Here is a 144,179-nt window from a genome sequence, read left to right on the forward strand (position 1 = left end):
TGGCATTGGAAGGAAGCTCCAGAAGGACAAGACAGCCTCCTGGGATTATGACTGGGCCTGGTGGTGGCAATGAGGAAGGGTGTGTTTGCCATTAAGATATTTAAGCACTGTTTCACGAGTGAGAGAACAAGACTGGCTTGTTGCCTCATCCTAGCCCTTCAATGCAGTTCTTAGCATGACCCACTCAGGAACTGTTCTGAGTTTCTCAGTAGGTGACCTCCAGCCCAACTAGCAAGTCTCTCAACCATGAGTCATGTTGAGAATAAAAAGTTTAGCTTTATTTTTGGTGGTTGATTTTGAATTTCATGACTATGATGGACTTGAAATATGTACCTGAGTGTGGCTCTGGTACCATGTACATTAGGATCATCTGGGGGAGGGGTGTTGACAAACGCACGTTTTCCCCAATCCCATTCCACACACAGAAAATTAGAGGCTCTGGGGCGGGACCTAGGAATCTGCTTGTTAAAATCCTCCAGAGTGAGGCTGAGAATGTTCCTTTTAAAGCCAATGTCTGGGACTGGACGGAGATAGATGTGTCTGGCGGCTCTCTAAAACCAAATTTGAGTGAATTTGTCCAGCGGCAGACGTCTGGTTCTCGGCGCCTCAGTTTCTCTCTCTGGCAGGACCTGGTTCTGTCTCTACTTGTTGCCAGGCTGCAGGACGAGGAAATTAATAAGTGCAAAGAGCTGGGGAAAGCGCTGCAGCCCGGCTGGGAGAGAAGCTCTTACTCTTCCCATCCCGGATCCCTCCAGGTAACTCTGCAATCTTCCCTCTCCCCCAGCTATGGGGGCGGCGGTGCCTTTAACAGACCTGACCAATCGCCCGCCCATTTCACCCCCCGCTGCTCCCCGGCGCGCAAGTAGGGGCTGGATTGGCTGGGCCTGGCGCGCGGCCTGCTCCACCCCCACCGCTCTCTGGTTGGTGGCGGCGGCCGCGGGCGCGGGGCGGGTCCGCCGGCGGGGCGGGGCGGCCGGTTCCCGGGGTAGGGCTGGCGGCTGTACGGCAGCCGGAGGCTGAGCCGAAGCCGGAGCCTAGGCGGCCGCATAGTACGGACGCCGGCGGAGTACAATGAGGCAGCCAGCGGATCCGGGGTGAGCGCGTTCGGGGCCGGACGGGCTGTGGAGGGAGCGCCCGTGGAGAAGGCCGGCGTGGGGGAGCGGTCCCACCCCGCGGGGGTCCGGGGTGCCTCAGGGGCCAGCGGCCGTTGGCGTGGCGGGGCGCAGGGGTCGAGCCCCCCAGGGCCCCGCCCTGCTGTCACAGCCCGGGGTTGGCCGCGGACGCCCACTCGCGACGCCCCCCGGGAGAACCCTTCCTTCCTGTGGGGCGGTGTGGGGCGGTTTGGGCTGACCGCGGCCAGACGTGCTCGCCGTCCAGTCCTCTTAGCCTGCAGTCCGCGGGCCCCCGGCTCGGCTCGGCTCGGCTCGGCCGGGGCCCAGGAGACCCGTCCGCATCTCAACTAGGGAAACAGCTTGTAAATTTATGAATGGGGCCCCGGGTTCCTGCCGCCCCCTTGCCCACGTCGTCGCGAAAGGCTGGGAAGTCGAGAACCGCAGTTACTTTTACGCGGGTCTGTCAGTGGCTGTCGGCGCCTCGGGTTGTTTTCCTCCAACTCCTGGAAATCGCGGGTGGCCGTGGGCTGGTTTGCATGCCTTAGACCTGAGGCGGCGGCGTGCCGAAAGCCAGGGATCGGAAGGTTAACAAGTGACATTGGGCTGAGGCCTAACGCCAGGTGTCCTGCCCCGTGACGGTGGAGGCTGTGGCTGCTGGAGAGCACACGGAGGAAACGGTGGGACCGGGGGAAGGAATGAACAGCCGACTTCAGCTGCACCGCGCACGCTGCCCAGAACGTGCGGCTGCTGCGGGAGTTGGTGCAGGGGAGTTTCCCTTTTTGAAAAAAAAAAAAAAAAAAAAAGGCTTTTGGAAAACTTAGCCCCTCAGTGGGTAGATGGTTACTTCATCGGTTGTTATGGTTACAGGGCATCAAATGCAAAAGCGAGTCAATTTACACCCTCGCTCTTTTCCCAAAGCGATGAAGTACTTTGTCACTACGCTTTATAGACACTGTACAGGGAGGACATTCTCAGAGTTGGAGGAACAGCGTGGGCTCCCTGAAGGCAGAGGTGGGGCCATGTGTATGTTTGAAGTCCCAGGTCTTGACACCACATGGCTGCTCCGCACAAGAGTGGAAGGGGACCAGCCTCTGGCATGTTTTGATGATTTTCATCAAAGGACTTAAAGGAGTCCCCCTGTCAGGAGCCAGATGTAAGCTGGAGGTAAACAGTGAGTGACTTTTCTATGGAAACCTGTAAGGGAAAACGGAGGACCAAATGATCCTGGAGCTCTGGGTTAGGGAGTGTTTGTGGGTCTTAGGTGTGTGGGTTCAGTGCCTGGGGACACAGTGAAGCTTATCTCATAGGAAGCATTAAAAGTGTGAAACTGCCATTTCTATTAGCTCTTACCCAGCCCTTAAACTATTTCAGTATTCTTTCAAATTCTTCCAAAAGTTGGTAGTTGGTCTAAACTGTGGAAAACAAGTAGGCTCCCTGACGTGATGGAGACACTGGGATTTTTGCCGAATAGGACAGTGGCCTCTCTGGGAGTGCCAGTGAAGGCTTGAAGCAGGGGTGTGGAGAGGGTCTGGGGGAACTCAACTTGCCTGCACATTTATCTCCAGGAAAAGGTACCATCGCTTAGAGGAAGGAGATTAGCAAACTGATTCAGATCAGAAGATGGTAGTAATGAGACAACTGACAAGTAACCCAAGGGCTGGGACAGATGAGAGGGAAGGGAAAGTGCAAGAGTTTGGGTTGGACAGAGTGTGCTAGGCCTTGTTGAGGTTTAAAGTGACATTGTGTGAGAAGATTGGCAACATAGCATCCACCAAGAGTATTATTTATTTATTAGTGATTATGTTTTAGAGTGTGTCTGGAGGAGAGCAGGAGGTAGAAAAAATGTATAGGATGTTTTGGAGTTTTGGTCAAAAGGAAATTGCTTTTAGTAAAAAATATTCAACTAGTTTTTATTGGGAGTCAGGTGTGTGCCAGAAATTGCTAGGCATTGTGGGTATGATAGAGAAAAAAACACAGGCTAAGGGTTTGTTTCTACATGCCATATGATTTACCTTCCCTCCAAGTCAAAAGCTCTCATCGTCTGAGGATTTTCTGAAGCTCTTGAGGAAAGAAAAGGGAGAAATGCATAGAATATTACTTATTATTATTATTTTTAAAATATTTTTATTGATTTCAGAAAGGGAGAGGAAGAGAGAGATAGAAACATCAGTGATGAGAGAGGATCATTGATTGGCTGCCTCCTGCATGCCCCCTACTGGGGATCGAGCCCACAACCCAGGCATATGTCCTAACTGGGAATCTAACTGTTATCTCCTGGTTCAAAATGAGTTGATGCTCCACCATTGAACCACACCGGCTGGGCCATAGGATATTACCATAAGAACAAAACAGAGCAACAGGGAAATTCTTCTAGCTCTAGGTCACTTTTGGTATCAAACTGAATCTTCAATGACTGATTTTTCTGTCAGGTTTGGTATAAAACTATCTTCATCCTTATATGTATTGATTAGCATCTTCTGTTGTGTTAAGTTCCTGATCTTTCTCTCTTCCCCATTCCCCCTTTTCACTATCAGTTCATTTATTCAAAAGTTTGGAAGTTCATTAAACAAATAGTGTCCCTGCCCTCCAGGTGCTTCCAGTTCATTTTCTTTGCCTGAGTATCCCTCAAGGTCTACTTTCTTCTATCTGATCCTCATTCTCTCCTGAGGGTCTCCCTGAGGTCACAGGGAATATCTGCTCTTTGATTCTGTCCCATAGCATAATCTGTAGGTGGCTAGTTTAGAAAAGAGAGCATTTGCTGAAGTCCAACTCTGCCTTGTATTACTTTCCCCATATATATATTTCATCTCCAGCCATCGAACAGCCCCCTAAGGGAAATAGCCTCATTTTATAGACGAGGAAACTGAGGCTAAGAGTAGTTGAGTAACTTTCCCAGGGTGATAAACTGGTTAGATGGTGGAGCAAGAATTTCAGTCAGGGACTTTATGATTCCAAAACATGCTTTTTCCATTAGGCCATGTTTCTTTCCCCAGGAGAGCAACAGTTTATTCAAGATAGTCTGGCACAATGTCTTCTTTGGACGTGTGAAGGGTCAGGTTCAGAGATGCTTGGAGAATTGCTGCAGTTATTGTGCTCATGGTAGAGCAAGAATTAGCACCCCATGTCCTGCCTCTCTACCTGGTGCATTTTTGGGTAATTCATGTAGCCATGGGGAAGTTTGAGTTTGTGATGGGTGATTGGACTTACCAGGTCTGTATCCCTGCGCTTCCATTTACCAGCACTGTAACCTTGGGCAAATTATTTTCTCTCTCTGTATCATTTTCTTTATCTGTACAATGGGACAGTATTTACATTTCAACAATGCTAAGACAGTACAATTTGTCTCATCTTAACATTTCTGAAAAAAAAAAGTGTCATAATCTATGGAATCTTACAGTTGTAGTTGTCAGTGATTTCCCTTTTTTTGTACCGTATTTTCCGGCGTATAAGACGACTGGGCGTATAGAAGATTTTCCTGGGTTAAAAAGTAGTCCTATACGCCGGAAAATATGGTACATAAAATACTGGTGTGTCTTATAATCATTGCAGTCTTAGATTGGGTGAACTATGGCAGTACATTCTTCATAGGTAGTTGTGAGGATGCCGTGAAGTCACTCATGTGTCTGGCACAGAGGGAGCACCCAATAACAGTTGATGCTGTGGAATGACAGAACAGACAGTTAACTGGCAGGTGGCTCTGGGGAGCATCTCGTAAGATTTGCCACTCAGAGCCCAGGCAGTAATCCATGACCTGTGGGCCAGAGGAACGTTTTCCAATTTGCGTGGAACTCTGTCCTTTGGCTGACTCTTGTCCCCGTGAGAAGCATTAACTTCAGGAGCTAACGAGCCATGGACAGACAGCTCCCTTTGCCCTGCTTATTCATTAAGATCTTTGTCAACTTTAAATCCCAAGTTAAAAACAAATATCATTATAAAGATTGGAAATCCACACTGTTGTGAGTACTCTTACATGTGAATTTTAATACTCAATCTTCTATATAGCCTTTCTAAACTGTTTATAATGCTTAATTGCATTGCGTGAAATGTCCATGAGACATTAATTAGAAGGATGCTAGGAGGTCATGAAAGTACAGGAGCCTTTGACTGGCATTGGATGAAGTAGAGAGAGCACTGGAGTTAGCATCAAGGGGCCTGCTTCCAGTCCTGGGGGTTTCACCTGTTGACCTGTTTAACCTTACATCCCCCTATGAGTAGTAGATACTATTATCAATCTTATTTTAAGATGAAAAAATAGATTCAGAGAAGAGAAGTAACTTCTCCAACCTCACAGAGCAAGTACAAGGGCTTGTGGGTGGACGAGAACTCAGGCTTATTTATGCTGCTTTCCAGTGTGAGTTCTATGGTTGTTTCAGGTGGATCCTCCTCATCTTAGAATCCTCTCAAGCCATGCACTCTGGAAGTTTTCCCAGTTTAAAAAGTAAGATTCCCTCTGCTTTGAAGTAGAAAATTCCAAGCCTTTTATTATGTACTAACACCTGTTCTGAATTCTAGGTCAGGACATCTGTTACATATTTGGAGACCTTTGTTAAACCTAACAACCCTTATGGAGGTTGCAGAAAACTTGAGTCCTTGAAATGAAAGTTTTCCTTTTGTGCACAAAAGCCATAGGCCAGGTCACTGTGAGCATAAGTGGGGACTGTTTTGGGAAGAATCTAACCTTTTGCCCTAGCCGATTTGGCTCAGTGGATAGAGCGTTGGCCTACGAACTGAAAGGTCCCAGGTTTGATTCTGGTCAAGGGTATATGCCTGGGTTTCGGGCTTGATCCCCAGTAGGGGGTGTGCAGGAGGCAGCCAATCAATGATTCTCTCTCATCATTGATGTTTCTCTCTTTACCAATCCTTTCCTCTCTGAAATAAAAAAAAAATAATAAATTTTAAAAAGAATCTAACCTTTTATTGTTGAAACTGGTGGTGGGATGGGAAAGGTGGGTGGGTTTTGAAACAATCAGGTAACCTTTGTCTATTGGGTTTGCCTGGATGTTGGTTCTAAGGACTCCCCCTAAGAAGGTGATTGGAAGTAACAAACTGGAGTGCCTCCGGCTTATCCTAACAGTTGAGAACAGCCCAGGGCAGGAGGAGCTCTCTTCAGTCCTAAGCATATTTAGGATTTGAGATTTAAATTCACCCTTTGGATTGCTCCTGCAATAACCTTTCAATATCACAATATACATTTTATGAGTTTCATTTCTCTTTTGTTACGTAAAGCTGACATAAGCTGGCCTGTTCTCTTATTCAATTTTGAGTCTTTTCTTACATCTAATGCTGTCTTTTAGGCAGTGTTCCTAAAGCTGGTTATATTTATCACTTGGGGCTTGAAACAGAATTTAAAAACCTTTCCACTGAAAGCACTGACTGAAGAATGATTATCAGTCTTTCAACAAAAATTTAAGCGTCTTCTGGAGCCAAGCATTGTGTTTGGCATTGGAAATCTACTGGGGAGCAAAACAGATGTGTTCCTGCCAGCACATAGCACATTATGTAGCCTAGACAATAAGTCAACAAACATATGTACTGTATACATTAAATTGTGGTAAGTGTGAAATCATCTTCCTCTGAAGAAAAAGAAGAGGGCACTGAGAAAGAATAAAGAAAAGGAGCTACCAACTGGGAGTGTTGGAAAGAGCATTTCAAGAGAGGGATCAATATGTGGAAAATACAGCTGCAATGAGGAGGGTCAGAGAGGAGACGGGTAAACATGGGAAAGGCAGGAGGAGCAGCACAGGGTAGAGGTGAGGAACTGGGGCTCAGGAGCCAGACACTGCTTGAGGAGCCTTGGGAATTTCTTACTTTGTCAGTGCCTCAGTTTCCCACCTCTAAGTGGTTGTGGGGATTGAATGAACTAGTGTCCTGAAGCTCTGAGAGCAGTGCCTGGAATGTACAGGAAGACCTGTGGATAAGGGTTTGCTGACTCTCAGGTAGTGGGGAACTTGACCTAGAGTGGGTGCAGTGCCCACCTTGAAGGAAGGATGGACCAGAAGCAGTTGTTTCTCTGCTCCTTCCTGCAGTTGTCTGCTTTAGTGTTTGGATATGGAAGGTAGATTTTTAGCCTTTTTTTCTGATAAGAGGAAGCAGAGGTCAGTGGCCTTATTACCAGGTGACCAAACATGGTGACTCAGAGCTGCAATGTGTAGTACCTGCTTGAACCCCATCTCCAGTGTAAATTGATATGATGCTTTGTCACCTGGAGGAACAACCACACCTTGGGATCACACAGGAAAAGAACATCATAAAATGAATCACTGGCTTTGGTTCTTTGGCTTGGTTTGTATATTCATCAAAATACTATGAACCCATCTATATCAAAGTTTATAATTATCCTATAGCATATTTGTTAGAACTGATTGAATTTATATATAATTGTATTCTTTATTAAAAATAAACTTTTATTCTGAAACACTTTTTTTTTAATTCACAAAAGTAAAGAATAATATAATGAACCCCATGTATGGATCACTCAGTTTCAATAATTATTGACATTTGACCAGGTTTATTCCAAGATAGTTCCATATTTGAAGCATTGTTGGTGGATTTCCTCTCACAGTAGAAAACATATTGTAGATGTGGTCCTAAAGCAAAATAAATTTGCACATGCTGCAAATTATAGGATTGGTGTTAGTTGAAATTCAGAATCTGAAATGAATGTTTCTTGCAAGCCTCTTATAGCCTTGCTAATGAAAAGCAGGCATAAAAAATTAGAGTGCTTTCAGTTAATCTGTGTATTTACTAAATATTGACTATGTATTTACTAAATAGTGCTTTCAGTTAATCTATGTATTTACTAAATATACTATGTATTTACTAAGTATTTGGCAGTGTGTAAGGTATATATATATATATATATATATATATATATATATATATATATATATAGTAAGCCCAGTTGGTTGGAGCATCCTCCCATAAACCAAAAGGTCATGGGTTTGATTCCTGGTCAAGGCATATACCCAGGTTGTGGGTGGTTTCAACCTCTCATCTGGGCGCATGCAGGAGGCAACCCATATACCTTTTGGTAGTGTTGGAAATGTGCTTTCAATCTGGTAGCTACTAGCCACATAAGACTATCGAACATTTGAAACATGGTTAGCGCAACTGAGAAACTGGAGTTTTAATTTTAATTAATCTTCATTTAACTAGCCACATGTGGCCACATTGCACAGTGCAGCTCCAAGGTATATAACACCACCAGTTTATAAAACTTCAAGAGAAGATAGAATCCAGCACAAACTAATTTCAGCAACAAATGAAAGAGCACAATTCATATACTGTTCCTGAACTGAGTACATTTTAGAGAAAAGGAGTTTGATTACATCGAAGGAAGAACTGCCTGTTGGGGTTCATGATCTTCCTGTAAGAGCAAGGTTTGGGTGGTTCAAAGACCTGAAGAGGTTAGATTGGATGCTATGTCTCCTGGGGCTGAGGATCATATGAAAAGAGGAGTGAATCCCCTGAGTGGAAAGTGCTTGTGCTGCTTGTTGCATTGTGGATTGTCCCTAAGAGGTAGAGAGGAGCCTGTTAAGTGGCTCACATTAAGGTTTCAGGAGGTAGGATGACCCAGCTTTGAGAGTTATATTCACTGCCAGGAGGGTTTAGAGCAGGGTGGGAAACATTTTTTACCAAGGACCAATTGGATATTTATAACATTCGAGGGCCATACAGAATTATCAACTTAAAAATTATCCTGCTCAGCTGGCATGGCTCAGTGGTTGAGCATTGACCTATGAAACAGGAGGTCACGGTTTGATTCCCAGTCAGGGTACATGCCCAGGTTGTGGGCTCGATTCTCAGTGTGGGGCGTGCAGGAGACAGCCAATCAATGATTCTCTCCCATCATTGATGTTTCTATCTCTCCCTCTCCATCTCTGAAATCAATTTAAAAAAATTTTTTTAAAATTCTCCTGCTATATTTGCGCAAACATTTAATTAACACACCCCAATGCCTTGGCAGGGCCAGATCAAATGATCTCACGGGCCTTATACAGCCCACCCCTGATAGAGGCTCAGAGGAGACATGCTGAGGGCCTTGGTCACCTCTTTATCCCTAGCATATAGTAGATGCTTTGATAAACATGTTTCAAAAATGGATGACAGTTTTTAGCAATAGATTTAAGAGCAAAGAAGGAGAACGGCTTTAAATTTATCTAGAAATTCTGACAAATAAATGCCAAGGGAAATTTAATACCAGTGAGCTGCGGAGTATACATAGCCAGTGTTTTCTGCCAGCGGAAATTGACATTTCTCTTCAAAACTGAAAATGCAAGCTGGCCTTTAGGCCTTACCACTGTTGATTTTCATCCTTAAACATCTCTTGAATGGTTTCTTTCCAACTTCACTGCCACCACTCTGGTCCAAATGACCATCTTTTTTCTTGGAAGATAGCAGCTGCCACCTTACTACTCTCCCCACAGCTACTTCTACTCCTTTCTAATCTGTTAACCCCAATGCAATCAGAATGGTTTAAAAAATTCCTAATATGATCATGTTATGTCCTTGCTTGAAACCCTATGAAGGCTTCTTGTTGCTCCTGGGATAAGAGCTACATTCTGAACCTGTTCTGAAAAGCTGTGTGATCCAGTCCCTCCTACCTTCTACTTCTGCCTGGGCCGGTGCCTTTTTTCCCCTGGTTTATTATCTCCCAGGCACATTTCTGTCTCCCGTTGGAAGGGAGCTAGCCTTTCAGGAACTGAACCATCTGCTCATTCTTCAGGAAATAGTTCCACCCCCTCACCTCACTGTCTTTTTTTCTGGTCCTTTATAGCACTTCTCACCACTTATTCCATATTTGTTAGTAGACATCTGCTTTCCCCCTTCCTCCATGAGGGCAGGGAAAACCTTGTTGATTTTGCTCACCATTACATACCCAGTACCTAGCACAGTATCTGACCCATTGCACAAGCTTCTTCTTCTTCTTTTTAAAAAAATATATTTTATTGATTTTTTACAGAGAGGAAGGGAGAGGGATAGAGAGTTAGAAACATCAATGAGAGAGAAACATCGATCAGCTGCCTCCTGCACACCCCTACTGGGGATGTGCCCGAAACCATGGTACATGCCCTTGACCGGAATAGAACCTGGGACCCTTCAGTCCGTAGGCTGACACTCTATCCACTGAGCCAAACCGGTTAGGGCTGCACAAGCTTCTTAAATGTTTTTTAGGTGATGAATGAATAAATGAATGCAAGCACACTAGAAAACAAGGGAAACTTGAAAAATGCAATTTAAAACTTGGTTTGTTAGAGGGATTGAATAGTTTTAAGAATAGATTAACCCAGGCAGGGACATGAGACGGGAAGAGTCCATGGGGATTTCAGCTGACCAGTGGGTTTAGAACTGTCTTGCAAAAGAAGCATTTTCTGTGCCCTTGACCCAAACTTGAAAGGCTTTCCACCCACCAAGTTACAAAGGTGGAACCTCTTGTCTGGACATGCTTCCTGTCCCAGCCTCAGGAGGCATTATCCTCTCACTGGGCATGTCATTGGTCTCGTGGGGCTCCAATTTAAGACCTTAGCATTGGAGTTTTACCTAGGCAGCCCACAGTCAAGGGTGTAGTAATCTTCCTCTTTCTAGAAGGGAGGGATTCTGCCTATTCATCTTTGTCTTTCTCTCCTCCCTCTTACCCACTGCCCTCAGTGCCATAAGCAAATCAGAGTACTGGCCCGTGAGGGGTGTTGGGCAGGTGTTTGTTAATAGTCCTAAAGAGGCCACCAGGCAGTAGTAGGAAGGAATTGCCATTTGCACCTTTGTGGAGTAGAGGCTTCCTGCTGCCGGAGAACAGAGGCAGCAGTGTTTAGACCTGATCCTGCAGCTGGGGAGACTTGTGCTCTTCTGAGGCCAACTTCTAGGTGAGGGGAGGAGCTTGCCAGTGCTCATGAGATTCACTTGTCTTGGGGGAGGGGCTCATAGACACCTGGATCTTCATGGGGAAACTTTGAGATTCTAAATAGGAAAAAGAAGGACTTGAGGCAGAGATAGTGTTTTAATTTCTTCTGAAACTTTTGTAATTGTGACTCTGAAAGAGAAAACTGATATTGATGTTGCTAGCTGGTGTTCTAGGTAAAGTTTCTTTTGTTTTGTTTTGGAAGGAAGGGACTGGTTCCCTAGACCAGCTACTTTGATAACCAGAGAGGAGGTAATTCCTGAAGACCAGAATGATGTATTTTCTTGGAGACTTGCAAGTCTGGTTTAGAAGGTTTTAAGCTGAATATTAAGGGGACAGAAGAAAATATATATATACAGGAAAATTGCAGAACCATATATCATAGAAACCTGTGTGGCTTTAGTGGTGCCCAGAAACTCTCAAGTAGAAATTAGCACCAAAGCTGGTTGAGAACACTGCTGAGAGAGGAGAAGGTAAACTCTTGCCTGAGGGTGAGCAGCTGAATGCCTCCTTGCACGGAAACCTTAACAGCACAGCCAGGTAAATATGATCTGGTGGTAGGGTAGATTGGAATAGAGCAAAGTACTGTGGGTACATCTGGCTCCAAAAGAAAACTCTATGAGAGAGTCATTCTGTGTGCCCGGATCACGGGAGGCTGATGGAAAGCATTTCAATTATGATGGAAAAGCAAGTTATATCATTGTAAGACTCTCGCTGCCAGACTGAGGGGGCAATGATTTTTTTCCCCATAGACAGATTTTAAAAGAGGTCCCCTGGCAGGTGTAGTAGGCCATACAGAGTTTGAGGGGAATTTTATTTAAAGTGGACCATGTGGTAAATTCTAACCCTAGCTTGCTGATAATTTTACCTCTGAGAGCAGGTAGAGAGAAGTGTGTGTGTGTGTGTGTGTGTGTGTGTGTGTGTGTGTGTGTGTGTGTTTGGGGGGTGGTGTTGCTTGGACCTAACAATGACAAATAAGGAAAAGCTGGTTGATAGTGAGGCTGGGGTAGAACCATCAGAGGGCAAGGGAGCCAGTGACTGCAGCCCAGGAACAAGCACAGAGCTCAGGTTCATGCAAACTGGCTCCACAGCACCTGCTCTTAACCACCAGTCACTGGGCTGAGCATCTTCTGCCTTACATTGTTTCCTTTGATAACATGATCGACTTGCTCCTTATGGAAGCTGCAAGAGGAGCCATCTTGGTGTCCTCAAGTCCAGGTGCCTGTGACCTCTTGAATATTAGCCTACAGCAATGACTAATTTGATGTGGACCCTCCTTGGTTTCCCATCCAGTACCTATGCTAGAAATTCTGAAGGGAAGGTCGAGCAGCTTTCTCTGGCTAAGTTCAGAGGCAAGAGTGAAGTGGAAACATCATCAGAGTACTAGAAAACCCATGGGAAAGAGGTTGCCTTCGTTTTAATTTCCCTGGGTAGGCTAATGTCTGGGGATATGATGAGTGGTATTCGATCCTGGTGGGGTAGGTTAATAGTAAAGCAGGAACATTAATTTTTTTTTTAAGGCCGAAACTCCCAACAGAAATGACTGTTGATCATGCACCGAGCCAGAGACAAAACTCATTTGGTCAGCCTAACTTTTGTGTTGAGGCTTGACTGTGATCGAGAGGGATGTTGGCAGAGGCTAAATATAGCCTGAAGTGAATTTTATTTCATGAGGTCTGGTTTGTGGTATGAAAATCTTATGGAAGGAAAAAACACATCTTGAATTTCTGAATTAGGTGATAGAGTTATTTTGGTAGCAGATGTAGCAAGTACAGGGCCTAGAATTTTCTGGGACAGATGGTCAAGAGGTCCTTCCAGTGATATGAATTTATAATGCCTGAGTGTTAATCTTAAAAAGTAAAATATAAAGCATATTTAAAATACATTTTTTGACCCACAGCTTAGAAGTCTCCCAGAAATTGCAGGTGTAACTATTTCTAAAACCTAACTCTGCTCTGGGCTGATAAGAATTTTAGCTATTTCGTGTTATTTGTCAGAATTGACCAAATTTCCCCTCCCAGAAACGCTCTCCTGCTCCTCCTGGGCTCCCTTCTTTGCTACGGTGGGGTACCCTAGCTTCTGATCCAACACTGTGTTTAGTAAGCACAGTGCAGGTGGGAACTGTTGATTGGTTAATGTTGAGTGAGGGGTGCTTGGTAGCAAGCTGAGGAAAAAAGGTACCTTGGGGGGGTTTTGCCATGTTTTTCTATTTTAGGAGTTTATTTATACAGGTGCCCAAATTGGGATTTAAAGTGGTAGTAAGAGATTTTTGCAACAGTATAGCAGGGGCAGGTATGTAGTTCAGCCCTGTCAGTTCCTGTTTCTGCCATCATTGTAGGACATCCATCACTCTCTCAGTGGTGTGATGCTATTGCTAAGGGAGGGAGTGGTCCTGCTGGACTACAGGAAATGCAGAAACTGGCTTCAGAAGCCCTCATCCAACCACTGTGATTATTTCAAGCCAAATTCTTTGAGGCTTGAGTAAGGGCTGATTAAGTAGGTTGTCCCCACATTGAGTTAATACGGGCTGGTTATCCATTGATCCTTTGAACATTCAGCAGATGATGTTGCTCAGAAGACCGTGGCTGTGCTTGGGGACTGTCACTGGGCAGGTCCAGACCTTTCAGTGAAAGTTAGTCTTCTGTGAATCTCTTAAATGATGTCCTTACCCTCTTTGCCATTCCTTTTAAGGAAGGTCTTAGAAAAATCTTAAAGCAAGTACTATTTGAATAGTACTACATGTGGTAAATTATCTTCTCTCTATATATAAGAGCCTAAGCGACCGTTATGACCGAACAACTGGAAGGACCGGTCATTATGATGCGCACTGACCACCAGGGGGCAGATGCTCATTGCAGGAGCTGCCCCCTGGTGGTCAGTGCACTTCCACAGTGTACAGTGGTGCCGGGATGAATGGCATCGGTGCAGCGCCTGGCCTCGGCTCGGGCTCCTCCCCGGCCACCTGCCACCTGCCACTTTAGCACTGCTACGTCCCTTGGGGGATGTTGGACTGCCAGGATCTGGCTGAAACCAGCAGTCCGACATCCCCCGAGGGGTCCCAGACTGTGAGAGAGCACAGGCCAGGCTAAGGGACCCCACCCGTGCACGAATACGTGAATCGGGCCTCTAGTTAATTATAAATGGTTAATTAGGTTCTTTTTCCCCAGATTAATACCTTATAAGTCATTGTGCCAGTTTTTCTTTTTCTTTTTTTAAATATATTTTTATTGACTTTAGAGAGGGAGATGGATAGAGGGAAACATCAGTGATGAGAAAATAGTTGATCAGCTGCCTCCTGTATGCCCCCTACTGGAGATTAAGCCCACAACTCGGGCATGTGCCTTGACTGGGAATAGAACTGTGACCTCCTGGTTCATAGGCTGACACTCAACCACTGAGCCACACTGGCCCAGTGTGCCAGTTTTTCTTTTTTAACTTAAGTAAGTACTTAAGTATGTTTTGGAATTTTAATTTGTTTTTCAACATTTGATTATTTGTGGAGTGTTTAGAAAGTAAACAGCTATTTTCCCTTTAAGATCTTAGCACCAAGAGTAAAAATACCAACAAAGCTTTGGGAGGCACTATCTTCCTGGAGCAGGACTTCACCCTGCTCTCCCTCTTCTGTCTGGCCCAGACTCCCAAAAGACCAGCACCTACCATCCAAAGGTATAGACCAAAACTCTACCCCTCTTACTCAAAACTATATAATGAGTTCTTTAAATCTGATCTTGGGGAGAGAGAAGGGAAAAATCTGTCTTCTTGCAAATTGAATAAGACATCTTGTGGGTATTTGTGTATGTGTATTTGGTGGTAGCTCTGGGGTCTTTGATATTCATCAGGCTAGAAAGAGAAAGGTTAAGGAAGAACTCCAATTCTAAAGCCTTTTGTTCCTCTCTTCTAAAAAGGTCTAAAGCCAGCTTTTTAGATTGGATGGACCAATTAACAGTAGGGGAAGAATCTAGAGCACAGACTGCAGGTCCCTAACTGGTAGGCGTCCACGCAGGCCAGCCTGGCTTTTCTTTCTCCTAACACTCATACTAGGCTATCCCTGGGTCCCTGAGATTCTCTTTCCTCACTACTGGCCTCTCTCCCTTCTCAAATACTTAAGATATCCTTTGTGGGAGAGCATTGGGTAAACTCGGCCTCCAAGCCAGGTAACTTGTGCCAGGATATTTTCTCCTTGGTTTTCTTAGTTCCTTTTGATCAATGCCCTAATTGCCCAGCCTCTCTCTGCCCAAGTTCTCACAAGGCCTCTCTTTTTAATTTTTCTTGGGTTTATCTCTTTTATACTACCTTTTCTTCTTCTTTCTCCTCCTTTTTTTCCTTCCCTTTGTTCCCTGTCACTGGTTTGTTCCCTGTCCCTGGCTTTGCTGTTAGGACTAATAATTCTTGTCTGTAGCCAGAAAGGGGGCCATGATGTAGACAGGATTCAGGGGCTGGTACTCCCAACTTTGTGACTCTGGATGGTGTATTCTGTTCCTCCCTGGAATGCCTGGGAGGAGGTCTCAGTTCACCCCAGCACAGAAGTTTTGCAGTTTCTAATTAACCATTTGTAACCATTTATTAACCGTTGACTGGTCTTGAACACAAATCTGTCATCGCTATCACTGGCTTCCTCCTTTTCTTGTGGACCTCATGTGTGTCCCATGATGGTGAGCTCTGCTCATGAAAGTATGATTCAGTTTTATATTCTTTATTCCAATTTTGCTAGAGGCAGAAAAGACAGAAGAATTGCTTTCAGAAAATTCATTCTTACAGGGGCAGGCCAATATATAAGATAATGCTAGCAACAAATGTACATATTGCAATAGAACCCTGTTAACAGAAATTTAAATTATAGTCAAAGATGATCATCTTCCACCTTCATAGTGTAAGCTTTTCCCCCTCCCCAAATTTGTCCCTCAATGCTCTGGGGGCAGGGAGGGGCTCAGGGATCTGGCCCTGAAAGGGTTTTGGAGGAAGATCTCCTTCTCTTGCTACTTCTGAGGACTCATTAGCCCCTTGGCAGCACACACCTTCACGCCACAGTGAACATGTGATCTGGGAGGCCTCTGCTTAGGAAACTAGATCTCTTAATTGATAGAGCCACCTCATGAGCTAGTAATGCAAGCTGTTGGTAATTACAAAAAACCTACTGTGAAATTCATCTAAAATTAATAAAGAGCCAGCACTGTGGATTTTAAATACAGAGGAAGTTATGACTGTCAGTTATGTGAGGGTAGATTATTTCTTGCCCGTCTTTAAGCCTTCACTTCCCTTTGCTCCCCATTGTGCCTGTGGGCTCCCTTCCCACTCCACTCTGTTTACATTTCTCCAGCACCACCCATTTTAATGGGAAGCTACCAAAAACTGCAGAGCGTTCCCAAGTCATTTGTTTGGGATTATCCCTTTTCCCTTCTTTTCTTACGAAAACAGAAGTGAAAGGCCCAGTGTATTTAAAAGAAAACAATAAAACATGTGGAGAACAAAAACTTGGGAGTGAAAACCAGCTAGATGAATAGAACATGTCTGCTATTCCAGATTTTGATTTTTTTAAGGACATTATTCAGTACTCCATTGTGTGTGTGTATGTCAGCATTTGAAGGTCTCTAGATCAGCACTTATATATACCATGGTGAATAGTTAAGGAATTTTGAGGCTAAAAATCTTTACTGATTTGGTGACATTTACTTTATAGGCATACCATCCCCTGATTTAATAGGAAAGATCTCTGGTCTATATGTGCTTTCATGTGACTTGAAAAGGAACTAACTATTCCATTTAAATAGATTTCAATTAGGATAATGGCTTCAAGACATCTCACAATGGTACATTTCCTAACTCTTAAGATAGAATTGTCAAATTATAGCAAATAGAGTTATAAATTATTTTGCAATTTTCTCAGCAGATGGTAATTTTTCCTTCTGTACATCTAGTCATTCTGGAAATAATTGTGTAAAGGTACCTTTTTCTAAAATTGATTATTTTTCAAATACAATGGGACCTTTTGGTTTAAAAGAACTGGTAGAGGAAGATTTTAATTCAGGAGAGAAAGCAGAAGACAATAATTTTCATCCTTTCTTTTTTGTACCTCTGACCACATTTTTGAAGAAAGACCAAAAATTTCCATAGGTGTGAAAGAATATTGGTACCTGGGTAGACTGGGAATGAAAATGAGATTTTTAGAGTAACAAGGCCCCCCTCTTCTGTGGCTTGTAGAAACAAAGGATTTGCGATTACTGTAGGTCTAGCAGCCGGGGTTGGTGGAAGCAGAGAGTTCATGTAATCTATAGGATAATTAAATTTCCATATTAGAAAAAGCTCATAGAAGGCAAGAGTTTGTCAAAACAAAAATAAATGAATTTTGAAAAATGGAAGGGGAAATGTACATGTATTAATTCTTACAGAATGTTGAAAAAAATTAAATATATAGGACACAGTTTGTTGAGGGAGCCAAAGAACAGTGGGAATGGTGACTTATAGGGTTACATTTGATGTAGAAATGCTCCCAATTGAAGAAAAAAATTGCCTGGGAGGAAATTTTCTGTGGAGATGTGCCCTGTGTTTTGAATGATGTACTGAAGCATTGGAGACTCAACATTAATTTAGATCTTTCTTAGGAAGCTGGATAAAATAATGTGTTTCTGAGAAAAAAATAGTAATTCATTATGAAGTATCAAAGTCTTGCTGTGGAAATGCCAACATCCATGAGTCGAAAGCAAATCCAAGAACCAACATCCTAAGTGCAGATCTCACTGACTTGCCATCTTGATTTCAGGGACTGCATAGCCGCGAGGTCCAGCAGGTTGTTGTTGGGCACCCTATAAATGTGAAGGATCCACACCCACAGAAGGAATGTGGCAGCTAATACTCTGGCTTCCTAATATTTGTTCTGGGAAAAAGTGTTTGATCGCAAACAATTCTCAACTGGAAACCTTGTTCACCAGGGGCGGCTCTGAGAAACTTTGGTTTCCTGAAATATCTCAAAGGAGAAAGCCCTGCAGCCCTTAAGAGTGGTGTTTTAATTTCTTTTGGGACATACGCTTCTTTGAGTCTCTGAACACTATGAATTCTCTCCTCAGAAAATACACATGTTCACACAGACAAAATTTTGCATGCATGTAAATGTTAAGAACCCTTCATTTAAAATAGTAAGATGCAAGGTTTTGTATTAGTTTCAGGTGTACAGCATAGTGGTTAGACAATCATATACTTTACAAAGTGGTCCCCCCAAAATTTCCAGTATGTGCAGTGTTTATTCATTCTCTCAACCAGTAAATATTTAAGTGCCTATTCTGTAGAACATTGAGGACACAGCAGTTAATAAATGAAGTTTCTGCCTATATAAAGCAAATATCTATGGGGCGACAGGCAACAAGTAAGTAGCCATATAACACAATGTCAGGTGTAATATTGTTCTGAAAAATAAAGAGAAAAAGGGGATGAGGAGGCTGTTCTTTTAAGATGAGGTGGTCATGAGGGTTTTCTGAGGGGGAGACGTTTGAGCTGAGTCTTTCCATTATTTTTACTACACCAACTCATGGGGACTAATAATCGTCTTTGGGACCATGGAATTCAGTGGTGCGTCTTTGCAGAGATTTTTGACTGATTAATTAGAAGGACCTTTTGAGGAGTCAGACTTTGGTGTCAGTGACTTTTTGAGAGAGTGATCCGGCCTTATCAGGTTCAGTGCCCGTTTTTTTTCTTACTGTCAGTTTTCCTGCGGCAAGAACAGGAGAGATGAAGTTGCTGGCCTCTCGGCAGTGCTTCAAACAGACTGAGCATCTCCCTGCTCTCCAGGTTGGTTTCCAGCTGGGCCCCTGAACCTAGCTTACTGATAGCATGCATGCCCAGTCTTTAAAATGCATGAACCGCCTTCACCAGTCACTCCACAGGTCTGACAACCTGAATGCTTTCCCTGGAATGGTCACCACAAACAGAGGCCAGCTGATCTCAGCTCAGACTCAAGTCCAAGAATTCTGGGGCCTGGGTATAGGGTGAAGGACTGCAGCTGTTGGCCCAAGATGTATTTTTCTGAATGTAATTTTTAAGCATGAATTTCAAAATTATAAAATGATCTCTTAGGAAGCAGTATACCTCTGCCAGTGATGCTGCCACTGTTCAAAACATTTTTTCACACATGTGACTTGTTAATCAGCCCTGCAGTTATTGCCTTTACCCCATAGTCCCAGCGTATGTTAATAACCAGTATTTGTATAGGGCTGCAATTGACAGACCCATTGCCATACATCTTTCTTCAATCCTCATGACATCCTATTGTTATTGCTGTCCCTTTGCAGACCAGGAAACTGACTCTGTACCAGTCAAGGAAGGAAGGGGGACCAGCCATACAAGGAGAAGCCTGTACAGGGGCTAGTTTAGAACTCCTTTCACCCCACACAGATGCTCTGAGGCAGCAGGATTTATTTTTCCCATTTTGTAGATTAAAATCTTTCTGAAGCTCATAAAGATCATATAACTTGCCTGAGGTCACACAGCTGGGGAGGGGCAGAGCTGGACTTTGCTCCCAGTGTGTGTGCAAGTTGGCAATGCCTGTTCTTTCCACCCTATCTGGCGCCTACCTCATCTGCCTGAGGCCACCTGCTTCTTGTTCCCTTCTTTCCTATGTACCTCCAGCTCCGCCTTCCCCCTCTTCAGTGTCACCTCAGCCATTTTGCTCCATATGAGCCAGCGACCTACCTGAATCTATGTAGGGTGTCATGGACTGGGCCGTGGGCATGTAGTACCAACTTGAGAAGTTCTGCTAAGGTACCTGGAGAGTTAATAGACTTTAAAACATGTTAACAGAGAGCTTTATACACATACTTGTGTGTGTTTACGTGTGTATGTGTATGTGTGTGCCTATATCTCTATAGAGGAAGGTTAAACTGTGTATCCCTCTAGCATATCAGATGTTTATATAGTGGAAGATTGGAAGCAGGGAAATAGCTGTTTCTTCCCATTCTGATTTTGGGCATTGATTGGTAAAGGGAGTTGCCTAGACTTGTTTGTTCCATTTCTGCCCTTACTGGTTACGATGCCTTGGGCAAGTATCTTTACTTCTCTTGGGGAATGGAAACACAATTCCTACCTTGGAGGGCCATGAGGATTAAAAAAAGAGTGTGTTGATGTACCTGGGACATAAATATTCAATAAAAGTGAACACTTTTTTTAACTCAAAATTTTTAGTAAATTAGTGCACACTAAGTGAGCTGTTGGGTGATGCAAACACCCCTCAGTGCTCATTTTAGGGAACAGTTATTTTTCTTTCTCCATTTTGAAGTTTCTTGTTGGTTGCTAGTTTAAATTAGGATGCTAATGTTTGAAGGATTTTTTTTTGTGTGTGTATGTAGAATAGTAGATGGAATTAAATTTCTCTTGAAAGATATATTCCAAAAAGTTGAACTTATGCAGACATTTTTGAAATGGTATTATTATTATATATGTTTCTTGCACAGTATTGTTAGATGTTCCTGACTGTAAGAAAACACTTCATCATCCAACAAGTTCTCTTTCTATTGGTTTTAGGTTATTTGTAAGAAACCATTAGTCTCCTGTCTGGGTGGATATGTAATAGTATCAGTTACTGAACCAGATTTTTCAACACCTTTCTGACATCCCCCCCCCCCCCCCTTGAAGGTCACCAAGTGTTTGGCTCTAAGATATTTCAAACTGAACCTACTACATTCCCCCTAAAACCGTTCCTCCTCTTATTCCCAGACGTGGTTTGTCCTTAGAGCACCTTCTTCCTCACTCCAGATCCTACCCACCAAGTCCCATACATTTCATATCTAACTCTATCTCAAGCCTTTCCTTTCTTTTCCACAGCCACTTCCCTTGTTCGGGTTACCATTGTCTCTCATCTAAAATTTTGTAAGAGTCTAGTTGACTTTCTGAACCTTCTTGCCTCTTTCCAGTCTGATTTCACAATGCAGCCAGAGTGAGTTTTTCAGAATGTTCATCTGATCACCTTCATTGCTGCTTCTAGACCACATACAATAACCCTTTAGCTCCTTATTGCTCTTGGGATAAAGACAAATTCCTCAATGTGGCTTTTAAGGACCTGCATGACCTGGTCCCTGCCCATCTCTCCCATCTCATGTTGTGTACACTATACCACATCCAAGGGGATTCTTTGAATTCTTCTATTAGGCTATGCTTCTGCCTCAGGTCCCTTGTCTCTTCTGGACTTCCCATGTTACCACCCCTTAGTTAACGTTGACTCATCCTTGAGATATCAGCCCAATTCCCATTTGTTCCAGAGACATTTCCATGACTGACGCTCAAACTGATCAGGTCTCCCTCTGGCTATGATCTCTTGATGCCAGAGATCATGTTCCTCCATAGCTCTTGCATTGATTATTTGATTGTCTCGTCCCCTCAATCCCTCTTGGAGTGCCCTGAGGGCTACTCAAGTACTGTGCTGCTTTGTGAATTGTAACGCAGGTTACAAATGACAAGTATGAAATATTAAATCATGACCTCTGATATCAGAACTTAAATTCCATGTGTCCAACTAGAAAGGTTTGGCATATAGTAAAATGTACAAACAGGTCTGTAACAGTGCATAATTTGTGAAATTAAGAGAGCCTTATAGCTATAATCAACTCCAAATACTTGTTTTATATACAGTATACATTGAGGGGGAAATAAGAGTTTGTCTTTAACTAGGTGTTATTTTTTATTTTTTTTATTTTTCAGTTATAGTTGACAGTACAATTTTATATGAGTTCCAAGTGTACAACATAGTGATTAGATATTTATATACATACGAAGTGACCACCCTGTTAAGTCTAGTACCCATCTGACAGTAGGTGTCATTTTTGAGGTTAATTTCTGTCTGGTAGTACCTTGAGACATTTACATTAACATTTTGTGGAATGGTTTACATAGGGAAATCTATGGTGGCAACTGCCTGAGACAGACAGTATAAAAGGGAAGACAGACATCAGTAAAGTCACCAGGTAATCAATAATATGCTACATTTTCTACAGATGGAGCCTCTCAGGAAGCCTCATCTGATGTAGCCTCTGCTAGTATCTCAGTGAAGTCCCAGCTAATTGTCACCGACTTCCCTAGAGATGGAAGTATGTTCCTATATGCACACAAAAAGGGATGTGCAATATTTTGTTTTTCTATGATTTTAATTCATGCAATAGAACATTTGCTTCTATATAGCAATGGATTAGAGGTGGGCTAGGATAGGCAGTACCGAGAACTGATAAGGGCCTGCTGGATTTCTTTTTGCTGTACACTGTGGTTTGCTATACTATGAAAAAGTCTTCAAAATATGGAGCATATTGCCTTAATAGGTTGATGGTTATCCCAAGCAGACATTTTTTTGGGTGGGGGGGGGGCGGTTAACAATAGAGAGACTAAAGTATTTTTAGCCTGTTCTTTGAATTACTACAACTTTTTAAAAACACCTTCAGTGCTTTCCTGAGTTGTCTTTAGAGTCAAGATCCTTTTAGAATTGATGCTCCCCCTAGAAAGGGTGAAGATCTCTGTCTTTCAGTGATAGGCTTGGCAGGAAGCCAGTGCTCAATAAATGATGAATGGATGAACTCTTTATTGGAGTACAGGGATCTGTAGAAAGCTTCTGTTGGCTCTGGATTGATTTATCCATAAAAAATATCTGAATGAGACAGTGTAGTACAGTGGTGAAGATCATGCGTTGGAGCAGAATTCCTGGACCTTCTAGTTAGCAGTTTTGTTATCTTGGTAAGTTGCCTATACCACTTTTAGTCTTTTTCCTCATCTGTAAAATATGGAAATAGTAATAGTACCTACCTCACAGAGTTGTTAGACTTAAGTGAGATATTGTTGGTAAAGCACTTAGAGGTCTGGTTCAGAATCCTGCTGATGTACCCTCACAAATTAGGACTGTGTCTGACTGTGTCTATGGCCCTATGCCCTCCTTTCTTCCAAGAAATAATTGCTGCTTAGTACATAAATAATGTTCTTTACCATGGGCATTTAAATTGCTGTTATAAAGGTTTTGGAAGAGAAAAACTCTATATTTTCTCAAGAAAAGACTAACCGTGTTACAACTTTATTTAAAAAGAATAACTGCCAAACATAGGGTCTTTTGAGAACAAGTAATAATATTCCCTTGGTGTACTTTACTCCATCATATCCATGGGGAGAGAGCAATGTTATAAGAACATTTCTATGTGGTTAGTGTCCAAACTTTACAATTTATGAAGTGCTATCCCATTTTTTTTTTCTTTCTCCCAATAATCTAAGGGGTGGGCTTTTACCATCATGACCCTCATTTGACAGATCAGAAAATCTGGTCTGCTCCTGAGCTGGGGCTCTTCCTGGGTCACTTCAGCAGTGCCAGGCAAGGCGCTTTTGGGTGTCATCTGAGTGGGATTTAATGGGATCCTAATTGTAGGTGGATGGGCAGAAAGTTCTCCTGTTTTGGTGTTTTGCTTTGGCAGAGAATACTCTCTGAGGACCCATGTAAGCTAGAAGAAAAAAACCTACCAACAAACTCAGCACTAATCATCTGGAAAGGGCAGGACACTGCCGTTAGGCAATTATTGGACCTGTGAACAGAAAAACATTAAGATAACTTCATAGCCTCCGTGTCAATAGAGCCCCAGTACGGCCATCAGGCTTATGGTGCCTCCAGAATTAGACAGTTTGGTTCCATGCTGTGTACTGGTTATGAAATGCTATTTGTGCTTATTTCCCCTGATCTACCAAGAAACAATTTTTTTCTTGTTTCTTTGTGCATCCAAGTTTCTTTTTTATCCCACTTGCTTTTCATTTCTGCCTTCTGTCCTGCTTGGGCCTTGAGATAGCAATGAAACAGACTTTCAGGAATGGGCAGCTATGGAGGCTCTGGCAGGGGCCTATACCCTGGGTCTGGGTGGAGTGGGCATCAGGACCAGCCGCAGGAGATGAGGCCACCACAGAAACAATGCAGGCACATGTATCAAAGATCAGGAGCAGAACTCGGTCTACTCCGATTGTGTCCTGTGCCCATGGAAGCACCGGCCACCTCTGATTCCTCACTTAAAATATCTGAAGTAGTTGATTGATTGACCTTCATGGAAATCGGCCTTTTTATTTTATTTTATTGTAGGTATAGAACAGTAGCCTCTTACAAAGCAGTTGCCTCTAAAGTAGTGCCTTCTAACGTAGGTGTAAACTAGTGCCCAGGAATAGCTGGTACTGTATCTCCAGTTGAGTTCCTTGTGATTTTATCACCTTTTATTTTCTCTCTCTGTGTGTAATGTGTTCCTGATATTCCAAGTTGATAAAATTACATGGTAGGTATTGGCTGGTGTGGGGGGAGACACACTGTGTACACACAGGCTGTGATTACTGGGGAATGTTTTTCTAATAATATGTCTTCCAATCTCCCCTCCTCAATTATGCTAAGCCCTGAGATGGGGAGGATTGGCTGGGTCATCTGTGTGCAGATGTTCAGTACGATTATCTGGTACAACTCCCTTCTACCCAATTCCAAAATGCATCTGCCCTTTGAGAACTAGGATTAGGAAAGTGATTAAGGCTGGCTGATCAGTTGTCCCACTGCAGTCTGCTGGGTAGAGCTGACCTGGGATGGTGGTTCTAGCCTGGCATCTGCAAAGGAACCCATGGAGCCAGGGGTACATTTTCATTTCAAAAGGCTTAGTAGAAACTATACATTTACCTGGGATAAGGACACAAAAGCTATCCAAATCAAGTTTCCTTGCCTTTGTTTGGATTGCAAGTCTATGTGGTTTCATGCTGATTCCAAGTTCTGATTGGCTGTGCATGACATAATAAGAATTTCTGGGACTTGACTGGTCTAACTCTAGACATTGTTCCTAGAGTTGGTATCAGGTCTCACTCCTCAAGCTAATGCGCTCACTACATTTAGAATGAGGTTGACCTTGAATGTGAGTGCCCTTGACTATCAAAATAAAGCACCTGGGTTGTTTCTTGCTTTCTTAGCTATGCTTATTATCATCATCACACCTATGGTAGTGATTTGATTTCATAATGTTATTATGAACCTTTTAATGTAGATTGTTAGATAAAATTTGGATCAGCATTGAAATGGAAAAATTGTAAACAGAATTAATCAATTACTATTAAATATCATTTGTTAGAATATTGCAAAACATATGGCAGAAAAAAGAGGTTGGTAAAACTATAGATCAGTGATGGCGAACCTATGACACGCGTGTCAGCACTGACACGCGTAGCCATTTCTGATGACACGCGGCCGCTGAGGCGGCCGCATGCTGAGGATGAAACATTTGCTGCTCCTGAGGATGAAACATTTGCGAAATAATGTTTTTTCCTCAAAGTGACACACTACCCGAGTTATGCTCAGTTTTTTGGCGAAGTTTGACACACCAAGCTCAAAAGGTTGCCCATCACTGCTATAGATCCTATCCAGTGTCCTTAGTTTTAAAATGATCCTTTTAACCAGATTTACTCTAAAAGCAAACAAAGATAACTTACAGTAAAGCACCAACTATTATTACTTAGTCCCTGTAGCCTCCTAGGATCTTGTTGATAGTACATTCTTTTTATGTAATTGTGTTTGACGTATGCACATCAACCCACAAGTTCTGTTTTCTCATATCGTATTACAATGTGTAGGCCTTTCCATAGTTCTACTTTGCTCCTCTGTTTATCATTTTTAATGGTCACAGCTGCCTGAACTAAACCCGCAGTCAGTCAGGACAATCTAGTTCAGGGGATTAGAAAAGGCTGGAAACAAGCTGTCTGTTTCATCCTAGATAACATGGCTGTGGGGTCAACTCTGGTCAAGTTGGCATAAATGAAAAAGATGTGCTCACACCTGCTGCTGATGCTGATAATAATAACTTTACATCTGCTAACTGTTATTTCTTAATTTTCCCAGCAGTCCTTGTAGGCACTATTATCTTCATTTTATTTACATATGAAGGAAAAAAGGCTTCTTGCTGTAACTTGTACAGGGTCACATGCTGGTAAACAGTGAAACTGGGATCTGAAGCTGGGTCTGTTTAATGTTTGAGTTCTTAACCAAGTTTTTCTGTGCACAATTGGGGTCCATCCAGTTCTCAGTTCCTTTAAGAAAACTAACCACCTTCCACCTTAATCCTTGCAACAGACATATTAATTGATGTTTATTAAGGTCACAGAGGCTTAATATTAAAACAAGATAGAGTAAAGCAAGCTGGTGTCCCTGAGAACTCCTATCCACATTAGAGATTTGTTAGTCTTCCTGTGGGCAGAGTGGTGTGAATATGGCCAACCCATATTCAGCCTTTCCTTTAGTTCTATCCTTTAGTTGGCCTTGAAGTCTCTCAAACTTGAATGGGCACAACAATGACTATGCAAGGTCACCTGAAGCATGTATACAGTACTTTGTGGGAAACTCATGATTCTTTTATATCAAGCATATGAAGTCACACACAAATTATTTAAAGCATTCAAATATTTGAATGTATTTTCATGTACATATACATACACAAGCATGTTTTTAATAAATAAAAATGAAATTCTTATAAAATTGAAAAAATTTTTGGGGATAATTTTGGCTATAGATAGCTTTTTGCCCGGACCTTAGAACCTAATCCCCACTGGCGAGTGGCCACCAAGTTCCTATGCATGATAATTAGAAGTTATCTGTGTGCCCTGCTTTGTTTTCTGGACAAATTAGAAAGTTTCCCATGTTCTTCCTCATGCCTTTTTGCGTGGTGATGCTTAGAAGTCACTCAAGCAGTCCCTCTGCTGCATAGGGTGGTCTAGGACAGTGGTCGGCAAACCGACTCACGAGCCACATGCAGCTCTTTGGCCCCTTGAGTTTTTAGCAAAGGCCAGCTTAGGAGTATCCTAATTAAGTTAATAACAATGTACCTACCTATATAGTTTAAGTTTAAAAAATTTGGCTCTCAAAAGAAATTTCAGTCGTTGTACTATTGATATTTGGCTCTGTTGACTAATGAGTTTGCCGACCACTGTAGTTCCATGTAGTTGGAAAGGTACATTTGTACTATAGTTAAGTTATAGTATGGACTATATAACTTCTGTGGGCCTAAGAACCTATTTCCCATTTATTTTCCTTCAGGATAAATTAATTTTGAATTTCAAACAGTTGACTTACTGATGAACTTTCAGAACTCAACCTACTCTTGTTTGAAGATTAATTTTCTATAACAATTTGCTTATTTATTCCAGCTGTAGAAACAGCCCTTACTTCTGGTCGCAGGTATCTTTACACACATTTCACTCTTTTGCTCAAAAACCTATCATGTTCCTGTATCTCATCTAATCAACATTCTGGTTAGTTATTGAAAATGCCTTCCCACCCTGCCGGTGTGACTCAGAGGTCGAGCATCAACCTATGAACCAGGAGGTCACGGTTTGATTCCCGATCAGGGCACGTGCCCGGGTTGGGGGCTCGATCCCCAGTGTGGGGCGTGCAGGAGATAGCCGATCAGTGATTCTCTCTCATCATTGATGTTTCTATCTCTATCTTCTTCTCCCTTTCTCTCTGAAATTAGTAAAAATATATATATTTTAAAAAGGCCTTCCCCTCTCTCCTCTGCCTTGTCAAGTCCTAGAATCCTCTATGAAGTCAGTGATGCTTGAACTGAACTCCAGGCTTTTCCCCTAAACAACTCCAGCCTCTTAGCTGACCTCCTACAATCCCCACCCCAATCATCCCCTCCCTAGCTGGCATGGAGATCCCTGGCAATGGTAGTGACTCGGGCCTCATAGTGGGGATGTCTCACATAGATAGCAGTGCTAATGATTTAGAGAGGGTGGTACAGATGGTGGTTTGGTCTGAAAATACAGATAGTGGTATGATATTGAACAGTAGACCAGCTCTTTGCTTACCTTGCTGTCCTCACCATTAAAAAAAAAAAAAAGCCAAGTAGAGTAGGAGGAGGATTGTGTGTGTGTGTGTGTGTGTGTGTGTGTGAGAGAGAGAGAGAGAGAGAGAGAGAGAGAGAGAGAGAGAGAGAGAATGTAGTTGTGTCTCTTAAGGATAGGTGTGCTAGAAGGCTCTGCAGGCTACTGTAGAAGTGAGGGTGGTGGGAACATGGAGGTGGTATAGTTTGAATCCACTACAGGTTGAAGCCAAGAGACTGTACTTGTAGTGATTTTTTTTAAAATATATTTTATTGATTTTTTACAGAGAGGAAAGGAGAGGGACAGAGAGCTAGAAACATCGATGAGAGAGAAACATCGACCAGCTGCCTCTTGCACACCCCCTACCGGGGATGTGCCCGCAACCAATGTACATGCCCTTGACCGGAATCGAACCTGGGATCTTTCAGTCCGCAGACCGACGCTCTATCCACTGAGCCAAACCGGTTTCGGCGTGTAGTGATTTTTGATTGGAGTAAGAAAGAACAAGGGTTGGGGTAGAAAGCCCAATAGAAGTTCTGTCCTTATCACACAGCCAGAGCAGAGGACTCGTGAGCAGGAGTTATATTTTGTATAGTTTGGCAATGGGGGAGGGATTCGGGATTCTTGAGGAGGATTTACACCTGTTTTCTGTTGCCACAGCACATACAAGTGCTGATTATCTGCATCTCATTCTTAGTTGATTCTGTCATTAGAAGACACCTGTGACCAGAAGTAAGGGCTGTTTCTACAGCTGGGCTAAATAAGCAAGACAAGTCGGGAAGGTCTAGAAGTAATTGTTAATGTGAGACAAACTGTTTTAATATTATTAGAAAAATATTTTGACTTAATTGCCTTTGGCACATTAATCAGTTCAAGTGCACTCTGTTTTCCTTTGCTTGACTTGAGCAGTTGCCAAGAATTTCTCTGGTGCAAAATGGAAAAGTGGGACTCTAAGTAGGTTCTGTTCCATTGAAACTGAATCATAGAATCACAGACTTAGAGAATTTAGAATTTACAGTGAAAGACCCAAGGCTCAGGGAGGTGAAATGGATGAGCTCCATCACTGTCATGTGAGGGTCTTGGTCCTTGGAGCCCCTGCACCTGTTGTCACATGGCTTCACTTGGTATGTACTTTCAGTGACTGATTCTACTACCAACTGAGCATTGCCAGAAATGGGGAAGAATATTCACAACACAACAGTAGAGAAAGTGTAAAGTATCTATACACAGTAAGAAAAACCCTTGAGCAAGAAATATGAATGGCAAGTTAACAGAAGAAGAGAAACTGATGGGGAAAAACTTGAAATGATTATCAAAGTATTGATGTGCCATTTCCCCATGCACCAGATGGGCAGTAATTAAAAATAATGTTCAGTGTTGACAAGGGTTCAAGATGGACACTTTATGCACAGGTGATAGGAATGTAAATTAATAAATTGGACAAATTGGCAAGACAGTTTTAAAATTATAAATATGGCCCTAGCTGGTTTGGCTCAGTGGATAGAGCATTAACCTGCAGACTGAAGGTTCTGGGTTTGATTCCAGTCAAGGGCACGTACCAGTTGTGGCTTGATCCCCGGCCCTGGTTCCAGGCATTCACTCACCTGAATCAAATGTTTACACACAATTTTCAAACTCCTCAGGAACCTGGTTCTGGTTCTTAAGATTTAAATATATGTAAACCCAAACAAACACTTAACCTTTAAAGATTTTAAACTACAAGTTGATTCCCTGCCCTTTAAACTCAAATATTAATCTTCCTCCTGCACTCCCCAGCTGTAGTTTTGTGAGCCTCTTGTTCTGATTTGATTGACTTGTTCCCATCTCAGTGCCTTTGCCTGTGCTGCTGTTTCAGATATCTGCAATATTCTTTTCTCCACATCTCTTCCCCCTGTCATATAATGACTTTTCTGCTAAAAAAATTAAAAATTCCCAGACTTCTTTACTTGATTAGCACTATCTGATTTGGGCATACCTGTCCAGAGTTTTCATTGCCATAGGGGTTTTTTGCTTTCATATAGATGGCATTATAACGATGTTCATCTGTTGTCTCCTTGAGTTCCCCAGTGCCGTGGTCGGCAAACTGCAGCCACATGCGGCTCTTTGGTCCCTTGAGTGTGGCTCTTCCACAAGATACCACGGCCTGGGTGAATCTATTTTGAAGAAGTGGTGTTAGAAGAAGTTTAAGTTTAAAAAATTTGGCTCTCAAAAGAAATTTCAATAGTTGTACTGTTGATATTTGGCTCTGTTGACTAATGACTTTGCCGACCACTGCCCCAGTGGATGGCACTGGCATTATTTTTTGTAAAACTCCTTAGGCCTCGGGCGGTTGTGCTGGAGGCATGACCTGGCTTTAAATAAGTTACTGTGAACTGAACTTGGATTTCATTATTAGAACCATCTAGCAATCTATAAAGCAAAATTATAATTGTGTTGTGCTTTAAAAAAAAAAAATATATATATATATGTATGTGTGTGTGTGTGTGTGTGTGTGTGTGTGTGTGTATTTCAGAGAGGAAGGGAGAGGGAGAGAGAGATAGAAACAACAGTGATGAGAGTCATTGATCGGCTGCACACTCCCCACTGGGGATCGAGCCCGCAACCCGGCATGTGCCTTTGGCTGGAATTGGGACCCTTCAGTCCGGAGGCCAACACTCTATCCACTGAGCTAAACCAGCTAGGGCTGTGTTGTGCTTTTGAACACCTTTTCCCTTCAGGGAATGTAGCACTCTTCCCAGGTGGGCCTTCCTCTTGGCAGGTAAAAGTAGTTGGAGCAGTGGCTGAAGGGGTGGACCTGTTGTTTACTAGAGGTGTAAACCCTGTGTTGTGTTGTTTGCAGTGCAGGCCCCTGCTGGCCTGGAAGAGACTTTGAGGGAACCTACTAATGGAAAAGAAGTTCCGAGTTGCTAACAATCAAGGCCTAAGCGCCTTGGGAGGATTGCCTACACTGGAAGTAGAGTAATTTTCTTGTGTTTTCTTTTCTTTTTTTTCTTTCTTTTCTTTTCTTTTTTTCTCTTCTCTTCTCTTCTCTTCTCTTCTCTTCTCTTCTCTTCTCTTCTCTTCTCTTCTCTTCTCTTCTCTTCTCTTCTCTTCTCTGTCTCTCAAATGAAACTAAGGCTAGAGCTAGTTCATTATCCACAATGTGAATATTGATTTCTGTGTTCGGAGGTGAAGTATTAACAGATTAGAATGGCTTTTGGCAATTTTCAGCTGCTGCATTGAATTTAAATGAATCAAGGGATAGTTAAGATATATTTGAGATTTTTAGGCTAAATCAGACCTTCCTACCATGGTTGGTTTTGACCAGATTCTCTGTTTCTTTGTAGCATCAAGGTGGAAAAATGGAGTCTTGAAGGCCTCTTCCCTACTTTTTATAACACCAATTCCTATTTTAAAATGCATAGATAAGTGCCCTGGCTGGTGTGGCTCAGCTGATTAGAGTGTCCTCCTGTATACCAAAAGGTTTGCAAGTTTGATTCCTGGTCAGGGCACATACCTAGGTTGTAGGTTCCATCCCTGGGGCGACTAGGGGAAGGTAACCAATTGATGTTTTCTTTCCTCCCACCTTCTCTCCCTCTCCTCCCTCCTTCCCTCTCTCCTCCTCTCTCTAAAATCAATAACATGGCCCTGATCGGCTTGGCTCAGTGGATAGAGTGTCGGCCTGCAGACTCAAGGGTCCCGGGTTCGATTCCAGTCAAGGGCATGTACTTTGGTTGCGGGCACATATCCAGTAGGGAGTGTACAGGAGGCAGCTGATCAATGTTTCTCTCTCATCGATGTTTCTAACTCTATATCCCTCTCCCTTCCTCTCTGTAAAACATCAATAAAATAGATTTTTTAAAAAATAAAATCAATAACATGTCCTCTGATGAGGAATAAAATACACACACACACACACACACACACACACACATGCACACACACACGAGGTGTTAAGACATCCTCTGCAATACAATGTGGCTTGCCTCTTTTCCTCTGCCAAAAGAAGTTTTTAAATGAAAACTATTGACTTTCACAAGCCATGCTAGTGACGGTACTCATACATCATATGTCCAAGTGCAAGCTTGTGCAGAGGCTGCAAATATTTAACAGGCAGAATTTTACAAAGACGAAGAATTTTAATAATGGCTTTGAAAGATTTGTGATAATTCTGAGAAATGAGGCATATTCCAAACCAGGCTTGCCTCTTATGATGCTACTAGAGGCCCGATGCATGAAATTCATGCATGGGTAGGGTCCCTAGGCCTGGCCGGCGATAGGGCCAATCTGTGGGGTGACCGGTGGGGCTATGGGGGGAAGCCACTGGCACCCACCTTGGTGGGCCTGGTGCTTCCCACTCATTGGCCCTGCCCCCCCACCGTCTCCGATCGCCTCCCAACAGGGGCAATGCGGGGAGAGGGGCGGCACCAGCACCCACCTTGACTGGCCTGGGGCCTGTGGGCTGGGGGCAGCTCCTGTGTTATGCATCTGCTCCCTGGTGGTCAGTGCGCATCATAGTGACCAGTCCTTCTGCCTTTCGGTCGATTTGCATATTAGGTTTTTATTATATAGGATATATTACTGTATTTTCTATATCTGGAGACTACAGGCAGGAATACTTTGGAGATATTTCAAGTTTGGTTCCAGACCATTATAATAAAGGGAGTATTGCAATAAAGCAAGTCATAGTCTTTTTTGCTGATGGAGGGTCTTGTCTTCAGTTTGTAAAAAATAAAATGTTACACTTGTGATGAGCAATAAAGCAAAGCACAATAAAACAAGGTATGCCTGTAGTTTAATTTTCAATTAAAATTGCTTCCTTCCCTCTCTCCTCTTTTTCTTCCTCCAGCACTTCCTCTAATTTAGTATATTAATTAGAAATTAATAATGATGATAATAATGGATACATTAGTATTTGTTCTAAAGTAGAAGGACCAAGTAGTTGAATTGGTGATAAGTGAGCAGCCTGGAGGGAACTGCTTTCTCTTTTTATGGCTCTGTAGGACCCCAGGATTGAATTGTTTCAAATATAGCTGGAGGTAGGAAGGACAGTTATTAATAGAAAATTAGCCCCCCTAAAAAACACCACACTAAAACTTTGCCTAATTCAGAGGATATTATATCTGAGTCAATAAATACCAATATTGAGTCTTGAAATAGCTCTTTGTTTTTCATTGTACAGTGTGATTTATTGTTTTTTTCATTGCCTATTTAATGATAATAACCTTTTTGAGTGACTAGAAGTAAAATAAATTTCATAGATATTTGGTATTCTAACTCCAACTCTTCTGAGATTGGTAGCCTTTTTGGAATTCATGATAGGGAGGGCAACTGGCTGTTAGCTTCATGTTTGAGGCCTTTGTTTTTTATTAGTTCAGATTAAATGGTAGGCATTGGTTGTTCCTGTGTTTAGACTGGATAGATCCTGCATTAGTGCTGGGGAGAGAAACCCTTGTTGGAGGTTTTCTTAGTCTTAGTGGAGCACAGAATGTCTTTAGGAGGCATAGTAACTTTAGTGGGGAATTACAGTCAAGACCTTAGGAAAAACCCATCAGCATAACAGTGTGAGATCTGCTTCCAGAAACATATCTGACTGAGGCTAAGGCACAGAGAGAATTTGGCTCTAAATAGCATTTCCCCCCATAGGACCAACTCATACTCTTCATCCCCCAAATTGTGCTCTCTGATTTTGGACCCGTGCCCACAGTCACCTTCACTTGCAGCCACCACTACCTATGAAGCAGCCTCAGAACTACAGAGCCTTACAGATCACCCTTTATGTTATTAAGGCAATTTAAATAACCCTTATTTTTCAACCTACTGAGAATTATCAAGTACCAACCTTTCTTTTTAAATTACCTCTATAATTTTCTTTTTAAATTACCCTTATAAAATTAAGTGACAGTAAAATGAAAAATATGTGTTGCACTTGGTATTTTTCTTCTTACTAAGCCCACACATCCATTGGCTTAAGAATAACAGGGAAGAATTGCCTTGTCTTTCTAGCTTTACAGAACACTGTAAAGCTATTGGAGTCTCCTTTCTCGCAGCCATCAGCTCCTGGATTTAAATTGCTTTGTCTGATGGGTAGAGATCGGTCCCTTTTCCTGGATCCAGTGTGGATAGGAGAGCCTGAGGGTCATGAATGAGTGTAGACAAAACTCTTTTGGAAAGTTTTTATGAAAGTAATTTCTCTGAAGCATTGATACTGAGAATGTGCAGTTCAATGTGTCCTTGTGATGCTTGGGCTTTGAACTGCAGTTCTTCTCATTGTTAGATTATTTATAGTGATTCAGGATCACTGTTTTCTGTCCCCCATTTACCTTTTCTCTTGTCAGTAGTATCTGTTGCCAGCTTTTTGAACATGAATATTTAGCATAAGACTTAAATGTAGATGTTCTTCAAATGAAAGAAATAAGCAAGCACCATGATGTTGATTGTCTGTGGCAGCATTTTATATTTTTCATCTCATGGCACACAAACTAATTACTAAAATTCTGTGGCAAAAAAATAAATAAAGATAAAATAAAATTCTGTGGCACACCAGACTTTCTGACAAAAAAATAGGTATAATTTTGATTAATTCACACCGATGGCTGTTGTTGTATTGGCTGTTGTAATTTTCTAATTTGACAATCTAAGGAAAAAGAGGTCAGTGTCCCTGTCTAAATAGTCAGGTATTGCATGTTGTAAAAATTCGTGAGGCACACCGGTTGAAAATCACTGGTCTATGGTATATTACTTGTATAAGTGTCTTACGTTGTATTGTGAGCAACCACCTGTAAATGTAAACATGTAGGGTTTTAGGTATGGAGAGGACTGGTCATCCCCCATTTTACAAAGGAAGATTCTGAGACCCAGAGAGGTCTTGGCTTTTTCAAGGTCCCACAGAGTCAGCTGGAAAGGGAGCAAGTACCAGAAGCCCTATTTCCTGACCCCAAAACTGTTCTTTCTACTCTCCCATGATGCCTCTCTTGTACTGATGGTTTCCCACTGCTCCCCAACACCCACCTTCCACCCTGGAGGTAGAGAATAGACTCAGGTGCCAGGACACACCATGCCCATGCTCATCTTCATGCCTGCACTCATCTTTCTTGCCTTTTTGACCCTTCTTTCTCATCATGCCCATTCCACCACAACCTACACAGCAGTTTAAAAGGCTGAGCAAATGTCCTACCTCCCACACTAATCTCACCCTCTTCAGAATGCCTGAAGTCCACTCAAGTGTGTTTTAGCTTTTTTGACAGGATCTCTTTCCAGATTGTGGTGTTAATTTCAAGTTTGTAGGGTCTATTAGGAAGCCTGGTGCCCAATAAATGGGCCTTAAGTGAATAGGAAGAAAGGTAATATACTAGATGTCAGTGTGGACTTGGTGTCTTATGTTTGCTGCCCAGCTTTTCAGGTGTCTCTCTTCTCTACAGCTAGCTACTTAGCTCCAGAAGGGTAGGAAGCATAGCCTCCTTGTCTGTCACCATAGCCCTTAGCAGAGTTCTCTGTGGAATCTTGGATTCAGTTTAAAATGTTTGCTTGTTCCCGAAGCCTCGGGACACAGCCATGTCTTCATGGCTGACTAAATACTCTGGCCTTATGGTACCTGCCATTTGGAGAATAAAGAAGCCAACAGGTCATAGTAATTAGTTTACAGATTTTCCTTTCAACTCTCGGGTACTTTGCTAATTACTTGCATTGGCAAGATAGGATATGTTGGTGGGAGATACGAGCCAAGTAATTGTTAAGATTGCTGTGAAAATTGCAGTGGAAGCAATAACCCCCCTGGGTTAGCTTTTTATAGCTAGAAAACCACTGGTGACATTTTTGTTCCAAGATTCTCAAAATCACTAGGATGCTACATTTTATCCTGCTGATCTTCTGAAGTAATGCTGGTAACATCTATTGTGCAGGTATTTCAAGCCTTGAAATATGGAATCGCTGATAGAAATGAGCCAGTTAAGAGGGAGGAAACACTCACTCAGATGATGTGAAGTAAGACAGATTATATGGCATTTTTTAACACTGGTTTGTAGTTTGCTCATAAAAGAGAATGCCTAACTGGAATGTAGCTGGTGAAAATTAAACCCTTAAACCTGCTCAAGTGAAAAGCAGTGGCCATCTGCCAAGTAAAAGCATAATCATTGTTTAGAAGTGAACTTCGTCTGTGCTCCTGTCTGCACATGGCAGTGTCTCCTGTGGAGAAACCACTTTCTGACTTCAGTTTTCTTGATGTTTTTACAGAGCCTAAGCCCTTGTGAAGCTGGCAATGACAAGTCTGAATGGGCGCCATGCCGAAAAAGCCATTGACATGCCAAAACCATCAGCCCCCAGAGTGCATGTGCAGAGGTCCGTGTCCCGAGACACTATCGCCATCCACTTCTCGGCATCCGGGGAGGAAGAGGAGGAAGAGGAGGAGGAGTTCAGGGAGTATCTTGAGGAGGGGCTGGACGACCAAAGCATTGTAACGGGGCTTGAAGCCAAGGAAGACCTCTATTTTGAACCTCGGGGTGGCCATGACCCCACTGGCCCTGCCTCCCAGCCTATCCTGGCAGATGGACTGTCTGAGTCGCCTGCTGTTTTGCCCGTCTCTGAGAACACTGTAAAGCTGTTGGAAGCCCCTCTGCCCGCAGTGCAAGTATTAAGTACAGTGCCATTGGCTCTGTCCCCAGGGTCATCTTCATCCGGGCCCTTAGCTAGCTCTCCCAGTGTGTCATCCCTGTCTGAGCAGAAAACCAGTTCTTCTTCCCCATTGTCCTCTCCTTCCAAGTCTCCTATCCTCTCATCCAGTGCCTCATCCTCCACCCTTTCCAGCGCAAAACCCTTTATGAGCCTTGTGAAGTCCCTGTCCACTGAGGTGGAGCCAAAAGAACCCCCACCGCCCCCAAGGCACAGGCACTTGATGAAGACATTAGTCAAGTCTCTGTCCACAGACACCTCCAAGCAAGAGTCAGATACTGTGTCCTATAAACCACCCGATTCCAAGCTGAATTTACACCTGTTCAAGCAGTTTACCCAGCCACGAAACACAGGTGGAGATTCCAAAACTGCACCTTCTTCCCCACTTACTTCTCCCTCCGACACACGCTCCTTTTTTAAAGTGCCCGAAATGGAGGCAAAAATCGAAGACACTAAGCGACGCCTTTCAGAAGTCATACACGAGCCCTTTCAGCTCCTTAGCAAAATTATAGGGGAAGAAAGTGGCAGCCATAGGCCCAAAGCCTTATCTTCAAGTGCTTCAGAGCTCTCCAATCTGTCCAGCTTGAACGGTCACTTGGAAAGCAATCACAACTACAGCATCAAGGAAGAGGAGTGTGATTCTGAGGGGGATGGTGAGGGAAGCAATCCCAGCATCCCCAGAAGTGACCACCCAAAGTCCATTGATGAGCCCCCAAAAGAGGTGGAACCGAAGAGTTCCCAGGTGAGCAGTTTAAAGGATTTAGGCCTGAAGACAAGTTCTCTAGTCCTTGAGAAATGTTCTCTGTCTGCCTTAGTGAGCAAAGAAGACGAAGAGTTTTGTGAACTGTACTCTGAAGAGTTTGATTTGGAAATGGACGGGGAGGGTAAAGTTGATAAGCTCTTAGATACACCTCTCAAGCCAGAGGAACTGGCAGATGATGTTCCAACTCTTGACAGTGACGAGGAGGTGGACTTGGCCATGCAGCACCCAGAGTTACCCATGAAGACACTGGGCTTCTTCATACTGTGTGTCTATGCGTACCTCATCCTTCCCCTCCCCCATTATGTGAGTGGACTCTTTCTGGGAATTGGCCTGGGATTCATGACTGCAGTTTGCATGATTTGGTTTTTTACACCACCAAGTGCTCATAAATATCACAGACTACATAAAAATCAACAACACTGGAACACAGGAACTCTGGATATCAAAGAACCAGAAATACTGAAGGTAAGCAAGCCTTTTCACAGCAGTTGGCTAGTGCATGAGTTAGCTCACAAAGAGCCTTTAAACTCAACTGAATTTTTTAAGTCTATTGAGTTCATTGTCAACGGTTTTTGCATAAGCAGTGTTTTTAAGACTTTGGGATCTCTTTGTTTTCCAGGCACCCAAGAGATTTATCAAGTAAACATTCTAGTTCAGGGTTTACTGATTCACCAAATAGTTTTTCAAGGATCTCCATGGCCCTAGAAAGTAGCATTTGCATCCAGTTCCTGTGTCATTCTCTCCCTAAACTTTCCAGGGATTTTGCTACTTGTTTAGGATTTGTTATAGCTGACTTTGTTAGAATTAAATATTCTTGAGACCCTGGAGAAGAGTTAAATACTTCCTAATGCAAGAGAAGGAAAAGGAGGAAGAGACGGCAAATTAATGTCAGTGGTTGGCCGCTGCTGGCTCTCCTCTTTCCTCTGTGCACAGCGGGACATAAGCTGGAGAAAGAGACATCACCTTTCAGTGCATGTCAGATCTCAGGATCTGGGCCTCCTGAGGGATGTCATTAGGGTTCAGGAAGAAAATATTAGAACTTCTATTTATATTTATTTGTGCATACTTAAAAATTTCTGGCTATTATGCATGTTTAATATATATGATATAAAAGTACAGTTATAGCTCATATAGTTCTTAAGTCATAGGCACATACACATATTTTATATATATATATATATGGTTTTTAAAAATTGTGGTAAAATACTAATAACATAGAATTTACCATCTTAACCATTTTCAAGTGTACAGTTCAGTGGTATTAAATACATTTACAGTATACAACCATTACCACCAACTATCCTCATAACTCTTTTTTATCTTATAAAAGGGAAATTTTATACCTGTTAAACAATAACTCCTCATTCTTTCATCCCCCCAGCCCCTAGCAACCAGTTCTACTTTCTGTTTTTGTGTGTGTGTTTTTAAATATTCTGAGTACCTCATATACTAGTAAGTGGAATCATACAGTCTTTGTCATTTTGTGACTGGCTTATTTCACTTAGCATAATGTCCTCAAGGTTCATCCATGTTGTATTATATTGCAGAATTTTCTTCCTTTTTAAGACTGAATAATATTCTATTGTTTGTATATATACCACATTTTGCTTATCCATTCATCCGTAAATGGACACTTGGGTTGCTTCCATGTTTTAGCTATGGTGAATAATGCTGCCATGAACACGATTATACAACTGCCTCTTCAGGACCCTGCTTCCATTTTAAAAAAAATATATACTCAGAAGTGGGATTGCAGGATCATATTGTAATTCTCTTTTTAATTTTTTGAGGAACCACTGTACTATGTTCAATAACAGCTATGCCATTTTAGATTCCCACCAACAATGCACAAGAGTTCCAGTTTCTCTACCTTCTCATCCTTGCCAATAATGTATGTTTTCTGTTTTTTTTATTTAGTTTTTTGATAGTTCAGAGCTTGTTTAATTTCTCTGTTAATAGGTTTTCCTCCACCCCATTTAAATAAGAATGCTCAAAAAAAATGGCACCATGATATCTCTGTATTGCAAAACAAACAAAACAAGGGGAAGAATCCTGAGGGTCTAAAATAACTGGGGTTTTTTATTTTTAATTTCACAAATGTTTTATCTTATTCAAAAAATGCATGGTCAATGTTTAAAAAACACAGGAAAACCAAATAAAAAAATTATTTATTTTTTAAATATTTTTTTTAAAAACTATATTTTATTAATTTTTTACAGAAAGGAGGGGAGAGGGATAGTTAGAAACATCAATGAGAGAGAAACATCGATGAGTTGTCTCCTGCACACCCCCTACTGGGGATGTGCCCGAAACCAAGGTACATGCCCTTGACTGGAATCGAACCTGGGACCCTTCAGTCCGCAGGCTGACACTCTATCCACTGAGCCAAACTGGTTAGGGCTTTAAAGATTTTTTATTGAGTTTTTTAGAGAGAGAGAGGAAGAGGAGAAACATTGATGTGAAAACAAAACATCCACTGGGGAGTGAGCCCACAACCCATGCATGTGCCCTGACCAGGAATAGAAACAGCAACCTTTTCATGCGTGCTCAACCAACTAACTGAGCCACAACAGCCAGGGCAACAATTTATTCTTTATCACACTATTGGGAGGGATTATAGTTAACTAGAGGCCTGGTGCACGGAAATTCGTGCGCTCCTGGGGAGGGGGGAACCCTCAGTCTGGCCTGCACCCTCTCACAGTCCAGAGGCCTCAGGGGATATCCTACTGATGGCTTAAGCCGCAGTCTGGCCTCCCTCTGCAGGAGGCGACCAGGCGGCCGATCAGAGGACAGCGCTGCCCCCATCACCCTGCTGCTGCTGCCGCCACTGTTCCCTCTACGGGAGGTGACCGGGCAGGCCCCATCACCAACCTGTCGATCAGGGGAAGGCACCGCCTCGGGCCTACCTCTGTGGGAGGCAACCAGGCGGGCAGATCAGGGGCCAGCACCTCAGGGGCCGGCACGGCTGGCGTGGCCCTGCCCTCCCCCCCATTGCCCCTCCACTGCTGCTGGTTGCTGCTGCCTCCCCTCCTCCCCTCCCATCACTACTACTGATTAGAAGGGTTGGGTGTATGTTGCAAGCCAAAGATTTCAAATGCAAATATGCTTTGGTCTTAATTAATTTTACTGAGTAGGAGGTCATACTCTTGGGAACTATTTTAAAATTATGACACTTTAAAACATTTAGCAGTGTTGATATTAACTTTGGTACCCAAATGTTGTGATAAGGAAAGTATAGTGAAGTCTAACTTTGAGCAGTTCTGTGAACATATTTCTAGGGTGAATCCAGCTTATTTTGAGTTATTTTCTGCACATCTGATTCTATGTAATTGGTGTTTATAGAGGATATAATGGTATGATTCTTGAGGGCAAGTTTGGAAACTTTTTAACAACTTTAAAGAACCTAAATTTTAGTGTTTTAGAAACATCACTGACAAAGTATGCTATAAAAGCTGCCTGTGATAAAGCTGTCTGGCACAGAGGCCCAGTCCCTTGACAGTGACCCTGCAAACTATACCCTAAGTAAACTCCCATCTGAGAGCCCCATGAAACATTTAGGCAGGGACCTTGATGCTTGAGAACTATTTTTGACCAGTGTTTTTAAACCTCTGAGCCATGTAAGTTCTCATCGGTGGATACAGGCAATCCTTGCAGCCTGGGCTGAGAGCCTGGTTTCTTTATGGCCCCTGAAACAATTCAAGGAGCTTTGCAATGTGACTTCACATGCTATGGAAAAGTAAAGCTTTTCAGTACTTTATCCAGGGGATTTTATTATTCCATCACACTTCAGACATTTGTATTTTAAAATGATGCTGATGATTATGTGGGATGGTGAGCCAAAAAGGCCAATTTGCAGCCAAGTAGTAGTTATGCTCAAAGACAAATGAGCAGTTGGTTAAGCCTCAAGGTATCCTGCTGATGAGCAGCTGTACTGTCTGTAATAGAAATAGTCAGAGCTTCTGTGAGGACAAAGAGCTGTCACAAAGTCCATAGAAGAACTCTTAGAACCTCCTCCAAAGCCTGCTTGTTCTTAATGTTTAAAATCCATAGCTGATGAAAAGCATCAAATAGGAAAAAAGGTTGCCACAGGCATTCAACACAAAGTGACATGTGAACATGTGAAAGTCAGAAGGAAGACTAAAATGTTCATAGAAGCTAGCATGACTTAAAACATGGCCATCTGGGTAAGTTAACTCAAGACAGAACCTCATGTATTCTGCAGAATCCAAGGGCATCACTATGAGCAACACCCCCGGGTGGTAACCTTCTGGGGTGTTATTTTGGATGCTTAGTTAGGTACTCTGAGCTGGGGACCCTAGGGAAGAGTATGGATTTGGGCCAGGGGAGGATGGGGCACTTAGAGTCAGCATATTGCACCTGGAATGTTTGTTTTTGCTGAGCATTCTTAGGCAAGTTGGATGTTCCTTCTCCAAGAATGAGAAGTCACTTCACCAGGAGTATACTTATGTTTCCACATATCTATAATGAGAAGGCTCGTGAAGATTCCATAAGTTACTTGGGTTTATGTTTGTGTGACTCATGCAGTTTTGAACTATATTCATGAGTTAGATTCTTTATCTCAGACTTATACATCACCTGCAGAACACACCAGTAGAGTGTCAGTTTCCAGTGTTCTCTCTTTAAGAGTTATGGCATAGCAGGTTGACTAAAATTGCAAGTACCCCATTGCAAGACTAATAGAAATGAATTTCAGAGAACCTTGTTTCTCCAAACAAGGTTTGGTCATGTCACATTTAGATATTTTAAAAAAGTAATTAGATTTTCTAAATACAGGCTTTGGTTTTGCTATATAAAAGAATAATTTTAGAGGGAGAACATTATCAATTTTGTGAAGAAAATAAAACATGTAAATTTAATCTGAATCTCATGCAATTCTTTCTTTTAAGAAATTAGAGTGAGCAATCTTAAGGATAAAACAGCCTCATTAAATACAGCCAAAAGAGACTTGGGTTGATTTCATTTGGTCTCTTACAGCCCTCAATACAAGGAGTACAAGAAATAAAAAAGTGTTTATTTCTACACCATAATTAACTGAAACTATCCTGCCCCGTTAATGGGTCACTGAGTTTTTATGTACAGCTTTTATAAATGTGGCTGTTTCCAGGGCCCCTCATGGCCAGAGAAGATTATTAGGTGAGATGTTTAGTGCAGGCATTCTCCCTTACAAGCAGGTGCTTCATAGGCTTCCTGAATTCCATGGGAACAATTGTTAAGGAGGTCAGGTGACCCCAAAATGATTATTTGAACTTTTTAAATGTTTTATTGTAGGAAATTTCAGGTATGCACAAAAGTAGAGAGATAGTAAAATGAACCCCCATGCACCCAACACCCAGCTTCAACAATGATCAACATTTTTTGCCAATTTTCCACTCAACTCATTTACTTATGGCATGGCTGAATTCTAGTCCTGAACTGTAATTCTAGTCAGCCAATGTATAACTACAGTTTATAGCCTTGTTTCCTTGGGAAAATATCTCCTAAATTCCAGCGAGGTATTCTAGGACCATCCTCTTTGGTTTTGTCTCAGGTGTCATTTCTAGAGGAGGAAAGAGGCTATGGGCATTGTGGAACTGAGAATTCTCATGTTTTTGGAAGAGTAGGGTATTAATCATGAAAAAAAAATCAATGTTAGATGTATTTTCATCTCTAAAATTCATATTAAGTACTAAATCCATCAAAGACTTTTTATTGTACAATAACTAGCCTTTAAGAAGTTTGCTGTACCTCCAAAGACTACAAGATTATAAGCAACATGGCCCCACAATCTATACATATTGGTGTTGGCACCCAGGCTTCTGTTGTGGCCCTGTTTCATTCAGTTGCTTCTTTCAGTGGTTTCCAAATTGAGTTGTTGAAGGCACTATACAAGAAGAAAATATCAGAGTCTCTATTTGTGTATATTTTTACTCTTCCTAAGAATGTAAATAATAAATAAGCCTTGCTGATATTCAACATATAGGTTACCATATATTGACCTTTGGCTAAAGTCCTTGGAATTTTTCAGCATTATTTGAAATATGGATTTACATTCATTATCATTAACCATGAGCCTCACCTCAAGTATATATATTGTGCCTTGAGGTGTCAGGTGAAGATAGAAAAAGCTATCAGAAAGGAAAAACTTAAAAATTTTATCTTCTCTTTATTTCTCTTTTTCATTTTTTATAAATGCTATATTATAATAGAACATGTACATAATTTATAGGTAAATGTATATATTATGGGTACATACTCAAAAAACGTTTACTCTGATCTAAAAAGTTTGAAAGCTACTAATTTGCTTGCTTGCTAATCTATTTATCATCTTATAATTTCAACACTTACCTGTTAGTATGGCTTAATGCTTATTGTGTAGTAACAGAAATCAGACCTTGATTGTTTCAGTGGTTCTTCAGAGATCATGTTTTCTAATTTGAATGCTTGTTGTCTCTGACCTCTATTACTATTTGCCATTGCATTACTAAAAGTATTCTTGGAGAGATGCTGCCCCAAAGGATAGGAAAAGCTGGGATAAAAGCCATTTTCTCAGGTACAGGCAGAATCTGTGGCTTTAGCCCTGACTCCATTGCTTCTAGTGATAGAGCTGTGAAGGTGACCTTGAAACAGGTAGTTGGAGGATGTGGATGGTATTGATGCTGATGCTTCCCTCCCCTAATGGACTTTATTTTTCCCTTTATTCTTTTTTTTTAATAGATGTCAATAGACAACATTGACTTCAGAGAGGAAGGAGGTAACATTGATTTCAGAGAGGAAGGAAGAGGGAGAGAGAGGTAGAAACATCAATGATGAGAGAGAATCATTGATCGGCTGCCTCCTGCACACCCCCTACTGGGAATCAAGCCTGAAACCTGGGCATGTGCCCTTAATCAGAATCGAACCCGGGACCCTTCAGTTCACAGGCCAACACTCTATCCACTGAGCCAAACCAGCTAGGGCTCTTTATTCTTGATGGTGTCTTCAAGCAGCATTAAAGAATACTATGCTGCTTGAAGACACCATTCATAGTATGAATTCTGTATATGTATAGGTCTGTTTGTCTTTTATAGGAAAAACTGAATTTGGATCTAAAGTTTTATAAAGTTGAGTAAACTGTTCCTGCCATATTCTCTAACTCCATGATCTATGATATCATGTTTGAACTGATATCATCCAATTCTAAACCATCAAATAAATACATCAAAAAGGGCTTAAGCCTGGCAAAAAGAAAACCCTGCTTATATTTTAGCCTGGGGGACAAAAGAAAAGTAATCACCTTTTTGTCTGCTTTAGAGATAATTTTCAGCAGCAGGGGCCTCAGGTCGTGGCTCTATTCTTCTATTTAGGATTTGCACCTTCCCTGTTAGACTAGATGAAGGAATAATACAGGGGATGTGAGTGACAGGCAGCTTGAAATGCCAGCACAGCCCTGTGACAGCAGGGTGTCAGCCCAGGAACCTCATGCACTGAAGACAGAGAAATGCCCTTCACTTCTTCAGGCCAGAGGCTGGTGTTTTTCTCTGGTCAGCTCAGCATCAGGCCTTGACCTCCTGATTGGCACTTTAACCAGAAGTGAGCACAATAGTAGTTCTTCCAGACTTTATTATTTTGCTAAAGGTTAATTGTAGCTTTTAATCTTTCTAAGTATTAAAAAAGTCTCTTAATAGATTGCAGTTTGTACTTTCAGCCAGACATGGCTTCTAAATCCACCAGAGATTGAAGAGAAAACCCTGACCTTTTACAAACAGAATCACAGGACCAGTCTGTGGGCCAGACAGCTGCAGCCTGGCTGACTGTGGTCATTGTCCTTCAGTGGCATGCACTATCTCCATTTTTAACAGTTCCAGCTTCAGAAAGAAACAAGGCTTGTCTGAGTCACTTTAGTGTGGGTTGAGAGCATATCTGGGTTTTGTAGTTGACTGTAGAAATGCATTGAGTTGCTAACTATATGCTGTATCTCTTTATACCCACTCCCATGTCCCATAACAAAATAAAGTTGGAGTAATATCTTACTTGGTAAGAAATTCAGAGTTGAGAATTTTAGAATAGCTGAGCAGTGAAGGGCTGAGATTATATAAGAAACAGGGTGAAGGCCTTTGAGTTGCTGGGCTGCTCTCAGGATTTGATGTTTGACCACTTAGCTCTGGAAGTTCCATGTGCAGCTTACCAGGGAGATGGTTAAGCCCCAGAAAAAACTGATTGATCAGTGGTGTAAAAGGCAATTAGGATTTGCATTGGGAAATTGCTTTCTGCAAGGGCAGCCTGGTTTTTGTCTGTAGGGGTGCATCAGGGGTACAGAATGAGAGGGACTCGAGTCACGCTTGGCTACCTCTTGGCCTGAGCCTCCCAATGGCCAGTCTGCATCTTGGATACTTGATTAATGTGGGTTAAGTAGCATCCCCTGTAAGCGTCTCTGGTTTCCTATCAAAGCTTGTAGTGTTCTGGAAAGAGCCCTACACGGGAGTCAGGAAACCTGGGCTCCAGTCACCCATCTCTCTCTGCTGTATAAGATAGAGCTTGTTCAGTTTCTGAAAAGCTTTAACTTTGTTTACTCTTAGGATTCTTTCTGAGGTTACTTATTTTCTTTACCTGTGCTGTTTTGTGTAATTATAACTTGTGTGTTTTTTGTTGTTGTTGTTGTTTTTTTTTTTTTTTTTGGTTGGGAACAGTGACCAAGTTGCTTATTGTAAAGTAACCTCCACAGCTCCCTGCACTTAGTATGGTCCCAGCACATTCTTTTGCTTGTCTCCACGTAATGCATCTGGAACTGTCCTTATGTGTGCTTTATATACAGCTTTTATTCAATCCTCACAGCCACCCCCTGAATAAGGCTACATTTATGCACGCAGTTGCCAAACATTTGTTACAACTATTATTGTCTTGTGGAGTTTGTGGTTAAGTAAACCAGGCAGTTAACAGATACAGTGATAGGAGGAAAGTAACTTAGGTGATCAGGGCAGCTTCCTGGGAGAAGTGCCATCATTGCCATGATCTGAGGAAACACCAGGTGTTAGACTGAAGGTGGGTCTGTGCTGTGGAAGTGAATAGGAGCCTGGACCTCAGAGTCAGGTAGACTTGGTTTAAGTCTCAGATTTGCCAATCTCTAGATCACTTTTTTTAAAAACCACTCTCTAGGCAAATCGCTTACCTCTCTCACTATTTTCCTCACCTATAAAATTATAGGGAATTGGCAGAAGTAAAGGAGATAATGCACCTTGAAGTGCCTAGATCATATTATGAGCTCAAATGTCAGCTATTATTATGAACATTAGTATTTTTGAAATCATATGTATAAGATTTGTTCCTTTTACTACATGCAAATTGTACCTCAATAAAGTACTGTTAGCATGGAGAAAGTCATTATGGCTTGAGCAGCGTGTCAACTTAGAGGGAAAATGAACAAAGTATTAGCAATCAAGCTCAGCAATGTATAAAAAGGATAATCATAGTGTTGTGGTGATAAACTGGTTCTCTGGGGTGGCCTGTAAGCCCTCTTTTACTGTTCACTGATTTTCATGGTAGAAGAACTCCCACCAGTCAGTTGCAAGCTACCAACATGAAATCACTGAAGGTATAGTTGGGAAGAGATGTGTAGAATCAGCTCTCATGAACTGGTATGATCCAACTTCAACTCATCATAAGCAATAATAATTTCCCCAAGAATGCAAGACTAGTTCAGCATTTGAAAATCAATTAGTGTAACTTCACCACACTAACAGACTAAAGAAAAAGGCAAAAAACTATGAACCAAAAATATACTTAGTTCTACACTTTGCAAACTAGAGCCATCTAAACAGATGCTGTGACCATACAGTCCACTTCAGGCCCCACTGTGCTCTGTATTGCTTGTTCGCTTTTTTTATTCATTGCTCTGGTCATTGCTATTTCTTTATAAACACCTAGATCACACCTTCTTTTCATGGTTACTGCTTTTTGATTCAACATTTTTTAATAGATACAAGTGACTCTTTGGGAGGAGGGAGAGATACTCCTATCTCATGCAATAAAATATATTGAAGTACATAAATCTATATAATTGGCTCATAAATTTTACTCACACCTCCCAAGACAAAGAAGTATATTTGTCTAATTTTACTTCCATGACATATTCTTTGTGCCAAATTTTTTTATGGTTGCTCCAGTGGGGTCATAAGATGCTAAAATGAAGGCTTAATTCTTCTCTACTGATTTGGGTCAAGAATACTGTCCTGTTTTTAATCTTTGTATCAACTCCTGACACGTTACTTGGTCTATAGAGAAGCTCAACTAATGTTTTGATGAATAGATAAATGAATAAAAGATAAATCTGACTATTCCTCATTTGCAGAGGCCCTCCAGACTTCAAGGTGAGATCAAGTACTCACCGCAGAAATGGCTATTCCTTGAAAAGAATGACAATCTCAACTCCAGTGTATTGAGTGTTAGCCTTTCTCTGCTCATTAGAAAGACATTTATAAAATGGGGGTTGGAGAAGGAGTGGGAAGATATCAATTAAAATTCCCTAGAGAACTTCTTTTAAAGAGATCTGGGCCACCCATGTCATCTGAAAGTACTGTGGGGCAGGCAGAATGTTAAATGATGGATATTGATTACAGCTGTGAGATTAGCTTTAGCACAATTTTATGGTGTGTTGAGCCTTTGTATGTTGTTCATACACTTCAATATGTTCGTTCTCTTGAAAAAAATCAATGTATAAGTACATTTATATTGATTGAGAGGGGACCCTGGACCAATATTTTACTCATGTAAGTAACTGTACACTTTGGATTTTTGATATATTGATCATATCTATGGTTTATTTAATGCCTAATTCTCAATTATCTGCTTTACTATATTATTTTAGTGAAATAGAAATGGAGTGGTAGGTGTTCTCTGGGTCCTGGAATAGTAGCATGAGTTAATATGGTCTGTGAAATTTCAAAGATCGTTTGCAAGTAGGCTGAGAAGAGGGTGTATGTATTTGGCTACTGAGGAAGACCAGGTTGGGTGGGATAACTCACCCCCAGAGGAGGTCAGGGCAAAAGACTTGCTCTGTTTACATGAACAATACTTTTGAGTTTCTTGATTTGCTTGTCAGCTTTACAAAAGGAAAATAACCTTTTATTTAGGATAATGGACATTGATTGTCATTCTCCCCCAAATCCAGCTTTTTAGTTATCCAAAAACATACCAAATTACTCTTCAGCACTGATTATCCTTCAAGCTAAGCACTTGTTTCAGAAACCTGTAGTCATTAATAAATTGACACTTGAGTTATGATCAGGTTTGATTTCAGTGTCCCAAATACCAGTGGTCATCATTTTCACATTGAATCTGATCTGTATTTATTCTTATTTTACTAATAGAAGTTTTTCTTCATCAGGGTTGGATGAATGAAATTTACAACTATGATCCAGAAACTTACCATGCGACTTTGACACATTCAGTCTTTGTTCGACTTGAGGGTGGGACCTTAAGACTTTCAAAGCCCAATAAAAATATATCCAGGAGGGCAAGCTACAATGAAACAAAGCCAGAGGTCACCTACATCAGCCAGAAAATCTACGACCTCTCAGACAGCAAGGTAAGTCCAACTAATTTAGGAAACTTAGATTAATGAAAAACATTTTCCCCCTAAAAAGTGTATGTGTGTGTGTGTGTGTGTGTGTGTGTGTGTGTGTGTGTGTGTGTGTGTTTATAGTATTAGTACAATTTAGAGCAGAACCTTTAAAATGTTAATGTGCATATGAATCTCCAGAGCATCTTTTTATTTTATTTTTTAAACACTTTTTATTGATTTCAGAGAGAGGAAGGGAGGGGGAGAGATACAAACATCGATGAGAATCGTCAATCGGCTGCCTCCTGCATGCCTTCCACCGTGGATCAATCCTGCAACCCAGGCATGTGTCCTGACCAGGAATCGAACCGTGATCTCCTTGGTTCTTGGGTCAATGCTCAACTACTGAGCCACATCAGCCAGGCTCCTGAGCATCTTTTTAAATGCAGACTTGAATTCAGCAGTTCTGAGTGGGGCCTGAGAGTCTGCATTTTTATGAACTCCCATGCTGCTGGTCAGGAGTGCTATGCCCTTGTTCACTTCGAGGAACAAGGGCATAGCAAATTTCTCTGACTTTGAGAGTTAAGTTTTTCAGTCAAATAAAAAGCTGTATGTAGTGGTGCTAGGATAATAACTAATGAAGTCTCCATAAATGTGAAAATTAATGCAAAATAACTACATTTTGATAAAAGTATTACATACTTGTGTTTTTGAGAAATGTAAATTATTTGTTATTCCAAAAAGTTATAAATTCTCTGTTCTTCTTATAACTCATATGACTGATGTTTAAGTTTTTTCCAAAATTATAGAAATATTTAAAATGGCTTTAGTTATAGAATTTTCCCTCTAGATCTAGTTTTATAAATTCTTGTTTTCCTCCCAGCTTACGTTTGGCCCAGGGTCATTAAACTCAGTTGATATCCAAACTTAGTTGATGAAGATCCACTATATAATTATTGTGCTATTATTACCTGAAAATTATACATATTCGTAGCTCTTGCAAAATTCTTAAACATCTACTTTCTATAATAATTTTGAAGAATAACAAGTCATTTCTAAAATCTTATTACAAAGTCTATAGTCATGTTATAGATAAGTGGTAATTATTTCACATTCATCATTTTAGTAAAAAATACTACTATAAAGTTTGCATTTGTACTCTACATATTTTAATGCACAATGTAGCAAATTCTTAATTTAGTATGTGAATCATCACTTCCCTTTCTCTGTAGATTTATCTTGTACCTAAAAGTTTGGCTCGAAAACGAATCTGGAATAAAAAGTATCCCATCTGCATCGAGCTTGGTCAACAAGATGACTTTATGTCCAAGGCCCAAACTGATAAAGAGACTTCTGAAGAAAAGCCACCAGCTGAGAGAGACCTGGGAGTCGAGGACCCTAAGAAGCCACCCCATCCTCAGGAAGGAACAAGATCTAGCCAGAGAGATCAGATATTGTATCTCTTTGGGAGAACTGGCCGAGAAAAGGAGGAGTGGTTTAGGAGATTTATTTTGGCATCTAAGCTGAAGTCGGAACTCAAGAAGCCACCTGGTGTCTCTGGAAGTAAATCAGGTAATGACAAGTGTGCTAAATGTTTATGTATTTTTAAAGGGCCTGTAGGAGAATTGACATTCCCAGATAGAAAGGAAGGAAGCCCACTCTGAATTGATGACTGTCTGTCTGCCACCTAAGGTGTGTTCTCATGAATCATTTGCCTTTTAGGCCAATCACTGTGACCCTTTATACAGAATCATTCAACCAGTGATGAAACCATTTGCAGGTGTATGTTTTTAGCCTTTGCTGGTTTCTTAGGATTATATTTATGTATTATAAAATTTCTTAAAATTTCCTCTGAAAGAAGAAGCAACAGCACAACCGTATTCATAATGAGACAGCTAGTGCTGTCAAGCCCCTGGGCTCAATTATGTCCCCCAGCAAAATGCGGGATCACTATAGAAATGCAGTATCCTCTGGCATCTAGACTCATTGCATTTGCATCATTAATCATGACCTCTGCTCATTCCTATCCCTCTGCCCCATATCCTTTGCTTGGAACTTCACTGAACTTTATTGTGACCTATCACTGCTTATTACATTCTAGAGGCCCGGGGCACGGATTCGTGCACTGGTGGGGTCCCTCAGCCTGGCCTGCACCCTCTCGCAATCCGGGACCCCTTGGGGAATGTAATAGTGTATGAAGTGCCAGGGGGCCGGGGAGGAGCCTGGGCCGGGCGCTGCGCTGCTCCTGCTCATTCCAGCCGGCTGTGCCTGCTGCTGCCTCAGTAGCACACTGCTACAGAGACTGGAGAGGCTGACCCACTGCAGCTGCGCTCGCCAGGCGTGAGCACATTGACCACCAGGGAGTAGCTCCTGCGTTGAGCGTCTGCCCCCTGGTGTTCAGTGCGCATCATAGCGACCGGTCAAACAATCATTCGGTCACTTAGGCTTTTTTATAGATAGATAGATACTATTCCCTTTACCTGGAATGCTCTTCCCCATCCTGGGCCAGCAAAATGCCAGTTATTTCAAGAGACAGTCCAGAGGTCACTACCGTATTTCCTGGCGTATAAGACGACTGGGCATATAAGATTTTCCTGGGTTAAAAAGTTGTCTTATACGCCGGAAAATACGGTATTTCCATCTTAGAGGTGAAGTGACTTGTGCTCAAAGCTGCATAGATATTTACCGTATTTTCCGGCATATAAGATGACTTTTTAACCCAGGAAAATCTTATACGCCCAGTTGTCTTATACGCCAGAAAATACGGTACCTGTGGAAATCAGTACCGGGGTAAGCACCTCTCCATTCTATTGGGCAGAGTGGTCACCCCCTTCATTCTGCCCTAAAAGTCCTTTAGTCATGCTTCAGCTACAATACTTTTTACAGAAAATTGTGATTTATTTGACTAGGTGTCCAAGTTCAAAGGCAGGGATTATTCTCCGTTTTGATGTGGAATTGGCCTAGAAAAGTGCTTGATAAAAACCTTATTGAATGAAAGATGGCACGTTTGGAATTGCCATGAGCTGTGGATGAACAATTACCTTTCTGCCCACTTTCCATTTGCCCCTGGATATGTACCAGTCCTTTATTTGACCCTAAGAGATCACTGGGAAAAAGAAAAAAGTACTTACTAGTGTATTTCATGGCTCCCATTACTCTGAATGGTCTTAGGGAGGAATAAAAACTGTTCTAAAAAATTATCTATTATTAGAGTAGAGAGTATCCTATCTAATAAAGAGGGAATATGCTAATTGACCCTCACGCTGTCACAAAGATGGTAGTGCCCACAGCCAATAAGGAGGGAATATGCTAATTGACTGTCCCACCCTCAAATAGGGTGGCGCCCACAGCCAATAAGGAGGGAATATGCTAATTGAATGCCCCACCCTCAAAGATGGTAGTGCCCACAGCCAATAAGGAGGGAATATGCTAATTGACTGTCCCGCCCTCAAAGATGGCGACACCCACAGCCAATATGGAGGGGATATGCTAATTGACTGCCACACCCTCAAATATGGCAGCGCCCACAGCTACAAGATGGCGGCGCCCAGGCCCCTCAGCCCTGCCAGGGCAGCAGGCACGTGGCAAGGCCGGGCCTGCCCCCAGGCGGGCCTGACCGCTCCACACGCCTGTCTCCAGAGTTCCCTAGTCACCTCTGTCCCCCCAGCCATCCAGGGCCAGCCCGAGGCTCAGGCAAGCCTTAGATGGCAGCTGCCCAGCTGCCTAGGGCCGCCCAAGGCTCAGGTAACCAGGGCCAGCCGAGGCTTGCGCTGCCAGCAGTGGCAGCAGCAGAGGTATGATGGGACGTCACCTTCCCCTGATTGCTGGGTCACCTCCTACCCCTGAGGGCTCCTGGACTGTGAGAGGGGGCAGGCCTGGCTGAGGGACCCCCCCCCCCCCCTCCAGTGCATGAATTTGCATGCACTGGGCCTCTAGTTACCTTATAAATATTTCTTAATTAGTAATTTGATAGTATTTTAGCTGCTTTTATTTGCAACCTTATGACCTATCACTATTTTTTTAAATAGTCATTTGATAACTTTTTTTTTTTTTAGCTGCTTTTCTCAATGTAACCCAGTGGCTTTGCTCTATATTTCATTTACTTTGCAGTCCTTTTCTTCATCTATATTAACAGCCCTTACTTCTTTGCTCCAGGGGTTTTGTCCTCACACAGCAGACACAGCAGTCCCTCAGGACACCTGACCCACAGTCGCAGCAGCAGTAAAGGCAGCGTGGAGGAGATTATGTCCCAGCCAAAGCAGAAGGAGCTGATGGGCAGTGTGCGGCAGAAGATGCTTCTAGACTATAGCGTGTACATGGCTAGATGTGTCCCCCAAGAGAACCGAAGCCCCCAGAAGAGTCCCGTGCAGAGTGCGGAGAGCAGCCCCACAGCTGGAAAAAAGGTAATTCTGGCTGCCAAGGAGTGGCTTTTCTGATCTTCCATTTAAACTCATTTCTTCATACATAAGCACCTCTGTGTACCAGGCCCTGTTCTAGGCATTGATGTCACAGTAATGAACAAGAAAGAGGGGGCCCTGCCCTCAGGTAACTTGTAGTCATGGAGATAGCAAGGAACAAACATCAGGTGGTGATACGAATTAAAATAAAGCCAAATAAGGGAGTACAGAAGGTGGCCAGAACTTCTATTTCAGATCAGTGGTCAAGGTGGGTCTCTTTGAGGAAGTGACATTTGGGCAGAAACCTGACCAATGTGAGGAAGTGAACCATGGTGATAGGTATGGGAGGAGCATTTCAGGTGGGGAACCAGCAAGTACAAAGGCCCCAAAGCAGGATATGTGGTTGGAGTATTCACAGAATTGTGATGAGGACAGTATGGAGAACAATGAGCAAGGGACAGAGGCAGGGCCTCATTGGATCAGTTCCAGGGGGTATGGGAAGCTCCAGGAGGGTTTTGAGCAGGGAGTCATATTGATCTGATTTAAGTTTTACAAGATAAGTGGCTTTCCCTGGAGAATTGGCTATAGGAGGAAAAGTGTGGGTGGGAGGCAATGATGGCAGTGTAGAATGGGACTGAGGTCAAGGTGGTAGCCGATGGTGAGAAGGGGCTGCTTTGGGAGTATGTGTTGTAGGGGAGCTGGCTGGATTTGCTGATGAATTAGATGTGGGGTGTGAGAGAACCAGTCTGGTTTTTCACATGAGTAACTGGGTGATCAGTAGGGAAGTTCACAGAATCATTAGTAATAGAGGTCTAAAAAAAAAAATAAAAATAAAAAAAAATAAAAAAAAGTAATAGAGGTCTAATTCTTCAATGACCATTGTATTCTCAAATTCTCAGATGCCTCAGCTATGTCCAGTGCTTTTGAAGATTCACCACCAGGGTTATTTCCAAAGTGTAAAAATCTAGATATTGACTCACTGCCATCTGTGATAAGATAAATAATATAAGCTACCATATGCCAGACTTTATTAGGCTCTTTAGTACTGTAGCTTAATTTCACAGTTGCTGTGATGGAGTGTGCAAAACCTGATATGAGACCATGGCCCCAGCTGCCATTTTGGTAGGTCATTCTAAAACTGCTTGAGCCCTAGCTGGTTTGCTCAGTGGTTAGAGCGTCGGTCCTCCGAGTGAAGGGTCTCAGGGTTTGATTCTGATCAAGGGAACATGCCTTGGTTGCAGGCTCGTTCCCCAGCCCTGGCAGGGGCATGTGCAGAAGGCAACTAATCAATGTTTCTCTCTCTGTCTCTCACCTTCCCTTCCACTTTTTAAAAAATAAATGGGAAAAATATCATGGGGTGAGGATTAACAACAAAAAGCACACAAACAAACAAGCAAACAAAAATCCTTGCTTGACATAAGGCCTCCTGCCATCACTTTCCACTAATATTCTGAGACACAGCCTCCCACCTGTGGAGCATGAAGCCTGTTTTTCCATGTTCAGTTACTAAAGTGACCTCTTATAGGGACCATATGTCTGTTCTTAATGGGAAGCATTTGATACCTTCCTCTTTGTGCCTTTAGTCTTTGTTCACTTCATTGAGCTCTTCAGTGTGGAAGAGGCCTTGAGCCCTCCTCATGTACCCTACTTTATCAGGGCAAAAAAGACCATGTGCCTTTGCTGGCCCACTGCCTCTGCCCGAAGTTACCAGCGAGAGCGGGAAGTAGACTGTCCATAGGCTAGAGTGGGTTAGTATGAAACTGTTCTGGAAATGCCTGATTTATCAGTAGTGAATTCCCCTCCCCCAAACTCCCGTCCTCCCTGTGCTATCAGCTGCCTGGACTCATCAGACTCAGGGAAATAAGGGGGAGAATTGTGCACTGATGTAAGAAAATTATCTAATAAAAAGCTTGCTTTTTAAAAGAGCTCCTTAAATGAAAACAGGTTTTAGAACATTGTTTCCTCTGAACATGTTCTGTGGGAGCCCAGGGTGCTGGGAGACCCTGATGGCCAACAGCTCAGCCTCTCAACCCAGCGTTGCTGGGGTGGGGGCAGATTTCTAATACAAACCTTTCCAGTAAGCATTTATTTCCTCTTCTAAGTCTCATGCAAATCTAAAAACCACATTGTACTTTTGGGCCCCTTAGAGCAGGTAGGAATGATTTAATCTTTTCTTGATAAAGACTCAGTACAACAAACGGAAATCCAGGCCTGTCGTCATGCAAGGCTGCTGAGGTTAGAAGGCCTTTCTCCCCGAATCCAAGTCTTCCAGACTGCAAACTCTGCAGCTTTCTCTCTCGGTTGTCAGTTGGCTGGTATGGGTATGTATTTTTCTAGCTGGCTTTTCCTTGAGCACTTATCCCCATTTCCCACCCCCACTCTTATTAGTTTTGTGATTCTAATCTGCATGGGCTAGGAAACCAGAGAGCCATAATTGTGTGAACAGAGATAAGTCTTTGAAAAAAGGGCCATTGAAGAAAGCGTATGAGTTTTAGTGCTGGGCTTCTGCATCTCTTTGGTCTGCCTGAAGCATGTGTGGGTCACATCCTGGCTTTCATGATCTGGTAGTTGAGACGGTCCTGAATACAGACAGCATAGGTGTGTTTTATTTATCTATGACTGCATAACAAACAGCCCCCAAAGTGTTTACTTAAAATAATTATTTTGCTCACAAATTTGTAATTTGGTCAGACTTGACAGTGAAGGCTTCTCTCTGCTCCACACAGTGTCAGCTAGGGAGGCTGGACTGGAGGCAGAAGGGTCTGCTTACAAGATGTCTTGCTCTCATGGCTGGCAAGTAGATGCTGGTTGTTGCATGAGAGCTTAGCTAGGGTCTCGGGCCTCGGTTCTTCTCTAGGTGGCCTGAGCTTTCTTCAGCATGGTGACTAGGTTCTAAGGCAAGCGTCCCTAGAGAAAAAGCTAAGTGAATACTGTATTATCTTTTCTGACCAAGTCTCAGAAGTAAAATAATGTCACTTCCATTGTGCTGTATTAGTCAAGGCGGTCACAAATGCCCTCCCAGTTTCAAGGAGAAGGGCAGGGATTCCACCTCTTGCTGAGGGATTAGCAGATTTCTTGGAAGAGCATGTGGGATGTGAAATATCATTGCACCATTTCTGGAAAATAAGATCTGCTACAGTGTTCCTGTACTACTTTTATTGCTCTTCATGCTTTCCTTTATAAGTGATAGTTCTTTATTATTACTAGTTGCACTAATTATCTTGTTATCTATAAATGGATCATATGGTCTTCCCTGTTTTGTGTTATCAGGAGTTGAGAACCCTACAAAGTAAGTAGGAATTGAATAGAAATCAGGAAATCTTAATTGACGGAGTGATTTCCTAAAGATTTTCCTTTCCCTCCTGAAAGTTGGCTTTTCAAACATTTAAAGTCAGAAAGTGCTTCTCATATAATAAGTAAGAAATGTGAAGGCATGTATACAATTTAAAAATAAATCTTAGGAAGGATATAGACAAAGGTGCCAAGACAATTCAGTAGAGGAAAGAATAGTCTTTTCAAAAAATGGTTCTGAACAATTGGTATCCACATGCAAAAGAATGAAGTTGGACCCCTACCTCCCACCATATACAAAAGTTAACCCAAAATGAATTGTAAGCCTCAATTTAAGAGCTAAAAACTGTAAAATTCCTAGAAGAAAAAATAGGTGTAAATCTCTGTGATTTGGGGTTAGGGAAAGCCTTCTTACATAAGATACCAAAAATACACACAACCAAATAAAAAAATAGATAAATTGGACTTCATCAAAATTAAAAACTTTCGTGCTGCAAATAATAACATCAAGAAATTGAAAAGAGCCGAAACTGGTTTGGCTCAGTGGATAGAGCATCGAGCTGCGGACTCAAGGGTCCCAGGTTCGATTCCGGTCAAGGGCATGTACCTTGGTTGCGGGCACATCCCCAGTAGGGGGTGTGCAAGAGGCAGCTGATCGATGTTTCTCTCTTATTGATGTTTCTAACTCTCTATCCCTCTCTCTTCCTCTCTGTAAAAAATCAATAAAATATATTTTTTTAAAAAAGAAAGAAATTTAAAGAGCCCTAGTTGGGTTGGATCAGTGGATAGAGTGTCGGCTTGTGGACTGAAGGGTCCCCGGTTTGATTCCGGGTTTCGGGCTCGATCCCCAGAAGGCAGTGTGCAGGAGGCAGCTGATCAATGATTCTCTCTCATCATTGATGTTTCTATATCTCTCTTCCTTTCCCTTCCTCTCTGAAATCAATAAAAAATATATTTTAAAAAATTGGAAAGACAGCCCACAAAATGGAAAAAATATTTGCAAATCATATATCTGATAAGGGTCTAGTACCTAGAATATATAAGTAACTCTTACAACTCAATAATAAAAAGGTAAGTAACTCAATTAAGAAATGAACAAAAAATCTGAATAGATACTTCTCCAAAGAAGATATACAAGTAGCTGATAAGCATATGGAAAAAATACTCTGTCATTAACCATCAGGGAAATGTGAATCAAAACCATAATGAGATACCACTTCACAAACACTTGGATGCTAGTATAAAAGTCAGATAACAACAAGTATTATTGAGGATGTGGAGAAATTGGAACCCTTATACATTACTGGTAGGAATGTAAAATGCTGCAGCTGCTATGGAAAACAGTTTGTTGGTTTCTCAAAATGTTAAACAGTTATATGGCCCAGCAGTTTCACTCCTAGGTATATGTCCAAGAGATATGAAAACCTGTGTCCACACAAATACTTGTACACCAATATTCATAGCAGTAATCTTCACAATAGCCAAAAGTAGAAAATAGCTGAAGTATCCATCAATTGATAAATGGATAAAGTGTGGTATATGCATACAATAGAATAGCATTCTGAAATTTAAAGGAATGAGGTACTGCTACATGCCACAGCTTGGAAAAACCTTGAAAACATTTTACCTAGTGAAAGAAGTTAGTCACAAAAAACACATATTGTATAATTCCATTTATATGAAATGTCCAGAATAGGCAAATTCATTGAGACAAATTAGTGGTTGGTTGCCTCGGGTTGGTGTTGATGGTAGTGGTAGGGATGGAGTTGGGGAGGATTGAGGAGTGACTGCTAATGGATTCAGGGTTTCTTTGGGGAGTAATGAAAATACTCTAAAATTGGTTCACAACTCTGAATATACTAAAAACTATTTATTGTACTCTATAAATGGGTGAATTGTATGGTATGTGAATTATATCTTAATGAAGCTATACATAAAAAGGATACAAAACCATGTTAGTTAGATCCAATTTTGTCTTTTTTAAAAGTTCTATATCCTTTAAAAGAATGTGTGTGTGTGTGTACACATATATACATACATATATATATATAAAAGGAAATATAGTAAAAAATGTTTTTAAATAATTACATCTGGATAGTGGGATTATGGGTGTTTTCTATAATGACTATGCATTGTGTTTATAGCTAACAGCCCTGGGGAAGGGCCTTCATTGTACCTTCTCCTGGACCACGCAGTCCTTTGTAAAACTCTCAGTGGTACCAGATTGTATATGATCAAACCTTAGGATCAGAGGCATTAAGCTCTCTTTGTAACAAAAAAACCTGGGCTGGTCTCCTGGCCATTTGTAGTAGGAAAGGTTATACCACAAAATTAAGTAAATCTCTACTACTTTACTTTGGAGGTTAATTTTTAATAATATGTATTCCAAGAGCTACTCCGTTATGATAGTCATTTTAACCTTCAGATCATTGACCTCTCCAACTGCTTTTTGAAAGTTGCCCTTTATAAATGTACGTATGAATATAGTTGAAATGGTGAAATGGGTAGTTTTCCATTCCTTCCTACAGCCAAACAGCAATATTAGGAAACGTATGTACATTTATTCTTTAAGCTCTTTAATGTTTATGACATTCATTGGAAGTGAGTTCTTTCTAGCAGCCTGTTGAATCCAGACTTTGTTCATCAACTGCTTTGAGGCATTCTGAATGTTTTGTTGCTCTTGGATTATTCTTTGTTCTCAGTGAGTCTGGAGAGAAGCCTGAATTAGAAAAAGGAACTGTTGAAACAAAAAACAACCTGCTTGTCAGTTATTTCTGAAATTTGTTTCCACATCATATGTCTTTGGCTTGGATATAAATTGTGAAATAGCCTTTGTTTCTTGCTATTTAAAAAAATTTTTTTGTAAATCTGTTTACTGTGAATAACTAGGGTTGTAAAGAAAGGTTAATAAAGGTTAGACTCTCCCGCTTGAGAAGGGAAAGAGAAATCTATTCTCTTATGTAGCCTGCAGATCTAAGGAAGACATGCAGTACCCTATGTGGGCAGCAACTAGGCCCTACCTGAATTCCCCCAGGGAGGAAAGCATTGTCCTAGGGTGAGTGTTTGCTGAGAAGTCTACATAGCTAATCTGATGTGACTCAAAGACAGTATCCTCAAAAAGCTGGACCAGATCCCCTTAGGGGTAGAGTGCAGGTGTTCAGACAGAGAGAAAAGTTAGTCCATATAACATGTACAATTTGTGGCATGAGTGCTCACTGATCACAGACTTCCACTCCTTTGTCCAGGACCCGGTGGTAGAAAGGTCTTGGTTAATATCAAAAGACATTACTAGTACAGCACTAGAAAAGCACAGAGAGAATACTCTTCAGACATTAAAATGAGTGAGGTAGAACCATGTCTTCTGAAATAGAATGATCAACATGTATTATTTTTTAAACTGTCACCAGAAAGGGACCGGGACTAGGCAGTTTGCCCTGTCATGTGTAGGAAATATTTCACAACACCAATCCTGGTGATTTTGAGAGAACACATTTATTAAAGCTGTGGACAGTGAAACAAAGGAAAGGCTTAAGATAGAAGAGGCAAGGTCATAGCAACAGGAGTGAGCCTAGACTGGGCTGCATGGACTTAGGAAAGGAAATTACAGATACAAAAAGAGGGACCTAGGAGACAGGTTGAGGGGGTCAGCCCAGAATGAGCTGCTGCTGCTTACTGCTCCCTGCTCCCAGGTTGCAAATCTTGTGGGGAGGGGACCCTTAGAGCTTAGGAGAAAGAAAGAAAAGATGCACACCTGAGAAAAGAAGGGAGGCATAGTCATGCTCGAGAGAGTGTGCATTGGGTCTTTTGTCTTAAGGGTTTTTATATGTTTTCTAAAGGAGGGAGTTTTAGGGGAGGTCTCAGGATAGGGTCTCAACGGAATATTCAACAGCTTTCCAGGTGTGTTCTTTAATATGCTGATGCATCAAAATAAGCTTATAGGGGACTTTGGGATCATTCTCTGGTCAGCTTTACTGCTTTACTTTTGTCTTGGATTTGTCTGGCTTTAATTGGATTTTTTGTTATTTATTCCTCTGACTTCATCCAGTCTGGGGTTTGGCTTGGCACTAATGGCACTAACTGGGTCTCTGTTATCTCCCTGACATGGAGGATTTAAGCTACTTACTCTCTGGTAGGGGAGGAGAAGTGTAAACCATCTGCTCCTAACTGTCCTTGCTTGGTTAGGGAAGATAAGATCTTGCAATTTATTAGCAGGCTATTAATTGTGTGGCCTTGTTTAACTATTTGTCTCAGTTTCCCTCATTCCACATTCCACTTGTCAAGGAATTTTCTTAGCTTCTTATTCTCCTGGCTCAAAACCAGAGTTTAATTTTTTTAATGAGACTCGCCAACATTTATAAGGGAGACCTTTCAAAATACTCCAAATTTGAAGGACTCCTAGAACATAAAATATCTCCCTTCACATGCAGTAACATTAGTTGAAAATGCAAGTTAAGCCCCAGGTCCCCAAAGAGAAAGATGGCACAAGCTCTAACAAGACTAGTGGTCCGGTGGGTGCTGGGCAGTCCGATAGGCCCTGCACAAGCTCAGTGAGCAGTTCACCAGGCCAGACCCTCAGAACTCCAGGCTTCAGAAAAATCACATGTAGGTACATGCCATAGACCTTTGAAGTACTCACAAGTCATCACATCCTCAAGTGTCAAACTCATGAGCACCAAGCCCCTCTGTACTGTGCTGCTGGCCTAGGCACCCAGCTGCGACATCAGCACAGTCACAGCTGCCCACACCAGATCGCACTGGTATGAATGCACATGTACGGAGCATGGAGAGGATGAGGGTGTCTGGTGTGTGTTATGGCTGCAGGCAACCCCTGAGGGCAAGACGAATGCATTTACATAAACCATAGAAGTGAAAGGGTGAATAGTTCACAGATTTCTGCACTTCCAGTTCCTTTGGCCTTTGCTTTCCAAGGCTAATTGTTTCTATAAAGTTACAGTCTAATTAGAAACCTCAGGATAGGGAAATGTCTGTCACACCAGGAGCCAGTCACACCCCCTTCCGCCCTCCCACAGGACCCGGCAGGTGGAGATCCGGGAGAAGGAGGCTGTGAGTCAGGCTCTGCCAATAAATGAGGGGCCTCAGGCAAGGCACTGAACGGCTCCGAATCTGTTTTCTCATCCCCAAAATAGACATAAAAGTTCTGTCTTTCAAGGTTTTTGCGAGGCATAAAAAAGGGAGCCTGAGAAGGAGTCTTGTCACAGGGTCTGGCCTGGACTCAGTGGACAGCAATAGTGACAACAATGGTGACCACCACACATTACCTGCACTAACCTCCAAACCTCACCATACTGTCTTAGATGTCACTGCTGCCTCTCTCCCTTCTTCTTCACCCTCACCAAGCCGTAGTCCATAGTGTCATTAGCCTTGGAAATTGGAGACTAACCTAGGTTTGCTCTTCTACCTTGCACACTGGACGTGACAGATGTTTTAAATGGATTGTATCATTTGGAGGTGAGGCCCAGGTGGGAAGGAGCTACAGGAGTTTCACCAAATTCCTGAGAGTGACTCTCTAATCCAGGACTGGAGTTCTCAACCTCACCTGTTTGTTACATCAGTGGGAAAGATTCTAAAAATCTCGATACCCACTTAAATTAGTATGTCTGGTGTAGGACTCAGGCATCAGTGTTTTTAAGCACTCCCCTGCACCTCACCCCAGAGAATCATGAGTCACATAATCAGGAGGTTGAATGTGAGACTGAGCATTGGGAAACTCTGGGGCTGCCTGGTGAGAACCAGCCTGACAGTTACTCATCCAGAGAGCCTGAGCCAGAAGAGAGGTAGGCAGACATTTGATCAGTACCAAGTTAATTTGGCGGGGGGGGGGGGGGGGGGGCACAGCAATTTGGCTGAACTAATGGTATCCATAGAAAGACTGGTAGAAAAATAAAACAGGTGAAGAGGAGTTTTTATCTGTGATGGTGGCTTTTCTTTTTCTCTTCACTGACATAATGTGGGACTTGTAATTTATAGGGAAAAAATACGACTCATGTGGTCACCCATCTCTATAGGGAAGAACCTTCAATGACTATAAAAATAAGCACCTGTCTTGTTCTCCAGTTGCTTTCTAGCTAATTTTGGTCCCTTTTCTTTTGCCAGTTGCCAGAGGCTCTGCCCTCTGAGGAGGAAGAACAGGAAGCCTGGGTGAACGCCTTGCTTGGGAGAATGTTTTGGGACTTCTTAGGAGAGAAGTACTGGTCTGAACTGGTGTCTAAGAAAATCCAAATGAAACTCAGCAAAATAAAGGTATTCCAGTTCTTCACATTTCTTAATTTCTGGAAGTTTTGTACCATTGTATTCTCAGTGAAAGATAACTCAGTTTAAAGCATATAACATATGAGAGTAGTAAGTTCTTGTCAAACAACATATCTGGGCTGTGACCTTGACCATATGACTAATTGCATCTGAGACTTAGTGACCATTCCTGTTTACTTATTTTCTGTGTTGCCCTCCTTGTGATCCATTCTAGGTGATAATCCAGAATTCGGTTTGGGAAAATGTGAGCTCTTGTAGCTCACATTTGTCATATAGACTTTTGTTATCTCTAAGTTAACATTTAACTTAACTTAATTTAAGTTAGTATTTCCAGAGGCCACCCAGCCACACAGTCTGAGCCACACAACATGCCTCATTTCTTAAGACCTCTTTCCCAAGTCATGCTCCCTCTGCAAGCTGGGGAAGTTAGCACTGCACTCTAAATGTGTCTGGGGTTGACCTTTCCTTCTGGCCAGATGGTATTTTATTTTGGGCTCTCTCTTTGCTGAAGAAACAGTCCTGATGCTGATTTAGACCCACTTGGAAGTGAGTTTAAAACTGCATAAGTACTCCTCATGGTTGCCACCGAATGACTTAATTTAGTATCACCTTTGGTAACCAAGAGACCTTGTTTAGGTGATTTAGAAGTACGTTTTTGACCCAGCAAAGACCTAGCCAAGGAAGAGTTACTGTGGCCCCCAGATCTTCACTGAGAGGTAGCACAGTCAGCAAATTAAGTCAGTGGATCTTTGGGGTCAAAATACCTTTGAGCAGCAGAAACAGATGGATCCTTTCCCTAGAAAAAAAGCACAGTGACAGAATCTTGCCCATGACCTCAGAAAGTTCAAGGACTCCATGTTAGGAGACTGAGCTAAGTGAAACTGCAGTGGAAAGAAAACATGGGCATGGAAGAGCTTGGATTGATTTTTGGGTAATGAACAAGCTCTGTCTTGCTTCCTGAGCCTCCGGTGAAGAGGAGAGGCTGCCTCCTAAGCTGGAAGAGCAGATTTTGAGGCTGAATTCAGGACAGGGATTTGGGAGCTCTCTGTTTGTGTTCTTCAGGTGGATTGAGGATTGAACCCACCTTGCTAACCAGGTCCATGGAGGGAGCAGGAAGCGACAATGACCCTCCCATGTTTAGAGATGAGAGGCCCACAGCCAGCCTGGAGCTCACTCACCCTTCTTGGATTTGGGAAGTGGTGGAGGGCTTGAGTTCCTGGGCTGGCACTTCTCTTTCCCCAGAGACTGTTGTGGGCCCTTCCCTGAGCTGGGGGCCTGGCGGGGTGCAGCAGAAAGCAGGGCATGCCTGCACTCCAGACGGGACCCTGCTCTCCCTGTGACACACATTCCAAAACAATGGAGGGGGCAGTGTCCCGCGCTTCTCTCTGGAGTCGGAGGTCCCCTTGGTGAAAAACAGTGAGTTCCCTCATCCCAGAGGAAGTGAGGGAAAGTCTTTTATTTTCATTTTCTCCCTTTGCTCATCATGTGAGCTTCTGCAGTTCACAAACTGACACTCCCTTTGGTTTTGTGAGGTCGGAAGTGCCTGGAGGGTTAGGATGGAGAAAGGGGGCCTAGATCCAGCGGCGCCAGCCGTTCAGAGGCAGGGGCAGTACTCAGTCCATCGCTGGCCTCAATGCCTCCACTCTGACCTCAGCTGCCACCCATGAAGTGCCCTGTCGACCAGAGGGGACCTTACCCTGTCAGTGGAATAAACAGAATGGCAGCAAGTTATTATCTAAATTCTGAACCTACCAGCTCCCCTGCCAAAGGAACTCGTTAGTATCACCAATATTCAGATATCCCTGGAAGAGTTATTCCTCAATATAGTGAGTTTTGATTAATGGCTAGTCAAGAGCCAGAATGGCTGGAGGAGCCTGAGCTGTCCCCTGTGGCAATGACCCTTGCGTACTGGTAGCCCTTGAAGGCCTGACATTCGGAGAACTCTTTGCTGGCCTTGCCCTGCAGTCTCAGATTGTCAGCCGTGCACATGATAATGACTTGTTTTGAAAGAGCAGCCTTGTGTTTATATGGTGAACGGTGGGTTTAAAACAAGCTGATTTTCTGCCCCAACAGCAAGTAAACTCTTGGCCTTGGCCAGCTGCTCTAACACCACCATGGGGCTCTCAATATTTAGGGGCCTCTGCTATTACTGCATATAGCTGCTAACATGCCACCCACCCACCCGAGAAGGTCCCATACACCTGCACGCCAGTCCCCCGTTTAGGAGGATAAAGAACATGCAGTGAGTTTCTGTCACACTGTGGTGCCCTTTGGGTGAGCAGAAGAGAGGTTCTGGTTGGAAAGAGCAGGAGGAGTGGCCTTTCTTTGCCTTCCCTGCAGGGGAGGAAGGAGGCTGCTCCAGGGCCTGGACGCCAGAGTGTTGATTCAGATCAGAGATCTGAACAAGGAGGGGCTGGGGGGTGAGAATCTTAGAATTGGGTACTCAGGTAAGTAAGTAGGTTACCAGACCCTGGTGATGATCCCCCTCCCCATTCTACTTACTGGTAATGAGAGCCACCACACCCTGCCCAGTCTTTCTCCTCCAGTCCCCTCCTCATGCTTAGGTCCTTCCAGAACTGCAGGGTGTAGGATGGGATGGGGTGGGAGGTTGGACAGGCCATGAGGAAGGACAGCATGTTCCTGTCTCTGTATTTGCTCCTCTGGCTCAGTGTTGGACCCCTGTTCCCATAGAAACCCAGCATGCTCCTGACATGTGGGTATTAGAATGACAATAATAGACTAAAAGCATGGGGGCAGGCAAGGGTCCAAGATTTTGAATACATTCTTGCCAAGCAGCATTCTGTAGGCTGATTGGGAGGTCAGGGACCATATAACATTAATGCTTTGGAAAAAGCTTTTCCAAACACAGAAACCACCAATTCAGAAATGTACATTTGAATACTGTCTCTAGTCCTGCTTTGGCCATCACAGACTTCATAACCTCTTTCCATTAACCCCTCCCCACCTGCAGAATATCAGAGATGAAGTTCTCTGACTGGTGAATCCTTAAAGTGTGTAAGTTTCTCTGCAGAGAGACAGCTGAGGAGGTCCAGTCAAAATAGGCATAAATTCATGCCTGGCTAGATGCTACCTCACTTTATGGGAAATGTTTAACATAACTTTAATTTAAAAATATATTCTAAATTCTACAAAATTATTCTAATGTTCAAATGGAGAAATACTCATGAGAATTAGAAAATCTGGGGGGAAAGAGGACTTGCCAGATTTTTAAGTGTATAAAGCTACAGTAATAAAAGCAGTTTGATACTGGTAGAAAGCAGGGTGCTCAGTACAGTCTCCAGTGTATTGGGAATCTCATATTTAAAGGTAGCATTAGTAGTGAAAGTATTGGTGTTTCAATAAATATGTTAAGATACCTCACTAATTATTAGAAAAAAATTAAAGTGGATCCCTGATTTACATCTTACACTAAAATTAGGAATAGACTAAAGATTTTTTTTTAAATACACATACATAAATTGAGGTGGAGGAAACACAGATGAATTAATTCTGTAGTCTTGAGGCAAAGTAGGAATTTCTAAGCATGATATTAATCCTTTTATGTTATTTCCTCTAGAGTAAGTTCCTACTGATAGCTGTATTAGTTGGGGTCCCACTCAAACGGAGGAACCTAAGAGGAGAGTTTAATAAAGGCAAGATTTATGAAAGTGTGGGTCTATGTAGAGAAACCAAAAGGGGTGGTGTAGCACCCCAGGGCTGGCAGCAGTGAGGAGCAGCTGTGTGTCGGGGTGGGGTGGGGGGCGAGGGGAGGAAGGACATGCTGCCTGTCTGACAGGAGCTGTGGCCTTTAATAGAGGGAGAGGACAAATGTTGGACAGCACTCTTCTCTGTACCTTACCTCCCTACAGATGCATCCCGTTGGCCAAGTCCAACCAGAAGTCAGGGCAAGAGAGCTTATCAGCGTGATTTGCTCAGGCCAGCCCTGGTATAGGGAGGAACTAGAATCCAGGGGCAAATGAAAAATGTCAGCACAGGGTCAAGGGATGTTGGTGTTGTTTTTCCAAGGATTTCAATTTGCCTGTCAGAAATGTAGCAATTTCATAATTCCCACTGGTAGTCTAAGAGCTGTCCATTTTCCCACACATCAGCCAACAGGGTATTATTAACCTGACCAACATGGCCAGCTCCTTCTCCACAGTCAGGTCTCTGGCCAAACGCTGCTCCTCAGAGAAGCTTTCACTGGCCTCCTTAGCCAACATAGCCAACCCCACTCATGCCCCAGAATCCCTCTCTCCCGTTTTATTTTCTCTGTAGCAGTAACCACTCTCTGAAGTTGTTTGTCTACTTAGTTATCTGTTTCTATCTCTCCAAGATAAACCCCATGAGAGCAGGGATCTTGTCTGCCTCATCCATGGATCTGTCCATAGTACAGTGCCTAGTAGTGGTATGTGCTCAATAAATTTGGGTTAAATAAATGTGTCCCCAAAACCTTGACCATCATTCCTTCTGACAGTATGTTGAATTCTAACATTTACCAGGGTACTAACGTTTCATTCATTGTTTACTTCTTTTCTCCAGCTCCCCTACTTTATGAATGAACTAACTCTGACGGAACTTGACATGGGGGTGGCTGTGCCAAAAATCCTTCAGGCCTTCAAGCCTTATGTCGATCACCAAGGTAACTCTTAATTGACTTTAGAGAGGAATGACACTTATATGAGTGTGAAAATGTCTCCATCACTGCAGGTTGAATACCAAGACTTTGTGTGTGAAGGGAGTTGGGGGCTTTTCAAGTCGTGTATTTCATGTTGGTTGTCTTTGTTCTTAACAGTCCCAGCCTCACACTGATGGGGAATAATAGATCAGGACTCCCGCTCCTATTCCTTTTAGTCTCTTGGATCCTTAAAAAGTCCTCCTTCAGCCCTAACCGGTTTGGCTCAGTGGATAGAGCATCGGCCTTCAGACTGAAGGGTCCCAGGTTCGATTCCAGTCAAGGGCATGTACCTTGGTTGCGGGCACATCCCCAGTGGGGGGTGTGCAGGAGGCAGCTGATTGATGTTTCTAACTCTCTATCCCTCTCCCTTCTCTCTGTAAAATATCAATAAAATATATATATTTTTTAAAAAGTCCTCCTTTAGCCCAAAGATACTCATATGCCAGTTGGGACCTGAGCTTTTGTGACTTAGAAAACAGTCCCTGCTCTGTATGGCTGCAGCCCTTGCAGGGTGAGCCTCACTCCCCCGTCCCAGGCCTCACATGTGCATCTGCCCAGCCCTGACCTCTTTCCAGGAGCTGCCTCTCCTATGTATCCACTTCTTTACCTCGCCCCAACCTCTAGCTTGCAGATTCTTTGATCTTCGTGTTTTACATCTTTATGTTCTTACCACTCTTAGAAGGCGCTTAGGTGTTTGAACAAGGAAGACATATTGTCAGACAGTATTTTGAGAGTAAGTCTCTCTGTTGGAGGAAGGTTCTCAGATTTGGTTTTTAAGATGTGCTACTGGCATTATGTATGCCTACTCGTGTGTGTTGGGAAAGAAAGAATTTGTTAGAATGCTTAGAGAGTTTAAGTAAATGTAAAGATTTATGTGTATTTTATGGCATGTAGTTTTAAAAGGGCCTTGATGGATAATTTAGTACACAAGAGTTTGGTAAAAAGAAGACTGAGCCAGATAGGCAAGAATAGTCTGTGAGCAGGCAGGAAAAAATGTGCCCATCATGCAAACAGCTGACTTTTTTTCTGTAATATCCCTTTCAAGTGAACCTCTTTCCACCTACACTGAATTTACATTATTCCTCCAAAGGCTCAGGAACAAAGTAGGGAAGAAAATAATTACAACTTTTTTTTTAAAAATATATTTTATTGATTTTTCACAGAGAGGGAGAGGGACAGAGAGCCAGAAACATCGATGAGAGAGAAACATCTATCAGCTGCCTCCTGCACATCCCCCACTGGGGATGTGCCCGCAACCAAGGTACATGCCCTTGACCGGAATCGAACCTGGGACCTTTCAGTCCGCAGGCCGACGCTCTATCCACTGAGCCAAACCAGTTTCGGCCAATTACAACTTTTTAAGAGAGTGATATTTGTTTTGAAGTAAACGTTTTGGAAAATTTAGACACTCTAGCATCTACTTGTGTCTCTATATGGCTATATCAGATGGCTCTTGGACCATATTTACTGAAATAATTTTCTGTGTTGTATACATTTGATATAAATTGAAAAGGATTTTTTTTCCTAGTGCTACAATTAGCAGACCTATTTCTGTGGCACTGTTTCAGCAGTCAGTGAGCCCATATTTTCATGTTTTGAGCATCTCATTGATTTCAGAGAAAGGTAGACCAGAGTAGTATTTGCAAATGTAGAAGTCTACCTAATACTGCACGTTGAGATCACCTATAACCACTAAATTATGTCTACACTTTAATAAATCTGAGTGCTCCTGCGTTTGGTTAATTCTTGGTTCACTAAGAGTAAAACTAGAACAGATTCTTTGCAAAGGATTTAGCTGGAGTTCTCTTAACCACATTTGAAATTTTAAAGGATACATCATCTACGTGTTAAGTGTGTAGCTAGAATCTTCGCTCCATTGTCGATGTACAAGTGCTGCCTTTCTTCCCTGCCTCTAGCAGGCTCTAGGTTGCCCTTTACTCTGTGCCTCTAGGAATTGACTTGCATGTAACAAGCTGGTAAATGATCAGCTAACATAACCCTTCTGAGCCGCGGGCTTAAAGAAAGTAAATAATAGGTGTACATGCTCTGTTTTCCAGTGCATTAGCACTCTCTTATCTCAGGGCCGAATTTGCCCTTTGTTGAATTAGAAATTTCTAATGACAAGGAAACAGTGCCACAGCTGGGCCTTGCTGCATCTGGGTGTCCCTCTAGCTTTGAACTCTGTAGCTTCCCAGGGCAGCTTTGTCAGGCTCTGAGTGAAATTTACCAACCATCTAAATCTTCAGTCTCTTTCCTGTTCCTCTGAAGAGAGACATTTCACTAGATCACTGATTTCCAACCTTTTTTATCTCATGGTACCCATAAACTAATTACTAAAATTCTACAGCACACCAAAATTTATATCCTTTTGGCGATCATGTAAAAAAAGCATAATTTTGATTCATTCACACCAGAAGTGTGCTGGCTGTTGTCATTTTTTTATTTGACAGTCTAAGGGAAAAGAAGTCAGTGCCCGTGACTAACTAGTCAGGTATTGTATGTTTTAAAATTTCTCGTGGCACACCCATTGAAAATCACTGCACTAGATAAATCAAAGCTTTGTCCGGTGTTTAGTCCATTTGCTGCTTATTTAACTCCTTTCAAGGGCAAATTTTAGAGATCTGCCTGCTTATGTAATGAAGGAGGAAAGGTATGATAAAGACATAAAGCCTGTGGGTTTTTAAAGTTTGACCAAATTAGATTTTTCCATGTCTGCAAAGAATATAAGTGTTGGTAAAACAGAAATGAACACAAAAGAAATACATGTTTTGGATTCCATTGCTAAGGGAAACTCCTTTTAGCGAAATTAAAACCAGGGTGACTTGCTAAAATGGACTCTGAAAAGCAGAGCTCACCTTCCAGGGAAAGGAATCCCAGGGTGAAGAGGCCTCACGAGCTCTTGGGAGAAGCACCTACCATGGGATCCCCCGACACATACTTTTTTTTTTTTTAATGTTTTCTAACTTGTGCTTGTTCGTTGGAGGCACATGGCTCAGGAGGGGTATTTGGTCCAGAGCTGGTTGGATCGCTCTTCCTCCAGATGCTCTTCTTCAGGCAGCACTGAGTGGTGGTTCTGAGCACCAGGCCTGGGGCCAGACTGCTGGGCTCACAGTTGACCCATTCTACAGCTTAAAGCTGGCAACTGCTACCAGAATAAATGGAAAGAAGAATGCCATTGTCAGCTTTCATGACCTTGCAACGGAGCAGTAAAATCACACATTGACCATGCTGGCTGTCCAAGTTTTGGGGCACACAGCCAATTTCTATGTAGTTAATAAAGTTAAATAACTGCCTTTCCCAAGGCATCTGCACTTCCCACCACGGCAGGTGGCTGGAAACTGGCTTTGTACCTCCTGCCTAATCTCCGACTCCTCCCAAACCACATATGTCTCTAACCATGGAGTGTGTGTGGGTCTCCTCTCTTCTCTTCAGGCTATACAGTGGGGTACAGAATCCTGTCTCTATAACCTCCTTCCCCGCCCCCCCCCCCCCCCCGCCAAAACTGGCCTCCCCTTTCCACCCCTAATCCCCACCCAAGCTGCTGTCTCCAGGTCCAGGCCTCTAGGGTCCACCAGTCCACCCTTCTCAGCAAAGGTTTTTCCTGTTGTTTTATTAACTCTGTTGGGATAGATGTTTGCTCCTTCATTTATTCAGCAGCTGCTCATTATAGGGAAAACTGGACTGTTTAGAAAAGGGAAAATATTACCCATCACCCCACCATTCAGAGACAGCCAGGGTTACCTTTATGGTACATTTGGTACATGTTTTGTTTATTCTCTCCTAATATTCTTTCTTTTCTGGTTAAAAATTGATTTAGAACCAGATACTTAAAGAATTAGGCAGGCCCTGGCCGGTTTGGCTCAGTGGAAAGAGCATTGGCCTGCGGACTCAAGGGTCCCGGGTTTGGTTCCGGTCAAGAGCATGTACTTTGGTTGCAGGCACATACCCAGTGGGGAGTGTGCAGGAGGCAGCTGATCGATGTTTCTCTCTCATCGGTGTTTCTAACTCTCGATCCCTCCTCTCCCTTCCTCTCTGTAAAAAATCAATAAAATAAAAAATGAAAAGAAATAAAAAGAATTAGGCAGACTGACTACATAGACTTGAGAGGACAGTCAAAGATAACCTATCCCAGACCCTGCTGTGTTGTAGCTGTGTGATGTGTAGGCCAAAGCCCAGAGTGAGTGTGACTTGCCAAAGATCACCCAGCAGCTCACCTTCCATCCTGTTCCTCAGCTTCTAGGCCAGAGGCTCTCCATGAGCAATAGCTCTGCAGCCATGTTGGGGCCCTGGTTCTTCACTGTCCAGCAGTGAGATCTCAGGAAGTTACTAACCACTCGGCCTCAGTTCCCTCGTCTGTAAAGTACTGGTGTTGGTAGTGCCTCCCTTTTCCAGTTGTGGTGGAGATAAAATGTTACATGTAAAATGCTCAGAGAGGACACATGGCACATAGTAAGCCATTAGTGTTTGCTACTGTCACAAAGCCTTATTGTCAGTAAAAGCTTTCTAGTAGGGAACCGCTTCTATCAGCCAGGTTATCATCTTCATGCCTGGGACCAGTGTCAGAATGAACCAAGGATATGGACTGTGCTCCTTAGGTTCAGATTAATTCATTTAGTCTTTAGGATATTTGCTTCATGTATTTAAGTCTGCAAATAGTCATTGAGCATCTACCATGGGCATTTCTGTACTGATTTTGCCCCGTTTCAGGATACCCAAAATAACAACCCACATTTCAACTGAAGGTGGAAAGATTACCATGACCAGCCGGGATAGGAATCTTGTCTGTCTTCAGATGCCTTTACTCATGACTGGTGGTTTCCACCATCTACCACTCATCTTCTGGACCTTAACTTAGAGTACCTGGTGTCTTTATCCAGTGATGGGACTAAAGATACTCTGCCAAGTGATTGTTTCAGAAACTGGAACCAGAGTCAGGCTGTGACCTGCCCATTCCTTGCTGCAACATCCTTGTCAACAGTAGACGTTAGGACAACAGCTGTCTAGGGCTGAACATGATGACAGGGCCAGACTGTGGGGCTTAGTACTCCCAGGAATGGCATGTACACTTCTCTAACTAGATCGTGTTGCAGAAAGAAAAAGACTTTTTATAGAAAGGGAGAAAAAAGACTCATTTGTGGATCTTGGTAGGGGTGTGAGAGAGGAGATTGATTTGCGACTATGTCCACCTTGGAAGGCAGAGCTGTTTCCAAGAACAGTTACAGGTAGACAAAGCTAAAAATGACATTTACCCTAAAGGAGGCAGCCAAATATAAGAAATGCTAGTTTTCTGTGGTATCTGAGTAATATGTCACCAGTCTGTTTGCCAGGAACAAAACAGTCACTGCTGAGTTCTTCTAAGAGCCGAGTAACTCAAACATCTGCTCTTGGTAATATATTATTAATGCTCCATTTTAAGAGGTTTTGTTCTTTGGATGCTTTCAGAGTGAAAATCAACCACTACTATTTAGAGGTGGAGGAAATGAGTAACATGAGGGCCAAGCTCAGTGAGCAAGGCTTTAGGTTCTCTCAACTCCTGAGCCACAAGGGCCCTGTTAAACCTATTCCAATGAGACTTTTAGTTATTTTAATAGTAATCAAACAGTGAACAGTGGAGTGGAACTACTAGATGGATATAGCCATGGAAGAGCTATTCCTGAGGCCATGGAGTCTGTTAAATAGAATGCCAGGGAGAAGGCCGAAGAACCTCTGTTTTCGTTGTCTCTGGTGATACCTGCACGGCTGTTTATGATCTCTGGTGCTATCACAGTCTGATCTGCACCTGGTGGCGCAGGTATCTTTCTTCTTCAAGCATAAACTTCCTGAGGGCACGGATTCATCTCAGCGTCTTTAGCTCTGATATCTTGCATTAAGAACTCAATAAGCACTTTTGGATAGAGTGAGCTGTAACTTTTGCCATAGTCTCCCTCTTAGTAGTGGTGGTGGTGGTAACTGATCCTTCTCTCTGAAGCTGAAGAGTGAAAAACAGTCATCGGAGCTGCTCACAGGCCTTTGCATGAAGACTCACTGAAACTCGCCATTGTCCTTGTCAGTTGTGTTTCCCATGTTGCAGAATAAAGTGCTCGTTTTATAGGGACTTGTTAAGGGCTGATTATTTGTGTCCCTCCCCCCTCCAAATTTATGTTGTAGCCCTAACCTGCAATGTGATGGTATTTGGAGGTAGGGCCTTTGGAGGTAGGGCTTTTAGATAAGGTCATGAGGAAGGTTGCTCATGATGAGATTAGTGCCCTTCATAAGAAAAGACCAGAGAGCTAGTTTGCTCTGTCTCTGCCATGTGAAGACACAGTGAGAAGGTGGCCATCTACAAGCCAGGAAGAGAGCCCTCACCAGGAACTGAATTGGCCATACCTTGATCTTGGACTTCCAGCCTCCAGAACTGTGAGAAATAAATGTCTGCAGTGTATGGTATGTTGTTATTGCAGCCCAAGATGAGACAGGACTTTGTGTTCATGTCCTTTCCTAGAACCTCTCAGGACTGACTGCCTTACTCCTAATTAGAGGCTTAAAAAATTGTCCTCCTCAACTTCTGTTTTTTGTCCTTGAGCATTATCAAGAGCAGATGGTTACAGAAACCAGCATTTTAAATGAAATGCCTCACAATAAAATCTTAACATTTGTTAAGAGCACAGAAGAAACAACTCTGTAACCACATTCATCTAGATGAGTAGCATTCAGCTCTCTTAGAGTTAAGACACCACTCACGGAGCAGAGTGTGTCCCATCTTCACATTGTTGTTACATTTATCCCCAATGGGAAGACAGCTTTTCTAGAAACTGTTAATTTCATCTTTCAGTCTTGCAAGGCAGCAGCCTTCTGACTCACCTGTTATGTAACCAGTTGGCCTCGGCCCCAGGTTGTTGTGCTCCACAGTTTTCAGGGTGCTTTCTGCCTGCCCAATCTTGTCATAGAAGCGAGTTTTTCTGCACCTAGTGCTAAAATTGTCACCTTTCCCTCATCTGAATGCAAGCACATCATATTAATTTGTTGGAATATTTGCAGTTTATATCTATTTTAAAAGTTTTCAAACCATTCTTGACTCCTTCACATTTTCACTGAGAACCAGGGCTGAGCAAGGCCCCATGAGTGGGCTCATGGGACATATTCAATGATATAAAACACAGACCCTGACCCCCACTCGGAGACTCAGTCAGATGCCCACCTCTCCTCCCCTCCCTCACCCAGACAGGGCTCTCTGGCTGCCCAATGCAGCCTCTTCCCTCTTAGCCCTGCAGCCTCCTCTGGTCTGGCCCCTGTCTGCCATGACAACAGCTAGGCTGGAGCAAGGAGTTGTGGAAGTAAGGAAGTGGGCTGGCGATGGCAGAGAAAGGGGAGAGCCTGGCTAGGATATTCCGGGTGCTGGGCTACACACATCAGGACGATCTCCCTTGTGCAGATGAGGCCGGAGCACAGAGGTCAGGAACTTCCTTGTGTCTGGGCTCCATTTGCTCTTCCCTCCTCTTCCCCGCCTCCAGTTCCATAAGGTAGGGTACTGGAGCATGTGTCACTTGAGAGGATGTCCCAATGACTGGGGTATGGGCCAGAAGCTACTAAGCCTGTATCCATATCCCTGCATTAAAAAAAAAAAAAGACAAAACCTTCACTTTATAAGAAGTAAAATTCTGATGCCTTTAATAACCATCTTCAAAGGCAATACATACTATTAATATTTATTGAAAACCTGACTAGAATTTTCAAAAGAAATGATTATGTCTGAAGACATACAGCAACCAGATAATTTGAGTCTATTGATTTTGAGTTAAATAAAGCTGGCGATATAGAATAAATATTTTCTTTATTGATGTCCTTTTTATATTGAGTTTAAAGTCTATTAATATCAAGCCTTTTGTCCTGATCCTTCTATTAGAAGTGATTAATGACTAAATGTCTTTATGAAAACAGATGTGCCCTTCATTTCCAGTAGCAGTACCTTTGCAGAGCAAGCTAATTGATGATTTCTAACTGCTTAACGTAAGCACAAAATAAAGCAAAGAAGACAGTTATAATTGGTCTGCATGTCACTTAATTAAACCAGGTCATTCATGGAAAATGAGTACCTTCAATTATGATAAAAAGAAATGGTTGAAAACAAATTGGAAATTATTCTGCCTTTAGTGAGGAATTGTATACCATTAGTGCTTCTTGAGGTTAAGCAAAGCTTTTAGCTGAGATTGTGGCCAAATGAAGGATAGGTTATTTACTGTAATTGCTTGAAAATGCTGCTGTGTATGAACAATAGTTTTAGATTAATTTCCTGCTTCCTTTAAATGTTGTCATTTGTCTTCTAAGGATCTCTGAAAGTTTATTAACATTTAAACACCCACTTTGAAGGATCATATTTTGATTGAAAGTCCATGAGATATTATGGCACTCTGAGTCAGAAAAATCCCAGTCTATTCTGTCCTACCTGCCGAGTCATAGAATGTTGGTGGAGAAGGTCCTGAGGTGACTGGTCCTTGTTTGCATTTTAGATTTCTGCTGATGGACCATCCCAGTGAGCTGCTCTTAGATATGATCTCATTGACAGTAGTGTTTCCAAGGAATAGGTTCTTAAACTAAGGTACAAAGTGATTACCCAGCTTTATTTGAATAATCCTGGGGCTCGAACATTAATTCTTTTGTTTCCATTATTAGGCAATTTCCAGAAAGGAAAGGGTTCTAAAAGTTTTTGTCACTGTCCTTATTATACCAAGCTAAGTCTGAACCATGTTCTGTGTCCCTGCCGCCCCCACAATTTTAGATCATTTTAAGGAAGACAGTGGTTCTCACATGTGTCTTTTTTTGTTTGTTTGTTAATCCTCACCAGAGGATATTTTTTCCCCATTGCTTCTCAGAGAGAGTGGAAGGGAGAGAGAGGGAAAGGGGGAGAGGGGGAGGAGTAAGGGGAGGAGGAGAGGCTGATGTGGGAGTTGCCTCCCACTCGCCCTGACCTGGGGCCCAGGCAGCCAACCTGCAACCCAGGTACGTGCCCTTGACTTGGAATCAAACCAGAGACCCTTTGGTGGGCAGACCAACACTAACCACTGAGCCATGCCAGCCAGGGCTCTCACATGTGTCTTTAAAGAACAGCCCAGCTTGCAGTGAAGTGCTTGTCTGCACCTCTCTTCTGCCTTGTAGCTGGCTGGGAATCGCACACCTTGTCCCGGCTTTGCCCTGGGTCAAGCCATCCTCTTACTACATGTGAGAAGAGCCCAGAGGGTGGGACCCGAGGCTAACATGTGCACTGAGCACACTGTGAGCGTTTTAATGATAGTGAAATGCCGGCCATTTGCCAGGTGCTTGCAGCTTTTCCAGAGGCTTTGCTCCTCACGAGTTCCTCTTGCGTGCCTGTATCTGTATCTATATATCTATAGACTTTCAATGTGATACCAATTTAGATACTTTCAAATATAAATGTTTATATTGTCATTTATAGTCATGTTTTTCTGGGGGGAAAACCTTCTGTTTTTTCACCATTTCTCCAGGACTCTGGATCGATTTGGAAATGTCCTACAATGGGTCCTTTCTGATGACTCTTGAGACCAAAATGAATTTGACCAAACTAGGTAAAGAGCCTCTTGTTGAAGCCCTGAAGGTTGGAGAAATTGGCAAAGAAGGGTAAGGGGCTATATGACTTTACTCACCCAACCCTGGGGAACCAACCTCTCCCTCCAGCCTTTGAGAAGCAGGTTTGACGCGTAGTCGTCCCTGATGTTGAGAGAGAAACACTCCATGTAAGTGCTTCTGGACCACAGAGGGTTTCAGGGAATGGTTCACTAGTTTCACCCCTGCATACTGTGAGTCCTCACCTCTACTCAGTGTCTTTTGGCCTCAGTGCTGCTGGTGGGGCACATAGTATCGATTTTCCAGAAGGCATCACTGACTGAGACCAGCAGGGCAGGCTTATCTACACAATACAATGCTCTGTAAAGAAAACTGTCACTCAGAAAGTACCTTCTCCAACTTACAGCCACAAACAGCCACACGTGGGCAAGGCTATGGCCCATAGGGGGTCTATCTGCTTTAATCACAAATATTTACAATTAGTAGTTGATTTTATAGCCAAGAGGGTGCTCCTGAAGTGTCTTGAGATGCATTTTCCCTAAATAATACAGTATTGGCTTGTTTAGCAAGTGCTTCTCTTTGTAGAAGATACTGCATCTACTGCCCAGAGTTTAGTAAATATTCAAATTTGTAAACTAATAAATAATGTTCGCTTTTTTTTTCTTAAATGCTTACAGTGGATAAGCTGGAAATTTTACATTCCCATACACCTTCTAAATGACTAACTACAAATTTAAATTATATAATTGTTTTGACCAAACTGAAAATGCTGATTGGAGTCTGCTTCTCACCTCTTTAGCCCCATGCATAGAATTAACAATGTGGTGACAGGAACATTTCACAGGGAGCACTTTCTCAGAGTCTAAATATAAGACACAGACTTAAATTTTTGCTTAGTTATGATACTGACCTGATACTTCTATTTATATTGTGCTAATAGCAGTGCAGGAGCTGGGTCACACATTTGAGAATGTTCTTTTACTTTGATGATTCTGATTTATCTAAGTTACTTAATGAAATGTACCTTTTTTAATAATTGGAGAATTTCACCTGCTGTATGCAATCTAACCTGAATCTGTGCTATTTCCCTTTCATTTTTCTATTTGTTAAAATGTGTTTGGATTCGGCAATCTGTGGATTGTATTTTCTGGTGAGTGGTATTTATCAAGTCTCCATGTAGCATTTCATACCCTGTCAGTGCTGTCTTATTTGATCCCACGTGACACCACCAGGAAGCTTGTCATTTCATCATGTTCCTGGACACAAAGGCTCAGTTTGTAGACCTGAGAGGATTGAGATCAGGAGTACTTAAGAGGCTTTCCTGGCAGGGAAAGTCAGACAAACTTCCTTGATTTGAATTGCTGGGGGATCTAGTCCTGTGGTCAGACTCAACTTATGTCCCTGCACGCCACACATCCCCCATCACCGTGCACGCCTGACCATCATCAGTCCAGCCTCATGGTAAGAGTGGCAGAACCAGCTGCCTATAAAATGAAGCATGTCAGGCAGGAACAGTCTTGAACATGAGTTCTATCTAAGCGGGAGCACGACACCACAAACACTCGTCAGCAGCATTTGTACACGGAGCCCTTTCTGGGAACAGCCTGTGCTGGCACAAGAGCTGCTGGGACTCCATTGGAAGGGGGTGGGTTTAGGCAGCAAGTGGAGCCCCAATACAGCCAGGTCTCAGATCCTTGCCACGGAGGTGCTTCATGTTAACTGTTATTCATTCGGCTCGCTTGGCACAAATTCAAGTTCATAAAATGGCTGATCAGAGGATGGATATGTTTCTGAGCAAACAATCTTCTCTAGACTGTGATAAAAATCCTCTGCTTTTGTGATGGTATTATATTTAATTTGTAATATATACCTAAAGCACGTTTTCCCCCCAGTAGAATCTGTTATAACATGTTTTGCTCCTTCCTGTGAAGGTGTTTAATTTTATGTTGACATGTAATTGGCTGTCACTTAATTTTAAAAGCATACAATCCAAAAGCCTGGGCAGATGAGCCCTTAACCCTTTTTTTGCATAAAGCACCCTTTTGGAATTCTGAGAGCTCTGGGTCCTTCTCCCAGAAAATGCTCACATGTGTTCATTTGGCTCACAGTTTCTGGGAGCATCGAGAGCCTCTGAAAGCCCACCCATAGCTAAGAACCTCATCCCAGAAGTGATTCTCGATCCACTTCTCACTCCCTCAGTGCTGAGCGCATGGAATCACCGAGGCTACATGCTGGAGGAGAGACAGAAGTCATTATGCACTTAGCTGTTATTAAGCATGTGGTCTTTGGTGGTGACATCTTCCTTGATGGTAAACCTCTCCGAAGAGCAGAATGTCTGAGAAGCTGGCCGGCAGCAGCCCTTTCTCTCCAGGTGCTCCCTGTATCCTGTGGCTGCCAGTCTAGGCCCTCACTTTCAGGCAAAGGCTTGTTCCCAGGATGGGACACTCTGGCAGGGTCTCTGCTCTATCTCCCTGCTTTTCTCAGCTTCCTTCAAGTGTGCAAATGATTGTGCCCTTGGGGAGTCTGAGGAGATGCTGCTCAACCTGTGAGAAGTCCGACTTACTGGTAGAGGCTGGTTCTCATCTTCCCGTCATTACCCTCAGGCTGATGATGAGAAGTTGAAGTCAATATTGCTTTATTCCAGTGAAGTCCTTTTCCCTTTGAAATCTGCATACACTTTATATTTGCAAACATTTTTCCTTTAGTCTTTTTATTTCCCAAATAGTCTTCTTGTTGTATACATAGTTAACATAAATTTGAGGCAGTAATGTACTCAGTAGAATCCAGGTAGTAAACTGAGCAGCCTTAATGTTAGGAATTGCCTGAAAAGGCCACAGTGAGTCAGTCAGGGGAATGTTCTGTGTGTTTGGCTGCTCTTTAATGAAAGGTGGCCTTGGGGTGGGGCATTTCCTGTAAGGCACTTGGCCTGTTCATGCTCTGCCATTGCAGCCTGGGCGCCGTGTGCAGGTCCACACATAGGGGCCCCGCTGTCCCCATGCTGGGTCACTAGTCCACAGTGTACCCTGAACCACCACCACCACCACCACTCCACCTGAGACACTGTGACTAGGTCCGGCTCTGTGGATGTATGCACATGTGTGTCTGTGGCAGATGTGTGGGGCAGATTTCTCTTAACTATAAAGAAAAAAAAGTGAATGCACTGTATGAGTGTGGCCCCCACAAAGCAGTCACCTCACTGGGCTGTTAATCTAATTATGCTTCCTTCACTTAAAGTATTCTGGAGCTGCTTTTTTAGAATTGCCTCTGGAATCTGTGCCATTCTTTTAACTGATGAGTGACAGAAAATCACCCTGCTTTGTAGATCAATTGGATCTGTGAGAAATTGCTGTAAGTCATTCAGAGCCATCAGCAATGGTGAAACCAAGAAATAAAATGTTTGGCCTAAGAGAGAGTATCAATAATAAAATAATTCACTTTTTCTTATGTGTCTGGCTCCAAACACATTTCCAAAAAGATTTTTAGCAGCAGCAGCAAAACTGCAATAAGCCTTTTAAGGTGACTCTTTGAAAGGATATCACTCTCACCTGGAATTCTAAGGTGTGTTTTTAAAAATTAGGCTTTATTAGTTCTAGCACGTCTTATATAAATAAGTGTGTGTGCAGTTTGTCTTTCTCTGAAGTTCATGCTGACATCATATTGAGATCATAAAATGCACGTTCAGTTATAAAACAGTATAAAACTGAGCCAATTAGTTACACTTTTAATTAGTAAGTATTGGGTGCCACATAAAATAGCTCCCCCTGCAGAGAGTAAAGGTAACATTTGGTCAAAATCAGAATTTTGTGTCATCTGATCTGTTTCAACTGATATAGCATTGTCTAAATTATTAACTTCCAGACACAAAATTTGTCCTCTTCTCTGTCCTGTGGAGTATTAATTCGGGAACCTGATAGCTCACTGCAGTGCTTGGCCTTCGGCTTCTTCTGCCCAGGTCTGGAGGCTGCCAGATGACAAATGCGGTGGGGACAGGAGGGGGCAGTGGCTCAGCAGGTTTCACTGTGGTCCCAGACCTTGAGGCAGCCTTTTGTGCTGGTGGGTGAGGAGCAGGATACAGAAGCCTTACCTGGCAGCACTGGGTGGGAGCCAGGGAGCCCAGTCACTACTGGTAGAGAAGGATACATTTCTGAGATGTTTGTGTTATCCTTGGGGATTTGTGTCCCTGACTTGCCTCATCTTAAGACCCTGTTTAGGCTTTATTGGGAATTATATTTTGTTATGTACAGTCAAAATAAAAAGAGCTTTAATGAGGGCCGTCTGGCCATGGAAAACTCTGAAGTCGCTTTGTGACCAGCAAACACACATACACATTTCCGGGACCAGCCGGGCCTCTGATGGAGGAGGAATAACAAGTCAATTAGGTGCTGTTGCTGTTTCCCTGGCCAAGACAAGAGGCTTTTGTGTCTGCAGAGGGAGTTTCCCTTTAACACTACACTCAAGCCTGTTGGCTAACGGGCTGGCTCTAATGTTTCAGAGCAGGAGTTGAGGATCCCAGTGTCCTGCCAGGGAGGACACTCTTGGGGTCCTCTTACAGCCAGGCTCCTGTTTCAGGGGCGGAGATTTCAGTCCTGCCCGCAAAGTGCTGGGGCCTCTTGCTGGGCCTTCAAGCCCACACCAGCGTGTGTGCTCTGCCCTTGGGTGCCCTTGGCTCCTGGTGGCTAGGAGATGACGGCCCCGATAGGCTTCTTCTGGTGGCCCAAGGGCAACATCAGAGGAAAACCCCAAAGGATTGTACCTGCGGGAAGATGGGGCCTAAGTTTACTGCCTGTTCCGGTAATTTTGTCCTTGTTAAAAATACAAGGCCTAGCCTCTGCTTAGTGACCATTTGGTTGCTTACTGGTGTTCAGAAACTACTCTGTCCTTTGTTCATTTTGTCCCAGTTAAGTCTCTGAGCCTCAGAGTTGGGCCCTGCCCGTCTGCCTCCCTGAAGTGAAGCCATCATCCAGGAAGGGAGCTGCCTTTGTGGGGCTGAAGGTCAGCCAAGAACCCCTAGTGACCCTGAGTGGGGAACCTCGATCACTCACTCACTGCTGCTTGGTGATCCAGCAGCCCTCATGCTTCTGGAAACTGCATATCCAACCTGGAAAGATTAACAAAGGACATTGCTCTCCGATGAGGCTTTTTATTACCTTGTTTTTTTAATGGTTTTTAAATTTGTACTTCTCTGGGACAGTACCTGGGTTCTCATGTTAATTGCTTCCTAGAGTCCCTTTAGCTTTGTACCCTGTGGTGGTTTGGTTGTTGGCTTTTTCTGTGACCTTCAGGAGCTGGGCCAGGTATGGAATAAGAAGGGGTGTTGAGTAAATAATTTGGAGGTAACAAACCAGAAAGCATCTTAGTTTTTTAATTCATCCAGTCAGGGGACTTGCCTGAACATCCCCGTCATTGGTGAGGGATGGTCATGTCTCCACCATAAGCTGGCACCTCACCCTTGCAACAACCATTGTTCTTTCCATTTACCCTCCACTTGGCTATTGCTGCACTGTTGATGAACTCACTGCATTTTGTGTTGACTGCACCAGACTCCCACCACCTGTCCTAATGCATGCTCAAAAGTGCACTCTTCAGACCCAAGTCCTCTGTGCTCCTCCCAGGGGACTTGGCGCTGAAATATCTCCCGAGTAACCAGTCCAATCCCAGGACTCTTGGATTGGGCCTCCTCTTTTTGGGCTGGGTGATGACTTGTGTAGTGGTGGTGCGGTGGAGTGGCTGTGTTCTCTTTCTAAGCAGAGCCTGGGTGATGGGCAGGCTGCAGTCGTGACTCTGTCCTCTTCAGTTGCAGGCCCCGGGCGTATTGTCTGGCTGACAGCGATGAGGAGTCCTCCAGTGCTGGCTCCTCTGAGGAAGACGATGCACCAGAGCCCAGTGTGGGAGACAAACAGCTTCTCCCAGGGGCTGAAGGGTGAGTGGGGTCTCCAGCAGTCGGGGCAAAAAGTTGGGGTGAGCTTTATTTCCCTTTTCCTCTGTGATCTTCCTTCTTCTACACATTGAGTGAATGGGTATTGCATTAATAACCTAAAGTCAGTGGCTTGTCTAAATTCCAGGCCCCAAAGCAAAAAAGACCATATAGCTTTCTTTACTTAAGAGGGTCCCAAACAAAATGGCTTTCTTGGGCCATTGGAGTAAATAATAGAATTGAAGAGCTGCTTATCACAGGGAGCACGAATTATACAACATCGCCCCCTGGTGCTCAGTGGAGAGCATTACTCCCCTTTCAGTTAGGTCACGCTTCTATCCAGCTGCTAATTCCTACAAAGCTGTGACATTCAGGCGATTTCTTTGGTGAATTTTGAAACTGTGGATCACTTAGCTGATTTTTTGGATCATGAACTTAATTCCCAGGACTCTCTTTGCCTGTTACTTGGACTGTGGAATGATCAAAGTGCTTAAACAGCCACTCTGTGCAGATTTTTTCATTATTTAAAGACTAGAGGCCCGATGCACGAAATTCGTGCAAGAGTAGGCCTTCCTTCCCCCGGCTGCCAGCATGGGCTTCCCTCTGGCACCCAGGACCAGGGCTTCCCTCTGGCTGCTGGCAGGCACCCAGGATCCAGGCTTCCCTTGCAGCTCCGGCTTCGTCCGGAAAGACGTCCGGTCTAATTAGCATATTATGCTTTTATTATTATCATACCTAATAAAATGGTAGTATGCAAATTACCATCACTCCGCTACGCCCACGATTGGGCCGGCTGGAGGCGCGGGGGGCGGGATTCAGGGTGGCCGATTGGCTGGCGGTAGGAGCGGGGGGCGGGGACTCAAGAGTCCCCGACCCCTGCTCCTCCCGCCGGCCATTGCGCTGCTTAGGCCTGCGCTGTGGAAGACGCTGGTGGCGGAACTCGGGGTGGCCGATTGCGTGGCTGCTGGTGCCAGTTTTCCGCCAGCAGCAGTTTTCCTCTGGCCACCCGCCTGATCGGAGCGCCTCCCGATCGGAGTTCCTCTTGGGGTGGCCGATCGTGCTGGCGGGAGGCGCTCTGATCGGCGGATGGCCAGAGGAAAACTGCTGCTGGCGGATAACTGGTGCCGGCAGCCAGGTGAAGGAAAAGTCTATTGCACGAAACTTCGTGCAACAGGCTCCTAGTAGATTATAAAGAAGCCAGAAGCATCTGTAAGAAAATATCAGCCTATTCACTTTTGAAATCCTACAGAAGATAAAAAGAGAACCTAGATGTTGAGGAGTGGGTTCTAAAGTTTGAGTGCATTATTTAAAATCTACCCACTTGACCTTCTTAGGAATGATTGCTTTTCCCCATACACATAGCCATACTACTCCTGACACTCTGGAACTGTGGAGGACCGTCAAAAGCAACTATCCTCTCTTCTTAGGGCAGTCTACGGTAGACATGACTGAATACAAAAGCTTTGCTTCTTGGCCTGCTGACATGTCAGTTTGGTGTAGCATTTTTCTTTAGAAGTTCCTAAGCCCTTTAAAAAGTGGTTGCCAGCCCTAACTGGTTTGGCTGTGTAGATAGAGCATCGGGCTGTGGACTGAAAGGTTCCAGGTTCGATTCCGGTCAAGGGCATGTACCTTGGTTGCAGGCACATCCCCAATGTTTCTCTCTCATTGATGTTTCTAACTCTATATCCCTCTCCCTTCCTCTCTGTAAAAAATCAATAAAATATATTTAAAAAATAAATAAATAAAAAGTGGTTGCCAAAGTTGTATGATGCCACCTAAAATGCAGTCATTAAAAAATTGTGTTTTTTGTCCCTGTCCATGAAGTATTATTTCTTAGTGCCATCGAGAGATGGTGAGATTTCTCCAAGAGGACACTGGACTTATATTCAGCATGTGCGCTTTATAAACATGAGATGCCTCCTCAGTTTGCCCTATGAGAACTTTGTGTGACCCTCTGTTGTCAAGACTCAGCTCTGTGTGAGGTTTCCACCTTGTCTGAAGTACAAGTTTTAACTGGGGATTCTTTTGCAGCCCAGGGGACGTTTAGCAATGTTTCACAACATTTTTTATTGTCATGAATTGGGGGAATGTGCTAATGACATAGTAGGTAGAGATAACACCTATTTGCATTCCTCATTTAAAGGTATGTTGGAGGTCATCGAACAAGTAAGATTATGAGGTTTGTTGATAAAATTACCAAGTCAAAATATTTCCAAAAAGCAACGGAGACAGAGTTCATTAAAAAGAAGATTGAAGAAGTCTCCAATACACCCCTGCTGCTAACTGTGGAAGTACAGGAATGTAGAGGAACCTTGGCAGTCAACATTCCACCTCCCCCAAGTGACCGAATATGGTACGTAGAGGAGCCCTCAGGGATGGCTGGGATTTCCCTTGTTGCGTGACCATAAAAATCCCAGCCTGCTTGCCCTTGACATTATGGAAAGTACCTTCTCCTGGGCAGAAGCACTTTCACATGTTTTTTTCATGGAACCTACTTTTTTCTGCGAATGGTTAATTCACATTTAAAGATTCACCTTCACAAGGTCAGTAGGTGAAGTTGATGGGATGAGCTGTCTCTATTCTTGATCTTCCTCCTCTCTAGAGCCAACTATTTCCACCAGTAAGAACAGCTGCCGTTTGTAGAGCTCTTCTGTGCCTGGCCCAGGTGTAACTGCTTGACCTGGGCAGTCCTCACAGCATCCTTGGAGATAGGTGCCATTTACGGAAGGGATAACATTCAACAGAGTCCCATGCGTTTAGGGAAGACTCCTTGGGTCGGGCCTAGATGTTCAGGAGGCAAGAACATGTGCACTTTGGAACTGTGGTAGGAGGTCTATCCAAGGAGTTGTAACTGAATGAACCAGTGGCTCTCAACCCACCTGTATATCACAGTTACAGGGGAGGTTGTTAAAGATATTCCAAGCCCAGTTCCCAGGATTCAGGGATTGGGGAACTGGCCAGGATTGAGAATCACTGAAATAAATTACTCATGGGTCCAGCAGAAGAAAATCACTCTGTGAATCTTAATTTAAAATTGACATTCCTTATCCTCTAAAATGTACGTAAGTGTATACAGGATTGCATAAGAGACCCTATGGTACCATGAACTACACTCGAATGAAAAAGCTCTGTTCTATCATAGAGTGAAACCAACCTGCTAGTAGTACACATCCTCAGTGTTCAGAAGAGTTTGTGGGGATGATCCAGAGGATTTTTGAATTGACTCATCAGTTAATGATTTATTGGTGTCTCCCAGTAAAAACTTCAAAATGTCATTTTAGATTTTATTTTTTAAAGTAATATTTTCATAGGGAAAAAAAGCCTATAATCTTATCATCCAAAAATAACCAGTTAATACCTTTCTGTACAGTCTTCCAAACCTAATTTAAAATGCTTTTAAATACTAAGAGTTGATAACATTTCTTTCCCTTCTAAGCTTTATCAGTTATAGATGCCACTGCTCAGTGGGAGATAAAATTGAAGGCCTCTAGGATGCATGCTCAAATGCTGAACCATTTATTAATGATCCACAAAGATAAGTCTAGATATTGAGGATGTTTAGAACATTTATAGCAATTTGACATTTTTATTGTATTTTTTAAAACATTGGTCCATGACAAATTGAAGTTTTTAGATAGTTTGATAGCACATGGTCTCTTGTCTGGATACTTTACCAAGTTCTGAGTACAGTCTACTCCCTGGAGAAGCCAAAGTAAGTGTGGTAGGGAGCGTGGAATGAAAAAGGCTATGGAATGTCCTCTTTACACATGCATATTAGGTGTGGGGAACATGACCACTTCTCTCAGTGTCCCGTCTTGGGAGTGATATTCAGAGAGAGCCACTTTCACTTTCTGCTTTATACACTTGTATATTTTGGGGTTTATAACATATATACTGTTATAAAAATAGAAACAAAAAGGTTGTTCCCATTTTAGGAAAACCAAGCCCAGGTCACTGACTTTTCCTTTGGGGCTTCCTGGCTTGCCATTTGTCAGAACTGTTCTCAGATCGTCACAGCCCTACACATGGCCCAGGACATAGGGAGTTCAGATCATACTTACTGTGCTGAATTACTTTCCAGAGGGGATTATCAGAATAAGAATGGTTAAATAGTGATAAAGGCCTGTGTAAATGAGGAATGTGTGCTGTTGGTACTTGTCTGCTTCCTTTCTTTGCTTCTAAATGTGGTTATTGTCTTTTTTTAAAAGGTATGGTTTCCGGAAGCCACCATATGTGGAGCTGAAAGCTCGGCCAAAACTTGGAGAGAGAGAAGTGACTTTAGTTCATGTGACAGACTGGATAGAGAAGAAACTGGAGCAAGAGTTTCAGGTACACCTGCAGTGTCATCTCGTGTTTCACACCGAGGCTAGCTCTGGGTAGAGAGAACAGAGGCTCTGAACTTCATGTGGGCCAGGATCCTCCTCTGAGGAGCCGCATCCCAGGAAAGTACACATATGATCAAACAGGTGTAAACTTCAGGTGGTTTCAGAAACTCTGAAACTCATCCACAGCACCCTATTAAGTGGTCATCAAAAAGGAAACACAAAAGGTGGGGCCAAAGAGCAAAATGATTATCTTTTACCAGTAGGCTTGGCGAAGGTTAAAGCCCTTTGCCTGCTGGGGCCATCTTTGGATTTTGTGGGCCCTGAAATTGGCCAGCTAGTAGCACCCACCCATGGTCAGCAGAGTTGCTCCCGCTCTGTGTGATACCCACCTTGCTCAGTTTGTTCATTCTTTGGAAACACTTCTGTGAACACTCCTGTCCCAGGAGTCTAAAGATGCACCAGACCTGTCCCTTCCCTGTGGATCTTCTAGGGCAGTCTTGGAGTTTCCTAAGAGCTCATTCTCCAAGCCTGTCTTCTGCATTCTCCACCAAAAGTTAACAGCAATGTAGCCCAGGCCCTAGGATGAGCTATTTTTATCAAATTTTAATCAGATATTTGAGGCACAGTTGTCTCTCAAGGTTTTATGTATTAGCAACTTATTTACTTTGTACTGAATTTCTCTTTAAAAGACACGTATTTTTGCAGTGGTATGTTTTGAGTTACTGCCATGGAAACTTTTTATTACTTAAAAGCTACAGATTAAATATAACAAAACCAATTTCTGGAAAGTTTAATATCACCAAAAAGAAAAGTGAAAAATCAAAACATTTTCTACATGACTGTTCTTTCTTCCTACAGAAAGTTTTTGTCATGCCAAACATGGATGATGTTTATATCCCTATAATGCACTCAGCCATGGACCCTCGCTCCACTTCCTGCCTCCTGAAAGACCCGCTCGTGGAGACTGCTGATCAGCTGTGATGGAAGACCTGACACGTTGCCAGTGTTGAGATCTAGATCCAGGTGCGGGGTTCTTGGCTGCCTGTCTGCTGTAGCACAGGCCTTTCCTCTCACCACAGCTTCTGCCCTCTGCCTGCCAGTGCCCATTCCACTGTGAGGTGTCATTCCATGCATCCAGCAACTGGTGTCTGGATTGCCTACTGCAAAACTTTGACTCAAAGATTGGAAGAATCGAGGTGGATCCAGAGGTTTTGTGACTCATACCATGGCTTTGAGTCTACCAGTTTTGGTGGCAGCAAGAGCACATTAAGAGCAAAGCTACAATTGGAAGGCTTCCTTCCCCTTGTCTCAACTCCAAAGCTTTTCCTCAGGCAGCCAGAGCACAAGTGGAACATTTCCTCACTCCTAGTTTTTATGTGATGCACCCCTCCACATTTTGAGAATGTCAATGTGGTACCATGTGGAGGGTGGGGAATGGAATTTTGTAAACTATTTCATTGGTGATAAAGATATGCATAGCAACTTTTTCTTCATATTAATTTCTGTCTTGGAAGCAAGTAGCCATAGAACATACACTGACACAAGATCAAACTATCCCAAGCCTTTTAACCAATTATATATAACCACCTGGTTCTAATCCCAAATAGTTTCCTGACAGCACATGAAAACGTTAACCACCACATAATGACCAGATCAGCGTCTTCTAGTGTGCTCCAGGAAACTTTATATAGGTATGTAAAGGCTTTGCTCTTCTAGTTCGGGATCTATTGTGGTCAGTTTCCTTCTGATGAACCAAATTTAACATATGTTGTCACGAGTCACAACCAAAAGCCTGCTCGTCAAACACTACATATCTCGAAATTAATGTGACATTTCGTCAACGTTGCCAACTTTAATTTGTGCATTTGTGTCAGAATGTTTCGTTTACAAGTGTGGAGGCCCTAACTGTATAATTTGCTTTGAGAATTTAAAATTTGTTTAAAGCTGCATTCAACATCAAAATTACCTTGGGGAACTTTTGATCATTTACATGTACTAAGTGTTTTTTTTAAACAGCACCCTGCCTGAACATGACTTTAAAGAAATTAATATATTGAAAAAAATATCTGAACCCTTGATTACTTTAATTGCACCATTAACCATTTGACTTAGACCATCCCAGTCGGTGTGCTGTTCCAATTCCTCATTGTGTAGGCCAGTTTGCCAGTCAGTCCGCATGTCTTGTTCACTGGTCTTTATAATTTCTGTGCAATAACTAAAGGCAGAGGACTAGATGCACTACTGTGTATTGTAAAGAGATGACACATGACTGTACCCTATTGCACTTAAAATAGTATATGGGGGATTTACAATTGCTTGCATTCTTTCACAAAATAAATCTCATGTCAAATACTAGATAAAGGCATCTTTATTTCTACTGGGTTCTACTTAAATAGGGACACTTGGGCACTATTTCCTGGGTGATCACTGGCCAGCATTCTTAAGGATCCCAAGTAGTCACTCACCACACCCGACATGAGGCAAGTGCTATTATCCTCAGTCCACATTTAATCTGAGGGGAACAGTTTTGAACCGTATTGCCCAGTAGTCCCGTTCCTTTGGGCCCCCTCCAGTTGCCAGTGCAGTATATTCTGCACCAGTGCTTCCTCCAACTCAGAAGTGATGCACATTAAATCTAAGCCCAGGTTAGATTGTTCAGTTAGAATCTGGATTACAAAGGAGTGCAATTATCCAGGTGCTCATGTTGTGCCCAGTAAACCATAAAAATCTAACCTTCACAACTACACTGTTCTGTTTAGGCTGAGACAGTCACCCAACGCTTTAGCCCCACGGTATCCAAACAAGCATGGTCGTTAAGTGGTCGTTTTTGTAAAAACATCGCAGTTTGCCGAACCGGCTTGGCTCAGTGGATAGAGCCTCGGCCTGCGGACTCAAGGGTCCCAGGTTCGATTCCGGTCAAGGGCATGTACCTTGGTTGCAGACACATCCCCGGTAGGGGGTGTGCAGGAGGCAGCTGATCGATGTTTCTCTCTCATCGAAGTTTCTGACTCTCTATCCCTCTCTCTTCCTCTGTAAAAAATCAATAAAATATATTTTAAAAAAAAAACACCTCGCAGTTTAACTTTAGCCAGATTAAGTTCGTAACACATCAAGACCGAAGCCGGTTCCTATCGAATACACCACGCCCTCAAACTGCTCAAGGCCACAGCCCCTTTCTCTACCGCCACGCACACCGCGGTTAACTTAAGGTGCATGACTGTCTCGCTGGTGGAGAGCCGGGACTTACAGGGCAAGCACAGGAAATGCGGGGGGCACACGGTAGCAGAACCTACAGGATCCCCAACGTCTCCTTAGGGCATTTCAACCTCAGCTCAAAGGCTGGGTCGGTCAAAACCCCCGGAAAACCCGACCCCGACAGAGCGTGCCGCCGTGTCGCTCGCGGTTAAAAGGGTCGCCGGCAGAGAGCCGTAGGCCCCAGTTATGCGCAAGCAACTGCTCTGGCGCCGCAGCCTGACCCCCGGCGCCACACGCAGGCGCAGCGGGGGCTCAAAGGCAGCGCGTCCCGACAAGAAACACAGACACCAGTGGTAGGAACAAGCTATTTTATTGAGAGCCTTCAGGGAAGGAGGGTCGAAGCGCTGGGAGGACAATGGATCCGACGTCCGTGGGCGGCCGGATCTGCAACAAGAGCGGTGGATAAGCGGGTGCGCCCCCGCCGGCTTGTTCCCTCCTCGCCCCCACGGCGGCCAGGCTCAGACTCTAGTTCGCATCACCCTTGTCAGCAGTCTAACACGTGCTTTGATAGATATGTCATCACCGCTGGCCACTCGCCTCCCGCCCGGCTCCAGGGCCCCGAACACCGAGGCCTACCGGCCACAACCCACCGCACAGACAAGCTCACCTCGCAAGCTTTACAGCCGCCGAAAGACGGAGCAACGCCCGCGGCTTCTACTTAAAGAAGCAGGCAGGAGGTGGATGGGCGGGCCTTACTGTTATTAACCAATAGCAAGCCAAACTTCCGGCCACGTGCCTTGGAGGTGGCCTAATGATTGGTCGTGCTCGCTGAGTCCTCCAGAATATAGAGTGGTTACAAGCCAACCATGGAGATGGGAGGCTAGGAGAGACGGAGGGGCGATCGGTGTCCTAAATTCTTCCCGATTTCTTTCCACATCTCGGTTGCGGGCTTGTACTGAGCGCGTCTCTCTATGGCCCACAAAAGAAAGCTTTACAAACAACAGCACGCAAGTAATGCCTAATTTGTCTGAGCTACTCTGTGCCAGGAACTAGGTTAGGAGCTGTGGACGCAAAGGTGACAAACGAACCTTGCCCCTGCGTTCACCGTAACCTGTTCCGGTAGGAAGAGCTGGTGTGCGGGAAAGGAGAATTGTGTGCAGCCAGATCTTGATGGTGTGATGAGTTCGCTCTACGACCTTGGTCACTTAGCCTTTCTGAGCCTCAACTTCTGAAAGAGAATATCCAAGAAAAGTTGTAATGATTACGTGGGTTAATGCCAATCGCCTGGCACATTCTGAGCGGTAAACAAATACTTGTTTTTAGAGGACTTTTTTGATGTGGAAAACTTAAGTGGTTCCAATACTTGAATAAACTCTAAGCAGCCTACTGTGGAAGCCCAAAGGAGAGAAGGCCTACCTTTGGGAAAGGTAAAAGTTGCTAAATAGTGAGCTCATACTGTGAGCCAGGCACACTGTTCACCAATGGATATAGGACTAGGACCCTGTGCTCTAAGAGCTTCAGTTACTGGGAAAAGGAACAGTAAACAGTCCATTTCTGGTTATCTTCATTTCCTTCATATGTTTTCCTTGGGAATTCTTTGCTTTTATTTAAATTTATTTTTTATTGTTTAAAGTATTACATATAGTAGTACATATATCTACTTTTTGGGAATTCTTTTATTTTTGCCTCTTAATAAGGAAAATTTTTTTGGTGTGTTTTGTGTGTATGTGTGTGTGTGTGTGTGTTTGTAATGAACGGGCCTCTTATTTTTTACAGTCTTTAGTTAAATTTTAAAATTCCTATTTGATTTAGAGCAATAATTATTTTGGCAAGTGTTTTGTCACTTCTATATAATTATTTTTTTGCTGTTTAAACGTGTGTTATTAATATCAATATTTATTACAGTTTGGTACAGTTACTACATTGGGAAATGTATTAAAGTTTTTTGAACTAGAATATGATATATTTTTATATGTTCCACAGATTCTGGAAATGCAGATGGTTTTACTATCATCTGCAAATATTGACATGAAATATTTATCAATTCAGCCTTAGTTGTGTTGTAATTCTATTGTCCATATCTCTGTATTTTATAGTTGATTGTGAGTGTATGTTCTGTCATTGATTGATAGTGATGTGTTAAGATTGTGCTTCAAACACCAAATGCTGGTGAGAATGCAAAGCAACAAGAAATTTGCTCCATTACTATTTGGGAACACAAAATAGTACAACCATTTGGAAAAGAAATAAGACAGTTTCTTATAAAGTTAAACATACACTTACCCTATATATGACCTAGCTGTCCCTAGGTTTTTACCCAAGAGAAATGAAAATTTATGTTAACACACAATCCTGTGCACAAATGTTTATAACAGCATTATTCATAACCCCCTCTCCCCCAAAACTGGAACAACCCCAAAGTCCTTTACTGGGTGAATGGTAAGCAAATTGTGGTACATCCATACAATTGAATGCTACTCGGCAATAAAATAGAATAAACTATCGAAGCATGCAACACTTATAAGAGTCTCAGAAACATTATGCTGAGTGAAAGGAGCCAGACTCAAAAGATGGTATGATTCCATTTATAGAACATTCTGGAAAAGACAAAACTATAAGGATGGAGAACAGATCAAAGAATTTCCAGGAATGGGGGAGCGGGAGAGATATGACTACAAAGAGCAGCACGAGGACATTTTGAAGGGTGATAGAACTGTTCTGTATCTTGATTGTGGGGGTGGTTACAAGACTTTATGCATTTGTCAAAACTAGTAGAACTGTTCACCCAAAAAATTATTTTTACTGTGAAATTTAAATATTAAAATTAGCTCGGCCAGCATGGCTCAATGGTTGAGCATCGACCTATGAACCAAGAAGTCACGATTCGATTCCCAGTTAGGGCATATGCCCAGGTTTCGGGCTCCATCCCCAGTGTGGGGCGAACAGTAGGCAGTTGATCAATGATTCTCATCATTGATGTTTCTATCTCTCTCCCTCTCTCTTCCTCTCCGAAATAATAAAAAAAATATTTTAAAAAATTAAATTGTGCTTCAGTCACTTTCCTTGATTTTTTCTATTATTCTTTGTTTTGTATATTTTGAGGCTATGCTGTTTATCTCTTTGTGGTTTGTGACTGATAACATTTCCATTGTGGACTACATATATTTATGTATGAGACAACACACTAAACTAGTATGATTTTTGCCTTGAATTATAATTTATCTTACATTAGATTAGCATTGCTATTTCTGTCTTTTTTTAAATCTGTTTGTCTGGTATAACTTTGTCTATCTACCCCTTTATTTTTAACCTTTCTATGTGATTTTGGTTAATGTGTCCTTTGTATTAGGCATATGGTTGGATTATAATATTTAGCTCAATCTGGTAAGATATGCCTTTTAAAATTTTTATTATGGCCTTAGTTGGTGTGGCTCAGTTGGTTGGAGTGTCATTCCTTGCACCAGAAGGTCACCAGTTCGATTCCCAGTCAGGGCACATGCCCCACTTGCAGATTCCGTCCCTAGTCAGGGTGTGTGCAGGAGGCACCGATCCATGTGGCTCCTCTCTCTCGCTCTCTTCTCTTCTCTTCTCTCTCTCCCTCTCTCTTTCTCTCTCTCTCTATCTCCCTTCCTCCCACTCTAAAAGTTAATAAAATTTTTTAAAGTTTTGTTATGAAATAACTCTTCATACAGGAGTACCTATAAAGTGTATGTATGGTTGAAGATAATTAATACTTGAATATTCATATACTTACCACTTAGTTTAAGAAAAATGGCATCAATAACTTTGAAGCTAACTTTTCGCCCCTTCGGATTCTTCCTCACTCAGAGAAAACCACCATCCTGAATTTTGAGTTTGTCTTGTTTTGCTTTTCTTCTTAATTTTTCTTCATATTTTGTATATTATTTAGTCTTGCTTGATTTTGAGCTTTATAGAATAGAATATACTGTATAAATTCTTCTGTGACTTGCTCTTTTTATTGCTTAATATTGGTGATGTTCATGTTATTGCATGTAAAGCTAATTGTAGTAATGCAACCAAGGTAGCATTTTTACACAATTCTACATTTTACACATCTATTCTCTTTATATTAGATGTTTAAAATAGCTTCCAGTTCTTACTGGTATAAGCTATTAGAAAGCTACTTCGAATATCCTGTGTGTGCACAAGTTCCTTTAGGGTATGTACATAGAAGCACAATTGCTATGTGATAGGGTAGGCACATTTCCAACTTTCTAGATAATAACAAATTATTTTCCAAAAATAATGCACTCCCACATTGGCCTACACCCTCACCAATTCTTGATACTGTCAGACTTTATGTGTTTGCCATATGGTGAGTATAAAATGGTATTATAATCAGCCATAGGCCAGGTGTAGTCATATACATTGATGATTCGGTGCTCTTGGAAATGCTGAGCCAGCATTTCAATCAGGGTTTATCGATTTAAGTTGCCCAACTCAAACTAGCTGGGGTAAAAAGGGAGGTTTTGTTAAATGGGAGGAGAGCTGGGCAGCCTGATCTCGAGCCCGCTAGAATCAAATCAAGCTTGTCCAGGGCTCCCTGACTGCATCCACGCTTCTCTCTGTCTGCCATCTTTCTTTTGAATTGGCTTTCTTTGCAGGATAGAGGAGGCTCCTGGGCCTCACACCTCCTGGCTTTGCCACTAGAAGGGAAACGAGGCTCTTTGCATGGTTCTAACCGGAGTCAGATTGGGTACAAGCCTACTCATGGGTCACGTAAAGGTGGCCAGATGGGGCAGCTGTTTTGGTTATCTATTACTGCATGATAAACCCCTCTGTAACTCAGTGATTTAAAACTACAGCCATTTTATTGTTCCCTCACAGAATGACCTGAGTTAACTGGACTCAGCTGGGAGATTCTTGTGCTCCAGGTAGCAGCTGAGGTCACCTAGGGGCTTGCCTGGGCTGGAACATTCAAGATGGCTCAACCAGATGTCTGGCAGCTGGGACCTCAGCTGGAGCTGTTGATTAGAGCAACTCCGTTCTCCAGGTGGCCTGTGTATGGATGGCTTGGGTTTCTAAGCTAGCTTCCAAGAGGGAGCATCCAGGAGTTAGTATTCTAAGAGGAAGGAAATGAAGCTGCCAGGCCGCTTAAACCTGTGATGGGAGGTCCCGAATATCGCTTGTGCCCACAACGAGTCACAGGCACAGTCCAGATTGAAAGGCAGGGAGCCCTAGCAGGTTTGGCTCAGTGGATAGAGCATTGGCCTGCAGACTAGAATCTTGGGTCAAGGGCACATGCCTGGGTTGTGGGCTCGATTCCCAGTAGGGGGCGTGCAGGAGGCAGCCCATCAATGAGTCTCATCATTGATATTTCTATCTCTCCTTCTCCCTTCTCTGAAATCAATAAAAATATATTTTTTATTTTTTTTAAAAAGGGAGGGGGGCCGAAACCGGTTTGGCTCAGTGGATAGAGCGTCGGCCTGCGGACTCAAAGGTCCCGGGTTCGATTCCGGTCAAGGGCATGTACCTTGATTGCGGGCACATCCCCAGTAGGGGGTGTGCAAGAGGCAGCTGATCGATGTTTCTCTCTCATCGATGTTTCTAACTCTCTATCCCTCTCTCTTCCTCTCTGTAAAAAATAAATAAAATATATTTTTTTAAAAAAAGGGAGGGGGGTCTTGGGTTCAATTCCGGTCAAGAGCCATACCTTCATTGCAGGCTCCTCCACGGCCCGGACCATGGTCGGGTGTGCAGGAGGCTACCAATCGATGTATTTCTCACACATCAATGTTTCTATCTTTCCCTCTCTCTTCTACTCTCTTTAAAAAAAATCAATGGAAAAATATCCTCAGGTGAGGATTAACCACCAAAAACAAGCGAAAGAGAGGAAAATGAGCTCTCCCTTTTGATGGGCAGAGCAGCATGTGCATAGAGGCAGAGAAAGGACTATTTGGGGCCATCACTGAGTGGCTTCCACAATAGAGTAATATGACTGGGCCAGCCTGGGTAGATGCCCGCTAGGGGACAGACAATAAGTCTGCCCACACCACTTAGCATATCCGCTCTTGCAGAGCTGGCCCCAATTCCTGTTTTCTTGCTCCCTCTGTGGTCCCAGCAATGAGAACAGCCCCTTGAATGAGGTAAAGGTCTGATGAACTATTGTTGAATTCCTTCTCAGTCTTCTTGTTTGTGTAACTGCACCAGTCAGATGCTTGCCATTCTGCCTTGGCAAGTTTTGTATCTGTCCTCTCTCCTCTCTTGCTCTAGAGATGAACAATCTCCTAACAGTCTCTCAAACGCCTGCCTCTTCCCCTAACTCTCCCCTTGAAATACAACTTCAGTCCTGTCTCACTGTGCTGCCTACTGGAGAAAACCCAGCCTGACTATAGTGCCCCCCCACTCACTGACCCATCCTGCCTGCCTTCCCAGCCCCATCTCCCACTGCTCCTTTGTGTAGATGCCAAGCACACGCTCCGTGATGAGTCAGCTTGGGCTCCCATGAAGCCACACAGTGCTGTCCTTTCCCCAGGCCCCTGTTCAGGTCCTCCACTCCCCCTAGGATATCCGTTTCTCTGTCAAATCTGACTAAAGGCCCAGCACAGACACCACTTCTTCCATGAAGCCCTCTCTGCTTTACCCTTCTCACCCCCTTCCTTCCACCAGACCCTGTCTTGAACACCATAGTTCTATTTCTGAGTTTATTCCTGCCTTCACACACTTTTCACAGTCAGCCTATATGTTGGTTATTTCTGTGCATGTCCTATCACCTTTACCAACTTGCAGACTCTTGTGATGTTCCCTCGGGGTACCAATCCATGTACTCAGAAGCCCTTATGATATTCATTCAAAGAATGAATGAATGGCCTGGCCAGTGTGGCTCAGTGGTCGAGTGTCAACCTATGAACCAGGAGGTCAAGGTTCAATTCCCAGTTAGGGCACATGTCCAGGTTGTGGGCTCGATCCCCAGTGGAGGGCATGCAGATGGCAGCTGATCAGTGATTCTCATTATTGATGTTTCTATCTCTCCCTCTCCCTTCCTCTCTGAAATCAATAAAAATATTTTTTTAAAAAGAATGAATGAATGGTAATCCATGTAGAGGTCAAAGATGAAGTCATCTCCAAAATGCAGCTGATGAAATTATAGCTAAAGTTCCTTTCTGCTCTAAAATTTGATTATGTCTATGAATGAACTCTCCTAAGGAAAAGGGGATAGACTGGGTAAGGTATACATATTAAGCCTTGAGAAACACAGTCTGGAAGGAGGAAAAAGAGACAGAAAATGGTAATAGTCAAAGTGGAAAAGCTCAAGAAAAGGGAACTGTTAACATACCTGAGCTGAAGAGAGGCCTATGGAAATAAGATCAAGCATGGCCACTGGGATTTTACAAGAGGAAGAATGTTTATGAGCTGCTTAAGAGATGTTTCCAGAGAGTTCTGAGGAAATATGCCAGACTCCAGGGGGTTAGGAGGGACTGGCCAGTGAGGAAGTGGCACTCTGAGGACCCCGTTTCTATATTGGCGCTGCATTGGGCCTTTGAGAATATTAACATATTGGTGACACTGTGGACACCATGGTGACAGATGCACTTGGCACAAATGGGTGTGAAACAGAACAGCTCAGAGGCAAGTGAACAAATACTCAGGATTGGACTGAACTACCCACAGGGCAGAAACCCCGGATGTCTGTTGTATTTCTTACATTCTTTTGCACAACCCTCAGATAAGATCAGGAGGAGACTTACATGCCATTTGAGGCAATGCTCTTTGTCACCACATATTTGTATAAACTTCTGGTTGTCATTCCAGGGACACACACCAGTCTGGGCTACTGCCTAGCTACATTTACAGGTCATGTAATGTCACCTTGTCATAATGCTGTGCGAGGGGCAGGAATAATAACCAGCTAATGGTGGGACACGTTCTAGCATCTGGGCAGCCTCGACAAGCTCTGAAGTCATATGGGTAGCTGGGTTCTAATCCGGGTTGTGCCACTCACTAGCTGTGTGTTACCCTCTCAGTTATTAACCTTTTCATATTTGCTGTCGACAAACCAACATCATAATCATTTTTAATGAAATTTTGAAGGGTTTTAAACAGAAGAGGCATAAACTCTTTTAAAGCGAGGTCATAATTTGTTCCACTAGAGGGCGACATTTGCTAAAATAAACAAAAGAGACTCCACATAGGGATTAACACGGGACATTAAGAGTAAACTGGATCCCAGGATCTTGGCACCCTTAGTCACCTGCGGAAACTGGAAAACACACAGTCTTTGGGCTCCACCCCGGAGATTCTGAATCAGTAGGGGAAGAGGGCATGAAAAGGTGTTGGAGATCTGTTTTTGTAAAGCTCTCCAAATTTGGGAACAACTGTTTTCAGAGAGAAATGAAAATAAGATTAAACTAAATTTCTCCCACCATTCACATCCAGATATACTATTCAGGTCCTGCTGATGTATATATTTATATATTTTTTATTTTTTTTTTTTACCTTGGTGCAAAAAGAGGGTTTATCTTTACAATAAGACCATGACCTTTGCCTGGTTTAGAGGTTGCTATTTAATGAGACTTCCAGAAAGGTATTCTATATGGGCGGATCTACTCCAAAGGCACCCTCCAAAATATTGCCATTTATGATGCTATTTATCAGCAATGCCACTTTTGGCTTTATCGTAAGTAAAAAGCTGTCTAAATCAATGCCTGGCTGTGGAGCAAGATTATGGACAATGCTGCCTTAAATAAAACCAAAGCTTATCAGTATGAGTTGCCCGTCAGGTGAACTGCATAAAACATATCAAGTGATTAAATGTAAGAACAACCTACTTGGTGCATAAGAAATTCTGAGGGCAGTACAGTTAAGGCCTGGGGGTGTTAGGTCCAGCTGAGTTCAAGATATATATATATATATATATATATATATATACACCCACCTGACCCGGGCTCCTTGGAATGAATTTTTTTCTTCTTTATTGGATCTTTAAAACTGATTTATGAGTCAAATTGAGGTTAAGCATTCCCCTTGGTGTTTCATCCACTGGGGCTTACCAGGTCACAGTGACATTTTGAATTGTCAAAGGCTGCCAGGGTTTCAGTACAGAAAGCTCCCCCATCTATCTAGACTTCCTCTGTTTGAGAAAAAGCACCAGAGGAGAAGGGATGGGAAAGTGGTGATTTTTTTAGTCAAGCTTCTTTCCTAACTCAAGCATGTGGTCTTACAGATCCTGTTGTCAGCTTGCAAGCCGGACAGGTAATCATTAAAGGGCTCCTCCCTGGGCACCTGGCCACCCTGCTCGGGAGTGATGCAGCCTCTGTTTTAACCCAGCTCCCCGCCAATCCCAAACCTCTCTGTTTGCATTTAGACATGCAGGTAACACTTTGCAAGATGTGTCTACTACTTTCACCGTTGCCAAGATTCAAACTGCTCTGGACTCTCAGCACCGGTAGGGATTAGTCCCTGGACTGACCGCCGTGGAGGGGTTGGGAATGGGTAACTTTGCAGGATGCTGGCTCGCTTCAAACATGTCTGTTACAGTTAGGGGGGATCGATCCACAGTGCACACAGACCAGATACTGGGTCAGTCCCCCACGACTTTGCTGTTTTCTCCAGCATCGCTTACTCCTTTCCCCAAACCCTGAAAAATCCTGGGTTTTATTATGAGCACGTTGGGAAAAATGAGAGAAGTTACTTTCCCCTTTTCTCCTAAGATCTATCAGTGTCTTACTCCGACTCTTAGTTTACTCATTACAAACAATATGTCCTCTGTCTTCTCTTCCAAGTGGAGGGCAGCATGGGACTCCGCGACCAAACAGCTGCTGCGCTCTTTAATTTAGGCTAATAGCCCATCACCCTCAACAGAACTTGTTTGGGACCTCAACACACCCACTCGCTCCCATGAGCTGGGACCCATGTCATCCCAGGCTTCAGGAGGTCACATACACAAATGCTACGTAAACACCATGACACCAGCAGCCTAAGTGATTTCCTTTTTTGCTTATAATTTCTGGCAAATGATTTGGCCAAGGTTTATTCCAAAAGGAACTGATGCCTGTTGGACATGATTTGAGGGGGAATTCCTGAGGGGGAAAAAGAAAAAGGAAGAAAGGCCTTCGGACTAGCGGAGTGGCAGCTGGAGGACCCCAGGGCTGTGGAGTCGGCGACATGGGCGCAGGCAGAAGCGCTGTGTTTGCTGGCATCCCGTCAGCTGCTGGCATCGCTGCCGGCTGCTGTCCCTCGCTCCGGAGGGCGCCGGGGATTCCACCGCGGCGGGCAGACGAAGCGGGGGCTCTGGGCAGCGGGCACCGCCTGTCTCCCGGCCTTTCCCCTGATCAAGTCTGACTCAAGGGGTCTCTCGGAGGGATGAGCGGTACCTCCTGGGGGATGGGGTGCGCCCGCGTGGCGGGGCTGCCGGCCTGCCCCCGCACCCGGATAAGCTCCCAGCCTCGACAGTCCGGCGCCCTGAGATGCGGACGCCCAGGCCTGGTCCTGTCCGGCAACGCCAGCCCGGGAACCTGGGCCGGCCAGGAGCTGAGCTGACCTCGGCCCCGCCCACCGCGCCAGCCACGCCCACCGTGTCAGCCACGCCCACCACTCGAGCCTGGCCCTGCCCCCGCGATGGCCCCGCCCAGTCTCGGGCCCGCCCCTCGCCCGGACCCGCCCCGACCGGAAGAAGCGCCGGCCCGGCGCTTAAAGGGTCGGGAATGGGGGTGCCGCCACCGCCTAGTCAGCTCTTCCTTCGCTGAAGACCAGCCGCCGCCGCGCTGTTGTCGCGGCGCCCCCGCCCCGTCCTCCGCCCTCCCGCACCGCCCCCCAGAGCCGGCTGGCTGGGCCGGGAGCCGGGACGGAGTTCTCGCCATGCCCGCCCGGCGGCGGCTGCTGCTGCTGCTGCTGTTGGCGCTGCTGCTGCCCGGCTCCAGGGTGAGTGACCGGGAGTCGTGGGACGGAGGGACACCTCGGCGCCCGCCGGACTCCGAGCTGGGAGCCCAGCGGCGGCGGCAGCTCGAGGCCCCGTGCGCCCCGGCGGCGGCTCCAGACGCGCGTAGGAGGCAGCGCCGGGCGGGGAGCGAACGCCTCCTGGCTGGTCCGAGTGGCGGCCGCGGCCAGCCACGCCGAGGCGCACGCCACCCGGAGGGCCTCGCGGCCGGCGCGGTGTCACGGGCAGCGCTTCTCGGTGCGGCCTTGTGCGCAACTTGTTGTCGCCCCGGTGGCACCTCAGGTCTCCAGAAGGCCACCTGCCGGACCCTCCCCAGAGGTGGGCGCGGGCTCTGCCTGCGGTGGCCGCTGGGGAAGGGCTGAGAGGGCCCTGTAATCGAGGGGAAAGGAATGTCTCGCGTTTATCATCCTGGTTGGAACTTTTAACAGGCGAGAACTTTGGGAAACGCAAGCAGTTGGGAGAGAGCGAGCTTTTTTTTTACCCAGGAGCTTGAACCTGCTTACCTGTCTTGCGGGTTCCTTGGCATTGCGAGGCAGGAGGCTGCCTTTTGTGCACCAAGAGTTCCTTAAGCAAGTTAAGCTGTGGGAATTGGACTCGTTTTTAAGACCCCATATGGGACAGCGGTGCAGCCGCTTCAGAACTTGAGGTGAAAGACTGTCTCCTTCTGGGAGAACACTGTGGGGCTGTCCGAAACGTCTTCTCACCTTTTTTGGGGGGAGAAGTGCCCGGTTGACATTTATTTAACTATTTAAGACCTTTTACTCTGGCTGTGGATTTGGGCACCACGGCTGGGAGGACATTTTGTGGACACACTTGTTTGTTTTTTTCTCTTCTGATTGGAAGAACCTAGCGAGTGGTGTTTTTTTTTAAAAAAACATACTGTTCAGGATGTGGGTATGGTACATTGGTGCAGGATCTGTTTAATGACCTCCACTGTGTACTCTTTAATATGGATATCATGTACCAGGTGTCCAGGTGGAAAATGGACATATGTGTACCTGAGTGCCACAGCGGGAACTCGTTGGAGATTATGCATTTTAGGTAAATAATACTCCATGCTCTTGGAGTAACAAGGATTTGGAAACAGCTGTAATAATATAGTATAAGGTTACCTTTTCACACTCGGGTTTTGGTTTTTTTAAAGGAAAATTTGTGCACACTTCACGTTAGAACTCGTGTAATTTAAGTTTTTCTTCTAATTAAAAAAAAATCCACTTTCACAACTAGGTTCAGGTTTTGAACTTCAACACTATATCTTGGATTGGTTAACTGCTGCTTGGCATATGCTCACAGATAAGAGAATGACCATATGTATGGCCTGGAAGCTGATCATTTCGAATAATGAAGGCCAAAGTGTATATGGTTTTCTTTGCCACATAGTTCCATGCTGTTCTTTCATTGGAGTCTAGTGTTTTAGTTATTGAATAACTTAGGCTTAAACCATCCCCCAAATAACTATTTAGCTTTAGTTGGGAATATAGTTTCATTTCATGTAAATATTTGCAAATTGTATTTAGAAATCCAGACTTCTCAGAGTTCCTGGTAAAATATTCCAGACCCTATTGGAAGGTTATGTTTTAGTGGCACTCCATTTTTAGGTAAAAGGTCAGAATTTCACTCCCAGAATTATCTGCCAGTAAAAATTTCTATCCCCAAATGTAGTGAGAATTCTTACTTGAAAACTCTAAAAGAAACCCATTGCAAAGTGGGCAGTTAAAACCAGGCAGCAGTGATGTTGTGTAGAATGCACTGGCTGTAAAATTAGACAAGCCCGAGTTCTGGTGCCCTCAGGCAAGTTATTTTACTTCTTAGAGACTCTGCTCTGTGTGAAATGGGGACAGCTAACATACTAACATGCCTGAAGGCACCTTGCACTTCATAGATGATAAATGTACTCTCCTTACCCCTCGAATCCCCCAACACAGGTGCTTTTTACTCTCAGTCATTTTTTTTTTTTATATTATGTGTCTGCAAGGAGCATTTTTGAATGCTCTTTCTTTTTGATTGATGACATAACTAGAGCATTGGAGGCAATACTGTGATTTTTCTTTCAGTTTGTGTCTGATTGAGCCAGACACTGACTCATCATGGGCTGCAACTCTAGGCTTTCAGATCAAAATGCAATAACATCAGTGTTATTAAGGATTTGAGACTGTTAATCCAGGGAGTTTCCCCCTCCATCCTAGACCTGGATCTTGAACCTCATGTTGGTTTGTGTTACATCACTGCTGTCACATCGTCGCTGTCACGTAGTCCTCATTTTCCCGTGTTGAGGTGCCCCTTCTCTCAAGTACCAAAGAGATCTGTAGCGTGTGTGGCAAAATACTTTCTTCCGTTATAATATACTAGAGGCCCAGTGCTGAAATTCGTGCACTGGTAGGGTCTCTAGTGGCTGCCGGCTGGGCCTCCCTCCCTTCCCCCAGCTGGCCCCGCCCCCTGGTTGAACTCTGGGACAACCTCCCAGTCGAGGGGACAATTTGCATACTACGCTTTTATTATATAGGATAGCATTCTTTTATTCAGTGTTTTGACTTTATTTTTAAGTAAAATTTTTTCCCAATTACAGTGATGTACAATGTTATATTAGTTTCAGGTGTGCAACATAATGATTAAAACCAGTGTTTTGGTTATACAGCGGAATAAAAAAATGTCACCGAGAACTGAGGGCCATGTACGTACAGAAACACACTGAGAATATCATCTGAGACATGAGTCTTAACGTGGAATGTCCTCACTTACCATGCATCCTGATAGTTATCACCTGCACGAATTATCCTAATAGGAGATAGCAAGTATTTATTCTGAGGCCAGGAGGAGAATGTTTCATTAAGCTCATGTCATCAGGGCTGCTAATCATGAAATGAGACTGTAGTTGTGCACATGTGTGTGTTTGTTATTTCATTAACCTGCCTGCCCACTGGGCTTTCCACAGTAGCATAGCTTCTCAGAGCAAGGAGAAGAAGTGTATGAGGAGTCTTCCTGAGAGAGTTCAACGGTAGACCATATTCCAGAATAGTGGACAGTGGGCTCCGTAAAGGTTTCTTCATGTCTGGACAGAGCAGCACCACCTGCGTGGGCCTGGGGGATGGTTATTTGCCTGACTCAGATTCTGACTCCGTTTTTCAGGTAGAAGAATCATTGGAAACCTCTTTGGTTTGGGGATCCAAAGTAATCTTTTGGTTCAATGTTGTGTGTGTTTTATAATGATCACATGTTCTCCTTAAAGAGATGATATAGGGGAGAAAAACCTAATGTATCAAATGGATTCCATTTTTATTATGCACAAATAACTTGGGGCCTGTAACCTAGCAATATGATTAGAGTGTGATGCTGGCTTACACCATGGTGAATCACAGTCCATGAATAAGAAACATGCGGGTTGAATATATTTCCCAGGGGCTGGCGATTCTCCCCCCCAACCCCCCGCCGTCTTTATCTTTGCTATATTCTATGTTTAGTAACCTGCCACAGAGCAACACATTCTCAGAGATATTTAAAAGAGACTAGATATGGATTGGGAAAGTAGAACTTAAAAAGCTAATCATAAGCTCCTAGCTTGCATTTCTTTTTAAAAATTTAAGTTACATCTGGACAGTCTAAATCACTTCTGATTATCTTGCCATCTTTGTTCATGTGCAAACACACAGCAAATACAACAGTGTAAAAATACGTGTTTATATTTTTGTTCGGTTTCCCTCCCTCGCTCCCACAGAATGTTTCCCATAACCTGTTAGGAAATGTTCTGAGTGCGTTTGTCACTTTTAGTGGCACTTTAGTAAACCATCATTCATGACAAAACATTGGAGCTTTCTGTGCTCAGCCCTGGCGTGGGGACCGGGTTGACGTGGTGCTAAGCCTTGCTTTGCCTAGTGATCACTCTGCTGAGGTCATATGGATTGCTTGCAGTTTCCACTATTATAAGGAAAGGTGTATTTCCCTTTTATTTTCGAATCTTTTATGTGTTTAGTGCTTCCTGAATGATAACATGGGAACATTTCTATATGATAACATGGGAAGATTTTTTTTAACCCCTCAACATAGTCATATTCATTGTAGAAAAGTTAGAAAGCATAGAGAAGTCTAAATGAAAAAAAAAAACTTACTACAATCCTACTACCCAAATATTACCTCTGTTAATACTTTAACAGCTTTATTGAGATATTTATAATTTACATATCATGTAATTCACTTATTTAAAGTGTACAGTTCAGTGGTGTACAGTTCACAGAATTGTGCAACCATGGTCGCAATCAGTTTTCATCATTCCCAAAGAAACCTCATACACATTAGCTGTCACTCCCCATTTCTCACAGCCTCTGAGACAGGCAGATAACTAATTTCGTAAATGGAATCATATTCCATGTGGTCTTTTGTGACTGGCTTCTTTCACTTAGCATAATGTTTTCAAGGTCCATCCAGGTTGTAGTGTGTATCAGTGCTTCGTTTGTTTTTATTGCTGTTAACACTGCATTATATGGTCACACCATGTTTTGTTAATCCATTCTTTAGTTGATGGAACATTTGGGTTGTTTCTCCTTTTTGGCTATTATAAATAATGCTCCTATGAACATTTGAATACAAATTTTTGAATGGCCATATATTTTCATTTTGGGGGTGGTATATACCTAGGAGTGGGATTTCTGGGTCATATATATGGTAACTGTATGTTTAACTTTTTGGGAAACTGTTTTCTAAAGCAGCTGCACTATTTTAATTCCCACCTGCAGTGTAGGAGGGTTCCAGTGTCTCCACATTCTTACCAACACTTGCTATGATCTGCCTTTTTGATTATAGTCATCTTAGTGGGTGTGAAGTGGTAACTCATTATGGTTTGATTTGCATTTCCCTGGTGGCTAATTTACTAACACCTTGATATATATACCTTCAGATTCTTTTTCCTGTGCACATATTTGCATAGGTAATATTTTTCTTCCCCAAACTTGAACATATCACAGATCTTTCTTTCATTGTTAATAAGTTTAATTCTGCAACATCATTCTCATAATACTTTTCTGTGTAATACTTCTGAATGGATATACCATAATTTGACCATTCAACCAGGTAGAATATTGAGGCTGTTTTTAATTTTCATTATTATAAACAATCTGATAAACCTTTTTTCCTTTTTTAAAAATGTTTTTATTGATTTTAGTGAGAGAGGAAGGGAGAGGGAGAGAGAGAAACATCGATGAGAGAGAAATATCAATATCCTTAGGCTGCCTCCTGCCCTGACCAGGAATCAAACCAGCTGAGCCACAGTGGCCGGGGCTTGAACGCATCTTAACTGCTTAATTATTCCTTGGGATAAATTCCTAGAACTGGAATTTGCTGATCAAACGTAATATTTTACAGCTCCTTCACCCAGCCCTCAAACTACTTTGGATGTTTTAAAAAGTACAAAACTTGCCTTAAATTGGGTTTATAATAGCCATTTTAAAGTAAGCTGTTTTCTTTCAGCAGCATGGATTTTAAGTCAAGCGGAAATGAAATATTTAGATTTTATTTTGCTTATATTTTGAAAATGCAAATGACCATAGCAGTCTATTGATGACCCTTTCTTACCAAGACCTACTGAGAAAATGTTTTATTCTGATTTGTTCAGTAAATTGTTTGTAGGGCCCCTGGGTCTGCAGTGGTTTCAGATCAGCTTTGTAGCAGATGTGGCTCCCATGAGCACCCTCAGATACCTCGGGGTCATCTGCAAGGTTGGTTTTGAGGGTAGCCTGCCTCCGACAGACAAGATTCTTTATATAGTTGGTTGTGAGGCCGTTTACAATTTTGCTTCAAGACTATTGGTAAATCAAGAATTGACACATTGGTTGTGCCTTTTGGAGGCTGCTGTTCTTAAAACATACAGCTTGTCCATGCACCTGTTTTTCCTGGGAAGATTAAAGTGCCACTTGACAATACCATCATGCCTTTGGTGTTTTTTTGTTTTCCCACAAATATACCTAAACTTATTCGTCCAAAGGAATGTTGTCTCTTTCAAAATAATCACCCCTTCAGAGTCAATGTTCATGTCCTATAAGTTAGTCTTTTTAAAATTGTTTTACTTTTCAGTGCTTCATTTAATAATGTAGTCAATCAGTTTAATGATTCAACTTAAAACACATAGGGAGCCCTAAAAGAGCAAATATTTACTCTTAAGCCAATTATCCTTACACAGCTTAAAACATTTCCCAATTCCTTCCGATCTGTGCTTGAATATAACTTTCATGTGCTTCACACTGAAGTTTTGGTGAAAACTATTAGTCAGCTTGATTGCACAATTTACTGAGGACACTTGGATATGATTTTTGGTTGTTTTTAAAAACCAACTAAAGACTTTCCACCATGGAGGGCTCTCACAGGTATATTCTTTAAAGGGAATTTCCAGAAAACTCCAGAAATATTTGTGAGCAACAGGAGCATAGATACATAAAGGTATAAATGCTTCCCAAAGTAACTAGAATCAGAGTATATTAGACAGTTGGAAGGGATCTCACTGGTCTAATGCAATGAGCCTCAGTGTTTCCCTTTACTCCATCCCCACATAAGGAACAGGAGGCGTGTCAGTAACAGTGGGAGCCCATTAGAACCTTCGAGGGTGGTGTTTGCGGCTTATACCACCCTCTCTCAGGCATCATCTTCCCTCCCTACGTTGGAAGATCACTGCCCTGCTCTGTTCCCCAGAGCAGACAGATGAGAAAGCTGAGGCCAGAGAGGGTCATGCGACCTTGAGGTCATGTGTCATTGACAGAACTGAGCCTTGAACCTAATCCTCCTGCTTCTCTTTGAAGAGTAGTCCCTGCAGTGCTGATGTTCTGGTGTGTTTGTTAGGACAAATCAGTCCAGCTACACCAGTCACACCCTGAGCAGGTGACCCGGCCATGTTGCAATGAGAGAGGATCTAGAGAAGGACCAAGGACCAGCAAGAGAAGGAAGATTGGTAAGCTTCAGGGAAATGCTCAGATAATGCTCTTGTTCCTCCCACAAGAGTTGTAGCCTCTTACCCTTTGTTTCAGTAGGAAAGATGCAACCTTGAGTTGGAAACACTGCCTTCACCTGAGACTCTCCAGCAAAACTGACTGTTCTGAACTCTGGAGCCAAATCCAGTGGCCATCATGGAGAGGAGATTAAGCCTAATTCACAGTTTAAGAGGTCTAATAATATCCAAGCAGGTGCACGTTGATCAGTAAGATCTCGCCCAGAAATGTTTCTGAAACAGCAAAACTGAAAGTTCATGTCTGAGAAGCCTTGAACCAAAGTCAGTCCTCCATAGTGCAGTCACCTTCCTCAGGGAATCCTCAAAATTCAGAACTCTAATCATCAAGCTGGGCCTGGGGTGTTTGCCTTTGCAGAGGCCCCTACCTCCCAGCATTCTGGCACCAGGGAGTAGGTCTGCGATGATGGGAGAGGGCGGGACACAGTGGACATTGGAGCACAATGGAGGGACTCAGGTTAGCTTAGGGGGGTCTCAGGAGAGTGTAATGAGGGAAGAGAGGAAGGGGCCAAGAAGGTGCCCTGGGATAGGGGCCGTCACACTCCTCTTGCTGGTCTGTGCTGGAAGGCAGGGACCCTGCCTCGCTTATCTTCGCATCCTCTATAGCATTTGGCATGGTGGGTCGGCCATACTCACTGTAGTGGGCACTCAGCAAATACTCATGGAATGCCTCTTTGAGTCTTGTTAAGACCAATAAAACAAGGAGCTGTTTATCATCAGGCAAGTGGGTTGTGGGTTTTTTGGAGGGCAGGGAGATGTTGCTTTAGCTGTAATCTATCTTCTTGAATGGGCTTTCATCGGTAGTGTTCCTTTCTACAGAGTGAGAAGGGCTTCCAGGACATGACCCGTAGTGTGTGGTGTCCTCTCTGTGGGCTCCTCATATCAGCAGTAAGGTTAATTTTAACATTACCACGCCCCAGGAGATAAATGGGTTGTGATTATTCCAAGTCACTTTCATTTTTCACTCAGCATGATGTTTCACTATTAAAGAATGAACTCCTGATCGAGGGTTGTCGTCCTATGTATTAAACATGATTTCCGTAGTTAGTAGACTAATTTATAATTATAATTCAAAACCAACGCTTTCTCCGGTGGATTATTGCCCCCCCCCCCCCCCCCCGCCTCCCCGTTTCCAGTGGGGGAATAATTGTTTGTCTAGGCTGCAGGAGTGTTTGTCATGGAAACTGAATTTTTTCATACATTTTCTGAACAAACATTGCCATCAGATCGTTATAGAACCTGATGTTGCCATTGATGTACAGTTATCAGAGGAGTTTGTTGCCCAAACTAAATCAGACATCTTTTCTCTTAAAGCCAGTGGCCCATGACTCCTGAGGGGCCTCTAGGAACGAGAGAAACACCTGCAGGAGGGCCACAGCTGCAGCCAGGAATGTGTGACTCGAGGCAGTGCTGCTCAGCCCTGGCTGCGTTAGTCACCTGGGGAGCTTTTTAAGAACCCTGTGCCGAGGCCCCACCCCAGGTGAATGAAATCGGAATCTGAAGGCATGGAGACTGACATCCTTCCTTTAAAAAACATTTTTGTAAGCCCCAGGTGACTAATGTGCAGCCAGATTGAGGCCATTAAGTAGTTCCTGTACCTTAATCCTGGGCAGAGCAGATGTGTCTACCTGTGCCCTGTAGTATCACAGAGCCCTGGCCTGGCCTAGAGACAGCTTTGGGCTTATATTATAGAGAATTGGGATCGCTACAGTCTGCTGGTTAGCAGCAGAACTAGAAATAGAGAACCCAGCATTATATTTGTTTCTAATATAGTACAATATTGCCCAACTCTTAAAGAGCAAGTAATTACAGACTGGTAGGTATTCCAATTGCTTAAAAAAAAAAATCAGCTTTGCCCTGGCCGGGTGGTTCAGTTGGTTGGAGTGTCGTCCCATAAACCAAAACATTGGGGGTTCAATTTCCAGTCAGGGTGCATACGGGAGGCAACCGATCAGTGTTTCTTTCTCACATTGATGTTGCGCTTTCTCTCTCTCCCCTTTCCTCTCTCTCTTAAAAAAAAAAAAAAATCAATAAGAACATATCCAAGTGGGAGGATTTAAAAAAATCAGCTTTTACTAATAATTGGCCTTACATTCAAATACACTTAGTTATTGAATTACACAATGTTTAGAATTATTTAAAGTGACACTTAGCTCACTTATTGCTCCCTTCTCCATATATAAAGATGCCTAAGAAATCAAAACAGTATTCCTTTCCAGGTCCCTTTGCAGCACCCTTGCAGTTGAAATTCATCTCTGAGTTTTAAGAGAGCCTTCTGTAGCCACAGTGAAGTAGCCAGGGTGGTGTGGGTGTGGAAGAAATTTGTGGGAGGAGTAAGTCCGATAGTTAAGGTACAAGAATGAAGCATATAAACAAAAAAGAGCTTTCTTACCCGGGTGAGAATGTGTGTGTTGGAAGCACATGGTAGGAGGGGACAGTTTGTGAGACTCACCTTCCCCTTTTCTGTGAGAACTGGCTATCGGTGTCTCTCCGCCTCGCCGCCCGAAGGCCTTTGCAGCAGGTGCCGGTTGAAAGGCCTGTCGGTACAGCAAGGGGCAGGACGTGGCCGGCCAGTTATCTCAGCGACCTCAGTTGTTACTCAAAGAACATCAAATAGTTTCCTCCCTGGTGGAAGGATTTATAAGATCGCGGGGTAACTTCAAATACTGCGTGAGAGATGTAAAGCCAGTTTCGGGGAATCGCTGACCTCTGAACAATTTAGTGGCCTCATCCTCTAGTTCTGTTGGGTTCATTTTCCGCTTGCGGTGGTCTTGTTTTACAGAGAAGAAAACGGTTTCCTTTACACATAAGAGATTAAGAACCAGTTTATCTGTAGTTTTTCTCTTCAACTGACTGGGAACCAAACCACAGTTGCTTCTAAAACCAACCCTAAGACATCTTGATCTGATGGTTCAGTATTTGGAAATCTCTGGGGCTTTCGGAACTGGAGTAAAGTTCAGTCACTTATCTGATTTGTGGTTTGGAGAAGAATAGAGATCTCCTTTCAGTGTAGGAGATGGTTGGTTTTATAGCCTATAGCATGTGTGTGTCCTTGGGAGTAACCTACCTCCTCCCACATATTATTGGTTGATTTCTGTGGTATTTCTTTTTCCCCACCCTGAACCTTAAAGTGAATCAGATTATTACTAATTGCCAATGTTGCAATAATTTGAGATAAATGGAGACACCGAGGTGTTGAAAGACCAGGATTGGGGATGACTGTGTTCAGAGGCATCAGGACTTCTAAACTCTCCCAAATTCTCAGGTGGGTTTTGGCATGTTTTGATCAGTTAGGGAGAGAAGAATCTACAGCAAAGCCTGAGGAGACATGAGGGCCTGGTAAATCATGGCTCATCACACTTCTGAGCTTCCAACCCAGTGTTCCTCCTTCATAGAATCAGGTACTGATGGCAGGAGAAATTTAATGACTTGCCCAGAGCCCGAGCCAGAACATATACCCCTGTTCCCAGTCTCATCTTTCAGCTTCATTCACCCAAAAATCATCTGTCGAGCATGTGCCAGGCTTGTGGGGATACCTGAGGAACTCTTGTTTGTTTAACTTGGAATTACGTGAACACAGGATAGGCCAAGGATTGACCAGCAGCCCGAGCAGGGGAGTGTGGGTCTCGGAATCGTAGGGAATCGCCCTGGACAGGGCCTGGGCACACTGCCAGGCCAGCCTTCAGGGGGCGTGGTTATGGAACCTGCCATATTATCCCTTGTGTTGTACAGTTTCTCTGCTAGATGGTTAACTCCTTGAAGGCAGGAGTGTTATAAGCCTTGGGGTTCCAGTACCTTATACCTAACAGGACCCTTCTTTCTGTGCATCTGTAGGTTAAAAGAGAGAGTCCAGTCCCAGGAGTGGGGTTGAAATAAGTGAATTAGCAAGTGAGTTGGAGATACACGAGTCAGCCAACAGGAAGAAGTGTGAAACAGGGAGTGCCTAGAAGAGATTGATAACTTGTCAGCCTGCATGAGTAATGTGAGACCGTGATCCAACGACTCACCCTCACTGTATGGTTACCTTTACTGTGGCAAAAGGAGCCTGGAATTGACTGCAGGTACTGGGGAGATGGAGCACCCCGGTGGATAAAAGGACAGGAGGAGGCATGTTCCACTCTTTGGGCCTCCAAATCCGTGCCTGGTGGCTGGTCAGAGAAGTCCCTCGGAGGAGGGGTCTCAAAGCAAAAGATTTTGTGTTGGAGTTTGTTTTATAGACCATACTTCATATAACAGTCTTACTACTACCCTTTCCCATGAGGTTTTGGTGTGTTATACTCAGCTGTAAACCAGCATCAGTCCAGCATTGGTATCAAATAAAGCACCAGAGAAGACTCCCCTAGGGAGTGAACACGGTTGTGTCTTGTATATCACACTTCACCTTAGGGAACATTTGTTTCCTCCAGATTTGCTTTGCACGGATGTGTACAGCACCTCTTCCTTCTCTTTCTGTGAGCTGCATGGGTAACAAGACACGCAATGAAGATTCTGATTTTTGTGGCCTCGCTGTATGAGCACACACTTGGCTTCGGCCAGCTTTCCCAGCCCCACCTTGTCCCATTGCCCTTTCCGCTTTGTCTCCCCAGGAGCACTGGCCCACTAGGTCCTCAAACACAGTAAATCATCTTCAGTCTCAGGGCCTTTGCACAGGCTGTTCCTTCTGCCCAGGAAATTCTTCCCTTCTTCCCCCTCTTCCTTTAGATCTTAACTCAGATGTCACTCCTTCAGGAAAACCTTTGACACTGATCCCACAACCCCCAACTCAATACCAAATCGGCTTCTCCTGTTATGCTCTCATGGGTCCTGTATATCTCTTTAATAGCACTTCCTGCAATTTGTCATTTTGTTTGTCTGGTTCTTTGACTCCGATGGCCCCTTATTAGATCATAAACTCCACGAAGGCAGGGATCAGACCTCTGTTGTGATTAGATCCTAGTGTCTTTCACAGTTCTTGATGAATCATCATAATAATTGACACTTATATGGCACTCACTGTATACTAGGTGCTGTTCTTAGAGCTTTATGTATATTAACTCATTTAACTCTCCCAACAATCCCTTCAAGAAGTATTATTATTATTCCCATTTTACGGGTGAGAAAATCAAGGTGAATGCCCAGGGTGGTCTGGCTCCAGAGTCTGCCCTTCTAACAATCACAAACAATAAGTGTTTTTTCAGATAATCACATACAATCCAGAATGTAAAATGTAGTACCATTTGGTAAAAATCTTTCCAGCAGTTATTTTTTCTTCCTTCTTCTTTTTTTAAATCCTTCTTCCTTCTTAAACATCACAAACCAAACATATTTTAATCTTTTCTTAATTGTTCCACATACTGTCGCTGTCTGCCCATGAGGGTAGGAGATGAGGAACAACTGAGGTTTGAGTCAGAGTGGATAGTCAGGTTTTTTAGTTTGTTTACTTTCTGATGGTATCTTTGGCTCCCCCACCAATTTCTTCAATAAGATGTCTTCCCTGCTACTTACATAATTCTTGTCTTTGGAAATCTCAATATTTATTTTACTGCCTTAGCAGTTAAAGAGATGTTGTTCAAAAGAAGAAACAGATTGGGAGGCTTAGCCAGTTTCCCCCACAATTCAGATGCCCATGTAAGCTGCTTTTCTAACCTGGAGAAATTGGCAGTAAGATTGGATGACCTCCAGACAAGGCAGAAGCCTGACCAGGATGGTAACTTTAGGTAGAGCGATCCCTGGGAGAATGGAGCCTGTTGGCTAGAGTGTGTCCTGTAAAAGCACGTCCCTCCCCCTATCCCTGTCCTGGACAGCCATTTCTCCTTTCTCAGGAGGGAGTTCCTCTCTCCTTGGTGTCTGGGAGGGCTTCTTCCTTGAATCCAGAGAGAGGCTTGCTATCTCCTTGCTTGTGTTTCCTGCCTACCTCTTGATAAACTGGAGGAAGCAGCATAGCTTGGTCCCAGCCAGTCCTCTTGCCCTGCTCTTGTTCTCGGCCGTCACTTGTCCCACTCTAGATTGAATTGTGCCAACACAGTCTTCCAAACATTTTCTTATCATTTCCTGTCTCTGCCCAAATGTGTGAGAATTGCATAGAGATGTTTGCATGGGCTCCTCAGAGGAGCCTAGAACATAGAATCCTATGCTAAAAGTATGGAAACCTGCTGGCATAAGATTTTTCCTCAGATGAAAAAATCAATATTCAGACCCGTTTCCTTTTTTTGTGAGCATAAATCCTGCTAAGTGAAGCAGTCCTGACTTAGCACTTAAGGCTCATCAGCATATGTTTGGTCATTAAAATGGTCTTTGCTGTTCAAAGGACTTGTCCTGTGCTAATCAGTAATGTGTGTTTCCTTGGCATTGGCCTTGAAAGAATGACTTTCTTCATCAAAGGAATTGGCAGAGGCTACTATATCATCATCATCATCATCATCATCATCATCATCAAAGAGCATTTTTTAAAAACCATTAGAAATGGGCTGGATAAATGTATCGCAAGAATTTTTTTTTATGGTGGCTAAAGCCTTTGACTTTCTGTGGTGGTATTCCCACCCACTTAGATCTACAGTGGGATCTCAGGAATTTTTACCCAGAACATTTTTTTAAAGACCCCACCCTGTATAATTGGCAGTGCCTTTTGGTATATTGGGTGTCTGTGTAGAATCTACGGTTTACATTTTGGCCTCATCCAAAAGATCCTACCCCCCTCTCAGGGCAGCGTGCTGTTCTCCATCCTCTCCGGCAGGATTCAGAGGGGAGCTCCAGGCCTGAAATAATTTAAGCTTACGGTTCTCAGAGAACCATGATTTAAAGTATTGAAATTATAGTGTGGGGTAGCGGGCAAAGGACCAGACAGAAAGGCGGAGACCTCGGTTCCAGCCCTCTGTCTACAGTTAACTGTCTGTGGTACCTTGGGCAAGTCACTTCACCTCTCTGGGCCTTGACTTCTGTGAAATGAGAGGATTTGGTAAGGTGATCTCTTCAGCCCTTTTCATCTCTAAAATGATATATTCCAGAAGTTGTAAACAGTCCTACAGTTTGGTCTGTGTTGTATGGAGCCATATGGACTTAATGACCATCTAGCTCATTTGCAGCAGGAAGGCAGTATGGTGCACTGGGCCAGTAGGGAAGTAGGTAATCCTCAAATGGACTTCAAACAATGGGGATTCTGAGAAGGGGAAGTTCAGGTATCTTCTCTTATGAAGCTTGGCAACATCTGGCAAGCATGGATGGCAATTATGTCATAAATGCAGTTGTTTGTAGATAACTTTTATTTGACTAGAGCATTTATCCACTTTCTACTTGACCCCTTCTACTCTCCTACCACCAAAAGAAATCCCTAACTAAGGGTAAAGAACAAAATTGACAGATTCTGATTAGTTGCTATTATCAGGACTGAAAAATTTGGTATCTAATCGAGCCTTTTTCCCCCATAGGTTTTTATTTGAGGACTTCCTAACAGTAGGTTTAACTGCAGGATCAAATCGGTCTTCTTCAGTTGATCTCTTATCTCCCCCACCCCTCCCCAACCTTCCTTGTAGGAATTATTAATCTAAGTCAGACCTTTATTAGTTTAGTTTGTTTATGGTGCTGCATTAAGGTAAATGAGCCTAGTAGATTTCTTGTTTTTACAAGATCTGAACTGCTGCTGTTGCCTTTTAGTGAAGACAACAGCATAGTAGTGGCAATACTCGCATTCTAAATCTCAACCACTAAGTGATTGTGAAAGCTTGAGTTTTAGTTTTCATAACCAATAAGATGCTTAGGAACCTTAGGGATTTGATACCACCCTCAGCACAGGGCTTGTTTCTTTGACCACAGAGCACTTTTCATGCCCAAATGTATTTCCTCCTCCCACGGTGTCAATGTAAGCTGATGGCAGAGGGACCATGAAGACAAACAGAACAGCTGGCTATTTGGACTTAGACACAGCCTGGGGCTCCCAAACCAGTGGGTGAAATATATTTACCTGTTGTGAAACGAGCATACCTTTGCGCTCAGGAATAAAGTGAATTTATGAGGAACCTTTTATCAGACCGTTAAAGGAATAGCCTAAACCAAAGAATTGTAACTGCCTTGGGTGGTGGTTAATTACACCACACAAGAATTGCCACAAATACTAGTTTTACTCCCTCGGTTGGCTTAGTTTGGAAACCACACAGAGCTGTTCAGTTAGGCCTTGCCCTTTACTGCATCCCAAGCAGACACTTGACTCCCATCCAAAGCAAATGTCATGGTTACCTTTATTGACCTAATGTCCGGAAACATAACAGCTGATAGGCTGGTTAAAAGGAACTAGTATTTGGTTGATGGATTATTGCTGACTTACACTCAAGTAAATGAAGTATAACAGAACTTGGACTAGTTCTGTAATAGACTGAAATCATTAAAACATAGGCAAAATTAAACAAGAAAAGTCTCTTAATATCACCAATGTTATAATTCTTTTTCTCTCTAGCTTCTTTTTACCAGGTTTTTTAAATTTTTAAAATCATTTTTATTTTTCAATTACAGTTGACTTGACATACAATATTATATTAGTTTCAGTGATTAGACATTATATAACTTAATAAGTGATCATCCCAATAAATCTTGTACCCATCTGACACCATACGTACGAATTATTATAATATTATTGACTATATTCCCTATGCTGTAATTACATCCCCATGACTATTCTGTAACAACCAATTTGTACTTCTTAATCCCTTCACCTTTTTCACCCATTCCTCCAACCCCCCTTCCATCTGCAACCATCAAAATGTTCTCTGTATCTATGAGTCTGCTTGTTCACTTATTTTATTTTTTAGATTCAACTTTTCATTATTTCCATTTTATTGCTCATAGTTTTTCTTTTTTTCCTTCTTCTTAAAGAAGATTCTTTAACATTTCATGTAATACTGGTTTGGTGGTGATGAACTCCTTTAGCTTTTTCTTGTCTGGGAAGCTCTTTATATGTCCTCTAATCTTTATCCCAATTCAGTAGACAGGAGAACCAGACAATGAGTTTTCTGTGTCACTGTGTACAGATGGCTATATAGACATCTCCGTAATTGGAAGAGAGGACTTTACTGTTGGGTCAGGTGTGTAAATGAGTTCCGGGTTGGGGAGCAGGGTGTGATTAGAATAAAAATTTTCATTATATCTGTCTAACAGGCCTTTACATAAGAAACCTTCAAAAGTAGTTCTTTGTTTAGCCCACTCTCCTGATCAGTCTGAGGCTTATACTCATGTGGGCTCTATTTTTCAACAAGAGATCTTTATGTAATGGGTGTGTGCTGGCATTTACTGGCACTGATTTTAGTCGTCGCTGCTTTGGTGAATTCTAGACAGCTTTTTGGCCATCATTGGGCACAGTCTTCTACTATGTGATCAAATGGCATTAGAATGACAGCACTCTGCTGGGTACTTGTTGTAAAGCCACCAGAATCGCAAATAGCCAGGCTTTGTTGAAGTTTATAATCTGAAGTAGTTACTATTGCTGCAAATAGAAGAATTGTAGACACATATGCCCTCTTTTGAATATCATTTAGTGCCTGCCAAAGACTATATTACAGAATACTATTTCGAGGTACTTCCTGCTGAATTAACATATTACTGCACAAATTGTGTGTGTGTGTGTGTGTGTGTGTGTGTGTGTGTGTGTGTGTGGCCCTGGTATCCAAAAAGTGTTTTACTGCTATCTCTTAAAAATAAGCTCATCCATCCCGTGGCTTTCACTAATTAAAGCCAGGAGAACAATGCCCTTCTCACCTCTGAGCATTATTGCTAAGTTAATAATTATAAGCTCGTGATTCCGTAGCACGTTCTAATCCATTTTAAATCTATTATTCTACATTTGGTGACATGCAGCTTTAATTCTTCTCAAGAATGCCTGTGTTCTAAGTATAAAACAAAATTTCTTGGAAATCTTTCTTATGCAATCCTTCCCTCACTTGCATACCTGTTTTAAGTATTACCTGTAATACCATAATGTGTAGTATTCATTAACCAAAATGAACTTGAAGTCACTTTAACTTTGCTTTACCTCTGAGGCCAGCTGTCCAGTGGATTTGAGCCTTGGCCAGGAGCCCCTGCACTGTGGAAGGCACACTGGGTGTTGATGGCAGATTGAAGGTTCCAGGAATTTAGGTACACATTACATTGTGTAATGATATTCTATGGAAACATGCCAGTAGCCTTGCTAGATTTCTAGTTTGGTTTGGAGAAATTGTTTTCTTAACCTTAAATAAATAAAACTAAAGTTAGGATTATGCAATATAACAGTAATCCCATGAAAGTAGAGGAAAAATTATTTGGGGAAAAAAAAACAACACACAAAAAAATTCCCTGAACAAATCCTGGTTGGTGCAGTACTCCTAAAAGGAAAAAAAAAAAAAATCATTTTCTTGGCCAGATTATTGATTCTGCTGTTATTTTAGAAACTGTGGTCTGTTGGAGTGGAGGTAGGAAGGGGAGAAGATTCACAGAAGAGATTTTTATTTTAACTGTTTTTACTTATTCTGCTCATGTAAATTTAACTTCCTTGGGTGTGATTCAGTCAGTCTGTATGCCACCTGAGAAGTGTATGGCCCTCCTGTTCCCAGTGGAGGGGCCTGTAGGTGTGTGCCCGCCTTTTTCCTGGGGTAGGATGCACCAGGTTTGTAAATAGATTCATCAGGTCTAGATCCCTCTGGAAAGCTGGGTATGAGCCAGATGTGTGCATGGCACCACTTCCCACCGACTGCGAGATGAGAGTTCTGCGCTATTTTTATTAACCTTATTTCTGGCCTTTGTTATTAGATGGTCAGTTAGCTTGTGGGCCAACTGTTTCTTGAAATGTGAGTCTGAACATTAAGACTTGCATTTCTTTGGAAAATGCAGCATTTCTGAAAACCCTGAGTTGCACTGGCCTCTCCTGTGCCCCGAATCCTAGAGCGGCTGGCAGTGGGCTCCCCTGCCATTCTTCCTTGAGGGGCAGAGGGTGAACGGAAATGAGCAGTCACTTCAGTGACAGGCCCGGCAGCGAAACCAAGCCCTGGGGCTCTGCTGGTGGGTTCCTCCGGCCACGGGTGAGTCGGGTGAGTCGCCTCCTGGCCTGACCAGCCCCAAGTACTATTTAGAAATGGCTGGGTTTTTGCTAGAGGCTGTTTCATTGGTTTTTGTGCTGCTTAAACACATCACGCCCCTTGTGTCCATAATTCTCTTTATCAAAGACTTTTTCTAAACAAAGTTATTTCAGAACTCATTTTAGAAAAGATTTTTTTTTTACCTGAAATATAAGGAGTTAATACAAGAGCAGCTAACAGTTCGATAAGTTTAGAATATTAGAGAATGAAACTGTCAGCAACCCACCTTTTAATCATCTGTGTGAGTTACTTGGGAGTTGCTTCCAGGCCTTTGCAGTGAGGGCAAAGTGGTTGGTGCATCTTAAGAACTGGTGTAGCTGCTTTATAATCAGAACATGGAACGTGAGGATGCAGCCCAGCAACGACATTGGTTTTCACGGGAGGGAGACCCTTGTTGAAGTCCTGGCTGAGCAGGCCTGCAGTGAGGACTGCTTTACCACTCACCCAGCCCAAGTGAAATAAGCCGTTGGACCAGCAGCCACTTCCCCAGCATCTTCTGCCCCGAACTGCCAGCCCTCTAGTCACCAGTCTAGGTGTTTCCTAGAATTACCTTGGGGTCGCCTTGTGTGAGATGATGTGTGTCAGGCTTCTGTGAGGACCGACCAGCTAATGGGTGTCTAGTTCTAGGCTAGACTAGATTACCCGCCACTGCCATTCTTACCTCCTGCTGTGTTACTGTGCCTGCTTCTTAGAAGTCACCAGCAAAACCAGGAATATGTATTTCACTAGTTTGAAAAATGAGTCAGATTCCAGGTAGTCAGCCTGCCGCAGGTCTGCGGCATCAGCATTTTCTCTCCATTTTCAGGCGCTCCGGAAACTAGTGTGTATAACTGCAGGGCCCGTTGCCATTCCATCCGTCGTAGAGAAACGGGAGCACTGGCGACTGACAGGCCTGGGTGGAGGGAATGTGCAAGTTCATTACTGGGAAGCATGTGTTTAGATGTTCAGATACACGTGGCTCTCAGCTCTGCTCAGTATTGCAGAAGGCATAGAGAAGCTAAATTCGTGTTAGTTTTAGCAACAGTATTGAAAGCAGGTGTATGCATGTTTTAAAAAAAATGCCAGGGGTGAAGAGCCAGACATTTTGCCATATTGGTTTGCCTTCTGAGAGAATAACATTGGTCACAGTGGCTCCTGGCCATTCTAATTGAAACAGCCGAGAGCCTTCAAAGGAGAGAAAAATCTGCCGGTTTGTGATGTCACGGTGGACGTTGTGATTAACTGTCAGCACTCTCAGTTGCCAAATTCAACGTCTAGCCCAAGCTGGTATTTTTGAGATTTTTAAAAGACCGTGTTAGGTAGGTGATTAGTGTTTTATTTCAGTTCACCAACCAACCATAGACAATTGCTCTTCCTGTGGTTTCCCGGCAGCTCAGACAGGCAGCTGGCTATTGTTTCCACGCTAGCCGTGAAGCAGCACTGATATATTTTGTTTAATATTAGCCCTTTTAATATGTGATAAGATGTACTTGGGGGCATTCAGTTCATTGTAATGGTACTGTAGGCTTTGAAACAGCAACAAACTCTCCTATTCTTGGAAGCCCACTGTCTTGCCAGGAGACCTCTGTGTTTCTTAGCTTTGGTTCCTTGGTTGGTGGATATTAATGGTCCAAGGTGGTCGAGTTGCCTCATGTCCTGAGATGGAAAGACCTTCGCCTGGGATTTAGGAGCTTGCCGAAGCTCCTTTAAATTCTAGCCTCTCTTCCACCTGCTAACTTGTCCATCTCCTTCTATCTTATGAAAAATTCATTGCTGATGATGTGATCCTATTATAGAAAATTTAGAAAATAGAGGAGAAAAAGCTATGGCAGTCATCTTGCAATATTTTCTTCATCTTTTCTTCTCTATATATTTTCATTTGGTCTGTGTATATGCGCGCGCGCGCGTGTGTGTGTGTGTGTGTGTGTGTGTGTGTGTGTGTTAGGACTGTATGGGTTGTGAGTGACAGAAACCTAGTTCCAACAAGCTTGAGCAAAGAGGGGAATTAATTGTGAGGATTGGGTGTCCCTGAGCCCAAGGACAGGGACTTGGCGAGGCCTGAGGATTGGTGGAAGTGGGCCGCAGTCTTTCAGCTGTGTTTCTTCTCCAGCTTCTTTCTCTGTTTCTGCCTCTGTCTTTCCCTCTCTCATCCAGTTGTTTTCCATGTGGAGGAAAACATATTCAAAGACATCTCCCAAGTTTAATTTCTTTCCACTTCATCTATCCAGAGTTCAACCCAATTCTTGGTGATCACAAGACCTAGCATGCAAAATGGCGGTTCCTGGGGTAACTGTTTGATAGGTGGAGGGGCGCTCAGCAGGGATTTCTATCTCTTGGCCCCCAGGTATGCTTGGGTCTTTTCTTTTCGTTTATTCAGTTCCCCAACCGCCCCTACCAACATAATCCTGCCATCCCACATCAAGCTGCAAACCCATCTCCTTTCCCATGGGAGGCAGCCCTAGGTCTTGTTCAGCTGCAGCCTTCGTGGTCTTTGTAGGGCCACTGTCCTCCAGGCTCCGGGCAATGTGCACTCCTCTGCTTCAGGTGTGAGCAGGTCCAGGTGAATTTGTCCTCATCTATCCCCTGTGGCCTAAAATAATTTTAACTACACCAACAGTTGGTGTGCGGAGCCTCTTGATTCCTCTGAGGCTTGTTTTTCTAGCCAATCTAACTAAAACGGATTTCCGAGTTCCAACGGTGGAATTAGAAGGATCCTTCCTCCTCGGGTGTAAGGCTTTACCCCCAGAGAGCAGGCTCAGCAGGAGCGATAAGGCTTGCTGTGGTTTCTCCCATCCCAGGTGAGTGGGCTCTGGACAAAATAAAGGGGGAACTTTTCCCCCTCCAGGCCAGGCACACAAGGAGATGAGACGAGCTCTAGGTTCTGGGAGTGGTGTCGCCCCTGGAAAAGGAATGCAGGGACTGGAGTGTTTGTCCTGCCACCTCAGACTGTCCAGAGAAAGCCACTTGGCTTTCCCTTTTAAGGGATTAACTGGGCATCATCCTGGCTCTTACCAAGAATGACCAGGTATTTGAGGGTCAGACTCCCATGCACAGGGGAGTAATCCCCCGAGCTTTTAGAGTTAGTGCTAAAAGCCAGCCATATTTGTAAAATAACATTTGTGCCAAAATTCAAACTGTCTCAGTATAAGCAAGTTGGCCTGTTTTTAATTCAACAGCTACAGGAACCAGTTAATGTGCAGGACAATATAGAGACAAAAGAAGAGACAAGCTCATTACAAGATGGCATTGCTGAATGGGCCCATATCTCAAAAGCATGTTCCTAGGAAACCTTCCAGCTATCACCTGCACATCACACACACACACACACACACACACACACACACACACACACACACACGGCTGCTCCCATGGAATCTGTGTGGATGAGGATACAATTTCTAGCAAAGCTAGAGGATAGGCAGACAAATAAAAAGAATCTGTCCAGTATAATTATAACCACAGTGTACATTAAATTTTGGATTCAACCCAGCCACTGTGGCTCAGTGGTTGAGCATCAACCCATTCCCGGTCAGGGCTTGCAGGCTCCATACCCAGTAGGTATTCTCATTATTGATGTGTGTGTTTTTTCTCTCCCTCTATCTGAAATCAATAAAAATGTATTTTTTAAAAAATGTTTAGATTCTTTATTTTTCATGTGATAATGAATATAAGCATTTTTCTGTATTGTTGTAGCTTTTTCCACATGCTGTTTTAATGATTACATAATGCTTCATTGAGTGTGTGTCATAATTTATTTCAGCCATTTAGATATTATTGGCAATTCAGACCTTTCTAGTTTTTTTTGTATTTATAAAATGGAATGTAATGAGTATCATTGTGCACAGAGCTTTTTCCATATCTGGAATTATTTCTTCAGGATAAGGACATGGAATTACAGGACCAAAAATATGATCATGTTTATACTTTCCAGAAAGACTGCAGTAACAATTTTCATCACCACCAACAAGTGAATTTCACTACCTTTGGCTAGTTCCTTTAAAAATTTTTTTTTTAATTCATTGAGCATAAAATGTGCATTTTTATTTAAACTGTATTTTGAGTATAAGTGAGGAGTAATTTGGGTTATGTTTTTTATGCATTTTTTTTATAACATGTCTCTTTTGAAATCTTGGTGTTTTATTACTACATAAACTCGTTATAGAATGGGAGCTGTTTTCCTTATTTTGCTTTAAACATTTCCCCCTAATTCTTTGCCCTTTAAAATTTCATCAGTGTGTATGGGTGTGTGTGGGTGTGTTGGAATTCTTCTTTATCATGGAGTCTTGCAAGATAGCCGAGTTTTAGAAAGTGAAATATAACTAAGAGAAGGAAGTCAGTTAGAAAGCTGAGCCTACTCTCTACCTCAGGGATTATTTCAAAATCCTTGTCCTTGTCATGTTAGGTCATAAGCCAATCCCTCTGCAGGAAGGATTGTCACTTAGAATAGGTGACCTGGGTCCTAGTCCTGACTCAGCTGTTGTCCAGACAGGTGCCCTTGATGGGAACCTACGTCTCCATCAGTTTCCTCATCTCTAAGCTGGTGGATTTTATTTTATTTTATTTTATTTAAGCTGGTGGATTTTAGAAACTTTCGGGGCGGAGGTCTCTGGTGGTACATGCCCCAGGTGAAGAATCATGTTGACCAGGACGGTTCTTCTCCATCTCATTGCAGATTTTTGGAAGTCCCAGCACAGTGACGCTTCCTGAAACCTTGTTGTTTGTGTCAACCCTGGATGGAAGTTTGCACGCTGTCAGCAAGAGGACAGGCTCGATCAAATGGACTTTAAAAGAAGGTAATTTGGATTTGGTCCTTGGGTGACATGGACATGTGCTCTGCTGCCCCCAAGGAAACATATGCCAGAAAAAGAGAAAAGCAGTTATATGTTATTTAATAAAATAAAAAGGGAGAATGGAGTCAAGGAGAGGAGAGGGCTCAAAGGTATGTTTACAGCTTAGATTGTGATTATCTGCTAAGTACATCAGTTGAAGAGACACTGGTGGGCTCTGTGTTTTTTGTTGTGCTTTTTTTTTTTTTTCTTCTGTCCAGGTTTCATGTTTAAAGGGCTCTAGGCTTTTCTATTAATAGTTCTGGCTTGGTCTTTACAAAACACATGCTGCATTAAATTTTTTTGTTAAGTTCTAATAATTAAAATCTTGTAATCATAATTACAAGAAGGTATCTTCTCTAACCGCAAATGACTCATTTGCTTTTATAGAGGCTGGAGTAATTGAGGGCTGTAAGATTTGACATTCATCCAAGTTGGCCACTTGATTGGTTCTCTACATGGAGGGAAGTAAAAGACAGACCTGTTTCTCCTTTCGTAATCTCCCACAGTTTATGGTCTTGTCTTCCTGGTGATAGTGGAGTCCTACAGCTGGGAAACTGTATTCGATTTCCCAAGTAATCTTCCCCGGTAAAGCCATGCAAATCCCAGGATTTGGGGCTTTCCGTGTCATCTCTATTATTCTGTCCAGTAATGATCCTCACTTGGGCCTAGATGAGGCCCTGACCAGCGTGTTCTCTTCCGTCACTAATCCGTGACTCATTATTGTCATGAGCACAGCAAGTGTTTTTCCTTCCTTAATAAAATGTCCCCAAATAGTATTTTAGATGGGAAAGCAGGGGCCTGTGTTAGAGGCCACACGTCATCTTGTCCGTGCAGCAGCAAACCTAGTTCCCATCCATCGAGGATGGCAGCTGAGGCACTGCAGACTGTCCTGCCGCACCTGGCGGGGTCCTGCTTGGATCAGCAGGGGCTTTAAGCAACAGAAAGGACCAGCTCTCAGGAGTCAGTGGCCACAAGAAGATGGTAGAGCTGGGTTTTGGCATTGCATTACAGGATGTTATCTGTGCTGTCTTTCATTCCTGTGGGAGCATTTTACTGCTTAAAAAAAAAAAAATCAGAGTTGTTGACATTTCACAGTTTCGGATTTTGTCCAAAGATGGAAAGCAACAAGGTGCAAAAGGATTGCGATAAGCATTTTTACTCTTGTGTTCAGGCTGGTCCCTTAGTTGCAGTATTCCTAGGCAGGACACTTTTGCCACAAGGACACTTCATTCTTCTGCTTTGCTTTTTCCTGTATGTATTGTTTTAAATTGACCTTCTCCAAGTCTTACTTTCCAGAAGTAACCTCAGCTGTATCGGGCACAACGGGATCCTGTCTTGTTTGTTACTTAAGCCAAACATAAGAATCAATCTGTTCTCTCCTGTAGTTTAGAGCTTAAAGAATCTGCCTCTTTTTTACTTAATTTAACATGTGTTTACAGAACCTAGTCTGTGAAAGAGACTCTAAGGGCCCAAAGAAGAAAAAGACAGTACTTGCCCTCAGGGAGCCCACAGTCCGTCAGGGAGAACTTCCTCATAGAGCGCGTGGTGACCCCTCACTGAGGTCCTAGGAACTGCCAGGAAAGGCTTCATGAAGCTGGGATGTTGGAGCTGAACCTTGGTGGGTAGATGGGATTTCAGTCCGGAGAAGCGAGGCCTGGGAAGGAGGAAAGGAGGTAACACATCTAGGCAGAGCAGGGAGGAGGTAAAAGGCACTAAAAGGAAGAATTAGAGAAATCTGATTAAGGTATAATAATCTCAATATTCAGTATATTCTAAGTCTCATTGTTTTTCTGCGAATAAACTGGCTTATTTTAGTGAAATTTAGCCCTATCTATCAGTAGCCTCGATATATGTATTTCTTTACAAAGATTACAGGTGGTAATATGGAGACCCTGAGCTTTCAGTTCAATTTTATTATTATTTTTAAATATTTTTTTTATAGATTTCAGAGAGGAAGGGAATGGGAGAGACAGAAACATCAGTGATGAGAGAGAATCATTGATCCGCTGCCTCCTGCATGACCCCCAGTTGGGATTGAGCCCGCAACCCAGGCATGTGCCCTTGACCAGAATCGAACCCAGGACCCTTCAATCTGAAGCTCTATCCACTGAACCAAACGAGCTAGGGCCAATTTTATCTTGCATTTATTATAACCAGAGATTTCAACATTGGTATTTGCAAACCATTAACGTGTAAATAGATTATAAGTGTTCAGATACTGTTCTAGGCCCTGAAGATACAAGTGAAGGAAACGGACAAAATCCTTTCCTTCATAGAGTTTTTATTCTATGGGGAAACAGATAAGGAAATAAATGACATTCGAGCGCTCTGGAGAAAAATAAAACAGGGAAGTGGAGTAGGGTGTGCCAGGCTGCTGGGGTGGGGGTGGAAGGGACTGCAAGTTTAAACAGGGACAGCCCCACTGAGAAAGAGCTCAAGGAAGGAAGGACCAAGGATCCTCAAGCTCAAGGAACCCAACCATGCTGACACCTGGTCTTCGACTTCTAGTCTGAAGAACTGTGAGAAGTAAATACCAGGCTACGGTATTTTGTTACGGCAGCCCAGCCAAGCTGACTACAACACCCAGCCTCCGCTGTACAGCATCAGCAGGTGCTGTGTTGAGACTGAACTGATGAGGCCGGGAGGAAGCAGGAGACCAGGCGGAGGCTACTGCCCCAGTCCAGGCAAGGAAGGCTGTGGACTCGGGCCAGCACAGTAGTGGGCAGTCAGAGTCAAATGGAAAAACCTTGCCGATGCAAACAGACACCTTTAACTCATCACACTGGGGTTCTGCAGAATATACTAGTGTACCTGTTACTCCATTTCATGGTTTCCTAACTGTTTACTTATTTCAGAGGCCAACAAGCTGGGAGTGTTTTTTTTTCTTTCCACAGAGTGGTTTTGGCAGGTGTTTTGTTCCTCACCCAAACACATGTTGCTGTTCCCAGAAATGGAGATTTCTTACACCATTGTGGCAGACTGCACCTAGTGCAGAAAAAGAGTTTTGTTTTCCGACACCGAGTTGAGTTCTGACACTGTGCATTAGCTGTGATCTTTCTAAGCTGTGATTTTTGTAACGGTAGTACCTGCTGTCTGTCTGTCTCTGAAATATCACCAGTGAAGATGGTTGAGTATGTTTTATTTCTGCACTTTCTGCCCAAATGCAAACAGAATATTGCCCTCATGCTTTCTGTTGGATTAGTTTTACGAAGCTCGCTTCGGCCTGCTGGGGTCCAAAGGACTCTCTCTGGTATTACCAGCTCCTGGTTTACGGCTTCTCGCACTCAATTTGAAATGCTAGTTAATGCCGATTTTTGACACTCAGATCTTCATCAAATTGCACTTAACTCTTTATCAACCCTACTCCCATCCCCTCCATGGCACGGAGGACTGGATCTGATTTAGAACCACCCTTTACTAATTATAAACATATGCTAACTGTGCACCATGGCTGCTTTCCCAACCAGATGGGCCCGGACTCCTGAGATGGCCCTTGAATGGTTAATATTGGGGATTCTTATGAGGGAGGGATCAGAACTAAATTGGTTATTTGAAATTTGAAGAAAATCTTCCCACATGAGTTTCTCTTTCTTACTGTGTGCCTCTTGCTATGGTTTCTCCTGGTTCTGACAGCACGGCCCACCCAGTCTGGGAAATAGAGTGATGCTCTGCTACTCGGTCACGCGTCAGCGAGTCCTGTCACGCAGGCTGAAGAAGTGTCTCCCAAATCTGACTCCCCATCCCCATCCCCCTTGCCAGTGCCTTAGCCAGGCTCTCCATTCATTTCCCCGATTAATTCGACAGCTTCCTGACTGTGGTCCCTGCACCTGTCTTATCTTCCCGTTCACCCATCACGCTGCTGTCAGACGTGCCCCCTGAAAAGACTAATTGACCACACCACACCCCTGCTGAAATACTGTTGGTGTTGACTGTTAGCAGTGCTACTCCAGGTGTGGTCTGCCCTCCTGTGTTACCTGTCCACGAGGAGATAAGCATCACCCATGGTGTGATCCTTCACTGATTAGTTTGGGGAGCACTGGCTCACAGGGTCAAGGCCATGCTCCTCAGTATGCATGCAAGGCCCTTTGAATCTGCTCTTGCCCACCTCTCCAGCCTCAACTCCCTATTTTCTCCCAGGGGTGGCCCTTGTTGCAGCCACAACTCTCCAGGCCTCGGAGACATTGGGCCTTTGCTTCTGCTCCCTCCCCTCCAGCAGCCTGCACTGCTGGGCAGGCTCCTATTCATCCCAGGTTACTTCCTTGTTTCCTCAAGCAGAGTGAGCCCCTTCCTCAATTGGGTGTTGGAGGCACTTCCTGCTGGTGGTGTGAATTTTTGTTTACATTTGTCTTCCTGCTGAATTTCTAACTCCTGGAAGGTGGGGTCTCTAGACAGCCAGGGATGCTCAGTAAATGTCGGAGGCATCTGATGCTGACTCGAGTTCCAGAACCCTTCTGACTAGACATCCTTCAGGAGCCCTGAAAAACAGATGAGACTTGACTTGGCCTCCTCAGGAGACTCGCCTGCCACTCGTGCCATCGTCACATTAGTTTCCAGTTCCAGTTTCTGGTCTGAGTTTCACACGGCTTTGCGGCTTTTTGCAGGAGGCTTTCTGTCCTCAGTTAGGCTGTGTGCCTCTGGAACGGTCCGACTTCTGCCTGCAGAGGTGTGATGGAAACGTGAGAAGGGAAGTTGTGGGAAGGTTGACATTTTGTTAATAGTCCTAATCTCTCTTCTCCTAAGAAACTTCCTAGGCTTCAGATATGCATCATCACCTTTCTACTTGATCGGCTCAGCACAAGAAAAGTGTTTCTTTGTTCTCCATTGTCTTGGAGGACTGAAAATTAAGTTTCACAAGAAGGGGCATGAGAGGGCCTGTTTCTGCTTTTGAGGATCTTGGAAATGTGTTTTCTGTATTTTACTCTTTGTCATGGAAGATTCTAAACATAAACAGACATAGAGACGATTATATAATGAATGCTCATGTACCCGTCACTCAGCTTCAGCTATCTCCCAGCCCGCAGCCGCCACACGGATCATCGATTTCAGCTGCACTGGGTAGTCTTTGCTGCATTACTTGGTTTGTATCAGAGCACAGTTGTAAATGTTGAAGTGCATGAATAAAATGCCCCCCCCCCTTTTTTTTAAAATATATTTTATTGATTTTTACAGAGAGGAAGGGAGAGAGAGTTAGAATCATCGATGAGAGAGAAACATCGATCAGCTGCCTCCTGCACACCCCCCCCCGCTGGGGATGTGCCCGCAACCCAGGTAAATGCCCTTGACCGGAATCGAACCTGGGACCTTTCAGTCCGCAGGCCGATGCTCTATCCACTGAGCCAAACCGGTTTCGGCGTCCCCCCCCCCCCTTTTTTTTTTTTTACTGTGACTTAGTTATTTATCCTTTTGTTCATCTTGGGATGCCGTGCGAGGTTTGATGGCACTCCCATCACTCAAGAATGAATTCTGTGAAGTTAGGACATGCTGAGAGGCAGTTGGTCGTAAGGCATAGTATTGAATTGCCTTATCCCCCCCCCCCCCCCCCCCCGCCTTTAATTTCCTTCGCAACTGATTGTACCGTTCAGTGTGCGTTTTTAGGTCTGACTGACTTCTGCCAAGGTGAAGGTGAATAAGAGCCTAGTAGAAGTCAGTTGCCTTTAGTATGGGCGGGTTTTTAGGTTACTTTGGTATCTCCCCACGATCGTCTTCGTCACACATGACATTTGGTGACTTGCAGAGGTTACCTGTAAGAAAACCTGTTACATCCTCTCCCAGTTCTGATGAGATTTGGATTTTGAGGCGCTTTTGATTGGGTGTCTATTTTAAAGCGTTCTCCTCATGCAAGCTGAATTTTGAGAAACTTTTTGAGACTTTCTTCCCCACAGTTTGGATCTAACAACTGAATGCGAGTGAAGAGTGTAGATTCCAGAAGTACTTTCCTCTGGAGGGAGCAATGAGCTGCCACTGGGGAGAAGTAGTCCCTAATCGCCTCACCTGAGCACGAGAAACATATTTGGGAGACTTGAGTTTTGAGTTAAGGGAGGGTGAATGACCTTGTTTCTACCAATAATTTTTATAAGGAAACAGTGTTAGAACCTTAAGCGTTTTCTTGAGGAAATGGCATTTGTCTACTGCAGTCAGACTAGCTGATCTAGTTTTACTGTTGGCTAGGATTAAAATCGTGTGCCCTCTAACTCATTCCTTTCTTTCACTTCACTTTTCTGATCGGGACTAAGTTTTGTTGACCTTTTCCCCCTCCTTTTTGGTTCCCGACCATCCCTCCTTCCCCGCCCCCCCCCCCCCCCGGGGGCCACCCTGGTCATCTCACTGGGGTTATTGAGTCGTCTTCCTCATTACCCTTTCTGATTCCTTCTTTTTCTCATTTGCTTAGTTAGTGCCCTGTCTGACCTTTTTTCAGAGGACTGTATCACATCTCTCTTTTTCTCAGAAGCCTACAATCAGTTCTCCGCCACGCCACATCACGGAGTTCTCACGGCTGTCTCCTCCACGGTCTCGCTGCCTGCTCTCCGACCTGATTTGCATTCAGGAGGAACACTTCACACTTGCCAAGCCTGTGTCCTCATTCCCACAAAGCGGGATCATCCTTCCCTCTTGTAGTCTTGTCCGCCGCAGCCGGCGGGCCAGCCCTCTTTATGGCACCGTTCTCCCTGAGTGCACCAGCCTCCCCGAGTTCTCTCACCTGGTGATCTGTGATACCTATGGCATATACCACGTGTTTCAGCCATTTATTGTATACTTGGTTTCGTGTGTACCAGCTTTCCAAGCTCTTTTTCCCGCATGGCATGAACCAGGGAACGAAGCTGATGGTAGATGTCTGATGTGTTTATGAGATGTGTGTGCTAATAGCTGGGATGGGAGGGGAAGACGAAGCTCTTGAATATTGGGCCTGGGGGAGGTTTACAGGGAGCACAAAGCAGATGGGAACTTCATTTGTGGCCTTTGGTGCTTCATAAGGGCCAGCTCAGAACATCTCCAGTCCCCGCTAGAAGCGCACTAGAAGGGGCTGGTTTGGAGACTTTCTAGCTGGTCCTGCCATCTTAGTTGTACCTGGAGAAGTCTTGCAGTCAGAGAAGCTGCTTTTAAGCACCGGGTGTGTAGGGGTCAGTAGGCGGTTGTGCTTTAGAAAGAGGAGTGAGGCGGACCGGTGCTCATCTAGATTCCACCAGAGAAGAGGGTGTTCCGGAAATATCAGCTCATCTGGGGAAGAGGAGGCAATGATCTTGGAAGGTTCCTTGAGCTCCAGTCAAATGGGCAGCCTGTTCTTGTGGCTTCTATAATCAAAGGACATTATTCCTTCCTACATAGGAGAAAGTCTGCCTGGAGCTACCTCCAGAGAGAGGCCGTCAGTCCCAATTGCTCCGGCTTAAAACAATTACTTAAATTTTGGTTGACTTCATCAGAGACATTTTTCTGTTTTGCCGACTTACCACCCCCATGTTTCCCCATCATTGATGTTTCTCTCTCTCTCTCCCCCTTTCCCTTCCTCTCTGAAATCAATAAAAACATATTTAAAAAAAACAAACACTAGAAATACTCAAATGTCCACCAACAGGTAAAGCAAATTGTGAGTACTCCTTCCGCCATAAAAAGAGAACAAAGTCTGAGGCACACAACAATAAGAATGAATTGCAAAAAATGTGGTGCAGGAAGAAAGAGACCCTACTACATGAATTCCATTTGTAAACTTTTAGAACAAACACACCAATCTATCAGTGGTTAGATGGGGTGGGAGTCAGGGAAATTGCACCTAAAGGGGTATGAGAACTATTCAGGGGGATGGAAATGATCTATATCTTGATTGTAAGGGTGGTTACATGCATGTGTATGTTTTTCAAGACTCATCGAACTGTACATGTAAAGTGGATGCATTAGGAGAGAAAGGAGAGCACATGCAAAAGAGAATAAGCCCAGTTTGTGTGTCTGTGATCAGAGGGAAGGCAGTAGCCAGCCAGGAGGACTTGACGATCCTTAGAGATGGGATACTGCTTGAGGGCCTAGATAGATGAGTGTGAAATGTCTATGAATGCGAAGGTGAAACCTTTGTCTTTTTATGGAGATGCGAAGGGAAGGGTGGTAGAGTTGGACACACTTGGAGGGGGAAGGGTAGGGAGTTTCAGAGAGCCACAGGAGGCCCAGTCGTGTGGAGGGAAGGGGACCTTGAGCCCAGGAGTGAAGGTTTGAGGCACCAGCTGTGAGGAACAGGCAGCAGAGGCCAACCGGGAAGTAGATAGACTTATCTCCTATGACATGGGGCCCCGCTGGCCACAGATGTATAATGGTATCTCCAAGAGCGTGGAGTTTTCTTCAGCAGTGCTCAGAGCCTGGGGGGAGGAGTGGGGGCTGCTTGGTAGATTCTGGGTTGAAGGCTGAGAGAGCATAGCTGCTGCATCATTAGAAGTAATCACGGTGGATACCCAGGCTGGGCAGGAATAGAAATTGGAAGGAAACTAATAAATATATTGAGCCCCCTCCTGTGTGCCAGGCACTGTTTTAGATTTTTGGGATATAGCAGATAATAAAAGATGAATCCTAGCCCTCACAAAGTTTATAGTAGTTAGAGTTAGACATTAAATAAAATAAATGAAATATACTATACTTCAGAGGTGGTGTCATGGAGAAAAACAGGGAAGAGGGCGGGGCATCCTGGAGGGTAGGAGGTGGTCATGGAAGATCTCTCTGAGATGGTGACATTTGATCAAAGACCTAGGCAGAGGAACAGCAAATGCAAAGGCCTGAGGCAGGGGCACGCTTGACAGTATTCGAGGAACACAGGGAGGCCAGCACTTCTTTTGGAAATAAAAATATTTAAATGTTTACCCTTACAAACTTGGGCAAAGGGAAGAGGTCAACATCTATTTTGACTCATTTCTGTCTCCAAGTTAAAAAGGAGGATTAGACTAGCACAAACAGGAGCAGTGAGTGTTCCATAATCTCACCCAGGTTTCTCTAAGTATAAAGGTGGCGCCTTTTCCGGCCTGACCCGCCAGGGGAATCAAGAGAATCCAGTGGCTGCCCCCAGGGCAGCACTGAGCAGGTTCGTGGTTTTTTTCTTTGTTTCTTCCTGTGTTAATCCAAGAGACAAATCACTAATTTCAGGTTTTTAGCCATTGTCTTTCCTCTTCTGATGTTTTTACCTTTATCTGATACCCTTCCTTCCCCTGGAAAATACCCATTTTTATACTTGTGAAGTAACCCCCCCCCTTTTTTTTCCTTCTGAAAGTAAAACAGCTTTTCTCCTTATCAGTCTCCATATAGATAGAGTGGCTTATTTGGTAGCAGTATTTGTTTATACTCGTATAGTTAGGCCAGGTTTCTTTTCTCAAGGCTCTTTTTAAAAAAAACAAAACAAAACACAACAAAAAACAAGACTCTTGCTGATACCAGTTCTCATTATTAAATAAAAACAGCCTCCTTTTCGTGTTGGGCTTTCGTTGCATGTTTTCACATGGTGCTTTCTGCTTTTATTTTGTTGGCTTTCCCAGTATTTTTATCTTTAACCTTTTACATTATGGAAAATTTCAAGCATATGTAGAGAGAACGGCAACACGCCTGCCCCATATTGTCACTTGCATCTTTAAACAGTTACTGACAAGCTGCCATTTTTTTTAATCTGTCCCCCATACAATGTTTTTTTCTGTAGTATTTTAAAACAGATCTCAAATTCAGATTTTTTTTTTTTAACAAAAGAAAGCAGCCGTGTGCTCACTTCTGTGAGAGCCGTCTTAATAGTTGTGCCGATATGTGGCCCTGAGCCCTGCAGGTGTTTATTCCGGGGACCTTATTTTACTGTGTGGATGGGAAAGCTAAGGTGGCCAGAAGGTTCCCCTACTGGAGTGCATCCCCTCCTCAGCCTAGGAAAACAGCATGGTTCTCACACAATGGTGTCGTTGTCCTACCGATCCTTTCCTCGCTCCTGCCAGTGACAGCCTGTGTCGCAACTGGTGCCTTTGTGGTGCAGGACCTGGGACCTGAGGCCTCCGTGTCAGGTGGCCAGTGGATAGGCTCTGGGAAGCCAGGGAAATCTTCCCCTGAAGACGAGTCCCTGAGAGTGAGCAGATGCTGTACCACAAAGATAGGCTTATGAATAGGAATCACAAACCCGTTGCCTCCAAGTCTTGTTTCTGGCGACTTGTTAGAACTCGGCAGTGTCTTCCTGGGAACAAACCAACGAGATGCCCTCTGGCCCCGCCATGCGGCTCAGTGTTTCCCTTTGGATGCAGCATTCCTGCTTTTCCCGGCTTGCCTGGCTGCAGGGCTGTTGCAGTAACCGGGCTGGGCTGTAAGCTGCGTGGTGAGTGTTTCGGTGGATTAGTGCTGTGGGTCCTGATTTCCTGCCTCTTGCATCAGTCTGTTGTACCGAGAGGTGATTAGTAGGAACAACAAACATGTGCTTACTGGCTGGAAGTGTCTCCAGTTTCCTGTCATGTGTTTGGTTTAATGAATTGTTTGTTTGCTGCCCACAGACCACATGTGGTGTGTGTGCCTCTGTTGTTGTGAACACCGTATGCCTTCATGTGGGAGCTGGGCTCGTAAGGCAAAGTCAACATTTGATAAGGCTTGACAGAGCTTTCTTTGACAGTCCCCACCGACTGGGAGAAACAGACAGCTGCCTGTCACCATAGGCAGAGCCCGGGGAGCCTGGAACTCTGTGTCCACAAGCACATCACAGTGTTTGCCGTCCTCGCCCCCAGCTTTGAAGTTGTGGCTGGCGTGGCTGCACAGCCCGTGGGGTTTTGGATGCTAGAGATACCTCATCACTGTGCCATCTCATGCCTGTGGATTTTAGCTCTGTCGCAACACCACTGTGTCAGCGTCCTCTCACCCCACCACCATCCCGCCCAGGAATCCGGAGCGTCCTCTGGATTTGTGCCAGGAGAATCTCGGGAAGGAGAAATGCTGCCATTTTGACAACTACAGATAGAACATTGACTTTGAGGGAAAACTTTTTCCCCAATTTAAAAAGTAATGCCTATCTTTGTACAAATTTGAGGAAATAGAGAAAAGGTGGGGAAGTCACTTTATATTTTCAACAGAGATAACTCACAATTAGCATTCTTTGCCTCTGCATCTAGTTTTAGCGATGTGCATGGACGATGTTTTGAGCTGCGTTAATACTCTATATACAGTGTTATCTGCTCTCCTGAACAGAATAATGTAACGATTTGCACACGTTTTAAATTTTTATAAGCCCTTTTAGGAGCCCTAATTTTCTTCCAGGTGGGCATTTCATAATTTAACCATGTTCTTGAATAGTTGAGTAATTTGTAATGCTACTGTGAGCATCTTTGTACATAAATCATTTTCTATATTCTGTGTTATTTTTATACTACACTTTATAGAACTGGGATTAATGGGTCAAAGAGAATCACGAGAATGAGCACTTGAAGGCTCTAAGATTGCCATACTGCTGCTCCAAAAGGGTGTACCCATTTCCCACCCAGTCAGTTCTCATCAACAGCAAAGCTGATTCTTAAGCCACAGTTTTGCTTTTCGCAGTGGGACTATCTGGTACCACTCCACGCATTTGGCAAGGTGATGATTTTGGTTTTAAAAGTCCTTCATGTGTCAGACAGTGACACCGACCCACTGTCCACTGAGGGCTGTGCCTGGTTCTCCCTTCGCTGTCCCTCCCCCACGTTAACTGCACGTTTCTTGAGAGCAGTTCCGTTCCGCCGTCAGTTCTCTCCAATCTCAGTGGCAATCATAAGAGCTTACATTTGTGTCTCTGTGTGCGTTTTCTAAAGTGCCTTTATGCCCGCTATCTCATGTAAATAAACCTAAGTTGTCGGTACAACTTGTGAATTGGCCCTGGGAACTCTCCAGGAGTCTTGACATCTCGGAGTCTGTCTGATGGTGCCTTTGTTGTTGTTCTTTCACACAGATCCAGTTCTGCAGGTTCCAACACACGTCGAAGAGTAAGTTTTCCGATTTGCTTCAGTGCTTTCCTTTAATGAATTTTCTGTATTATTCAATATGTCTGAAGCCAATTGCTGGATGTACATAGGCACAAATTTAAGATATAAGAAAATGATAGAGACATAGAAAGTCTTACAGGTGCCATGACAGGAGCCTGTGTCGGGGAGAGGGTAGTCAGTTCCTTTGGGAAGGAATGAGTGGCATTATGGGGCAGGGGGGCAATGTTATTTAAAAAGGCTTATTAGAGATGGAGCTTATTGAACTTAAGCTTCCAAAGTCCTCAGGAAGGCTTAAGGGTTTAGATCTCTCCCTCTTACTGTGTTAACCATGGAGGGGAAACAGAGGGTGACCTGCTGCTAGAGGTGTGTGCTGGAATAAAGGCGGGATGGCACCTGTAAGAGCCTCAGATGATTCCTCCGGGGTTTCTGTGACCAGGCATAGCCCTTCAGCAGGTTAACTTGACCAAAGACCACCTCGCAGCTGCTTCATGGGAAGCTACCGGCCGAGAGACCTTTATCCATGTCCTTGGCAGGTTCTTTCTGATGTCAAGCTTTCAAAGTCTGCTTTTATTGCCTGTGGTTTAAAAATAAATGTTTGTTGAACACTAAAGGCAGATTTGTTCTACCTGTTTACGTACCCTGCCACACTATTAAGTACTAGTTGTTGAAGTTACTGACTTGAAAGCTGAAAATCAAACTCGCTGGGTCCTTTTCACTTATTTTACCTTCATCCAGAGGGCTTTGACCCAATGATGATTTACTCTTCTATGATGATTTATAATTTTCCCATTGCAGGTGCCTTTTTTCCTACTCAAGTGCAGCATACACCACCAGAGTGATATTTTGTTTGTGGCTAAAGTGGACAGGCAGTGGGTAGAATTAGCTTTCATACACACACACACACACACACACACACACACACACACACACACACCACTTTCCCCCTCCCCTGAGTCATGGCTTTTATGGCTTTGGTATTTTGTTTTGTGCCCTGAGCTGTAATCTGTCATTGATACTATTGCTTCATTTCTAGGCCAGCCTTCCTCCCGGATCCCAATGATGGCAGCCTGTATACACTTGGGGGCAAGCATAATGAAGGCCTAACGGTGAGTGTATTTAGCTTCTTTGTACTCCAGAGGTTCTAGACCAGCCACCTTCCACTTTTGCTCATTGAGATCACCTGAGAGCTGATTCTGATTCAGGTGGTCTGGAGCGGGGCCTGGGCATCGATATGTTTTTACAGCTTTTAAATGGCAGCCAGAGTTCAGAAATATTAATCTAGACGAGCAGGGCCCAGCCAACACCCTTGAAAGGTATAATACTCCCTTCAGTAATAGGGTTCACTCTAGCTGGTGATTCTCAAATTGGTGTGGAGAGCCGTGTAGTTTGAAACACTGCCCATCCCCCATGTGGGGGGCACATGGTATCCCCATCTCCATTTGAGAATCTAGATGGCGTGCTCCACCTTAGCTACACATTGTAATAACCTAGAGAACCCTAAAGAAATGCTGAGTCTGGGTCCCAGTTTCAAGTCTCCATTTAATCAGTGTAGGCATCAGGATAAAAGAATTTAGAAACAGGCCCACATGTATGAGCACCTGATTTATGACAAAGAAGACACTACAGTGCAGTGGGGAAGGTTCATCTTTTCAATAAATGCTTTGGGTCAGTTGGGATATCCACGTGGGAGAAAAATCTCGACTCACACCTCACACCAGACACACAAAACTCTGTTCCAGATAGATTGCATGTGTAAATGGGAAATGGGAAACAAGCTTTAAGACAAAAAGTAGCAGAACATCTTCATGGCCTTACAGTAGGTGAAGGTTTCATAAATAGGATACAAACAAAATAAAACAAAAACATTCACACTAACATAAGGGAAAAAATCGATATATTGAATTACATTCAAATTCAGAATTTTTTTCTTTAAGAGACACTATTAAGAGAGGCAGGCCACAATGTAGTCACAATACCCATATCCAACCAAGTCCTCGTATTCAAAATATACACGGTGGGGCAAAAGTAGGTTTACAATTGTGAGTTTGCAAAACAGTTTCTTCTTTAATTACTGTATTGTTTTCCATACACACAACTGTAAACCTACTTTTGCCCCACCCTGTATAAAGAACTCTTATGGATTATTTTAGAAAGACAGACAACCCAATAGAAAAATGGCAAAAGAAGAGATCTTAATGGTCAGTAAACATATGAAAAGGTACTCAGCTTCATTAGTCATTAGGGAAATGTAAATAAAAATCACAGCCGGTGTTGCTCAGTGGTTGAGAGTCAACCAATGAACCAGGAGGTCACAGTTTGATTCCCGGTCAGGGTACATGCCTGGGTTGTGGGCTGGATCCCCAGGGTGGGGCGTGCAGGAGGCAGCCGATCAATGATTCTCTCTCATCATTGATGTTTCTATCTCTTTCTCCCTCTCCCTTTCTCTCTGAAATCAATAAAAATGTGTGTATATATATATATGTATTTTAAAAAATCACAGTGTCATACTACCAGCCATTCATTAGAATGGCTAAACTGAGAAAAAATGGAAAAAGAAAACAGGTCTGGAAAGGGGGGAATCAAAGCAGTTGGAACTCCCGTATGCTGCTGGTGGAAGAGCAGATCAGAACAACCAGTTTGGAAAACTGTTTAGCAGTATCTGTGACAGCCTGTGACCAGTAATCCCCTCCTGGGTTATATATCAACAGAAATGCATGTATGTGTTCACCAGAAGACAGGTACCCGAATGTACTGTGGCACTACTTATAATAACCAAGAAGTGAAAACTACCCAAATAGCACCAGTAGTCGACGGGATAAATAAATGATGGCATTGTATACAGTTTAATAGTCTACACCAATGAGAACAGTCTGTGATGTGGATGAATCTCGCCAACATAAGGTTGGACAAAAGATGACAAACAAGGAAGTCTCCACAGTGAATGATTCATTTCTATGAAGCTCAAAGACGAGGAAACTAGTCTGTGGTGTTCTGAAGTTAGGATAGTGATTACCTTGGGAGTCCTGGTTGGAAAAGGGCAGGAAGGGGTCTCAGAGTGCTGTGAAGGTTCTGCGCCCCTCCTGCATGCCGGTTACATGGGCATGTTCTTGTTGCAAATGTCACTGAGCCCTACACATCCCTGAGCTTTCTGATTGTGAGTTCTGCTTCAATAGAAAGTTTAAAAAGCCTCTAATGTGCAGCCAAGATTGAGAACCACTGGTCTAGACTGTAGGTGGCTTATGAGCCTTAACTTGGGTATTTTAAAATTATTTGATGAATATCTGTGACTGAAACAGGTGGGAGAAGGGCAGGCCTTGTGTAGATAGAGGTCTGTGTGTTTCACCTTCAACATTTCTCTCCACATCACTAGAGCCTCCATTGCTGAAGCGCTTTGTTAGCCAGAAACTGAGTCCAGTGACTTGTATACGTTGTCTCATCTGAACCTCTAAGCATCCCTCTGGGATGTCAGTGTTGCCCCCATACTCGAGGAGTGGAAACTATGCCTGGAGTGGGGGGTGAAGGAACATGCTAAGTCCACAGCTTCACGTTGGACTTGAGACTTGAAGAGCTCTCGAACTTCCAAAGGATGCTCTGACCTCCGCCCCACATGATGCCTTCCTGTGTTGTGGGTTAGCAGCGCCAGGAGCAGCATGTTGCCGGCTCGGGCCCTGAATCGGGAGGCTCAGCAGAGAACACAGGACTCAGGCTGGAAGCCTTGCAGTGACTTTCTGATTCTCAGAAACATCTGGCAGAAGCCCAGTCATTACAGCCGCTCTGTGGCATTTTTCCTTTTCCAAGGCTTAGCTTAAACCTTGGGATGATGGGAAAGTCCAAGTGATTCATTATTTAAAGTTCTGTTTATTGAAGCAAGAGAGAAATCTTTCGTGGAGAAAAAGGTGGCAGCATAGTGGAGGCAGTTATCAATAGAACGGTTTCAAAAACACAGAATGTTCCAAAAATAAAGCACACTGAAACAGACCTTCACCAAAAGGGCTCGTCAGATGTCAGCTGGAGGCTCAGCAGAATCGGTTTTATGATGAAATGCAGCTGAAACAATGTGGATTCCTCTGAGTTTCTTTTCCTGGCACTTACCATGACTTCCTTTTAATACCAAAAGGTTCGACTTGTCTTCTGTTCTTCAGTAGAGAGTTATTTACTGAAGAAAACATCAAAACTTCTCTTCCACTTCAGTCTCCTATGTTGCCCATGTAATGATGACTTCGTTTTCTCGAAGCTCCCACTGGGCATGGAGATTGCTGCTCTTCAGAATTAATCTCATGGCTCACTCTCACTCTGGAAAGCATTGACATTCTACTCAGTCTTAGCTGGCTCTGGGCCAATTTTCCAAGACAGGCGCATTCTTCCTGCCCCCTTAGAATTTCAAAGATTGTGTAACTCTCCATATTTGTGTAAGTCTTTTCAGGAAAAGGTCTGTGTCGCCCCCAGGAGTGCTCCGGAAAAGAGACTTTGGGGGGCCCGTGGAGTAAAGGAGTTAGTGTTTATAGTGCCAGGCACCTGGGAGCCGAGGGCTTGTCCAAAATGGATCTGGAAGCCTAGGGCACCCATTCTCCTTGGTCTCCAATTAGGAAAACGCCCATCTGCCATCAACAGTGTTCCTCTCTTTTTAGCAGAATTGGGTAACAGAGTATACTGTGAAAATTGTAATAATTGCATAAGACTTGATTAACTTATTTTTCCCTTTGCCTTTTTTTTTTTTTTTTTTTAAAGAAACTTCCCTTTACCATCCCGGAGTTGGTACAGGCATCGCCATGCCGAAGTTCAGATGGGATTCTCTACATGGGTAAGAGTTCCTCTTTTCCGCGCTGAAACTTGGAGCTCTTTGGAAATGAGCCCAGGAGCTGGGCAGGTGGCGTCTCTGAGAGAGAGGTGTGCAGTCCCCTCGCCAGCCCTTCTGGGAAAGGTCTTTCCTGCCTGGGTTGGGCTTGTTCGCGCCTGGATCAGCTGAACAGTTAAGAAAGGGCTCCCCCACTTGGGAACAGACTCCACACCATTAATATGGTTACTCATTTAACAAGCTTTTAGCTGTGCGTTGACCTACCCCTGCGATTTAAAGATTGCAACATACCCAGAAGCAATTGGCCGAAATTTTAAGTGAATACAATGGTGTGAGCCAAGAAAGGGAAGCCAGGCTCTTGCCTATTCATTATAGGGCTGTCTTAGTATTTCCTGCTATCAGAATATTGGCTAAAAACTGCGCTTAACACCCACAGGGGCCACATCTCCCAAAGCATCGGATCACCTGCTTTCCCTTTACCACGTCGCTGCCAGAATGTCAATAAAAATGCATTTGTAACACAAAGGAGAGCTCTATTTATCTTGAAATCGTAGTCGTAATAATATCCTGTATTTATACACCAGTTTCTGGAGGAACTGAAAGTGCTCAGTGCCTATTCATGCCTGGGGGTGGGGGAGCCTGTATGTGTATTTCTGAGCCAAATAGTAAGTTTTTGCTAGGGACTCGGGCTCTGGCTTCCTTCCACACCTTCAGAGTGAGGACCTACCCCCAGCGAGGGAATTGGGGAAGTGACCAGCCCAGGCTTTCTCTCCTCTGCACCACGCCCCAGGCCCCTCTGAGCGCCTTCTGACCACATATCACTGGTTTCTATTTGGCCTTCCAGCGACTCGTCACTTAGGCTGCATTTAGGATATTGTGGTTCCATCACCTTTGGGTGGTGCCTCTAAAGTGAGTTCATTTCGCACATTTAAAAGTGTGGCAGTTGTCCTCTCCATCCATGAAAGAGGTGCTGGGTTATGGAGACTGCAGTGGTCCTCGAAGTAACCAGAGAGGCGCATGCCAGATGGAAAGGGACCGCGGTCACAGCTGTTGGGTGATGTTTTCACTCTGTCTTCAGATCTTTTTCATATTGCAATTTGTTGCTGAGAACAGAAAGTTAGGACCCGTGGACACGTGTCACACATGTGGACTTGGCATGTATGCCACATCTGTTACAGCTAAGCACGGCCTTAGCAAATTCGAATACCCGGGGCTCTCCCTGGCAGCTCAGCACTGCTTCTGAGAGTCCCTTGAAACAGGAAACTTGGCCAGTAAGTTAGGAAGAGATGCACACACATCATGGTGAATGTGTTGACCTTCAGATGGGAGGCCCATGCTACGGACTCACCACTCCCATGATGCTCTGGTGCGTGTACTGTAGATGCACGTCTCTGAGTTTTCCTAAGAGTTGTTTGGCTGTGCCGCCCACCTGATCATACCTTTGAATCAGCTGACCGAGGTGAGAGGTGTAGCCCGTGGCTGGGAATAACTTCCTGGCTGGGACAGGGGCTGAGAAAACTTTGATGTCATTAGCACCAGGTTGCAACCAGCTCCACTGCCCAGTGACAGGCACCAGCTAATCAGAGCCAGAAACAGTCACTCTAGATCCTCTGCCACGTGAGCTCCTCGGTAGGGAGGTTGAGATACAGGGATGATGGTTAGCAGCGCTCTGAGCCCCTGGGTGCACTTCGGGATTTGCATAGATCCTAGTCTGTGGGGAAAGCCTCGCCCTTTCCAGGCCAGACCTGTAGTATTTAAGGCCACGAATCAAAGCAGGACGATATGAGTTACTAGGTTCGGAGAACTTTTTATACTTGATTAGGTTACCCCATTATTATGAGACCCTGTGGCCCAATCGTTCGTTTTATTATCTCCACGTTACCGTTCCCACCTCGGAGCAGGGTGACGAGATAATGGCCTGACTCTCGGACAGAGGACGTCTTGGGCTGCTGGTTCGGCAGTGACTTTTCCATATAGGACGAGTGCAAACCACAGTGTGTCCTTGTGACGTTTCAGGTAAAAAGCAGGACATTTGGTATGTCATTGACCTTCTGACCGGGGAGAAACAGCAGACGTTGTCATCGACCTTTGCAGATAGCCTCTGCCCTTCGACCTCTCTTCTGTACCTTGGGCGCACAGGTAAGAAGGAGCCTTTTGTCGTGTACAGACCTGCCTGTTTCCCGAGAGGACCTGAAGTAGCCTCCCCACGGGTCTCTGCCCCTGGGCTTCCTATGGAGGAGGCGGCCAGAGCTGTCTTCTCCGGCACAGATTTTACCGCGTGGTTCCCCTTTCTAGACCCGCTGTGGCTCCTCCTTGCCTGAGGGTTACAGTCCCATCTGTACGCAGCCCACAAAGCCTGCAGCTGCTGCCTCTTGCCCCTCCTCCCTCGCTACGTTTCCCTCATTTCAACATTTTCCAATGAAGATGAACTACCCACAGCTCCCAGAATAAGCAGTGCTATTTTTAAAAACTTGGAATTGTGGGTCCCTCTCTACCAGGTATGCACGATTTTGCCTGTCTGGCCAACGTCCTGTCCCCTTTCACATTGCTGCTCAAAAGGCACCCTGGCTGTGAGGCCTCTTCCTCACCTCAGCTCCCCGTCCCTGCCCAGGACAGCAGCTCTTCCATCCTCGGGGCACGCACGCCACATGGGCCCGTTACAACCACCAACTCACTGCCGATCACTGGCCCTTTAAGGCATCAGCAGCACCCTCCTCACCTCTTTTTTCAGCCTCGTTTTCTTTTTAATACTTGTCACTACAAGTTTCTAAATCATATTTGCCTATTTTTCTGCCTCCTGCACTACACCATCAGCTTCCCAAGGGCAGGACTTGGCCTTGCTCACCTGCCGTATCTCCATACAGGGCACCTGTCCGACATGTAGCAGGTGCCCAGACGTTGGAGCGAGTCAGTGGGTGGGTGCTGAGCCCTTTCACTGCAGGGATCTGCCTTATTCATCGTATGTGTGCGGCACCTGACATCTTCCAGCACTCCTTACAAATTGTGGAATAGACAGTTAACACAGAGCTAAAAGGGGAAGCAAGAAACATTTAGAAGGAAAAAATTACACCCAAAACCTAGAAAGAAATCATTACAGCCCTGGCTGGGTGGCTCGGTTGGTTGGAGCATCATCCATACAATAAAAGGTTATGGGTTCAATCCCCAGTCGGTGCAAACATCTCACATTGATGTTTCTCTCCCTCTCCCTCTCCCTCTCCCTCTCCCTCTCCCTCTCCCTCTCCCTACCCCTTTTCCCTCTCTTCATCTCTGCCCCTCTCTCCCTTC

At 43.5% G+C, this 144,179-nt stretch overlaps 2 protein-coding genes across 2 annotated transcripts in view; both read left to right on the forward strand.

The window, feature by feature from the left end:
- Positions 1-959: 959 nt before the first annotated feature.
- On the forward strand, positions 960-90,276 carry TEX2 (testis expressed 2). The gene is made up of 12 exons (XM_079797988.1): positions 960-1,094; positions 36,049-37,711; positions 48,606-48,806; positions 50,012-50,351; positions 52,935-53,182; positions 62,582-62,728; positions 67,277-67,376; positions 76,892-77,024; positions 82,765-82,890; positions 85,028-85,237; positions 87,093-87,213; positions 88,068-90,276. The coding sequence occupies exons 2-12, from the start codon at positions 36,074-36,076 to the stop codon at positions 88,188-88,190; spliced, it is 3,387 nt and encodes a 1,128-aa protein (XP_079654114.1). The 5' UTR covers positions 960-1,094; positions 36,049-36,073; the 3' UTR covers positions 88,191-90,276.
- Positions 90,277-101,031: 10,755 nt separating this feature from the next.
- ERN1 (endoplasmic reticulum to nucleus signaling 1) overlaps positions 101,032-144,179 on the forward strand; it is a 68,109-nt gene continuing 24,961 nt past the window's right edge. Inside the window, exons 1-6 of the mRNA XM_079798561.1 lie at positions 101,032-101,285; positions 124,010-124,130; positions 136,066-136,099; positions 137,133-137,205; positions 140,828-140,900; positions 142,911-143,033. Coding sequence (XP_079654687.1) covers positions 101,223-101,285; positions 124,010-124,130; positions 136,066-136,099; positions 137,133-137,205; positions 140,828-140,900; positions 142,911-143,033 — 487 coding nt within the window. The 5' untranslated portion in view covers positions 101,032-101,222. The remainder of the gene's footprint in view (positions 101,286-124,009; positions 124,131-136,065; positions 136,100-137,132; positions 137,206-140,827; positions 140,901-142,910; positions 143,034-144,179) is intronic.

Source organism: Cnephaeus nilssonii, assembly GCF_951640355.1.
Source record: "Cnephaeus nilssonii genome assembly, chromosome: 19".
Taxonomy (NCBI): Eukaryota; Metazoa; Chordata; class Mammalia; order Chiroptera; family Vespertilionidae; genus Cnephaeus; species Cnephaeus nilssonii.

What these genes read in the sequence shown, in the direction of transcription:
- TEX2 (XM_079797988.1), top strand. Translation starts at nt 36,074, where the DNA reads ATGACAAGTCTGAATGGGCGCCATGCCGAAAAAGCCATTGACATGCCA. An exon ending in GCCTTATGTCGATCACCAAG is followed by an intron (nt 67,377 to 76,891) that starts GTAACTCTTAAT and finishes CCATTTCTCCAG; the next exon opens with GACTCTGGATCGATTTGGAA. An exon ending in AACTGGAGCAAGAGTTTCAG is followed by an intron (nt 87,214 to 88,067) that starts GTACACCTGCAG and finishes TTCTTCCTACAG; the next exon opens with AAAGTTTTTGTCATGCCAAA.